This window comes from Larimichthys crocea, chromosome XX (genome assembly GCF_000972845.2).
Source record: "Larimichthys crocea isolate SSNF chromosome XX, L_crocea_2.0, whole genome shotgun sequence".
In the NCBI taxonomy this organism is placed as follows: Eukaryota; Metazoa; Chordata; class Actinopteri; family Sciaenidae; genus Larimichthys; species Larimichthys crocea.
In genome coordinates this window covers 10,890,761-11,034,939 of record NC_040030.1, presented here as the reverse complement: position 1 = coordinate 11,034,939, position 144,179 = coordinate 10,890,761, and the positions used below count along the sequence as shown (strand labels likewise).

General features: G+C 40.2%; 6 protein-coding genes across 10 annotated transcripts in view; 3 read left to right on the top strand and 3 right to left on the bottom strand.

Annotated features, from left to right (window-relative positions):
- Positions 1-5,287, bottom strand: part of lrrc17 (leucine rich repeat containing 17) — a 29,974-nt gene extending 24,687 nt beyond the window's left edge. The window contains exon 1 of the mRNA XM_010749641.3: positions 5,089-5,287. The gene's annotated coding sequence lies outside the window, so the exon portion shown is untranslated. The remainder of the gene's footprint in view (positions 1-5,088) is intronic.
- A 27,024-nt stretch (positions 5,288-32,311) lies between these two features.
- On the top strand, positions 32,312-78,017 carry ccdc146 (coiled-coil domain containing 146). 3 transcript variants are annotated; one of them, XM_027272466.1, is made up of 23 exons: positions 32,312-32,399; positions 33,484-33,652; positions 48,100-48,182; positions 48,989-49,204; positions 52,371-52,428; positions 54,575-54,657; positions 54,847-54,940; positions 55,052-55,125; positions 55,991-56,218; positions 56,339-56,428; positions 56,791-56,887; positions 58,130-58,222; positions 58,717-58,884; positions 59,673-59,758; positions 60,882-61,046; positions 61,235-61,310; positions 61,766-61,914; positions 62,001-62,229; positions 71,201-71,311; positions 71,489-71,626; positions 72,060-72,185; positions 73,952-74,074; positions 76,125-78,017. In XM_027272466.1, exons 1-23 carry the CDS (start codon positions 32,320-32,322, stop codon positions 76,296-76,298), a joined length of 2,910 nt encoding a protein of 969 aa, XP_027128267.1. In that variant the 5' UTR covers positions 32,312-32,319; the 3' UTR covers positions 76,299-78,017. The 3 variants fall into 3 exon arrangements, with proteins under 3 accessions (XP_027128267.1, XP_027128266.1, XP_019123017.2); XM_027272465.1 differs by having other exon boundaries at positions 59,670-59,758; XM_019267472.2 differs by lacking the exon at positions 32,312-32,399 and adding an exon at positions 32,757-32,915 and having other exon boundaries at positions 59,670-59,758.
- fgl2a (fibrinogen-like 2a) lies at positions 34,025-43,744 on the bottom strand. 2 transcript variants are annotated; one of them, XM_019267473.2, is made up of 6 exons: positions 42,875-43,744; positions 41,889-42,093; positions 37,130-37,349; positions 36,145-36,315; positions 35,738-36,061; positions 34,025-35,508 (listed from the first exon to the last, which is right to left on the bottom strand). In XM_019267473.2, the coding sequence occupies exons 1-5, from the start codon at positions 43,481-43,483 to the stop codon at positions 35,746-35,748; spliced, it is 1,521 nt and encodes a 506-aa protein (XP_019123018.1). In that variant the 5' UTR covers positions 43,484-43,744; the 3' UTR covers positions 34,025-35,508; positions 35,738-35,745. The 2 variants fall into 2 exon arrangements, with proteins under 2 accessions (XP_019123018.1, XP_010747931.1); XM_010749629.3 differs by having other exon boundaries at positions 34,025-36,061.
- A 329-nt stretch (positions 78,018-78,346) lies between the features above and the next one.
- Positions 78,347-114,601, bottom strand: gsap (gamma-secretase activating protein). The gene is made up of 32 exons (XM_027272467.1): positions 114,475-114,601; positions 113,305-113,375; positions 112,210-112,266; positions 112,026-112,095; positions 111,675-111,722; positions 111,458-111,546; positions 110,980-111,049; positions 110,760-110,809; positions 110,329-110,448; positions 110,167-110,223; positions 110,007-110,053; positions 109,742-109,827; positions 108,837-108,914; positions 108,609-108,698; positions 108,275-108,367; positions 107,936-108,104; positions 107,343-107,433; positions 105,501-105,570; positions 103,513-103,592; positions 103,259-103,339; positions 102,944-103,066; positions 102,624-102,679; positions 100,103-100,134; positions 97,819-97,880; positions 95,867-95,962; positions 92,138-92,208; positions 91,796-91,890; positions 90,974-91,093; positions 84,993-85,054; positions 82,755-82,859; positions 80,395-80,491; positions 78,347-80,222 (listed from the first exon to the last, which is right to left on the bottom strand). Exons 1-32 carry the CDS (start codon positions 114,560-114,562, stop codon positions 80,122-80,124), a joined length of 2,625 nt encoding a protein of 874 aa, XP_027128268.1. The 5' UTR covers positions 114,563-114,601; the 3' UTR covers positions 78,347-80,121.
- Positions 114,602-118,300: 3,699 nt separating this feature from the next.
- nampt1 (nicotinamide phosphoribosyltransferase 1) lies at positions 118,301-136,032 on the top strand (the record flags this gene model as incomplete). Its single annotated transcript, NM_001303355.1, is given in 11 exon segments — positions 118,301-118,398; positions 125,212-125,368; positions 127,170-127,273; positions 128,469-128,597; positions 131,991-132,149; positions 132,637-132,773; positions 134,710-134,935; positions 135,035-135,154; positions 135,272-135,412; positions 135,572-135,706; positions 135,890-136,032. Coding segments are annotated over 11 exon segments (1,476 nt in total). The 5' UTR covers positions 118,301-118,344.
- A 5,821-nt stretch (positions 136,033-141,853) lies between these two features.
- sypl1 (synaptophysin-like 1) overlaps positions 141,854-144,179 on the top strand; it is a 9,199-nt gene continuing 6,873 nt past the window's right edge. The window contains exons 1-2 of one of the 2 annotated variants that reach the window (XM_027272486.1): positions 141,854-142,128; positions 142,237-142,423. In XM_027272486.1, coding sequence (XP_027128287.1) covers positions 142,352-142,423 — 72 coding nt within the window. In that variant the 5' untranslated portion in view covers positions 141,854-142,128; positions 142,237-142,351. Of the gene's footprint in view, positions 142,129-142,211; positions 142,424-144,179 lie in introns of both variants that reach the window. The other variant, XM_027272487.1, reaches the window with a different exon arrangement.

The window sequence follows — 144,179 nt, the reverse complement described above, 5'->3', positions numbered from 1 at the left end:
TGGAAAAATCATCATTAGGTCATTTTCATTAAATCTTTCAAATGGCTTTTTAAACCCAAAAAATTTACTGAGTCAGTCTTTTAGACAAGTAATAACTCATCTCCAGCTGAATATCATGTGTCTCCCTGACGTGCCAGCTTTAATGTGCCTTTATTTGGAAGTTAAAATAACTCTTTCATTTCTTTGATGTTTGCACTCCTTACTCAAAGTTGTAATAAGAGCATCACTAAATGCTCAAGCTTTAAGCTATAAACGTTGCTGCCTGTACAGTAGCACACCACATATATTACATAGACATAATTCAGGGTAGTGCTGCAAGTGGAAAGTATAATTTAACCAGGCGGTCTGGCAGGACTTCAGTGGTGACATTAACCAGGGAGAAAGGAAGTTACATTGCTGGGCAAAAGAACCAAATGTCAAAGTGCAAATGTGTGCGAATGAAGTGGAGGAAACCTTCACATGGCAGACACATATGTAGACACATATAAAACAGTGTTTTATAAGAGTGTGTGCAGATATACACAAAGAGAGACACGCATATTGCAGGTGCCTATGGAGAGAGAGAACAGACACCAACGCACAAAAGAGAGTGTGTGTGTGTCTGTTTTGTGGACTGTCTGTGGGCTCAAATGGGTCATTTGGTTTCCAGCAGACTGGAAGAAACATAGACAGGTTGGCCTCTCAGACAATCACATCCCACCTACATCAGGAAGAGGGGGTAGAGACTAGAGACACGTTAAGAGAAATACAGATGGAGGCAGCACACATATCATCTTCACACTGAGAAGAATTCTGTGGGAGAAAGTAAAAGACAGAAGGAAATTCCCTAGAACAAGATTAATGTCAGAAGCCAAACTTACATAGGACAGAAAATGTCATGATGTCAGCTAAAGGGAAATTCCCTTTGGCAAAGTGCTTTATTTGGTTTCAGGTGACACTGCTGTGTTTCTGTTAAGCCAGGAACACACAAAATGATTTTTCAAATCCTAACTAACTGAGGAAAGAGCCAAGAGCACACATTAACAATACAGTAGACATTCCTAGATTAAATTTGTGGCTCGAAATACAGGATCCCATTTTTTCAAAGCGACTCACAAAAAGGGAAACAATCAAGGCACAGTGCAACAAGGTCACATTAGTGCAGCTATAAGTACTACTAGCACAGAATCAACTGGCATTTCTGGAGGGTAGATTTAGCATGTCCAGTTGTTGGTAAGCATGTCCAGTTGTTGGTAAGCATGTCCAGTTGTTGGTAAGTCCAATACAGTTCAGGGGAGGCATGTCCAGTTGTTCATGTGAAAGCAGTTACTTTTAGGGAACAAACCAACAGCATCAAAAACTGTGCAGTTCATCTTGGCTTTACAAGGCATTTTAGCTTCTTTCGGCTCATTGTTTTGGTTTTTACTGTTTTGGTTTTACTGTGTGGTTTTTGTGATTCACTCTCACGAACTTTGTTTTCAGCAGCAGAAAGCAGCTGATTGTTGTTGTTTTTTTTGTTTTTTTTACCCAAAGTGACTTACAAAAAAAGGAAACAATCAAGGTACAGTGCAACAAGAACATGTTAGTGCAGCAATACGTACTACTAGCATAGAATCAAGTGATATTTCTAGAGGGTAGATTTAGCATGTCCAGTTGTTAAGTAAGTCCGATTAATGGTAAGCATGTCCGGTTGTGGGTAACGATGTCCAGTTGTTGGTAAGCATGTCCAGTTGTTAAGGATGTCCGATTAATGGTAAGCATGTCCAGTTGTTGGTAAGCATGTCTGGTTGTGGGTAAAGATGTCCGGTTGTTGGTAAGCATGTCCAGTTGTTGGTAAGTCCAATACATTTCAGGGGAGGCATGTCCAGTTGTTCATGGGAAAGCAGAACAAACCAACAGAGCATCAACAAATTGTGCAGTTCATCTTGGCTTTACAAGGCATTTTAGCTTCTTTCGGTTCATTGTTTTGGTTTTTACTGTTTTGGTTTAATTGACTTGACCTGGTTTGCGAAACAGCAGACAGACGAAATTAACCACAACGAAAAGCCAAATATCTTTCCATGGAGTTGGAGGTGGAGACCAAACTGGAGCTAAAAAGGGCAGTAAGTATTGAACTTACATTTAACAAGACACTCAACTCCAAATGAATGCTAATGTGGGTGTGCTGTGTTAATCAGAAACATGTTAGCCCTAATGACTTAATGAGGTAATTTAATATCAACCGTGTCATTCATAAACTACAAAAATGTTTTTCATGTGGCACCTTTGGAAGAACAATGTCACAGCCTCTCACACATAAAGCTTTGAGGCTACACATTCTCTACCTGCACTAGCTGCCTGGAGAGGCAGTCCATGCCCCAGTAATATTGGACAGGCCACTGGGATGGAAAGAGTTCAGACCTCCAGAGGGAACTGTTCAGAAACACAAGGGGCACTGTGTTGCAGAGAAAAAAGCAAGAACAAGCAGGGGAGGCTGTAAAAACAAGAACAAGCCTTTTTCTCTTTGGCTACTGTAAGAAAAATGTAGAAAATTCAGCTTCCATCCCAGCTGCATGCATTTGTACATTATATGGACAGGGAGAAGGCAGAAAGTCGGTCCATCATTCAGGCAATTAATTACAGAGAAACTGACATAAAGTTGAAGGGCAAGAAAAAAGGAGTGAACTTAAAGGTGAGTCTTTTTGAGTTCCCTTTGCAAGCCAATCTCTGTGTAAGTTGACCTTACTTTGTTTCCTTTAAGCTAGATTTCCTTTACGTGTGGTGTGTATGTGTTCCCAAAAGTCTGCAGCCTGATGCCATGTTACAGACCCACCATCCAGCTGTAAGAAGAGACACAAGGGAATACAAGGAAAGAATGTAAAGAGAAGACGGGGGAAAAAAGTGTAACCACCAAGTACTGAATCCTAAACCAGAGGGACGAGTGTCACAGACAGACACAGACAGACATATGTGTGTATGTAGAGAGAGCGCAAGCAAGAAAGAGAACCCTCACACATCCCTGAGAGCCTAATTGAAACCAGACACGTTCATTTCTGCAGAAGTGGAGAGGCAAGTTTGGAGATGTTTTACAGAGAGAGGTCAGAGGTGGTGAACTCACAAAAACAAACAGCAGAAAGAGAAACTTTATGACGGAAACAGGACAAATGTGTGCATCTGCGGGTTCCTTACACCCATGTCTCTCTGATATACCCAACTAGCAACTACAACCCTCAAAAAGAGATCATCCATATGACTTGTCTGCGACCTTTGTGTTTGTGACAACTGGCCAGCTTTCAGCTGATGTTATGCAGGCATCAGTGTGATCTCTCCCCTTGTTTCTTGGCTGTGTCTAATCATGTTCTGAAACTGCAAACACAGAAACACTAAGCTCCATCATAAAACATTGAACCTAGGATTACTGTAAAGATGAAACGTGCCAAGTTTATAAATTCAGGAAGAGAAAAATGAAGATTTTATGTCATGTAATACATAACTACTAAAGTACTTTACTTTAAAGTAAAACTTTACTTTAGTTGTTTTGTTTCAGAAACCTCAGAGGTCTTGCAAACTGTTTCATTTGAATTAGGGAGTACTGTCTTGAGACGTTTAACAGAGCTCACACACATACAATGTCTTCCCCACCAACAAGCTTTGTTGATTGCTTTGTACTGATGCCAGATACATCTGCAACTCAAAACACACACACACACACATGCAACAGATACAACACACACACCAACACACTTCAAGCCCAGTCTCCCACTCACACACTCGCACTCGGTTTTACTACAAAGTGTTCCACTTAAACTTAACTGCAGCAAGCTGAAACAGCAGAAATTTAAGTTGATTCACTCGCACGCAGTAAACTTGCAAGTCAAGCTCTTTTCTCTTCCCCTTTTTCCCCGGTGCAGGAGCGAAACCACACGGCGCTCCGCTCTGCGTTACATGAGTCTGGAATTTTACAGAAACCTACACACGAGCATGTAACTCCATGTGCAGATGTTGTATAGCTGCGCTCACACGCATATAGATGCTTAAAAAATAAAAACGTATACAAGGTGTGCAGCAAGTGCTGGATTCCTCTTGAACATTTTGTAATTTTAGCCTCAGATTTGTTTTCTAGCTGTGATTCAAGAGATTTGTCAAAGTCCTGTTTAATTTATAACAAGAATTGGCTATGTATTCAATGAACATGAGTCATTTAGTGGGCATGACTATCCAGAGTTCCCTACAGTACAAAGAGGGTCCAATTAACCCCTCACACACAGAAGTGGTGTTTATCTCTGTTGAGCTACACACAGAGGACTGAACGCCTAATCATGGCAGCGTGGGTTGCTTTTAAATGATGGCGCATGGGACCACCAGCCAGTTACATAACAAAAGCAGTACGGAAGCATCTAAAATAAGCAACTGGATGTTTTCTTTGCTGCATGATTTCTAAGCCATTGAGAGGAAATCAAGATTAACACCAGCCAGGAGCCAGTGAAGTGATGCTCCATAAACTTGGCACGAGTTCAACAATTCCAAATAAGAGTTTGGTGGTTGAAAAATAAATCTTACTTCAACAACTCCTCCAAAATTTTCCCCCATTTTTAAACAAGCATAATCCAATGCAGCTGCAAAAGATAATGAATTAAAATGTTATGCAAACATGCTTACAACCTTGAGTCCTATCTTCACATGTTAGCAATTTCATCATCAGACCGGGTTGTATTCATTCTTTGTCTATGCAGGCACTATTAGTGCATGCCTATGATGTCTAAAGAACAAAGGAATAAGAAAAGTTTGATGTCACACTTACACTATTAAAATCGTCACAAACTATTAAAAAAGTACGATTAAAATAATCCTGTAGTGGATTTTATAACATATTCTGCAACCTCACCATTTCACAACAGGATCAAAATAACTAATAAAAAAGCTGTGGTCTTTTCTAAGCCTACAGGGAGTTTTTATCACCAAGAACTCATACAAAAAGATTTTTGGCAACTATTGTTGCCAGAAATCTTTTTGCATATTGGATATTGTGTGAGTAAGGGTTGGGGATTTGCTGTTGCTTTCAGCTGAATAAACTTTTTTACATAGAAAGATCTGATGCCCTTTGGTACAATATGTATGTTTCAGTCCTACCTGTGCAGGGAGAGAATCTGGCTCGAGCTCGTCCACTAGGACCTGCAGATCTCCGGTTGGTCCCGCGTCCCCGGCTCCTAATCCTGTCATGAGCGCTGCGTCTAAGCCAAGAAATTCTGCCTGGCTGCCTGTAAACTTAAAGTCTGGAGTGAGGGACGAACGACTGGCTGCTTCTCCAATCTCCTGCTCTCTCTCTCTCTCTCTCTCTCTCTGTCTGCTGAGTGATTGACTACTGCCTTAGCTGCCTCTTTCTCTCCCTCCCTCTTACTCCTGTGCTTTTCACCCACTCAGCTGGATCGAAAGAGAGAGACTGTGAGCAAAGTAAAGTTGATTCTCAAAGGAGCCACAAGGCTGTGTCTGGTTTAGCATTACACACACACATACATATAAACGTGTAGGAGGGCTGCAACCCTGCACTGGTCCCCTTAGTTAAACCAATGGACTTCTTTCAGGATATGCTCCTAATTGGCCCGTTGGACTGCAAATAACAGAGAGATTGGGCAAAATGTACCCATAATCGCCTAGTCTGTCTAGGTGTGTGCACAGTGTCATGCTCCCAGCAGAGAAAGGAGATGTCTTTAAGATTTATATCTTAGCAGGTTTGATCCAAAATAGCCTTGTTCCATTTCCAACATCTGCTTTTGATCGCCGCTTCAGTCAGGAGAATCTCTCCTTTTGTTATTAGACCTTGGACCATGCATGTTGCAGGCAAATATTGTGGTTTCACAAGGTCTTTTGCCATCGATCATCTGGACTTAAAGAGGTGTAACCGACTACTTATGCAGTGTTTTAATCTGTCCTGCTATGAGGAAGGCTTTAGGGATAGCAATGTGAGTCTACCAACTTGGCCCAGACCAAAAGATCCCAACAACTGGATGTCGGATGTATTGCCATGAGATTCTGCGCACAGTTATGGGTCCCAGAGATGTATCCTAGTGATGCACTGACATTTCCGCTTGGACCACAAGGATGATTTTCATTTTTTGGCTGTTGGATACATCTCAGCCTGGTCCATTACTACTACTGTTCTATTCCTACTTTCATGATATCACACACTATCACATGATATCACATGGTCAATAGCTTGTCTTCAATCAAAAGACCAAAGACTTCATGTTTCCAAAGTAAAATCTGCATTATTGTACTATCACCTTTAAATAAATATGCTATTTAGCAGATATAACCATCGCCCTAGCATCGTCCACATACAATACACCTTTTAAAAATGTACATAAATTGTTATATGAACTGATCAGATCAGACATTCATGGTCCTCAGATGTAGCCTAATAACTTATGATTCTCTGGCTAGCTCATGCCATGATGAGGTTAACATGTGGTATTGAGTGAAATATCTAAACAGCTGGTTGAAGGACTGTGACCAAATTTGGTACAGGCATTCATGTCCTACTCAGAAATAGAAAACCTCAGTCATTTGATCAACCTTTCCATTTAGCCATTACCATTATCACAGACATTTTTGTTTTTAGTTAATTTGTCCAATGCTAAGAATACTTGCAAGACTAATGCCATTCTTATCAGTGTCAGCTGTACTTTTAAGTGCTAATTAGCAAACATCAGCATGTTTAAGTAGGCTTAATATTGTGCATGCCAAACATGAGCATCTTAGCATTATCATTGTGTACATTTTAGTATGTGGTTAGGGTTTATTAGCATTTTGCTCAAAGTACTGCTGTGAGAAAGTAGACTCCTCACAGAGTTTCTGGCATGGCTGTAGACTACTGCAAAGCTTTAAATAGTAACTGATTTTAACATGTTTACTATCCTGGTTTCATCCTTTGAAAGTCATTATGTAGGCAGCCATTGGTGAGGCCAGGGTAGCAGAATTGATCTGTGTAGTGTCTGCTGCTGTTTGATTTCTTTGACATTTCTCTGATGAGTCATGGTTGAGCTCCTCTTCAAAGATACATTCTTTGTAATTGTTTTGCTCTGCAGTAGTCTGTATATTTACTTATGAAGCTGTGGAAATTCTCACAATAGCTGAAAACTCTCCTTCACTTGTTGCTAACATTAATCAGTTGGCCTTTCTGACACTAAACAGATCCCACAGGAATTGCTTCATCTGCTGGTAATAGGCATTCTGTGTAATTTTATAGTGCCAGAGGACAGTAAACCCTGCTAATCAACATACTGCTGTCTATACTGTCCTACTTCTCTTCTCTTCTCTTCTCTTCTCTTCTCTTCTCTTCTCTTCTCTTCTCTTCTCTTCTCTTCTCTTCAACACAGAGTGAAACAGCTCCATATTAGGATCACTATCCTCTGCTGACTTAAATGGATTGTTTACTGCCAAACACTTAAAATGGCTTGAGGGCACTTACACTAGAACAACTGTTTTGAGAAAGGTAGGAGGAGCTGGGATGGAGACTTGGGGGCTTTTTTGCAAAGGCTATGCAACAGGCTCCCTGTCTCATTAGCAATGGACATGGACATATTGTACAGTAGTCTCCTCCTCTAATCTGCAAGCAACTCCGGTATTTTGCGTACACGCATCTGCAAAAACATGCATGCATATTAGGACACTCACTGGAATAGAAATAAAGAAAGGTATTCAGGTAAACTGCAAAATGTGTTTTCTTTATCAAACCAAGCATGGATGCGCATAAGTGTGTATGAGTGTGTGTGTTCATGTCTGGAGATAAGGAGGCTTGTTTCTGTGCCAAGCCAGCTGTGGTGCCAGTAGGAAGATGAAGGATGTGCACCTTGTTAAAAAGCTTCAAACACATTCTTTAAAAGGGACAGGTCGACTTTTGGACCCAAAGCAGCATGATATAAATGTCTTAATGAATCTTTGATGAAAGGAAAATTAGTGATTGTGTCTAATTTTGTATGGCATGGTAGTTTCACTCCACATTTATCCTTTGTTATATCTTACATTTATCTAACATTTATTTTAGATAACCTAACAAAAACAAAACAGTCATATCTCAAGTTGCTACAATGGAAACCACTGGCTTCCTGGGAGGTAGGAAGTCCATCTAAATGCCATTATATTGTATTCTAATTATATGCTGGCGACTCTTTGGCATTTATGAAATGTAAACATGTAAAATGGTCCTCTAATTAAGCTGAAGCTGCATTTCTTCCATCACCAGACTTTGCCAAAGAGGAAAACATGTTGTGAATGGTGTCTGCAGTGCCATCCTGCCCCAAGAGAAAGAGAAAAAACTACAGGGAAGTGGAAATGCTGGATTTGTAAAATGGCACAATATGAACTTAAAAGGTGAAAATATGCAAATATTGTATTTACAACTAAACTAAGATACCTAGACGCGGCAAAAAAATAAATAAAACTGATTTAACACATTAAAGTGATAGGGAGTACTACTGCATTTTAAAGAAGACAAATAGCTTTTTGTGGCTCCAGAGGGAGCTGTGCAAAACCTCTAAATAGCTAAATAGCCCCAAATAATGTCACATGAGTCAGTGTCATTAGACTACAAGTCTGAAAACGAAAGAAAATCTGAGGGTGTGGAGTTTCCCAGGGCTCTGTATCTCGTTTCACATCTTTTCTTGAGGCTCAAGGCTACATTAGCCACTACTAGCATAATACACCCAAATCTGCATTGGAAGAAGAATGCAGAATAAACTAACTTAAGAAAAAAATGATATTTCTGGTTCTGCTGCATTGATTTTGACTATTTTAATTGCCTATGGTGAGTCCAATAAAGTCATAGAAGTGCAATGTTAAACCAATGGAGAACAAATCTCGTTTTCATTGACACCCTTTGTTTGCATACTGTACTTACGAAAGGGCACTTTTGTTCTTTGATCCATCTTTAATTAATGTTTCATCGAAATATAAAAACTACATAAAATACAATTCCAATTTTCAGACATGATTGTAGTCTTAAAGCTTCCTTAATCTTAACTTTAATCCAACAAGCCCCCGTAATTAAAGGTTAGGTTAAAATGTTTCTAGCCTGTGAAACAAAAGAAGATGACGATGACTAAGAAAGCCCATTGGTGTGAACACAGACACACTTTATTTTTGATAAGCTTATTAACAGTTTTCCATTGTTAACATGTTTCCAAGTTCTTCTACAAACATCTGTTTTGTGGCCTGTACAGTACGAGGTCTTGAGAGACTTTAACTGGAGAAATTGGGGGAAGGGGAAAAAGTTAGGATTACGGAAACTTAGCGGGAGGCTTCACCATAAAAGTGTACCATAACAGAGGCATAACATAGTTTGAACTGTCCTAAATTCAAAGGTTTTATTCGGAAAGATATACTTTGGTGTTTGCAACCTTATCCAAACATGATTTGCAAAGGTTTTGGAATCCAAACTTTTCTGGGTGGAGATGAGAGGTTTTAATTTATTGTATAACATATGGAACACAATTAGATCTGGACACACTCTACATGTTTTTCCTGTTATCTCTGCTTCTCTCTCTGTTTTATTTCCTTTACTCTCCCTGTTTGGGGATCATCTGTCTGCAACTCTGTCTCCTTCAGTCAGTGTCCCATGCTTCTCTACCTGGCCACAATCCACAACAGATTGGAAACTCATTGGAACGTGTACACACAAACACATCCGTACGGATGCAACTATTTAGACAAACCAGATGACCCCACATCTACATCTGCTGTGGCTATAAACTTTTATCCTTTTTAATCAAAGCACTGTACACTGAATCCCTCCAATCAAAGTCTATCAGTGTACCACTGGTCCAGTCTAATCTCTGCAGGTAAATCCTCACTTGAAAGACAACAAACATTGATTACTCTTTAGATGATGATATCTTCTTTCCCCTTCCTTTATGTTCTGTCTTCTATTATTTTCTCACTGTTTAGCTCATGCTGTGTTGCCGTGTATGTGTCATTTCACTCCTCCTTTCCCCTTCTTTGGTGATTTATTTGTTTTGCTTCATTTCTTTCTCTAATACTCACCTCCCTTCGTCAGACCTTTTTGTTTTCTTCTCTGCTTCCTTGTGCCAGACGAATGGCCTAAACACAATTTAGATACTGGAAGACTGGAATACAACTGTGTTCTCAGTGTTAAGCTTTCTAATCATCACAGTGCATTACTAATACAAATCATTTTGCAATAGTCTATGAGACTGTGCGATGTGTTGTTTGTCAGGAATGTGTCTGGATCGACAAATGAAGGATGCAAAACAAATTAACAACAAACACACACAATCAGTGAATCATGTCTTGATATCTGCTGGATCGATTATAGTGTATTGTAATACACTGGGTGTCTTTCAATCTATTTATCTGGGTGTCATGGTAGATTAAAAGATCATAACTACGAAACTGCAAGGGGAGATAAAGGCTGGATGTAGAAGGAATAAATAGGAGACATCCAAAAAGGTGTCAAAGAGAATAACACAGCCGCCTGTAGTCCAGTGTGCTGTAATGACTAATACATGACTTAACTGCATGTTTAGATTAATAAACATCATTAATCCAGGCTAAAAGGGCTCTGAGAACACTGTGTGGATACATTTTCTGCGTCTGATAAACAAATCTGATTATTATCTACTGTAAGTAATCTCTGTTGTCCAACATCTTTTTGTTTTATTTTGCCAGACAATTACAGGGAACTGTCAAGAACATGGAAAATGTGTCCTTTAAAATAACAGCCAAAAAAGGACAGATGAATTAATGATTGGTAAAAAAAAATAAAGGCATGATATCTCATGTGATGGAGGCAGTAGTAGATTATACAGACATTTGTTGCACACTGCATGGATGATACCTGTGGGATGCTTCAGTGAGCTTTTCAGTGGTTAGGTGGATGCTTTCATTGCTGCAAGGATTGCTACTGTCAGCAACTAAACTGTCTGCAGACGTAATTTACTTGCTGCTCTTATCATTTTGTCTTATATCAACACTGGATCAAATGAGTAAGTGTAATGTGAAAGGAGTTATTTGTGGAGAAAAAAGCCCCACTGAGAATAATAACACAACTCAGCGCTACACATGTTTTAGCCCCATTAAGCTCATTGTTTTGGTTTTACAGCAATTAAGTTGATGAAGCTTTGATTAAAGCAATTATGCACTACCCCAAACACAGAAAGCCATAGTTGGTAACATAATATAGCATTTAGCAGCTAAAGAGTTAGATCGATACAGTATATTATTTAACTCTAATGTTTGCCATATCAACTTATAGGATGAAAATGTATGTCAATATTGTGTCTACAGCCTCGTCCTCAAGTGAAAAGGTTTCGAACATTGATGCCAGAAGCATTTCATGCACATCAGAGTGACTTATAATTAAATTTAAGAATACATCTGTGCTCTAGCTACTGGATATTCAGCTCCATCCATCACTGTATAGCAAGTGTTCACAAGAAACCACCCTTTACTCTCCTGATGATACAAGTGATACAACATACATTAAGTTCAGAGTTTTCACCATGACTGCAAAGCTCCCTAATGTGATAAAATAACAAGATGGCGAGAGAATACATTTATCTGTCTCTGTACAGAAGGATTCTCCTCTCTGAGGAGTGATACAATTATGCTGAACAAGAACAAGCTAATATTAATGGCTTCAACTTTGGGGAGTATTTGGGTATAGAGGATTAAATGCTCACAAATCTCACCACTATTCAGATTTACTGTTGCTGAACATAGCCTACAACCTCACTACTGCAATTCTTTTTTCCAAATTAACCTCCAGACTTGGAGCAACAACCTCATGGTCAAAATCCTGACCGTGTAACCCTTAGCAGACCAGACACAAGCTTAAATTACCGAGATGCCACATAGCTGTTCTCCCTGAGGGGAGTGCAGAGTGAGGTCACCATGACAACTTATCCAGAACAGGAAATTTCTGCTGCCAAGCAAACATTAGTCCAAGGAAGCACCATGTTGTCAGGGGCAGGCAGAAAATAGATTTATTCACGTAAAACCCATTTGCATAGAAAGTTTTGGCCATGTCGAGGACGTTGTCTTGAGATGCCAAATCTGGGGGACCTTACTTTAAGAAAAACCTCCAACTATAATGAATTAATGAATTTGCAACATGATAAATGGGGTGTGGAGCTAATTTATTTCACTTAATGAGTGTCAGGGAGTTACTCAACAAAGCAAAATCAAGACCAAATACGGTGGTCTTACGGTAATTTCGTCACTGGGTGTAAGTTATGTTTGATACAGTATAATCATCTGTCTTACTACTGTATCTTCTTCCCATCACAGATGAAAACAGTTCAACTCAGTACTTGAGTACAGTATCAGTTAAAAGCATAATCCATAATCTGAAATCAGTCATCTGAAAATAAGCAATGTGCATTTATTGTCCCCTGTGAATTTAAAAAGTAGAATAAGGAGGAAATGCTTTTGTAAAGGCTGCATCTCACATAAAGAAGAAGTCAGACAAATTGTCTGACTGTCTTTGAGACATTAAGGCCAGCTGCTTAAAGATGAAAGATTTCATTATAGCTGTTTAATGTAACTACAACACATTAGGTAGTTGTGTGTGACAAAGTGTGTGACAAAGCCTTACTGTGTGTTGGATTATAATCATTCAATCATTTATTTTTCGGTTTTATTCTCATTTTGAAATGCAGCCACTTTTACACAGATCTCCGCCTCATGTAAAATAAGTAGTCCATATTTTACCTCTGCATGGAATAATTTCTTGATTTATATGTATGATCTGTCCAGTGGAACAAATAATATATTGTACAAATAGTAGCCCCAGAAGATGGAAATATTTCTAAACAAATATAAAGGATTAACATTTTCCATAGGGATTTCTTTAAGAGCAGAGAAAGTCTGCAAATCAAATCCAACAAAAACACAATTGTACATCCTGTTCTGTGTTGCTACTTTGTCCTTCTGTCCTTTCTCTCCCCTGACATATGTCTTGTCAAAACAGCAGTTTGTGTATTTAATTACATTACTTACACTTAATTTGGTTCCTTTTACTTTCAGAAAAAGGGGGTTGTAGCCACTGTTTCCTTATGGTATACATTGCAAATCAAAGCAGTGGCACGATTCACAAATGGTTTTTGGTTGCAAATTGTGAATACATTTGCAAATGTAACATGGAAGCAAATGAACAGGTGGCAAATGCAGTTATCATTCCGTTAGGTTTTCTGGGTAGAATTGGAAATGAATATATGAAATAAAAAGAAAGAAAGAAAGAAAGAAAGAAAGAAAGAAAGAAAGAAAGAAAGAAGAAAAAGAAAATACTTACTGTTTGTAAATGTACTGTTGTTCCTTTCTGCCCTTTAAAGTTGCTTGAGATCAGCTTTGAATAACAGATGCCCTGTAGTGTAAAATGGTTTCCAGTTCTGCTGATCCCACTGAGAATCAACACCTCACTCTGCAGCTTCATGATGTTTTCAGATCACTGTTTTAGATACCTTGTCGGGAATTGTTGCGTCCTGCTGGCTCTCACTGTCCAACCCATTCCCATTTGATATCACACAAATTTAATGTTCAGCGTCAGCCCCAAATGAAATGACAGGGAGCTGAAATAAAGAGGAAGTGAAGAAAGTGCAAGAGACGCAAAGGTGTGTGTACTTGTCAGATCCTAAAACAGCATCTGAAACCGTCTCCCCCACACCTGTTCAACATCAGAATTTCCGAAACCAACAGTATGACAATAACTCCCATTTCAGACAGTGGCCAGGAAAAAACATGCAAGATTTGGAGTTGGCTTTCTTATTTCACTCTTCTCGTAACTGCTTCTGTCACTTTTTGTGTGTACAGCTGAGTACAACACCATGGGATCCTTTGAGAAGAACAGAGACTGTCCAGACATTCGTGCTGCTATTCCCATTTGTAAAATCTATCATGTTTATCTAATGCAAGCTAGTTCATTCCGAGCTTGTCGATTCACTGATTTGCCCAACTGTCAAACACTCACCTGGCTTTTTCTGTTAACGATGTGGTTATTTCTTCAGCTCTGCATCAAAGAATGTGTGAATCCCATTATCCTATCACAATGTATTACTTTATTACACTCCTGCATAAAGGGTAAACCCAAACGACAGCAATCTGGAAAGAGTGACAGTAACATTTTGACAGTTTCTTCCAAGTATAATTGCTTTAACTAAGGAATCTTTGCTCCCACTGGTCCACTGCATTGGAAGATGATGTGTTCCTTAGGCACTCGAGTCTGTATGGAGAATTTCAAAGTGGAATCATTTAAATTAGATCTGAAAAAAACTTTCCAATACCTCAGGTTTTCATTCATCGACCCATAGTCAGTTTAGTATCTCCTAAATGTATCTTAAACAAATTTTATGTCTGTATATGTACAGTATTTGTCGCCCACTGGCTGTACTCATGTGTGACTAAGGTGTCCAGGGAACTAAGCAGGATTTGGCTATCTCCAAATGAGTTGCAGGCTGCAAGCTACAGTACCCAGTGCATACAGATGTGTTCTCTGGCTCTGAAGTGTCTTACGTTTTCACCTTAAGGATCCTAAACTTGCTTCAGCTAAAGACCCATAATAAATACTGCAGTGTGCTAAAAAATCTTCCAGTGTTTCCACCCTTTTACTGATGTAATGGCACTGTTCATAACAGGAATCAGCCATGAAATGGAAATCTTGGGAATCTAATTAAGCTAATGACAAAATATCAGTTGTGTTAAAGTGTTACTGTGTTCCAATTGAAGAAACCTTGTGACCCGTTAAAAGGCACGCAAACCTAAAACAGTTGTCTGAACCTGTGTGATGTGTTGCTCTGGCAGATGCATCTGGACACCTTCCCATTCAGACAGATTTCCACTTGTCCTGGATCATGTCAGGCCAATCACAGTTTTATATCATATGGCGTGGGTTTGATAGAATGACTGTACATAGGAGTGTGACCTCATTGTTAGTGAGGTATTATCGTAAGCAGCAAAGGCTGCCACTAATGTGGAACTGTATCTTTTAAACCTCAAGTCAGTATTGAACAAACTGGTCATTATATTTTCTATAAAATAAGAACAAACAACTGCATTTAAACTTTTTGTTGATGAGAAAGATGTTTGCCGTACTTCCAAAGAGATTTGGTAAGTTTAAATTAGTGACGTTCAAAGGTAAGTGCTTTCTCAGCTGATTTTCTTGGCTCAGCAACAAAGACAGGATGAGGAACTCCAGAGGGAGGACTGAGAGGGAACTCAAATTAGAGCTGCTGCTACTTCAGAACACCCAGGCTACTTTGAGTAGTCAACTGACAGAGAAAATGAATGAAAATAGGGTTGAGGATCAAACAGAGGTTCCCGGTGAGGAAGTATAAATATTTACTGTTGATATAGATACCAGAATCCTCATTTTGCTGTTTTGTAACCATGGCAAAATCATCTTCCCAGTGTAAAAGTATAATTTGTCTTCCTTGTCTTCAGCTAAGGTTCATTGACAGGACTGTAACCTCTTGTACTTCCACATGTTACCAAGAACACCACTGTCCAAAACTATCTTTTTGCCAGTAAATACCACAGCTGCTAATCTGCCCTTTCACAAGACTCCCTACACCCCTGTCATTGATTGACATTCAGATGAAGATCAGGCCTACACTCAAATTGGCCCTGAACACATCCTGTATAGATATAGATAGTGGACTGAAGCTACTGCTGCTACTCTGCTAATATGCTCCTCACAATTTGTGCCCTGTGCAAACACAGTGAGATGAAAGCTATCAGCAACATAAATTGTCAATATGGTGTCCATCAGGGTTCAATACTGGGTCCGTGATTCTTTTGTTTGTAGTCCCATATTGTTTTTTAGTACATTTTGAAACCCTTGTCTGGCTGATGTGTTTTCTAATATTAATTCTAAACTTGTGCATAATATTACTTACTCAAAAAAAATTGTTGTGCAATTATGCTAAAACCTTATATTTGAGCCTTATTTCTTATTATCATTAGAGAGAAGGGAGGCATTCTTAGTTCTCCCAGTTTTTCTTCTTGTTAATTTCTGTTTCCATTTAGAGCTCACTATGAGAGCTCAAAATTGGAGCCCATGCTGCTTAGCTGTGGTTGTTTGTGAGTTTTAAAATTCAATTTAAGATACATTGAGTTAGAACTAACATGAGCCACAACCATGTGCCATCTGGCTGTACCCAAATCTTGTGTCCCAACTTAAGGCCATTATTGTCCTTGTGCTTTAACTGTGGAAGAGATTTTGTTTCGAACATTACAGCATAAATGTGTTACATTTATATTTTTGGATAAAAAGATTTGCAAACCTTTTGAAGTGTTTTATTTAATTTACTAGCTGCCGTTCAGAGGTAATGTAATAGGAGCATGGATAGCTACTGTCACATTACTAGTACTTTTCAACTCCATACATGTACAAACCACTATCTGCTTTGGTTTTGCCCCATTTTCCAACATGAACCTCTTTTCCAAGCCATGCTGCTTGCTTAAGCTGTTGCCTCAACAAGTTGGTTATGATTCATCTGTGCTGACCTCTGCAGTAGTAAAATTAAAGAACACAAAGTCTGAATGACCAGGTGTATCACATATCACATACTACATACAACACATGCTCTGGCCTGCTAATAACAGACCAAGCACTGAGGTCTCTCTCTTTAACTGGCTAATATTTTAAGGTACTTCACTGCCCTGGGGAACCAAAAATATTTGTTGCAAGTTACCTCACATATCATACCAGATGTTTACCAGAATTTTCAGATCAGTGACCTGCACGAAACACACATAAATACAACCACACACACAAGCTTTTGGAAAGAAAGCAGCCATAATTAATCGAACCTCTCTGTACACATCACAAACATAACAAATGCTGTAGTAGTTTTTGGAATAAAAACCACATCTGATAATTTTCAAATGCTTAAAGCTGCCTTACTAAAAATACAGCATGACAGTGTTTCCTGGGAATCCGGTGCTGTATTGATGGAGGGTAATGAGAGAAAGCACACACAACACTTGCTTTTTAGCTTAATATACAGCCCTATTGGTTCTATATAGGTGACTTTGTTGTACGTTTACCCATTCTAAATGCAACATGAAGACAACAAAACAATTTAGCTTTGCAATTCTTCTAAATAGAGCTCCTCTTTCTCAAGAAATTGAGCCTGTTTACAGAGCTTTGTCAGATGTGAGGAATTCTGGACGAGCAGATGTAATCTTAAAATCTACCCAGCTGCAACTTCAAATCTTAATTAACTTAATCAAATCTAGGGACAGCTTGAAGATAAAGACGCTGTTCTACATGATTAAATCTATGTTAATACATTGGGGAGAGAGGACTGTCTGTGCTATAACACATTTGCGTATTCTCAAGGTAACAAATGAAAAACAATCTCGCATTGTGTCTGGACAAGAGGTGTAGCGTGAGCAGCACAGTAGCAGAGCAGCAGCTTCAGTCCTTTTTGAGTGGATGCCTTTGGGAACTGAAGTGAGCGTAGGTGACCCATATTGTGGCAACGCTTGGAGTTCAATACACAATTACTGTAGTTAGGCGTGTAATAGACTTGCGTTCACATAAAAATAGGATAGCATATCTGTTCCGTCAGCCACTTGTCAGGACGTCTGAAAAACATGCTTTCTTTGTAGACACTCCGTCAGTTTCTCCTAATTTCTTTTGCGACTTTGTTATAACCACTGAACACGCAAGAGTTTTATATCCATTTAACTGTATGTTTCTTTAATTGGATCTTTTATAGAGATTCTATATTTCTCTCAAAAGCAGCAGTCTGTGATTTAATTTGAATGACAGCACCATAAACCTCAACCACTAACAGGGGCTGTGGCGTATCACAGTGCTCTGATGCCTTGCCACTCTGTAGGCCATTTATTAATGTCACCAGCTGTTTAAAGCAGCTGTCACACAGTAGTGCATGAACACACACCAACACTGGTGCTGTCTTTGTTGTAAAGCAAAGCTCCCCTTTACATTGCTCTAGTTGCCAATACCTTGACCAAACTTTAGTTGACGTGCATGGACATTGTTGGAATCCTAAACTGAAAATCATTGGCAGTTATCATTGAGAATATTTTCCAGTGTATGTAATTTCTGTTTTGCAGGTGGGTACTTTTCAATGTACTGTGTCAGAAAGAAACATGTCAGAAAGTCTGCACAAGCCACATAAGCAGGCTGTTTGTCATCTCAACACTCATACAAATCATTCATCACTGTAATAAATACAAGCATAAAAACTTTATGTCTAACGCACAACTGCCTGCTACAATGTAATTCTGACAGAGGGAGTCAGCAGAATGGTCATATTTTCTGTGAGAGTGTCTGGATGAAGCCAAACTGGATGCTTCAGCTCATTCCATGGAAGGCAAAAAATATAAATGTAGATCCTCCTCTGTTCTGCAGTACTCTGGCTTTTGTTGTCCGAACCTCTACCAAAACCTTCTCATCCTTCACGTCCCTTCTGCTAACCCTTTAGCTAATCTACATTTTCCATTTGCACACCAATCCCTGTCCCATTTTTTAAAAAAATCCTTTATGTCAGTCTTATCCTTTTTGGGAGCTTCTGTCTTTTGCTTGTCCTCCTCTTTTTCCTCTGCTCTTTACCTCCCACTTCATGCTCACCTTCCAGAGGCCCTGCTGCCTTTGTATATCTCTCCTTTGGCAATGAGCTACATGTAGTTGGAGGGGCATCAAAGAGGAGGAAGATATTTTTTATATGTAATTTTTAGGCACCCTGTCTAATTTTACACTGAACAAAAATATAAATAAAAAAAACACTTTCGTTTTTGCTCTCATTTTTCATGAGATGAACTCAAAGATCTAAAACACTTTCTATATACACAAAATAACCATTTCTCTCAAATATTGTTCACAAATCTTTCTAAATCTGTGATAGTGAGCGCTTCTCTTTTCCCACCTCACAGGTGTGGCATATCAAGATGCTGATTAGACAGCATGATTATTGCACAGGTGTGCCTTAGGCAGGCCACAATAAAAGGCCACTCTGAAATGTTCAGTTTCATCACACAGCACAATGCCACAGATGTCACAAGTTTCGAGGGAGTGTGCAATTAACATGCTGACAGCAGGAATGTCCACCAGAGCTGTTGCCCGTGAATTGAATGTTCATTTCGCTACCATAAGCCATCTCCAAAGTCGTTTCAGAGAATCTGGCAGTACATGCAACCGGCCTCACAACCTCAGACCATGTGTAACCACACCAGCCCAGGACCTCCACATCCAGCATGTTTACCTCCAAGATCATCTGAGACCAGCCACTCGGACAACTGCTGCAACAATCGGCTTGCATAACCAAAGAATTTCTGCAAATACTGTCAGAAACCGTCTCAGGGAAGCTCATCTGCATGCTCATCGGGGTCTCAACCTGTATCTAGTTCGTCGTTGTAACCGACTTGAGCGGGCAAATGCTCACATTCAATGGCGTCTGGCACGTTGGAGAGGTGTTCTCTTTAAGGATGAATCCCGATTTTCACTGTTCAGGGCAGATGGCAGACAGCATATGTGGCGTCGTGTGGGTGACCGGTTTTCTGATGTCAATGTTGTGGATCCAGTGGCCCATGGTGGCGGTGGGGTTGTGGTATGGGCAGGCGTATGTTATGGACGACGAACACAGGCGGATTTTATTGATGGCATTGTTAATGCACAGAGATACCGTGATGAGATGTGGCTGTGGTGTATCATAAAGGTCTTTTATTGAAAAAGGTGTCCTGTAATCTTCATCTGCCAGTTCAAACAGGTTTGGATGATCAGCAGACATTTTCAGGAAAAGCTTAACTCAAAGATCACGGTAAAACTTGCAGTGGAATGTAAAATGCATTGTTTTCTCAACTTCGTCCAAATCACACAAGGCGTCATCTCCGGCTCTCTTATGGGACAGACAGCCAGAGGCAGAATGCCAGATCTTAGCTGAGCACAAACAGACCTCTGAGCAACAGCTCTGCTCAGGTTAAGGGTGATTGCTTGGGGAAAGTGCTTAATAACACAGTATGTTCACAGTTTTGTTTGGCGTAATATTTCTTCTGACCATCATTTTTAAACTGCAGAGACTCACTAACACTACGAGTCCACCTTATTTCAGAATCTATACTGGAAACTGAATTTGCTAAATTATTCTGGTACTGTAGTGCTACTGATCAGTTATTTGTGCAATCTAAATACATTTGTTATGGTATTTCTACAAAGGATTAAAAACCAGTTTGCACTGGGAATGACTTCCATTTAAACTCTCCCCGCACATCACTTTGAGTGACTGTGGGCAAGTGTAAATTGTATAAAACATGGATGGATGTGAGGGGCCACAATTACTCCATAACATTACGTTATTATTGTAACCATGGTGACAAAGCTCCTCTTACATTGACAAAATTCTTGTAACTTTCCAAAGATCTTGCCCTAAACTAAAATGAGCCAAACTAAATTACTGTCAGATCATATCGTCATCATCAAATCCTTCTCCTGAAGGAGAATGACTTCCAGTCAGAAAACGTTACGTGTCATTCATGATTTTGAAGTTACTGATTCTTCCAAGGTTTTCACAGTTCATTGACAGTTGGATGCTGCACTGGAAAGATGAGGAGTTTCACAAACCGGCCCCACGCTGAGGGACTCTGGAGTTTGCAGCTGCAGAGTTCAATCTGCTCCTCCTCCATCTTCTTTGATCCCCTTGTGAACACAGTGAATATCTTCCAAGCTGAAGGCCTTTTGGAAGTTTTCTGAAGCTTTCTTCTCCAGATGTCACCTCCTCCATGCCGCAGGTGACTTCACTCTGCTGCTGCAGCTCCTTCTGTTTCTCCTCCTCAAACCTCCACGAGATCTAGATTGGTGGGCCACCTCTTCTTGCTTCCTATCGTCCACAGTGAGCTCCAATTCGTCGATCCTCAAATGTAAATTCAATACCATCTGCTCTTAAAATTTTTTTTGGGAGGCTGAATAATAAATGTGAAGTGCTTTATACTCCTTTGTTGTTTCTCGTGCTAATAAATAATTCAACCATCTGTTTATTGCTTAAACCAGTCAGTTGTCACTACCGGTCAGTTGCATTTTCATTTCACATTTTCCTATTAGGATACAGTTTGCTTGGGATTTGGACTTTGTTTCGGACCATTTCCATAGAAATGTGGGAATTTTTTTTTTTTTTTTAAATCAGATTTGTCAGCTGTGTTATCGTGCATTTTTTTTTTAAATCAGATTTGTCAGCTGTGTTATCGTGCATTGTCAGATAACATTATTTCCATTGATATTAATCCTGACATTCATTATTTTTCAAGTGTGATTTCTCTCACAAGCTCAAACAAATGTAAATAATGGCTGCCCTCCTCTGCCCTTCATTCTGTCTTCTTTTTAACCCGGATTTTAACTTCTGTCTTTTTACCACCACACTCCCCAAATAAACTCTCAGCTTCTTCCTTATCCTCCTCATCTTCCCACTTTTTTTTTTTTTTTTTTTTTTTACTCCCGATTCATCGCCTCTCAAGGAACGTAGACAGAATTGTGTATGTGTCTGTCAATCCAAAAAAAAAAACTGATTTCAACTTTACCACCAGTAAAAATAACTTTGTTAATTTGCTGACCGCTTTTTATTTTCAACATTGGCTGACTCTTCTTTTACCTCTGATAGTAAATAGTAACAAGAGATTTACAACCATTAGTCACGTTTAATAGCATTCAGTGTTTATTGAAGTTCAATATCAGTTCAGCGTTAGAAATTAGCCTTGGCTCTGCATGTGTGTGTCTTTTCTTTTTTTCCTTCTTCATAAGAACTCCTTCAACTTCCTACAAAGTCCCTCAAACCTTTCCTTAAAATGGCTCTGAAAAAAGAGTCTGTCTGTCTGTCTGTCGGGTAGTTGTTGATCTTTAAATAATCACATAGCGAAGCAAACAAATCTCCCTGTTTCGTGTTGGTTAAAAAACATCCTCTTTGTGCTCTCTTAAGTTCTAAGGCCAAGTCTTTGTGATTTATGTTCAACTGTACAGTCTAAGTGTTGTGCATGTGTTGGTGTTTGTGTGCATGTTGGAATGAAATACGTTGATGGTGTGTCTAAAGATGATTTACTATGAAGGGTGAGTTCTCACTGGAACATCTGCTTTCCAGCACTGACAGGCTACAGTGTTATAATGACATGTATGTGTGTATATTTGTGTGTGCTGTCGACCCTGAAGAGGCGCCGGCTGGAGAAGGCTTGCCCGCTTGTTATGTCTTTAAAGGAACATTCTGTGTTTTGTTTACAGCCTTCCTGTACTGTTATACTCTGCTGGTGGAGCCACAGAAACTAAATGAGCAATAGTATGGTCCGTTGATGACTTGGTAAAGTCATTTATCAAGCAGAAATGTAAATAATTCTGTGTTTGGAAAGTGAGGACTTAATATTTTTTTCTCTATTTTATATATTCTTCAACTAAATATTCTTGGTTGGGTTTAGACAAAATAAGAAATTTGAATAAATGGCCTCCGGGCATAGAACAAACCATTAATCAGTTAAAAACACACAATGATTCACACTCGACGATTTTAGAGTCACCAATTAACCTATAAACATGTTGCCACAGTGTTGATTTTGAACCTTTCAGATAAACTATAAAGTATTAATGTTCCTTTATAGATTGACATAATCTCTTACTTCCTATATGAATCACATAAAGGTGTATTGGATCAGCTGGTTACGCCTTTTTAAACATCTACTTCATTCAAATATTTAAGTACTGTTTCTGAATATAGATGCAAAAATGCAAACTCCATATGTCTATTTATCATTATTTGTTGTAACAGTTACATTCGTGTGGCCATTAATTAGTCCTTGCATGAGGTAAAAGTGAATGTTTTGTTTATTAGTCTGTGGACTTCTACTGAAATTTGCACCATTGTTACCCAACAACAAATTCACTAGAAGTACTTCCCTCTGTGCTCAGCTCATGGTGGAAAGCCAAAGCAGCAGGAAGACGGGAAAGAGCTATTTGGGTCAAAGAAAAATTAACAAACTTTTTTTACAGTGATATATACAGGATTCCAAATGTGCGGTCCATAAAAGACACCACAGGACAGAAGATGATTGGTTAAAGGCTGCAGTGAGTCAACACATGAGTTTCCATGCCTAATGATGGAAAGCGGTGCAAAGAGCAACAGAGAGACAGACGTAGAGGACCGAAGTGAAGGAAACTAAAGTTTGTTTTTGTTTCATTATTGTCGTACTTAAAAAGTTAAACAAAAATATATGAATGAAACTCCAACAGGTGAAAGAGGGGAAACTTTATAGACACTACAAATGTATTCAGTTAAATAATGTTGCAATCCAAAAGGTCTGTGAACTAAACCATTTAAGTCCTTTATTTGGAAGTACAAGCCAAAAGATGAAAAGAAAAACCTCAATAAAAGTTCCTGTGAATGAAAAGTTGGACTCCACAAAGGGTTCATGTGTTTTTACAGAGAATCTGCACAATAAACTATCCCAAGAGTTTCTCAAGAGTTACCGATCGAGTTTAAAGTTCCAGACTCATATTTTATTGTATCTATCTCTGTATATATTGTGAACTCATAGAAATGCACACAGTAAAACTTTATAACCTGTGGGATTCGGGTTACAGACAATATGTAGTGGTATAATCTGCTACAGTAAAAAAGGGAAATATGTTAAAAACATATCTGTTGATGGATGCAAACTGTAATTTTCTAACTTTAAGGCTCATTTGTTTGGTCAGCAAGAAAGCTTGTAGTCGACCCTGGAGCTACATATCTTCTCCATGATCTCAGCATCTGCTCACCTTCACTCACCAGTTGAGCACATGCGTTAACTTGTTGACTCACTCGCAAAATATATGCATCAGTAGCAGCTTTGAAAAACAAATGTCTATTTTTCATTCTTTTTCGCTCTCACTTTAAATCATCTCATCCATTGGCAGGTTTGCGCCTCTACTTTTTTAAAATGCTTTTTATCACTTCATTTCACTGTTCACTTCATTTCCACTAAATAGTGGAGTCCGGGGGGTATCTGTGAATGATTTGGGGTATGTGTGTAACTGTGTAAGTCACTGTGGGGGGTCCTTTTCCAGGTCTGAACTATAACAGTTTTACTGAGACCCAGCACACAGAGAGTCAGAATGAGTCATGACATCTTCTGTTTAAGTGGTCTCTGGGCAGAAGTATGTAGGCACACACAAATATCTTTTCAGTTTGTTTATTGTTTATTCTTAAGTCCTCTTTTTCTCTTTCTTAAGTAGATGATGATTGTTTGGAAAATAGTTAGTGAGTTTTTATGAAATTGAAATGTTTCGAGGATCTTAATAAAGTCAGATGTTTGCATAATAGTAGCTGCACATTCCCCTCAGTCTGAGGTCTCTACTCTGTAATTTTGGTTTTCGGATGAAGGCTACACCCTGAGGACTACAAAATCCCTCTGCACTGCATAGAAACAATTTTAGCCTGTTTCTGACCACAGGGGGGAAAAAACACACAAAATACGTTGTGGCTATAACATATCATGCAATGAAAGTGAACTGTGCCTTCTTCAAGATGGCACCAACATCCGTGGAAAATTATAGTGTGTCTCTGTGGTTTGTACATTTAGTAAAATAGAAAATGAAACAAAGAAAAGCAGTAGTTTGGGGTTTTGGATGTAAAATTTTTGGAGTTGGAGCCTGGATGCCAGATCTGATGGTTGAAACTTCTGTGGGAAAGTTTGTGCAAAAATGTGCAAAGTGGTCACCTGAAAGATGTGGCTGCTGGTGACTTCAACTTGCTTGAGTTGCTTGAGTCAACTTGCTTGTTTAAGGTGTTTTGTTTAAAAAAGAGCACGGTGTAATTCGTGGCCACGTGCTCTAAAAAAAAAAATAGTGCACCTCCTCCACCAATGATGTGATGACACTGTTTAAGAATGTTTACAGCAGGAAACCTTGCAATGACCTCAATAATATATAGCAAACTTTCCAAACAAGATGGATTCCCCTATGATCACAATTTTACTATTTCATGGTTAAATTGTTAAACCAAGTGGTTACAATATGACCGTGGGATCATTTGTGTTTATTCATGCAAGTAGCAATGAACCGCTGAACCCACTAACTAAACTTACAGCCGTATGAACCAAAAATAAACAGCTGATATAATACTGATTTGACCGGATTAAACTAAACCGAACACACAAAGTCTAAATTCATACTTATATCTTACTTATATCAGGTTTGTTCCCAAGAAGACAAGCAAAACAACTTTTTGTTTGTTTTCTGAACAGAGTTTTGATTGATTCAGGCTATGATATATTAGTTTTAAGTAAAGCAAAGCTGGAAGCAAGTAACAGAGGCTTATTTTTAGACCTTAGTCCAGCAAACAGTTTCCCAGGCTCAATAAATTTTTGCTGCTAGCAGCTCTGTTCTTCCTCTCTGCCTGGTTGACACTAATGTGACTTTTAATGTTTTGGTTCACTCTCGCAGGTCTCATCAGCGTTGGCCACAGTAGACAACAGGACGCAATGGCAGACAGACAAACTTAGCATAGTTGGTGAACAAAGTGGAGCATTTAGTTGTTAAAGAACTAGATATTTTCCTCAGGTTGGACAAGAACAAAGCAGTGCTACAAAAAGAGTGAATGTTGAATTTATTATTTATTAGTTTGTCTGGTCACAACAAATGCTAATGTTGCTTACATCCCCGGTGTAAATCCCCAGTAAGTCAGTCCTTGTTGTTACTGGTCCAGTAAAAATATGAGGGCTATTTCATGCCTTTCTATTAAAAAAACCTCGTTATGTACTCTATGATTTCATTTAATAATAGGTATTATTATATCAATGTGCAGCCGCACATTTTTCCATAATACTGAACATTAGTTGTCCAGTTGGAAACATCAGACAACATGGGTTTTAATAGGAGCCCAATATAGCCCCCATGAAATGCTTGTTTTCCCCCCAGAGATTTTGCTATTATCATTTATTAGTGGTGACGAGTGACAAGTTACCAGATGTGGAGTGTGTGTGTGTGTGTGTGTGTGTGTGTGTGTGTCGGTGTGTGTGTGTCGGTGTGTATTGTGTAAGAGAAAGACACAGAGAGAGTGATTTATGAGGAAAAAGTGGTAAAGGGACATAAAGCAGTAAAAGAGAAATGGAAGATCAGAATATCAGAATATGTGGTAAAAACAGATCAGAATAAAAGAAGAGACAGAAACAGAGAAAGAGCGAGATGATTTGTATCGTGGATGTTCCATAGACTTAACCATCTTAACCAGTGAGGGTGGCGTTTGCAAGGATGTGGCTGTCTGTGGACTGGCTGGGATAAAAGGGAAGGAAGCCAAGCTGCCCTGGAGGATTCCTCCCTGGATCTGTGGGGAACACACACATTAACACACATACACACACACTCACAAAGCGAAGATGTATGTAAATGAGAGGCTGCCCTCTAGATCTGGTAAACAGATGAAGTTAATTGTTTCCATCCTTCTCTACAGGCGATGTGCAACTCAGAAGGAAATCAACTTACACTAAACAGACACACATCATAGAGCCTTTCTTTCTTTCTTTCTTTCTTTCTTTCTTTCTTTCTTAGACATTCCAGTGTTACCCATAAAAGAGGTTATTACCCTCAAGGATGGGTCAGCTACAGATGTTTGAGGTGATTAAATTTCCTCTGACGTGATGTAACATGCATGCAGGTCTCTGTTTTTTTGTTTTTTTTCCTGTTGTGTTTCCTTTTATTTTTTCTATTACTGTACATAAAAGAATGATGCATAGGTTCCCCTTTGCACATGCATCATGACAATTAGCTTTACCTTCACCAACAGAATAAGACTAACAGAGAACAGCCATTCTAGTTGCTCTACTTTCTGTACTGTACAGGAAAGGCCTTAGTTTTGTAGGTATTCAATAAACCAAAGTATGGCACTCAGTGAAATCCAGAGATCCAATTATTAGGATTCTGCAGGGGACATAACTTGACTTGTTGGTGGCACTAGATGAAAAGTCAGGGGCATTAGGTATATTGTATTGTATTTATATTAGCGTTTTGGGATTTGTACCAAACGTGTCAATCGTTGGTGGCCCAATCAACCAACCAACCAACCAACCAACCCACCCACCAAGTAATGTTTTCCTCCACATCTCCCAAATGTGGTACTTGCAAGAGATAAAATGGGACGTTGTTGTTACAAGGCACAGACACAGGACTCAACTGCAGGACTCGGGGGGCAGATACAGGAGGGAACCAGTTTTTAATTACAATCCATGGTTCGGTACACGGGAGATCAGTAAGTTAAGGCAGGCAAACAATCCAAAGGAGTAAGGCAAAGGCAGGGTCCAAAAACAGGTAAAGGTCAAAACCTGGAAAGTAAGACACATGGTACACTGACAATCTGGCACTGGGGAAAGGGTTTAAATACACAGGTGATTAGGGCGTGACAAACATAAAGCGGGAAACTGGGAGACTGGAGTAGGCAGAGCAGGGACTGGATGTGACAGTTGTACTATGTTCAAGACATTTCTACCTTTTTAATATTGTGTTTTGAAACTGATTGTTAAGTTAGAGGTTTTTCCAGCAACAGCCATCCTTATATATTGGACTAGTGGTAGTCTGGTAAGATGCTAGATTGAACTAAAGGAGAACTGTCATCTGAGACGTAAATCCTCTCTGTATAGATAAAGACTGAAAAGAAAAACAGTCTTGGCACTGTTGCAAAAATACCCATCACACCACCTGGATTAACTTTGAGCCTAAACCAAACAAAAAGATGTTTATGTAACTTGAGCGTGTTTCGAATTGACTCACTTGCATGACTTACTTTTACCTATGTTTATTGCATAGTCAACATTTCAACTCTCTTTAGTAATATAACCTGTGTGAACCTTCTGAGCTATTACAATTTAACCCCAAATTCTTGACCATGAAATCCATACAGATTGTTCAAATCAGTGAAATAGATTCAGGACTCACCAGCCTATCCTCAGTGGAAACAGGAAAGTAATTTTACACTAATCCCCCTGGACATTTGTAGAGTGTCCTTGGATAAATTCCACCTCAAAGGGCATGGAGGGTCATATACCTGGAATCAATTACAGTCCAAGCTTTTCCCACAGGTTTTCAGATAAAGAGGATACAAGCAGGGATTTATCTGACTATATGGTATTAGTGTTGGTGTTTGCTACAGTATTTTCCATGAGACATTGGAATGATTCAACTTTCTTTAACGTTCACAGCTCTTCTTTGTTTTACTGATTACAGTCCAAAACCAACAATGTGAACAAAGGCAGTGATTCATTGGTTCCAGTAAAGTATAATTAGTCTGGGCATTTAGAGAGAAAAGCATTAACTTAAGTTGATTCAGCCTTTCATTTAACATGGAGCTAGGCTTCCTAAATTATTTGTAATTAACTTTGAGGAATGTCTTTTTTTTCCATTGTTTTGAGTTGAACAGTCAGGATAAGCTTAATTTGCATGGCAGCAAAAGGATCTATTTTAGAGACACAATGGAGAACAAACCACAAATACTGATGTAAAAAAAAAATAACATAACAACTACTGTAAAGTGTGACAGTAAAGTGTCTCGAAGTGCATAATAAAACCTAATTGTGGTTGAAAAAGCTGAAGTAAGCATCCACTTCCTCTCAGGTTTTTCCTATGCAGCAGTTGGCTATTTGTTTCATTTTACTGGACATCAGCCTGGTGCACAGACCGGCCACAGATGATTAATCATAGCACCACATGTACTGTCCTTAGAAGTGTATGTGTCCTTGTGAGGAACAAGGTCTGGCTCTGTAAAATAACAATAAAGACCACATGAAAGGTACAAAGAGGAGACGAGGCCTTTTAAATGGTTTGTTCTCCTCATTGGGGTAAATATACTGAGAAGATCAGTCTGTAACCACTTACAGCAAAAAGCTGTGTCAGTACAACTCACAGTGTACTTCTTGTCCTTCACTAGCTTATTATTGTGCCTCTTCTTTTAGGACACCACTATAGACTGTAGGAAAATTATTCAAATACCCATAAAATGAATATATTTTAAATCATTACGCACTTGTGTGCAGATTTCCAGAATGAGGAAAGGTATGAAAACATTACCTCAACACAGAGGCCTGCACTAGTAAATCTCAACAAAGACTTCAAAAATATTAGCCAGAGGATTTGCCGCTATATAGACAGACAGTTGATCTAATAGTGCTGAAAGAAATACTGTCCTATAAAAAGATAACGAAGCAGTCTAGCTTGTTGTAAATCTAATTAACTAGCATGTGTCGGCACCTAAACAAATCCAGGTAAAGCTCCATGGTATACTGTGTAATCAGTGTATTATATATTGTAAATGACAGTTGTTTATCTGTTTTGATATGATGCAAAGCAGTATATTAATACTTCTGATATATTCTAGTTTATAGATCTGGCATGACAACCTAACTAGTTCTTGATTGACCTTTTTATGTTATGTTATGTAATATCTTTTAAATGTATTTTAGAAAACCGATTACTGGTTCTTTAAGTTGACCCTTTGCAGCAGCTGTTTTTTTGAAGTACCAAGAGTTAAAAGGTTCTTTGCAGAATCAACAAAGGTTCCCCTATAGCACCATGAAGAACCACTTTAGGCTCTAACTCAAACGTTCTCTGGAGAACCGTCTTGTCCTTAAGAACCCTTTTTTGCAGTTTAAGGTTCTTTGGATAACTGAATGCCAAAAAATAGTTATTCAAGTCACAGTTGCAGCACTTTTGGTGGTGTTTAATTTTTTGTTTTTGTTTTAAAAGATTCTTTGTTATACTAATTACTGATTCTTCAAGGTGACCCTTTGCAGCAATGGTGCTCAGTAAAATGTTCCTTGCAGAAGTGATAATGGTTCCCCTATGACATCCCCATGTAGAACCGTTTTAGGCTCTAACTCAAACCTTTATTTTTAAGGGTGTATGATGTAAAATGACTTATACAACACAGTGTACTCCACTTCTATTAGACCTTTTATTTCACATCATTCCTTTGAAACCCAGTGCCCAAAACATTTCACTTCCTTGTGTTCAAATAAATTAAATTTAATACAAAGAACCTTTGATCGTGTTATTAATGATTTAGATGCTCTTCAAAGATCATGATTTGATCCAAATGTGTCAAGATATTGTTTAGAACATGTGCACACTGTTGTTCGCTCACACATATGGCTTCAGTTGACTTAGGGACACAGATACTGAAAACACAGACATGGCTGTTCGATGATGGGGTTTTTTCTGTCTGGAAAAAACATATACAGAGGTGAGTCCAAGCTGGAGGGGGTCTACAGTCAACAGTGAAAGAGTTTTCTCCTGGGACTCTGGTTTGCCCACTGACACACTGTGGAACAATGCTGTGGATTCTCCACAGAGATCACTCTGAAGATTACATCAGGCTCAAACGCTGCCAAAAGTAGCTCTCAATTTCTCAGTGATTTACATTTTAGGTAGTCCATTAAACTCAGATTTTATGGTGCAAAATATTTATGCAGAATGTCAGCTCAACAGTATGGAATTTGATCCAACAATGAGGAGATAGATTATGTTTCATGTTTCCATCCCTCTGGCAAAATGACTTCTCTCCTGTTATATCCCATTCTTTCTCTGAATATGAGGTAAAGATTTCTCATGGACACAAATACTACAGTAAAAGTACACAAATGATTCGGTCCAAACTTCTACAAAATTCTGGTTGCAAGGTTTTAAGAGACTTTAAAACATCTGTTTAGAAACTGTCTGCAGACACAGTCTTTGACAGGAGAAATTGTAACAGCAGATTTTGTGTATGGAAAAAGAACACTGTGTGAGTGTGTGTGTGTTTTAATTAGAACATTTAAAGCAGTTTCCCAACACCCAACTACACATGAAAGAGGGGAGCCTGGAGATGGAGGGGGTTGTAAAATTATACCCCAATCCCCACGTTGCATTTGTTGTGACTACAATACAGCAGTAAAACACAAATCTGGACATTTCACCCTGGGAGAGTAACTTTTTCCAAACTTTTTCCTGGTTTGTGCATGGGCTAGTGCACAAGTAAACACATTTTATGTATTTATTACATATGACAACCATTGTTGCTGTGGTTCTTGATCTGCTCTTACATAAAGTTCACAAAATGAGAGTAGCAGCGATGGTTACCCTTAAATCTAGGACAAAGCTGAGTGTCTCTGAGAGGCTGTACAGAACTTCTACTGACTGACTCAGCAGCAAACAACTCTAAAAGTTGCTTTCTCCCAAAATAACTGTAAAACTGGGGCTTATGTTTTATTTAGCCAAAAATGGTAATAATAGGGGCAGATGACAGGGCATATTTCTATCTGAAAATAAAGTGGTCTCTGTTAGGATTCAGACTGCTGGAGAGAATTCAAGGTTAATTTAGGAATCTGGCTCCCACAGAAAACAAAAACAAAACAAAACAACATTAATCCCAAAGCGCCGGGTGATTTGTACAGATTTAACAAGGAGTGGTAAAATTAGGTCTACATAATTAAAGTGTTTAATTATAGCCTTTAAAAGTCTAATTTGGTTGGTAATTTCCCCCTTTTTTCATTCATTCTGGCTCATAAAAAATAAAAAACAGTATAGATGGTGTTTTTGTGTCCTGCATGAAATTTAGTTCTCAAGAGTTCACCATTATGTAACACTTCCTACCATGTGTCACTACTTCCAGAAAATAGAGACCAAACCATGGATAATGTGTTACCAAAACTGCAATCACTGAAAAAACCAAACCATGGATAATGTATTACCAAAACTGCAATCACTGAAAAAAATAGGCTTAGTTGAGGATTTTGTGCACAAAAATAGCTTATCTCCTCTGCCAAAAAAAACCCAAATTGCAAGGGAATATGCAACCAGATGGTCAGATATGACTTAATGAATTGAAGCAGCCTAATGGACACAGCCATTACTGTAATGGCACCAGTTAAACTCACAAAAGTCCAGTGTATATGTCCATTAATACACACTGTTGGGTTGTTCCCATATGTGTGTTGTCTTTGCCTGATGTGTGTGCTGCCAAAGCTTTGCTATATACATTTACATGTGTTTTCTTTTTTTTTTTTTTAATAGGTGCACGTCGAGTTGCACTCGCAGCATGGTAAATGCACATACGTGTAGGTGTACCATATGTTAAGCATATGGTTTTGCATATGTTTGTAGACATTTACTTTATAAGCTAAACACTAGACTTTGAAGTGGAGGGTTATTAGTGCAACAGCTAGTAAACCTAAGGTAAATCAGGAACATACTATGGGAAAAAAATGGGTGCATCTTGCTTGGGGAGTCCGCTCATTCATATATGTTGTATGCACACACACACATTGGCATGCACACACATCCATAGCTGAGATAACACGTTCCTGCAGCTGTTGTAAGGAGTGAGTGATTGGGTCGTGCCAACTCCCAGGATGCACTGTGGGAAAGATGGTGATATAACGAGGAAAGGAGCTGCATTGCATCATCACCGTGACTTTCACCTCGGATTCAGGTCGCTTGAATCCACTTTTAGATTTTTTTTAGTGCTTTCCATTAAACGCAACTCCACTCAACATGTTTCAGTCAGATCGGCCTTTGATGCTGCTCCGTGTGGCCCCGATGTAAGACACATGTTGATGATGTGCTGCAGGACTGACGTAAATTTACTATTTCCCGCCATCTGCTGGACGGTCCCCGCAAGTGTAAAAGTGCAAATGGAAGAATTTGGATTTTTTAAAAACTTTTACAACTTAGTATATTATCAGTTTGGTAACTTTAAGGAACAAAAAAGCATATAAGTGAGTAGATATGAGTAACACAAGAGGGTTTCGCTTAACTTTAATAGGGGGGAAGGGGACGTGTGGCGTCGTTGCTATGGTAACCACAACAAGCCACTCAGCCTGAGAGAAATCTGTGATTGTGCTGTGCTAACATTAGCTTCAGTTACAGAGTTTAAGCTGCGTGGTTTGAGTAGTTTTTTATAGTACAGAGTTTTGAGGACGTGTGCGAGGACTCGAGATATTCAAAAGTAAGGCTTTAAACATTCAAGTGTGTGTCTTTTTTTTTGTTTTGTTTAGCAGACAAACACCGGAACAAAGCTAAACTAACTTAACTTGTAGCTGACTCGTTAGCTCCTGAACAGGTGAGGCGTAATGTTTGTAGCGGAATAAGAGCAAATATCTGATGTATGTATCCACTTTGAGCACTTTTACAGAAGAACAGTGGTGTTTTTTGGGGGCAATAAATGAGCTCAAGGAGGTCTCTGTCAGAGTTTTTACACCTGCGGCTAATCGTAATATCGCTGTCAGTGACTAAACATCGTTAGTTTGTAAGAAAACCACGGTTTAATTTGAGCTTTTACAGTCAAATCTTATCCTTTTTATATGAGTTTGAACGGTTTATGGTCACAAAACCCACTTTTGATTTGGATTTTCGTCAGCAAAACACTTCCGACTCGAAACTTTCAGAATAAAAGCATGACCTTACACATTTAACTCTTTCTACCTCTGTGTACTCTGCCTGTACTTTATCATCATGTTATTATGTATTCTGTAGTGGTTATAAAAAATCCCTACAACTGTGCTCATCATCATCAGGCCTCCTAGCAGTGGAAAAATGGAGCTGGAAGATGAAAAGGAGGAGGCGAAGGGAACGGAGGAGGACATCCTGCTGGTGCCCCTTGCACCTGATGCTTCACTCCCAGAGGAGCAGCAGTCTGCCAGCACTGATGTCTCTGCTACTCCTGTTTTCCAGTGGCTAGATGAGGTAAGACTCATAAATGTCGTTAAATGCTCATATTTATTGTAAGTGGCATTTTGGGGATTTCATGGGAAAAACAAACCTTAAATTTGGCAGTTGTACTAACAGTATCTAATCGAATTGCTTAAGGAAAAGATGACTGTTTTCAAAAGTGTATGAGGGATCTACTGTGTCTGTTTAGAAACACTACAGGTTTGTGTATTTAAGGAAATTCCCATACCATTTTATTTTCCAGTTAAATTAACGTTAAGAATATAACGTGGTACTGTAGATGGATTTATGTGCCTTTTAACAACATTAAAACCTTCAAAGAGTTTTAATGTTTAAACAAAAGTGAATACTTGGAACTCAAAGTCACCATGTGGATGAGCGCCATACTTTTTTTTTTATTAACTTGATCGTCACATACAGTAAACAGACATTCAATTTATCATCTGTGAAGTTCATAAGAGCTCATTCTTCTATTGCGTTGCTTTATTGAGCCAACACTTCATTAACCCATTTGTTATGGGCATGCAGTACCTCATCTCTCCATTTTTACAGGCATCAAATCCTGACCGAATAGTAGATGGCAGACACTTCAGAGTTTGGGATTTCTACTTATGGATATTCATGCTTAACTTGTATACTTTTTGTATACATTCATTAAGAGGGAAATCTAATACAGAAGAAGAGACAGACTTTTAAAGATGAGCAGGCATCGATATGATGTAAAACTGCCAAACACTGCAATGTACACAGCCATGGAGTTAGAACTTTATTCATTTTTCTCTGATATAAAAAGTGCATATCTTTGGGCATGACAGTTGAATATGAATGATAGAAAAGATCAATATTGTACACACACAAAGCTCCAAATACACACATAATTACTATGAATGGTCACAATAATGCACCGTCTTTATCATTGCTCAAATATCAACAATCATTTAAACCTTGTACTTTATGACACGTGTATTATATAAAAGCTATCATACTTCACAAAATAAAATAAATACTGTACACGTCCTCAAAGTGAAACATTTCTTTCCCCATCCTTCCCATTCACAGTGTGTATAGAATGGATTAAATGATGCAATACAGTTTTCTATCATTAGGCAGCAGTATTGTACAAGTGGTGGGTCAGGGAGGCTTTCTTGTTTTTTTTTTTTTTTTACATATGAAAACTGATGGATGGCATCAAACTATGTGCAGTTGTTCTGTGCACCCAGAGATAAGGGTGAAAAACTTTTTTATTTTTTTCTCGCAGCATTGTCCTGCTCCATGGCTGCTGTCAAGAAGAGTTTACAAAAGCATCAATAATGGAGGATGTACTTGGGAATGATCCAATACAAATTTATTTTCAGGCTGCATATTTATACTGTGATGTTTTATATTGTATAGGATGATGACACATTAGCGAGGTGTCTCAGTGTAATTAAATGAATGACACCGCTATCCAAAGTGTGTTGTTTATTTTAAAGCAGTTTGTCTCTGACCCCAGCATGAAGTCTTCAACAATGAATTTCAGACCCACTCAGAGCTGTATCATTAGCTCTCATATACCTCACTTGAGTGGCTGCTGTTAATTATTAAACCATTTAGAGCAGAGAAAGTGATAGCTCATTAGTTTTTACTACTACTGTGTGCTATGCTGCGTCTCAACTGGGTTTATAGCAGGAGGCAGCAGGACAGAAAGTGGAGAAATGTCAGGGAAACAGTGAAAAATCTCTCATGGTAACTCTCCGTATAATATTATGGCCCCTGTAGGAGGCTGGCCTTTACATTGCATGTGTGTTTTTTTTTATTAGTCCATCAACGTTCATAGTCCATTGTCCTTTTATTATCATCATTTTAATCCAACATTTTGAAGGCCGCACTCACTACGGTGGAAAAAAGGTAATAGCACAGTTAATTTTTTTCACAATTACTTTCGTTATTACTGCATTTAAACTGTCTATAGGACTTATAGTCTTTTGTGTACACTTACGCATGTGTAAATGTGTGCAAATGCATGACAATGTGTATGAGTTTCTCAGTCTACTTGTTCTTGTGTTTTATGACGTGTTTGTCCGTCTATCTGTCCGTCTGACTATACTCATAATTATTTACCTGTCCTCTTAAGGGGCATAGTTCTTGGGCCGTATCATCATCTTGACGGTTTTGAAGGCCTGCCTGTAGTTGGTTGGGTAGAACTCTGTCGACATGTTGTGCCATGTTCCCCAGAAGATTCCATTCCTGACCCCTTTGTACCTCTTGTGGTAGTACTTCCCGTTGAGGTTGGCGGACATGCAGGCGTCAAACCACCAGCCAGAGCTGTAGTAGGCACCACAGTTTCCGGAAGGATACATGTCATTGTCGCGGTCGGGCGTAGAGAAAAACTTCTGGTCGTGGTTGAAGTGCTTGTTGAAACTGATGGCGTTTCCAGCTGTCCCACTGCAATGACACATCAATACATATAAGATATAACCCTTCTTTATAAATATTTGATCACACATGCACAGAATTTAATAACATACCTATATCCACTGATAGACAGCCGGTAGCGCAGGAATTCATTGGACACGTAGAACTGGTCGTATTTGGCATACTCCCGAACTCCTTCAAAGTCCTCCAGCTCGATACGCAGGATCATGTCTTTGGCTTTTGTCATCAAGTGGATATAGTCATTGCCCAGCCAGAACTCACCTCTATAGCAGAGAAAAAGGCAGAGGAAGGAGGGGATGAAACAGCACAAAATGAAAGATTATAAATGAGCTCATATGCTTGTACACTTGATTAGCGAATGGATACAATTACTCAAACTGAATTTACTCATCCCTACAGGGGAGGAAAGGAAAGAAGGAGATGGAAGGGGAGAGTAGTGTGACAGTAAAAGAAGCATAAGAGAAGACAATATTCTTTCTGTGGGAGGTTATGCTAGATCTGTAGGCATGTTATCAGGCGGTCATCTTGGTTATTTCCCCTATAAAATTCCTTCCTACAGGAGCTGAGACGTGAATAGAGAAAATTAGCTGAACTCTTAATCCAGTTGGAGGCTATAGGAGAGGCTCTGCATTAAAATAAAATAGTCGGTGCAAAGGCTGCTTTCCTCCATTTTCACTGTGACCTCTTTTCCAACTTTAACATTTATTTTTGGTCTTAAATCATTAATTTTAGTCAAGAAGGTTATTAACTGTTAAAAATGGGCCAGCTCAGCAGTGCAGATGTACATTTGTTTTGTTGTTTTACATATGATAATAATCAGCGGTAGTGGAAACAGGTGGTGAACCATCAGTGATGGTGAGAACAGGTGTGCATCATTAGGTCCTCTAAGCACTGAATGATTGGGCACTCTCGAGTTGTGGGAGTGGGGTAGAACTATTCCAGTGCACTAATGGGTGTGCGTGGGTGCCTATAGATAAGTTCCACATTATAGTTTTTTGAAAATAGCAGATATAACTAGTTGTCTAAGTTTTTTTCCCTAAGTGAGAGCGACGTGGGAATGATACCCTAGCCCATTACCTGAGGTTCCCAAAACCTTTCTTGTACTCGGCCCAGGTGCGGTTGAAGCTGACAGACCCATCGAGCCGTTGCTGTATCACAGTCCATCCACCTCCAAAGGACTCCATATCACAAAAGACCTCGAATGTCCCGTTGCGAGGATCAGGGGTTACACGGTACACACCATTCTTCCTCACCTCCAGCACATTGTAGTCTGAACAGTCCCGAGGTGCTATGATGACTGGTGAGAGAGAAAGAGGCGGGGAGAAGAGAAGGCAGTTTTTTAAGGGGATGTTACTGGATGATGTTCAATTTCATTTCATTCTTTTCTCCACCCAGACAGAAGACAGTAATAGAAAGACAGCCCCTGGGGCTGAGGAAAGGAAAAGAGAATGCGATAAGTTAGCAGGAAATCCATTTTTGAAAGTTCTCATTCCTGCATTAATTTCCTATTCAAACACAAAACAGTTCAGCTTGTTCTTTAGCAAACCTGTAACCAGACTTCTGGTCATCAAACATAAAACATAGTACTATCATTAACATTGAGGACACTTGACCCTTTCCTCTGATTCCCACCATGTCTCCTTTCTTTAGTACTGGGACGCCAATATGGAAGAAAGTAAGTAAAAGGACAAAGGCCACTGTCAAAGGATTGAAGTCCATCACCTTCCCCTGCACTGCATGATGCAGCTTCCCTAGTTTTTAAGATCCTTTCCTTTCTTTACCTGCCCACTTATTTGTCAAACTCTTGCTAGTGTCCGCTGTGTCACACTGCAGGCTGCTGACCCCACACAAAACCAAAGGTCCAAAGGCTCCTGTCAGTTAGCATTTGGGAACTGAAAGGAACAGACTTGTCAAAACGTGGGAAAGTGTAAAACTGGATTAGAGAGGCGTACCCCCTCCCTGCATGTTCGGCACCTGGGGACTAAATCATCCTGACACTGGGCAGGCAGCATGTAGACCCCTCCTGAGTTTGTTTGGCGCACTCCATCGCCGATACAGTTTTGTCACACTGTTAAATCCGTTTAGTGGTTCGGTAGATTATAATAGAACAAGGGACGGGGGAACCATACTGATTGTGGAAGGCCAGATGTTTTTTCATGTACAAGGAAGGATAGCGAGTAGCGTTTCGTGGAGTGGAAAAACCTCACTGTACTTCCTGTTATCATTAGTGGAAGGGTAAACCTTTTTTCCTCTGTCATGATTATATCAGATGGTATGCAAAAAATAAAAACACATTTTGGTTTATTTGGCTGTATTTTCCTGTGAAAATACACAAACATTTGTGTACAAAATGGCTGCAGATGGTAGTTGACTCCATGTGAACATTTTATCCTTGTCACGTCAACAGCTCTGTCGGCACTTGGCATTCAAAGTATTTTCTGTTTAAGTCTTTGTGTCTCCTTCACTTTAAGTGTCTCCATGTAGTTTCTTCACTTCACATCTTCCTCTCCTTATTTGTCCCCATCTGTCTGACTGGGCAGCCAGTATCCCCAGACAGACAACAGCCATCTCATCTAACTACCTCTGGCACTCTGCCTGACCTAAATAACTCTAATATCAGCCACTTACTGATGTCCAAATGACTGTTGGCTGATTGGCTGTCGGGCTGTTGAAGTGGCTGATGACTGGTTAATTGGGTGGCTGATTGCTTTGCCAGCTTTCTTGCTCACTCACTAACTTCCATAATGCCATAAGTTGTAGCCTGCCCTCTTAAAGGCTGATATCTGGAATTTTATAGACTTCTTGACCGGCTGTCTTTAATACCACTGACTGCACACAAATGATTGGCATAAAAGGAAGACAACTCTTATCAGAGAAGTATTCCCTGTGATAACTCCCTGTGTTTAACTCAGATTACCACCAGCAATAGAAGGAAATGTGTATCCGAACTGATAGTATAATCTTCACAAAACAGCTTTAGTTGAATACTACTGCGAGTATTCATGGAAAGAAGCTAACACGAAACAACAACACCCTTCCGTTTCCGATGTTGTGTATTGCCACACTGCAAACAAGCAGTTCCTGACAATGTGGCGGGCTGGACATCCATTTTCTTTGTTTATAATTGAGTTAATGTAGCTGAACAGTAACATGAATTGCTTTCCATTCACCTCAAGGCCGTAATACGTCTTGCAGGAGTGAAAGTGAAGATTAGTGCTTGCAGCAAGGTTTGGAATTGGCAAAGAGGGTGAATTAAATGCTTTCAGCACTCTGAGCTGTGAGTGATAAAAACATCTTGACAAACGAACTATTAGTCCTGCTTGATGGTGAAAATGCAATCCTACATTACCCTAAAATGACTGCCAGTGTTTTATTAGCTGTTGTATTTTTGAGCTTGGAACAAAATACTTTGGTTAAAGGGATGAAGAGTAAAAAAAAAAAAGAGTGTCCTTAGATGCCTTTTTGAAACCGAGTGTAAATGTTGTTTGGACGATGTGGTGTAGCCTAATGAGCTGTACCAGTGTGGCTGGTTTCTAAATCCCTGTGCATGTGTGAGTGGTTAACATTTGCTTGCCAGTGATCCACAGCTAAATAAAAACACATCTGTCTCAAATGACGTCTCCTAAAAATGTTATCTTGATATAATCTGTCGTTGATGTGGTCACTTTCGGTCTGCTTGCTCCTCTCGCTTTGGACGGAAACTGAATTTTAAATGAGTTTTATGCAAATCTCTTATTATAAGTATTATTTAATGATTTAGCTACAATTTGGCAGCTGGGTGATTTATTCAAGAGTCAGGGGAACCATTAAACCATGAACTGCTTCACTTAGCACTTTTTCACATGGTGATAAACAACTGAAAAACATTTTTCAGTATGTACTGTTGATGGCAAGTGGAGGGACATGTGCAGTTTAAAGATTAAGAGTTCATATTGGGAATAAAATTGGACAAGTGTGTCATCATGAGGAAATTAAATTAAATCCATCCTTAAACCCTCTGAAAGATCTAAAATATATCATTCATAGCACTTGTTAGTTATGTCTATTTGAAATAAAACAGCAATTACAGCATAGTTTATACTCGTGTTGCGAAACTGCAGTCTAATTATGTTTTGGTCCTTTTCCATGGTAACAGCAGCTGTCACTTGTCTACCACTTTTGGATTCACTTTAGACACCATCAAACACGATTTCCTAACTTGTGGAAGGATAATTTGCCGGTTCTTGAGTTTAACATGACAGATTGATGTACAAATACAAGTGTTACTGACCCTGTGTGCCATCCATGACTAATGTCGGGGAAGCCGCCCACATTATTTCTCGTGTTGTTGTCAAGAGATAATGAGAGCTAGTTGTTTTATGCAGGAATGAGCACTCAAGAGCATGACCTCCAGACAAGTAGAGAAAGGCAGGGGTAAGGAGCCGGGAAAAGGGATTAAAGAAAGAGGGAGACAGGGGGAAAGTAACAGCAAAAAAAAGAGTGGAGATATGAAGGGGAAATGGTGAGATGAAGAGCAGATAGGCCGAGGATAAATGTATACAGTAAGGAAAGAGAGGACGAGATTTGAAGGAGAGTTTGAAGGAGAAAGAGGCAAGTTTAGTGGTGAAGAAAACACAGCGGAAGAGGAAAGGCTAGCACTGCCTTCACACCACAGTCCCAGCTAATCCACTTAGAAATAAGCTCACATCTGTTTTCCACATAAAAGCCTCAATATAGTGTCACATTCGTATTCACTCATGCAACATCGGGATATTCATTTTCAGCCTGAAAAAGTGTCCTGCATTTCAACTGTGCCCTCATCCAAATAAGCTTTTACATCAATGTAAAGTGGAATGTTTGTTATGCTTGGCTGGTTTGCAATCCCTACTGAAACGTTTTTGCAGAGCAGCCCCCATCATGATGTTCTGCTCATTCCTCTTTACAGAATTGAACCTGACTCTAGAGCCCTTTTTTTTTTTAGCTTATATTCACACTATGTTGAAGTGTAGGCGCCAAATATGTGTCTCTCTTTTTCTCCCTCCCTCCTTTTTATTTTTGAGTCTCTCCATATGGCGCATAGTGGAATGTCAAAGCCCTTGAATTAGTTATATAAGAGGTAATTTGGATTCTCACTTTGACCCCAGTTGTCATATTGCTTCACTCATGTACAGAATGACCTCAACCCAAAGCTATTTTGCTTTGGGTACTTAGCCAACTGAGACTCTGCTATAGAAATGCAGTGACATTCCTCTTGTGATTGTACCAATCTTCACAAAATACGTAATGCTCATATTGATAATGGAGAAGGCATGTTGCAACAAACCACTGTGTGTAGGCGACAATGTCATTGTCAGCCTGCAAAATTTCATTTTCTATTTCCCAGAAAGGCCACTCTGGGTGAAGGTGACCACCCAGAGTTGGGCTGTTTGTTGTGATTACAAGTCGCCATGTCCACTTAGGCATGATTGGAAAGATCCCATGCCAGAACATTCACCTCACAACAACAGCTACAACTGGAGTTTCATTACCATAACAACATCTGTGGTGAATTTAAGTAAAATAATAAAAAAAAAGAGAAAGGGCTTCTTGATCATAAAGACTGCAAAGAATGAAATCCATGAGAGGTGAGAAGAGAAGAGGAATTTTTTAAAGTAGCTGGGATAGAACAGAATAGAATATAACAGATAACACAAAGAAAGGGGTTTCTGGTCAAAAGAGAATACATTTATGGTAAATGGCTGAGAAGATGGAGAGGGCTTGCAAAGGACAGTGTCAGATAGGATAGAAAAATACTGGAGGCTTCGAAATAACAAAATAGAGAATGCTACCAAACTAATCTCAGTAAAAGTGGGCTTACACTGGGGGCTGTTCTGTACCGGACACGAGGTGGTGCAGGTGGAGCTGAGCTTGTTGACCACGCCAGTAATATTCTCAACCTGCCTGTCCACCATCGCCTGCACATTGTCCATGTTGAGCAGGTTGAGCCCCTCCAGACGACCCTGCATAGCTGATATCTGGCTCCTGGCGTTGCGCAGGCTGGCTGACATCCTATTCAGCTTCACCTGGGATGGGCCAGAGCAGGAAGAGGGTGAGGGGAGGGGGTGAAATTATTTCTGTGCACAGAATACAAAGCAGGTGGATGACTGAAGTCACCAGCCTCCTTTTTTGTTTTTTTTTTAGAATAGAAACGATCCTGCGTGATGGTTGGACGTCTGCCACTGTGACAGTCAAGAGAGTCAGACTTAGCAGACGGGTCTAACACTGATTCCCCACCCTGTTTATAGTACCAGGAATCTTCCCTAGTGGTCTGGTGCCAGGTAGGACTTGACAGGTTTTATAACATCTGGCCAGTTTACATTCCAGTTGGGTATTAAACTGGACAAATTTAGGTGACTTCCTAAAGTGTTTATCAAACATTTTAGGATGTTTAACTTGGTATCACTAAAATGTTCACAAGGCTGATAGCAATACTGACTTACTGGGAATGGAATGTATAGAAATTGGTGCAGTGCCACTATTTGTACAGACCTCTAAATTCTGATTATAGGGAACAGAATGTGCATTGATCTGGATGTTAACACAGTTTGAGCAATTCATAAACTATTGCCAAACCTGTTAACACAGTTTGAGCAATTCATAAACTATTGCCAAACCTTAATTTAGATGACAAATACACTTAACTTTTATTGACATCAGTCAAGAGAAAATTCAAGAAGATTTTCTGATTGTCAAATATATTTCTGACGGTTTTATCTTAGCAATAAAACAAGTGTATTTGTAAAAGAAAAATAATTCATTTCTAAATCCCACATCTTTTTTGTAACACTGAACGGCTCCTCTTACCTGCATCTCCTGCATAGTGGTCGGGCTCGGTGTAATTTTCCCCAAAATAGAACCATGCCCGGGTCCACCAACATCCACAGTAGCTCCAGGAACCATCCCATCTCCCCTCGTCTCTTGGCTGGATCCACCTTGCCCCTCCTGTCCTGTTGGGTTCAGTCTCCCTTCTTCCCCGGCATCCCTCTGAATGGAGACCTGTCCCTGGTCAGCTAGCTGATTCCCAAAAGCTCCATTGCCCCGTGCCCCACGGCACTCCTGGCACCCGCTCTTCAGCTTGTTGACCACCTCCTTCAGGCTCTGCAGCTCCTTCATTGTCTTCTCCAGCAGCCTGAACTGCTTGGGCAGCTGGATAGTTAGAGGAGGCAAGGTGAGCTGGTAAGGGCAGTCTTCAGCATCCTCTGCCCCAGCTCCGGAGCTCCCGCACTGGCCCGAGGGTCTCAGTTTAACAGAGCAGGAGGTGGGGGTACCAGGATCCGATCCTGTAGGTCCGCTTCCTCTAGCATCCCATCTCTGATGCGAGTTGACGGAGAGGTCCGCTGCCCAGCTGGTGCGCGGCACCAAGGTGGCAGTAAACAGGAGATTGGCACAAAGGCAAAGCACAACTGTCCTCATTTTTCTGTGCTGAGATTTGTAAAACAGAAATAAGTGTGTGTAAAGTGAGTGTCGGCAACTGCCTTTGATATGAACTCAAAAAGTGCCTGAATGCGCACTGAAGTGTGTGTAAGTCTGTGTCCGCAGTTGCAGATTGTGAGTATTGGAGTATGTGACTGTGTTCCGTATCCTATTGGTTTAAGAGTGTGTGTGTGTGTGTGTGTGTGTGTGTATGAGTGCAGCCTGCAGGAGGGAGAGCGCGCAGGGGAACTGCCGCTGCCTCAGATAGCTGTGTCATTAATATCAAGACGAGTGAGGGAGGGAGGGAGAGAGAGAGAGGCAGAGAGAGAGAGGGATGCGAGAGAAAGGGAGGGTGTTGAGTTAGAAAGGATGGGAGGGGCAACACTATTGCGTAATGCAAAACTCAATATCAGCAGCACTGTGAAAAACCACAGAGATGCAGACAGAAATTATGGGGGGGTTGACAGACAGAAGAAGAGGGGGGGAGGTAAGGAGAGAGAGAGGGAGGCAGGGTGATGCGTAGAGAGAGAGAAGGTTGGTCCCGTGCCTGCAGTCAGTGCATGGTGCTGTCCTGCTCGTTCTGAAGCCGGCTCATTTCCCTGAAGAACAAAATGACTCAGTACACAGGAACTATCCACTCGACTGACGTTAGGGGGGATGGTTTTTTCTTTTTCTTCACACTTGCAGGTTTGTGAAGTACCGTACAGCACAGGATTTAAAGGTCTTGTCCCGTGACCCAGTTTGGACTCCAGAGCCATATTTAAAAAAAACACAGGGTCAACTCTGTCACTCACTCTCCATTCTTCAGATTAGGCTCATGTGGGGCAGAATTGATGTAATTCATGATTAGGCGGCAGAAACAATTAAAATGAGTTGTTTCAGTTGGTACAAACTTGTTTTTTGTAGCTTGCATATTAAGCACAAGAATCATGAGAGACTTCCGAATTGAATCTCCCCTCATTCCCGATATACATCTTTGAATACTGTGCACCTGCTGATATTGTCTCGATTCAATATTTGATTTTTTTCCCCGACATAATACAGCTTCAATTTGCACATTTAATTACAGATCTACATTAAAGCAACTGAAGCCATTTAGTTTAGTTATTCTCTGGTGGCTAAACAGCGCTTCAGAAAGAGAAATAGCCTGTATCATATTGCATCTCTAATGGTTTTGCTATATTTTAAGCAGGAAAGTTTGGACTGGATTTAGACAGCCTCTCTTTATCTCTAGCACGAACAAAATATGGAAATTTAAAAGCAATTGCAAACCAACAGCAGGGACACCTGGAACCTGTCACTGAAATTAATGCTTTTTTGTCACCTCACTGGCTGTCTGGCTGGATATCATTAATTGAAATTTCTGGCTGCTCTTTATTCATTTGTGCCACCTAACGATTGTCGATTCATGCAATCTTAAAAGTATTTTTAATAAAAGGAAAGGACATCTTGAAATCAGAAATATCTTATTTTGGGACCCATTTGAAAACAAGATGATATTTCTTAAGCGATCTGTCCTGATATAATTGATTTTACCAATTAACCCATTCAGTAATGTCTTGGTTGACTTTCTCTAAACTTTATTTCACATGAAAGTTCTTATTTCACTTGCCTCCTCCACAGAGAGATCAAAGGTCAGAAAACCAGAATATTGATCTGTTAATTTACAGTATCTTGCTCAGTTCATCTTGTATCTTGTATCAGTTCATCTTGCTCAAGGATACGTCCACACGGCAGCTGTAGGCGAGTTTGAACCTCATCCTCATTTTCTTCAACTCTATTCTGTGGCACTAGCTGTTAATAACATTACACAATATGGAAACTTAATTTAAAATGTATTAAAACTTTATTTGCTGCGATGTCACCATTGATGGCATGATGAATTGGTTTACGTCGTTTGTTTAGATATTAACAAAGCCAACTGATAAAGTTTTAATGAATTAACAATAGGCAGTGCACTTGCCTGTAATAAATGTGGATTTTGAAATTGCACCCGCAAACATTAATTATACATTAGGCGATGTCATGGCGCATCTTATTACTAATCTTATTAGGCAATACAGGCTATTAAAACTAATTGTTTATTCTGTAGAGTGAATTCTTAGCTTTAAATCCTCACCCAGTGACTTTTACAGCTATCTGTTACCCTATCTTGTTATTAACTTATAGTAAGTTAATTTACTTGGCACAGATTATTTGTTTGTGGGACATGGCTATTGCTTCAGTTTAATAAGTGATTCATAACCTCAGGTCCTTTTTTTTCCAGGGCGTTAGATGTCTCATGCACATGTCATATTTCTAGAGAAGTGACACAGTTTCAGATAATTGATTTCAGTCACAGAAAGTGGCTCACAGCGCTGATGGAGGAGCGAATGGAGAAAAAGGAAAATATTACTCTGTGAAACTTCAGCTAGATTCAATCTAGGTGTAGGCTCAACTCCAATTCAAAGAGTCAACATCGGGACATGAAGGTAGAGATGCACAGAGAGAGAGAGAGAGAGAGAGAGAGATGGTGGTTTTCTTCATCACCCAGCAGAATTCAGTGCTGTGTCTTTATGGTCATCATTTTCCTCTGAGGGTTCAGAGTATTAAAGCCCACGGCTTGTTTTTCTCACACATTTCACATACCTGCAGCATCACACACTCATATTACCGGAAGGTTTACTGCTGCTCTGCAGTAGAGATCATATGCCTCCTCCACCAAGTTGTGCGTGTGGGTCGTGGGTGGGTGGGTGGATGGTTGGAGGAGTAAATGGACAGTTATGTTGTGATTGTCTCTATCTCAGCTCAAAGATGGTCCGCCATATGTGAGCCTCATGCACCCAACCCCATAAAAGCTTCCAATACCATGAAGATAAGTCTTGGCAACAGAATTAGAGAGTCTGCCCAAAACTGCTTCAGGCTGCTTCTCTCAGTCTTCCACGTTACTGGAAACACATATTTGATGAGTTAGACTGGAAAAGTAGGACTCAATATTAGATTACATGACTGAGGTTGAAGTTAAAGAGATCAGTTCGGACCAGATGACCCACTTACCATTTCAAGATGTTGGAGTCAGAGATTTAACTATAATTTAGGTATTAAATGCAGGTCATGTAACACTAGTCAAGGTGTTTTTATTGCTGTGATGTGACCTTGGGTGACTGCATGTGCAAACGGACTGAAAAATATCAGAATAAGTCTTATTAACAAGAGCTCTAATCTGCTCTATTCACAGCACTCATATCGCTGTCCTCTCAGCCCTTGGGACGTGGTCGGGGACTTGTGAGCATATTTCACAATTGCCAGATAAACAATATAATGGAATGAATCTAAGAAACATAATCGGCTATGCCCTAATGTTTGAAGTTTAGGAGAGTTATCTGTCTGTGTGTGTGCGTGTGTGTATAATCAGTGTGTTTGTGTGTGATCGTTGCCGTTACACAGTCCGACCTGAGATATCCTCAGTTCTGCAGCTCTTTGATACAGACAAGGCTATCCCTCATTACTCCCCGCTATACCAACCTGGCTCTGAAGATAAGAGGGGAACAACACCTGTCTTCTGTTTCTATCACTGTTACACACACACACACAACTAAGTTGCCACGGAGACAAATTTATCAGCAACTCTTAGTGATAATTTTCCTTTTTTGTTGTTGACCTGATATCTTTTTCTTTGCTGTGTTTTTTGTTTTGATTTTTTACGTAAGTTTCACAGCCAACTTTTTTTTTTTAATCATTTGCAGCTGGTACTTGTAATCTCATGAATTTTTTTTATGTAACATTAATATATGGGCCATTTTCAATAGTTTTTCTTCTTTTGAGATTGCTGATAGTTGTTTCTTTTTTTTAATACTGGCTGTGATAAGGTGTTCTGATACTGTGATATCTGCTGTGCTGATAAAGGCGTATTCAGCCCAACCTGGGTTAAATCCTCTTTACAGACATCAGGGAGTTGGGCTTTGTTTTGGTCGATCACACTTTGTGTTTTTCAAGTCCAGACAGATATAAAAGAGCTTTTTCTTACAACAGTAACTGAGGCTTAAGCATATTACCGCAGAAACAAAGCAATTTTTGTCAAAAAAAAAGTTATGACTGTTATGACATTTGAAACTCTTTTGGAGTCTCTAGTGATTCAGTTTTCTTCTTCTTCTACTCCTGGAACTTAATTTTGTCACTAAACAATATTACAAAACTGCTTACTGGTCAGGATTGTATCTGGTTCCTAGCAATATTGCCCTATTGAATATTCTGTCTAGAGAAAAAGGCAACAAGAGATTTCCACAGAATGTGATATTCTATTCATACCTCGCTTTTATACATGCAGCTCTGGGTCAGATCAAAGACTTTGAAATTGCAATTGCAACCTGAGTTGGCAGACCTATCCATTTGTAGCCCACTTTGTTGAATAAAGTTTAGGACTGCTGTAATGTATGGTTGTAGCGTTACTGTTCAGATGTGGATGATTTACACAAGGGAAAAAGACACCAGTAATATGCCTATAGTGACTTTAAACATGCTGATTACAACATAGCATTAAAATAATTAGTTTACATTAGGTACTATCAGCAAATTCCTCTTGACAGTTTTTTTTTTCATGTCCATATAATTGGTAATATTTCCGTTTTCATCCTCAGTTGTTGTTGTCGGGCAAAATCAGCCAGACCAAAGTAGCCAAACTGAAGTCCACCTACAGGCTATTCCACAATACTCTGGAAAGGTAAGTTTCTTTAAAAACAAAAAAGTTAAATTAAACTCTTACATTTGTGTCATGTTATATTTTGGAGTGTCATTATGACTGCAAAGATGCAGAGAAAAAGTAGTAAAGAAGTTCAGCTGAAGTGTCCTTGAAAGAAGACTTTAACTCACTATCAGATCTTTGTGCTGCTCTTAAAAAGAATTGAAAAAATGATGGAAGTAGCATATTTGACATCAGCATCCCTAAATCCTGGAAACAGAAAGCCTAATTTTAGCAAAGTGGCAAAAGCCAGGATGGAGCTAAGGCAGTATTAATGTGGTACATACCTGTCAATCAACAACATATCAAAGACATTCTTCTTTTTAAGCTTTATTCAAGCACTGACTGTCAAACACCACCGAGGTACAAAGCAGAGACAGTTAAATTACCTTTTGACGTCCAAATTTTGTGTGGAAAGAACAAATCTTTGTAATCTCTTCTCAAAACAAAATCTGAACAAAAGTTTTATCACAGTGAGAAATTGGATTCAGACAAGTTAAGGCTGATTAGATTATTTGTAGTTAACTAAGGCTGATATGAATTCATCTCAATCATTGGCATTACATTTCATGCTCTAATACAATAAATCAAATAAAACTGAGCTGCTATTTAGACTTTTAATGTCCAAATAAAAGTAAAGCTTAAACAGTAATGTACACGCTATCCAACTAATACCTAAGACACAACATCGAACATTAAAAATACAGGTTTTGGACTGTAAATGTACCCCAATAATATTAGTACACTGCATACTGTACCATATATTTAAAGGCTGTTTCATCCAACAGTACCCGGGAATCTGAGATCCAGCTTTTGGGAGAGGCAAAGAGGTATCGAGCCGAGCTGGAAAGGCTGCAGGCCGAGGTTGAGAGAACAGAAGAGCAGAGCACCTCCAAGAAGCCTGAAAGTGAGGTCAATGAACTGAGGCAGCAGCTCCTCCAGGCATACAATGAGCTGAAAGCTGCTGAGGACAGAGAGTACAAGACACAATACAAACTGATATGGTGAGCTGTATATAAACACATTATTATTGCAGTCACTCATGCTACATCAAATGTCAAATGATTTAAATGAAAATGACATTTGATTCAAGGAAATACATACTGAACTTTACGCGGAAGGCAGGAACCCAAGGGACAAAGATGAGTAAGGGCAAAACACAGAAGTGAAATCGGAGCGGAGAAGAGACGTTTTGTTCACATGCATAGAGGCACACACAGTCACAGTTAAGTCTTTTTATTGACTTTAGAGGGAGGTGAAAGAGAAAGTATAAGATACAAATACACACAAATAGTATTGGTGCTGCCATTTCTTGGCTACACATTTTATTTTCTGTACCACTAAAACTGCTCACTGCAAAAAAGAAAATGTTCTGTTATTATTAGGGGTGAATTTGATGGTCATTGCCTAAAACGATTCTGGTTCAGTGGACACATTTTATCAAAGATTTACATTGTTGGTATCTGTGTCATGAAATGATTACAAGTTTTCCAAAGTTTAAGTGGACTTTTATGTTTCCCTTGAAGGTAACATGTTTACTGAGCTCTCTGCACTGGTTATTTTCTTTCTTTGTTTTTTTTCTACAGCAGCCCTGTAGTCGTCTAATTCTTTCCTTTCACTCCCATGGCTCTCTTTTCTCATCGCAACCAATTTTCCTCTTTTCTGCTGCTGCAGGTTTCTCTTTCCCTTCCCCAACTCACTTGACACCGCTATCAAATGTGTCCAAAAGGTCAAACACACCAACAGAAATGGAAAATCACGCACCTACTCGAGTATCTCCCCCCATTTCTGTACACAAACTCTACTTTTGAAGGGCCAAAGGGAGGTTACTGGAACATTGCCAAGCAACAACATTTAGCAGTGGTTACCAAACATTTTGGCTTATAACCCTTGAAAACAATGTCTACTATGTGACCCCTTGAACATTCTGTTTGTGGCCAGAGCTTTTTTGTTCTTGTATTGAATGCTCATTTAAAGGGCAGATGAATTGTCAGTTGGTACCGAATGCAAGAAATGATAGTAGGCAAACTGTAAACCATGAAACTGTCTCTGCTGCTTAAATTTCAACTGCTTTCAGTGGGTGCAGTGTAAATAGTAGGTGTCAGTCGGTGTGTAAGCAATGACAGCTCACACTCGGTGATATTTTTAACTGCTGACAGTGGAAGAGTTAAAATTTGTGAGTTTTTTCTGGTACTTGAGTCTATGGCAGCTGAAACCTGTCTTTGTTTCAGTGTGTTTTCCTCATTTCCCCTCTCCGCCTGCTGCCCGTAAAACAAAAAGCACAACGAAAAGGTCTTCAGATTCTCAAACAGCGTTATTAACTCGCACTGGGTTTTGCGTGAGTCTCCTCCATTCTCCCTCAATACACACTCCCATTCTCCAAAGATGCACACACACCAAGCAGACCATTCACAGATGTTGCTGCAAAACGTGAGAAGTGCACATGAGGTTATGGCGTAGGGTACAAGGTTAGGCCATACCGACTCTGTACCAACGGCGTTAATTCAAAGCAGAAGTATAATCAGGCTTTATTAATTCAACTGTCAGTTTTAAGTTAAGAGATGTAAGTGTGACAATGAAAGCTAGTTAAAAATTCCATTAAAGTGCCAAATATGGTTGAAGTGTGTGCACTGTAGATAGATAAAGTGTCAGTTGAACAGAAGGCATGTCAGCTAGAGTATCTGAACAGGCAAAAAGAGACGTAGGCGTCTCTTTGTCAGTTCAAATGCTCTACCCTCCAAATGTCAGTAAAAATCTGTTCAATTCTCAGATTCAAAGATGTAAATAAATGAAATTTGTAACACAAGAGACACAGCAAATGAAATGTTAGTACTGAAAAAAGCGTTTTAAGTTCAAGGGAGGAAGCCTACCAAAGCCACACCGTGTTGTAGCTACAAGTGCAAATTAAGGTGAAAATATGAAAGGGCTGAAGTAGAGGTCTGAAAAAACAGTAATTTGGGGTAAACCAAAGATGTAATTAATGTCTAATATTCCTCATACTCCTTATCTACTCAGCAGCATATTTTGAGCAGATCTCTTTTCTTATCGTCCCTGGATTGCATTTGACCCCTGGACCGCTTCAACAATATTAAACCACTCACAGCACGTAACCGTCACCGCTGTATTGCAAAGATATGATCTGTAGGATACAGTGATTTTTAGTGCAGAGCACACACACCGAGGCTGAGGGTTAGGAGACACAGCGGTAATTGAAATATTAAATGAAAACCACTTACAGAGCATTCTCAGAGGATGCGGTAATAGACAATATTAGACAGTGAGTGTGCATATTATTTGTGACAGCTTTTGGTTATGAGCTCTCTTGTCTTCTCATTACCTCTTTCTCCTTTCTTTCATCCCCTCTTCCTGTCTATCTTTTCTTTCCCCCCTCCTCCTCCTTCTCTTGTCCAAACGGCTAGCAGTCTGCATATGACAAGCAGATGCTCACCACGCAAATATGTCTTAAAACCTTTGCATCCTTTTATCTTTAGCCAAACATACACAAAGGAATTCAGCACTTTTTTCCAGTCACATATTTTAGCACGCATGCAGTTTTCTCTATATATCAGCTAATATCCAATATATCAACTTGTCAAAAAGATTAATATCATTTTCTTTGTGCAACGTGCGGCTATACACTTACGTGCCATTGTGAGGTTTTTTCGTAATGACAGAGCTGACTTGAAATTGTTTCGTACAAACTTTAATCAGCTGCTCAAAAAGCGTCTGCCGCCGGAAGATGAAAAATTCATAGAAATTATGGTTTTATATGCATACTCATCCCGTGTTGGGCACTTTATCTCTGATTCTTTGCGTTTATGTATGAGAGAGCTTGTATGTATATGATTCTTTTATACAGTGTGTGTCTACACTATTTTTTTTTCTCATTGATAGTTGGAAGGTTTCATCGTCAACTGAATTATGGTCTCTGCATCCCTGGTTTCTAGCTTCCAAGAAAGGAGAATTTATCACAAGTTAACTGGAAATTGCACACCAGTGTATTTTTAAAAACGTAAATGTCTGTTCCTCTCACTGCATTCCTCTTTCTGTTGAACTGGGAACTGAAACGTGTTGTTTACTCTTAACAACAATCTTAACAACAGATTCCTTTTGTTTTCTTTTTTCAAATGCTCTCCTCTCCTTTGCTCACCTCACCTCACCTCTTTGCAGTCTCCGGGAAGAGAAGCAGTACCTGGAGAAAGAGAATGAGATTCAGCCAAACCTTGCTGTAAGTTCATCATTGCAACATTCAGGTGTAGCTTTAGAGACTAGGATTACTACTGCAACAGTGGTCTTTAGAGGGGATAAATATGAGTTTTACTTTAAGCCTCCATCTAGGCTGAATCCTTCAATATGTACACTTGCCATTTTTTTAGAGCCATCTGAAGCAATGTGAACCTAAAACATTTTATATTTCCCATTCAGACAAAAGGTTTGTTTAGAGTTTTAACCCTTGTTTCCTTTAAGCAGGCACATTAAATGAGTAATGGCTTTTTGTAACACATAAAGGCAACCAACATAACAGAAACACAAAGCATAGGGAGTAAAAAAGACATGATGATGGCGATCTCTGCTTCCACTCCCAACTAAAAGAATCACACTATATTATCATGTAATATACACGATTCTCTGCATGATGTATGAAAAGTACATATAAGCACATTTATTCATATGTCAGACCAGAATCCCAGTATCAGTACCTCTATATCATGCTGGAGGGCATATTAATACTGTATTATTGTTATGATTTAATTAGTAGTCTACAACAATGAAGTGCAGTTTGAACATTTCCAACACTTGGATGTGCATGAAAATCGAAAGTAGGTGTTGAAACATCAGAAGGAAGAAGAATCTCAGACGTACAAGAATATGAACATGAGGATAGTCTCGCAGAGCAGCACGTTCACTATTCTCCAGCCATCAGACAAAATTATATCGCATCTGCCTCTAATGGCAAAAGTTTAGATTTTGGTGTCTGTAGAACTTTAATAAATTCAGACACTTTTGGGATTCCATTACGCTAAATTACCGTTTAATTACAGACTTCAATAAAACATTCCAGATGCACTGAAGTTCTGCTGCCATGCCTCTGGCTGGTATAATTTCCATAGCGTGTAAAAAAACAAAACAAAAAAAAAACTCTTACGATGAGTCAAGGTGGTTCAGATGACATTCAATCCACAAATCAGACAGGAAAATATTGGATTGGAAGAAATGAAGCTGGATTACAACCAAACAGATTCATCATGCGGATGCCAATACGCATTTGTGTTGTGTTGCATTAAAAGTGAACTTTGAGAAGTGAATTTACATGCCGGTCCACTTCTCTATAGGAAGCTGATATTGCAATAAAACAGTTGGAGCATTTCAAACGCTCAACATGAATCATTGAGTGGCATTATTGTATGGACAAAAGCCACACACAGTTCTTAAGTGTGTGGTTAAACAATATTCATACAAACAATGCCTTCTTCTGTTTGATATTTGAATAACTGCCAGAACAGTTCAGGCAATTTATTCTGTTATGTGTATATTTAAAAGGGCCCTTTATGAGTGCCTTTCACATCGGACCTACAGCATTAAGTTTGATATTAACTCTAATGAAATACTCAGGCGCCCGAGGGAGTTTGCATTCTTCTTTCTGTCCCACACAAACACACTTGTCACACATGATTAATAATCTGTGTTTCAATCGGGGTCCTCGCTTACATTTCTAATAGTTTTTTTCCATATGTGCAATAGATGGATGCTGGAGAGAAGTAGCATTAAAGTGCATGACATCGATCTAGTTGGATTAATAACAGCTGGTTTAGTCTCAGCTGTTTACGTTCATACTCGAGTGTGCACTACTAATTATTTTTGATTCAGAGAGAAAGACAAACCCAAACTCTGCAAATCCAAAGCCAAATATACGTTTCTTCGTTCATTTGACCTCGAGAAGTATACTTTTTCAGTTTCCTCTCACACCTTTCCAGGCACACGCCTTTTTTTTGATCCACAATAGACTCTGTGGAAAGGCATATTTTAGTTCCAGTGAGGTTTGTAGCAACAGTCAAATTCTTCTCAAGATTTTTAGGTTGTGTACATACTTGCAAAATTGGCTCAAAGTAATTACATTTTTGACATCAAACTAGAACTACTTAAAGCGCCAAAATTGTAACCACAACTGAAAAGACCCAAATTAGCTTTTGGTTTGACTGTTAAAAAACAGAAATCCTTGTGAAACAAAACAAAAGCTGTTGCAATCGACTTTGAGAGTGAGGATTAAATAGCAGTGATTTGCCTATGCAGCCTGAGCTCAATTAAATTCTCTTCATAGACCTGATGTTCTTCATATATGAGCGAATGTTCATAACTGCTGGTTGCTCCTCCAGGAGCTGGAGAGCAGAACAAAGGCCCTGCAGGACAAATATGAGGATCTAAGGAAAGAGGTTACCCAGAGACAACTGGAAGTCAGGTATTTTATCTAGCTGCTGTTCAGAGAGCACACATGCAGCTTTAGCCTCTTCACGACTTCTTTTCAGTTTCCCTCAGCGTGCTCTTACTGTCCGTCTTAATAAGAAGCAGCGTGGCTGAATATTTTATGTTCTGTTAATCAAAACTGTTCCGATAATAAGTGCGTGTCTTGCCCTCTCTCCCTGCACAGAAGCTTGTTGGAAGATGTGGAAACCAGTGAAGCACAGATATTGAAAGAGCAGAAAGAGCTGGAAGACAAGAAGGAGATCATAGAGCTCAAAGAGGTCTGTGTGTGAGAGTTGGTGTGTGTATATGTGTGAGTGAGCATAGCCTACAGCACACCATCAATAGAATAACAAATCTTCTGCCTACGTGTGTGTGTCTGTTGTAACAAGGCTGAGAAAGCCCGGCTCATCAGCATACCTGACCAGATTTTAAAGGAGATTCAAAGGAAACACTCTAAGAAGGAGTAAGTACGTTTAACCCCTTAATATTTTTTCCTGTGGAGGAGTAGGAAAGTCAATGTTTCAAACAGCAGGAATAAAAATCAGCCAGTTAAGTGGTTTCAGAGAGACAAAAAATGAACAAATCTTTCAGTCAGTTGGCTCAAATCCTTCTGTAATCTGTCTCCGTTCCCTTCATCTCGAGCTGTATTTAACTGGACTGAACTCTGCGCTGTCATAATATAATTCTCATAATGGAAATGAGCACGCACTAATTGTTTTTTGCTCTGTGTAAACTTTTGATCAAACCTGATTTGGAGAAAAACAAACACTGTGCAACTCTGAAGCCAAATGTGTTTCTTCGTGCATTTTCCTGTAAGACGTATACTTCAGTTTCCTCTCACATCTTTCCAGCCACACTCCTTTTTGATGCACGGTACACTTTGCAACAATGTGGAAAGGCATATTTTTGTCCTGGCGACAGTCGAATTGTTCTCTAGAAATTCAAAGTTGTCAAAGAAAAATGACAAACATCTGCATCAAACATTATTAATTTTAGTTTTATGTACAGTTGCAGTCAAAGGTTCCTTTATCACCAGAGAATGGTTCCACTAGCAGCTTCACTGCAGTCTCTTTTATGTTTATTTCAAATTTATATTTGGCATTTTGCAAGTGATGCAGTGGAGCTGTCTGTATGAGCTATGTGAGCTATGACTTGTAATTTTAAATTCACAAAGCTGAGGGATACTGGGGGGTTTATGTAAAATATGGATACACATGCTGTTATTTCATCAGATATGCACTCTTGCAGTGCAAGTAAGGAGTAATAAACTCTTCTGTTGGTCTTATTCATACTTTAAAAAATGTCCATCCTCGTCCAAAACACATTAGAATCGAAATGAAGAAGATGGAAGCACTGAACGCAGAGATTTCAGAAATGGAGCAACACGTGAAGGAGGTGGAGCAGCGTAACCACTCCCTTAGGTTGAAGTGCAAGGAGATGAATGAGGAGCAAGAGCGTCTTCGGGCCCTGATAGAGACCAGTCAGAGGGAGTGCAGACAGCTGCTAAAAGAGCAGGAGGTCTACAGGGAGGAGGAGGCTGAATTATTAGGGAACAGGTACAAGTAATACAGTCACAGTCAAAAATGGACTGTATGGTGAGAAAAAACATTTCATTTAATCAGATAAGTGTGTTTACTTTCGCCGTGTGTTTTCACGCATGTGTTTTTCATTGCCAGAGGTATCCTGGAAATGAAGTTGCAGGACATCATGTATGACAGAAAGCATCTGTATGACTGCCACTCTGTGCAGCTCAGGGAGAAAAATAGGTACAGAATGACATCAAACTGAGCTGCATCGTACATGTAAATGAAATCCCATGTATCAATACACAATACACACACTATAACACTGACTGAATGTCTCTGAAGAACACATTTACTCTAAGAGCTTGTGGTTTTTAGTTTTGTCAGCTTGTTGCTGCACTTTTAGAAACATTTGACAGAAGCAATAAAAACATCTTACACGGTGGAGTGGATGCACCAAGTTTGACAAAAGGTTCAGTGCATTTCTTGAGCTGCCTTCCACTGCTGCCAACCTGCATGTTTTAACAGTAATCCATATATAATGAGCATAATTTTTCACATTTTGTGAGGCACAGCGTTCTAATGATGCTTATGTTTCTCTTCAGGCAGATGCAAGCCCTCAAAAGGATAGAGCATACGTTGAGGACGGCCAATGAGCAGCTCGAACACACACAGGTTATCTACAATGAGCTACAGGCACAGGTGACCTTTCGAGTGTTACTTTCAATGAATATATATCAGCTCAAATTTGAAGCAATTTCGACTTTTCATGTCTGGCTTTTCTGGCACCTGAAGGCTTCTGTTATCTTTCCTAGAAATACAGTGAATCAGCTTGGAAACATTCAGATTTTACCAGTAAACCTTACTATGTTAAAACACACACAGCACAACACTGTGTTTTTACCAGTATTGACAAGTGGCTGGTACCATTTTCCAGGATTAAACACGTGTGGCAACATTTTGAATGTAAATGTCATGGGAACAACCCTGATAAGGATAAGCGGTTACTGAAAAGGGATGGATGGATGTCATGGGAACACTAAAAAAACATATGAAATCAATCAACTGTATTACACCAGAAGCTTTTTTTTTATTTTTTATTCTTGAGCTTCCTGTAATTTTACTGATGATCACAGTTTTTAAAGAGGAATGACAGAGAAGAACAAGAAGAGTGGGAGAGTCATGGGAAATGTGTCAGCACATCTCACAAGTACATGACAATATGAAAGGAAACGACTATGACACACCAGGGTATTCACACGCTGAGGATGTATTGAAAACAAACACCGTTGTACAATACGTTTCCGCTGATCTGCCAATCACTGACTCTCACATGACCAGTAACTCAGCGTGAATTTGACTGTGAAGGCTGTTGAGACGAGGATTTGTTTCACCACAAAAACGCTTCACATTTATCTCAGATAGGATGTGATTGATGGTTTTGATATTTACACACTTGTGTTCTAGACTTTACACAGCATGAGGCCTAACAAGGGCTTACAAGAGTGTTGAAATAAAATTGTGGTATTGCATTGCCTTTTTTAAAAAACTCTTTAAAACTACTGATTTATTCTTATTTTGCTTCTAGGGATGAACAATTTTTAAATATGTAGCTCATACTAGGACAATCCTACAGAGAGGGGCAATCCCAGCACCTAAAGGGATTCATATTTTATGAGACTCAGTGAACACTTTCAGTGTCACCAGATCCAACAGCTATCAGAGACCTCAGGGAAATTTTGATATATGGTAGTAATTATTTTGCAGTCACTGTTTCATGTAGGTTTGAATATGCACGGACTGAATTTGATCAGAAGTTCTAAAAAGTATGATGATGGATTTCAGCTTTCTACTACTGCGATTCAGGGCTGACTTACATGAGATGTAAGATCTGTTTACACAGAGACTTTTATTTTGACTTCACACTCTGACTTGAATTTCCAGTTAGATGCTCTTCCCAAAAGAGAAGCCGGTATTCAGCAGAGGATGGAGCTTCAGAAAGAAGTGGATGCTCTCAAAGTCGGCTTTAAAAAACAGGTGGGAACGATGTGCGTGGGTGGACACAATATCATTAGCAACTGTAAAATGTTATGTTCCATCTACTGCAGCAGCCCTCTAACAAATCTACCTTTGTACTGCATGTAGTTTCTTTATTTATTTATTAGATGAAACTGTGATAGCAAGGCGATTCAACTATCTTACGTTTAATGTCTCACAGCTTTTTTCACTTGTCAGGTGACGTTTTGTAAGTAAATGTCATTTTTATATTTAAGTTCTTTTGATATTTTTCTTTCTCTATTAACTTTATCTCCAGAGTTTCAATGAAAAATTGATAGACACAACTTTAATGACCCCTTTTGGGAAATGTCTGCACAGAAACATTTCAGTATGCATCCCCTCTCTATCTTCCTCATATTAAGGGACTTTTAGACCACTTATTCCCCCCATCTTCCTGTCACCCTACAATTGCAAGTCTGTAATTGTGAGATTTTTTTTTTCTGAAAACGGTATTAAATGTGTTCCCGACCAAGCTATCAGTAGCTGAGGAGGAGAGCCAAAAGAAGGAGCAGTATGGGATGATTCAGGAGCTGCTGAGGGAGTCAAACTGCCTCAGAGAAGAACTCCATAACCTCAGATGTCTGACACACATCAAAGCCGAGGAGAGGGGCAAGAAGCACCGTGAACTGCTCAGGGCTGAGGTCCAATACAAACATACACACACACACACACACACACACACACACACGCCAGACAAAAGTGCATTTAAAATAGGTTTTGATGTCATCATTAGTGGGTTTAATAACTTATGCAGACATAGACATGCATATTTCACACATAATTGTGTCAAAAACATCAAAGAGGAACTGAAGTTATATTTTAGACAGTCTTGATGTTAGTGTGACAGGAGAGCAACTAAAAATGACAAAAACACAATTTCAAATAGCGCAAATGCCGTCGCTTTACTGCCTTATCATTATCATGTGATCATATATATATATTTTTAATCATACTAAAATAGAGAATAGGCATTTTATTTGAGCTAAATTGAATCCAGAGTCTAAGGGGGGCATGTTTTGGCAGAGATTATTTGCATGCATGGTTAAGGTTTCAGGTTCCTTGAGATTCCACTGCGGAAATTAACAATTGCTGATTTCTTTTCATCCCCGAACACTTAAATACAATGATGTCACCTGCGACTACTAGTCTCCTGCCTGATTAGTAAGTGCTGACAAGCCAAATCAACAATGACCAGCTCTAAAATGCATCAATGATTTCAGACAAAGAACTGCAAGATCAGCTCGTTTATTTATTGTGTCCTTTTTATGCACTGAAGTGTCAGGAAAAAAACAGCTGCTACAATATTGAAAATGTACACCCACAAATCTGATTTGAAGGCTGATGTTTGTGAGCACGCACACACTCAAACGCACCCACACAGAAGTGATGATACTGTAGTTTCACCTGTGTAAAACTCCATCCACAGCAGCTGAACCAGCACATCCAGCAGGAGCTGCTAGAAAAGGACCTGATCATCATGGACCACAACAAGCTGAATACTACGCTACAGCGCAGGTGTCACTGCTGTTTTCTTTCTCCTATTTGCTTGTCAGACACCTTTCATTAAATGCAAAGGTGTGTGTCGTGATAAAGAGGATTTTAGCTACAGAGAAGCTGCTAAGCTGTTAGTAGGTAGTATTACAGGAAGGATAATCACCTCATTCTCTCTGTCTTCATGTTTCCCGTCTATCTCTGCCCTGCTTTTTCCTGTCTCTTTGAATTGTGCTATGAAATCTTCAGATTTCTCACCACGTTATACAAGGTCTTTTAGTAAGTGCCATGCAGATGTCTGCATCATATTCAGCAGCATAACTGGTCTTCCTGCATGCAGGGTCAGCTAGTAGCTGTGATCACAGCGATGAGAGTGGGCAGCAAACTGAATTTCTGTGTACAGTATATTGATGTGATAATTGTTTCCCTCAGTATTTGTTTGGCTCCTCTGATCTGTGTAACAGCTGGGATCACAATTAATTCAGACATCTGCACATGCTGTCGGGGGTAGAAAACCATAGCTTACTAATTGGTCACACTTCAGCATTTCAGACGCAGATTAATGCGTCTGGCACCACCCAGTACAACAGCAGACTCTCACAATACATTCACTTAGGTCACGACCAAACACTTCAGTCAGAGGTGGTTCCACTTGACGTGAAATCCGTCAGTGATCTGACTGTCAAGCGAAAACAAGGCAGGGAGACAATTAAATACCGTGTCTCTTTTTGCTGTAACTGTAATACGAAAACTGTTCTTATATTACACATTGTTTACAACTCGCATGTCTTACGTGAATGGAAAATTGGCATTTAATGAAATGTCAGACTTTATTTCTGTCATAATAATAACTGATAATTTGCTATGAACATGAAAAGACTTTTTACTATGTTTACCATAATCCAGTTCCTATTATATGAAGCTGATATGAAGATCAAACATGTCAAACATCAGTTAGTCACTAATAGCTCTATAGGTACAAATCCTGAATTATTCCACTCAATGTGTTCTGCAGCTACCGCAGTTGCAGATAACTGGTAAATGATGAAATGTCAAGAAAAAAAAAAACCTGCTTTTGATAGGAGCCTTATTTTGTAATCCAGATCAAGAACAGGCTCATTGCTAATCAGTTTTTCCCCCCACTTAGAGTATCACAGTATTCTAAGCTGTGCCACATGGTTATGGAAGAGAAGAACAAGTACGTCAACCTGAAGCAGTTCGCCTCGCAGACAATCACAGAGCTGACGGAGCAGATTAAGTTACAGGAAAATGAGACGGAGATCAAACGTGCCATTGTTGCCAACAAGGACAGGTGTGTACGTGTGTTTTGTAGAGGGAGGGTTGTGTAAGGTATGTTGGAAGTCCTATAATATAGACTAATGCAGAAAAAAAATGCTCTCTTTGTAAGATTACATTAATAACACTTCATCCTGTGTCTTTACCAGTGCATTTGTTAGTAATCATTATCATCAACATCACATTTGTGATTTTTCTTTCCAGATCACTCACAAAGGCTCGCATGAAGGTCGCTCATCATTCCCAGACGAGGGACAAACTGCAAAACGACATATGCAAGGTCCAGACACACTCTCTGGTCTAAACACACTGAGGACCACAAGCTAGTATCACACATTTTACAGTTCAAATAAACACATTAAAAATTTTATAAAGGCTAATGTGATTCAGGGGGCCTAGAGCTGAGCAGAGATAGGGAGTCAAAGCTGCTGCTGAGCTGTTTTGAGTGATCCAAAACCATGTTTGAGCCAGCTATAAAGTTAAAGAGGCAAACCAGCATCCAGTTCCCCTGTATTTATCTTTTTGTGTTTCACAAGACACTTTAGCAAGAGAAAACACCGTCCATAGTTTACAACATTAGCGCTGTCTGCTGTGGAAGTTGCATTTGTTTTAAATCCATTGCCTAGCATCATCAAGTGGAGGCATTCCATTGCACTTACATGCAAGAACATACGCCTAACAAACGTTTCTTGCGTGTTCGAAAGTATGTTTTGTTTTGTTTTTTACATCCTTTAGGTTGCCTGGAAGCACCGTCAGGTCAATCAGAAGTGTGAGGACAACAAACTGGAGCTGATGAAACTCACACAAATGATCAACCACCAGGAGGAGGCCCTCCTGGAAATAAACAAGAATCACGAAACGGCCATACAGCGCCGAAATTCACTGTACGTTCATAATTAGAGCATACGTCATGTTGCCTGAGGATCTAAACTGCCGCATGGCAAATAATGTTTGTTTGTGTCCCCTTCAGTGGCATTCAGCTCCTGGAGCATGAGGAGGTGTTATTCAACTACTATGAAAAGGTTAATATCCAGGAAGCAGCCATTACTAAGGGCAACATGGTGCTGGAGACCCTGGAAAAGGAGATGAAAGACTTACAGTTGGCCATTAATGAGGAGAAGAGACAGATAGGCATGAAGAAAAAGGAGGTGCCTCTCATGAAAAGGTTGGAGGGAGAGATCACCATGCTGCAAATAGAGGTGGGGATAGTATGCCGACATAAACCTACACACTCCTTACACAGACATTAGCAGACACACAGCCAGAGTTTGGTCTTTTATCATCGGAACTTTCTCATAATCTGCCAATTATTCACGAGAAAAAATAAATAAATAAACTTTAACAAAAGAAGCAAAGCCAGTAAAGTTTCAGAACTGCAGACTAATTACTTGAAAAAGTTGCGGGTGAAAAGATGTGTGTACTTAAAAACTGTTGGGGTTGGGTAATAGACATGTCTCATGGAAATCATTCATTAAAATCTTTTTCTGTTGTGTGAACAGTGTTCTGGTGACAGTCTCCCAACGCCCACTCTCTTTTTCATTCCTTGCCAACAAGAAAATGAAAACACTGCGAATAGAGCCTGCTGTATAGTTCCCAAAAGTTACAGCAAAGTGCAGGTGCACTGTGGCACTTAACAGTTTTGTGCTCCTTATTTTTTAGAGCTTGTGTTAGGACCTCCTTCCTGGTACATTTGTTATTGTTTTTCATAGCGCACCTATAGACCTAGCAGTTTCCCTCAAGCACCTTTGCTTATATAGGCACTAATTTGTGCAGATTCTGCCTGCTGTCCACATTTCCCCAGTGTCCAATCACAGCTTGACCCCCCAACTACATCAGGATGTGGCCTAGCTTATTGGATTGAAAATCCTATCTGGCAGCAGTTAGACCTGTCAATTAGTTCTTCTTGGTGTGATTAGATGATAAAAGATTGGGGTGTGTGTCTGCAGGATTTTCCTTTGGAATCTTCTGGTAACTTTCTGTTTGTGTTTGTTTGTCCAAAGAAAGAGAATAAGTCCTGCAGGCCATTGTTTAGCTCAGTGTGCGTCTGTTCTGGCACCCTACGTGATTTATGTCAGTGGAGAGTCCTAAAAGGATAGGATGACCTGTGTGTACATGTGAGTTATATGTGTCCAGGGTATCGCAGACTCTTGTTCAGCTGTGTGTGTATCTTTGTCAAGGTAGGGGAACTCCACAAAGAACAGTAAAGCACAAGAACCAGAAGGTAGTACTTGCAAATGTGCAGACACCGGGCGTCTCACTTAGAGCAACACTAATGAGCAGATCTCTGTTTTGAAATACTTTCAAAGCTTCACTGTATAATGAGACTTTTGAATTGCTGTAGTATAATACACTAGGCTTTCTTTTTATTGTTATTAACAGACTCGACGTTCATATTCTAGTTCGGTTACAGTAGATTTCAGTAAAAGTGTTTATGCTGACCGTATTGCAGATAGATTTTACGCTTGCATTTGAGAAAAGTCTCGCCATAGACTCGACACAAAACTACTGCAAGCATGCAGAGACCATCGATCACTTCTACATCACTTCTAAGACCAAGGCCTGTACACAACAGCATTGCAAAAAATATTTGAGAAAGTGCTGTTTTTGCTATTACAATATGACTCTAAGCTGTCTTTGATCACTCATCAAAAGTGGTCAATTTTCGCCTTATTTTCAGAGGCTTTGTTTTGTTTGAGGTGAACTGACGCTCTGAGGTTTGAACAGAAATGGAAACACTACTTGCGCTGACTAAACTCTACAGGCAGACATGCAGAAGGAAGATGATCTAAAACAAGACGGACAAACCCAAACGACGTCACACTGCACAAGATTGACAGGGACAGGCTGAGACGCACATGAATAAATAAGATAAAAAACACAAACACATTCAAGCAACTCTGCAAAACATGGAGACTGACAGACACATGGAAGGAGAGAGATTTGAGAGAGGCAAACGCAAACGCACACGCACACGCACGCCGAGGTTCCACGCCAGTGGCTGCGCCGTGGGATTGGGTGTGTTGCTGCTCTGGATCAGAGTGACTGGTTTTGACTTGCTTTTGAATTGCTGTTGGACCAAAACTCATCTGAATCTTGTGCTCTTTTGGATGAACACAGTGTTGGAACAGACTTCACCATGTGCTGCTTTTCTGAAAAACGCCCCTTTCCCTTTTCTCCATCTGTTTACTCCTTCTGCTGTTTATCATTTGCTACAAGAGGCGTTGTTGCTGCCAGATTTTTTTTTTCTTTCACGCTTATTTTCTGTTGTTTCTTTCATCATTAGTTTCTTTACTTTTTCCCCACCCTCACCTTTCGTTAGGCTATCCTTCCTTTCATTGCTCCCTCGAGGCATTCTTAAAGTTTGTTTCTTTAGGTGTGAGTATTTCTTACAAGAAAGTCCCTTCCAACCTCCTTTTGTTTCTTAAAAAATTCTCTTCACCATTTTTTTTCTTGCTGATGTTGCTTTTGGCTGTAGATACAGCACATTCCTACCTTTTGTCCTTTTTTAGCTGGCTAGTAGCATGACTATCTGCAAAATGGCTGATCGTCAGTCAGCTAATTTGGTCCAGATTGAAATATTTTAATTATCAGACAAATTTGAACCGATATTCACGGTCCCCGGAGGTGAAACCCATATTATTTTGATAATCTCAAGTCTACCTGTAGTGCAACTTGAGCTTGATATTTGTGCTTTTAAGTGAAATACTTCAACAACTATTGAACAGATTCCTGCAAAATTTGCTAAAGACATTCATGCTCCCCACAGGATGAATCATAATAACTATGGCAATCCCTCATGTTTTCATTTAGCACCACCTTCAGTCCAGTTTTCATTTGTCCAATACTTTGTTTCATGACTATAAACCTGGAAAACTAATGTCATCCCCATCAGCTCAGCTGTATGTTAGTTTTGTGCCATTTAGCAAATGTCAACATGCTAAAGTAAGATGATAAAACATCAGCCTGCTGACATTAGCATTTTCTCAAAGCACTTCTTTGTCACCACACAAAGCTGCTAGCATGGCTGCAGACTCTTAGTGTTGTTTGGATCCCCATGCAACTTGTGGAACTTTCACAACAATCAACAGTTATATCCCTTATTAGCGAATCAATCCCGTTCATCCATACACTCGTTCCATATTTGTCCCTCTCGTCTTGTGTGTAAATAGCAAATCATTTTCTAAATCGCTGTTTTCCCTCGTACAGCCGTCTCACAAAAAGTGAATCACAAGGGGTCTCTCCTATTGCGGGAGGCTTGCCAGCTCAATTCATTCTCCCCCTGAATTCATCTTCTATGCGAATTCAATTTCCATGCAGCTGCCTTGCTGTCGATTTATTATATATATTGTGTATTTGTATTCATCTGTGACCAGTTTATCTGTTCATTGCAGACAGACCCCCCCTCCCCCTCCCTTTGATGGGAAATTTTGACAAAGATAGATCGGGCCATCTGTGGCACTATTGAAGTTCAATATACTCTGAGGCTTCCATTTGCTCTGAAGGAATTTTAATTGCTGCAAAATAAACAGAGGCTCGCGTTGGATTTGGAATTTACAACCTGTTTATGAGTTGCTGGCACGTTGGCGTCTCAAACACACATATAAGGTGCACGTGCATCAGCGCGCACGCTGAGATCAGTGCAGTGTTTGTGAACATCTAAATATTGTTCAACAGACTAGCTCTACTTTTGTGTTATAAAATCACATGCACACATAATATGACTGGAATATATTTATAGAACACACACGCTCACACCAACACATGGAGTAGGATTCATGACAGGGTGGGGCTGACACACTACACTGTCCCTACAGTGGTGAGTCATACTGTTTGTCTGTCCCCCTCTTAAATCTCTGTCCAACCTGTCTTGAACTTATTACCACGGCGCAAACCCACCGTGACTCGTGTCTTACGCAATCAAACATGTTATTGTATGTGCTAGACTTTAGTGAGACACATGGAGAGTGAGCAAACGACACTGTGGCGGTGTGTGTGAAACGTATCCTGTAACTCACCTCTAAAATCAGACTTCTCATCTCAACTGCTGCCTAAATACTTCAAGACGACTCCACCTTTTAGTTTTCAGACAAGTTGGGATGTATCCCAAATGTAGTCACACAACAGTGTTACACTAGTCCAGCAATGACGTCTTTTTGCAGGACCACCAGTGAGTTAGCTCTGCTCAAGATTCCCACAAAAGATTTCCAACAGGATTTTTATGCATAAAGATCTTTTTATCTCATTGTACGTCTTAGCAGCTAATATTCTCTGTTGGGGTTATAACTCCAAATCATATGCACTGACTGACTTTTAAGGTCATGCATGACTTGGCCCCTAATTATCTTTCTTCTAAAGTCTTATGAGCCTTGATGTAGCCTGAGGTTCTCTTCAGGCAGGAATCTTCCTTTACCTTTATAACTATTTCTGCATCCAGATACTGAAAGTGAGGGCTTTTGTTGTCAGGGGCTTCAAGGCGGTGGAATGATTTGCCTGAAGAATTCAGGACGAACTGAAGTCAGATTCACACTTCAGTTTTTCCTTCAGAGCAACTTCAGTTTGACATCGCTAGTGCCAATCAGTTCATTTTCATGTAGAAGCCATGGTAAAGTGCATATTTTCATATCTAATTATAATGTATTCCCAATTTGGGTCTTTAAAAGCCTCAGTTCGGCTTCTCTGCTCGCATGTTCTGCTAATTAACCTTACATAACCTTATTATGATTAGGATTTTACTGGTGCTTTGCTTTACTGACCTTTCTGCTTTACTGATCTGTCCCTTTTGTCTTGTATCCCTTTTAATTGTGAGGCACTTTGTAACCTAATTTTAGGAAGTGTTATGTAAATAAGGTCATTATTTATCTTTATTATTAGAAGTGCTAAGCATGCAGAGTGCCATCCATTATGTGGGTTTTTAAGCCACCGTGCTAACTACTAACTGAGCAAAAGTTATGTAAATGATATGCAGATTGTATTGTGCGTAGATATTACATGTACAATGCTTTTTTACAGCACTCGTGAGCCAAAAAAGCAGCTATTCTTTGTGACTGTCAGATGAGGAAAACAGAGACGCAGACAGGCTGAACAGAGACGTTGACACCCAGACGGATGAATACAAAGAGAAAGACAAACATCAGCGCGAAGGGAGGAGGACGGGTATAAAAACGTTAAGAGAGAGGGCACAGCAGAGAGAAAAAAAGATTGATTGAAGAGCAGAGAGAGGAGAAGGAGAGTGACAGCGACGCGCTGTATCCCATCCATCATGTAGTGTTTAAATGGCTCAGGGTGGTTGCGTATGAGGTTGGAACACAGATCAATCAGACTCAGAAAGTGAGGAGTGGGCACACACACTTGTCTCAGCTGGGTATTTGCAGATTCTTGACGTCGTCTGAAAAGTTGATTTTCATTTAAAATTAGAATAAATAAAAACATCTCTGATGCAGTAAAGTTTCTTTAGGCTGAATATGAATTTATCAGTCGTTGCGTAGCAGCTGACCGATCAGCCAAACCAAAGTCTAAAGACTTTTTAGTGGTGGTTATGCTCCAGACTGTTTTTTAGCCTGAAGCAAAACTCTTTCTGCTAAGCTTACCAATGGCTGGCGGACCCTTGTTTATCATACAGATATGAAATTAGTACAGAATTAATCCAAACTGCAAGAAATCAAAACAGTATTTCTCACAGTGTTGGACTATCCCTGTGTTACTCTGTAACTCAATATGTTACTGTGTGAAATGATTTCAGTTCGTGAAGTAAATATGGCATGCTGAGGTTAGAGGACTACACTTTGCTTTGAGAATGACAGCTCATGCTAGCAAGCCCTGTTCCTCTTACATAATGTGGGACAAACATAACAGTGTGTGTGTGTAGGAGCTTCAGACGCTTGAACAGTAACATTGAATGAATGTGATTCAGGTGATGTTCAGAGCGTGGTTAGGTTTAGGTACTGCTGCTACTTGGATAGCTTTAGGAAAATATAACAGTCACACCACAGTGTATAAAATACACGCTGGTCCACCTTCCCTACCCAGGTGAGGCAAAGCGCGATACCGAATGACCAGAATGGGCCTACGGGACAATGGCTGCTTGTTTTTGGGGATAACAAGCTGTCAAACAAAAATGGGCCTTCAGTCCAATGGGACATGTTTCGGGCTGTTGGGGTTTGGAAATAATGAGCATCAGCACCCCAGTTTACGCTTTCTGAGTAGAGGCTAGTTAACCTAGCTTTGCCGAGTGGAAATTTAACAACACAACCGGTCCTCTCCGGTGTTGAGTGTTGTAATAAGACTCATGGCTAAAGTCACCAATGGGATATAACCAGCAGGAATGTGGGCTTGTTTTCTTGCAGATAACCCTGTTCCCTGATGGTCAGCCCCAATTCCTGTTTCTCCACATCTCCTCTGTCTCTAATTCTGTCTTTCTTGTCTGCTTTCACATCCTATCTCATTTTCTTACTCCAGCCCTTCATGCCATCGTTCCTTTGCTCCTCTTCACTTTATCTTCCTCTCTCTGTCAGCCTTTTATCAGTCTCTCTGTGTACATCTGCTCCACTCTCATCTCTCTCTCTGTATTTCAGCTTATCAGCTGCTTACTGTCGGTTTTTGTCTGCTCCTCAACTTTTTCTTTGCTCCTTGAGCATCTGTAACTTTAGCCTCACAAACAGCCCGTTCAATCACATGACAGTCATACTATTAAGTTAAAACTTGAGTCATATGACATCGAGGGAAAGCATCTTTTTTAAAGGGGGTGAAGTCTGTTTCAATCAGACTCGCTGTCTGTTTCCGTACGACAGGCGTCATTAATCTCTTCCGTGAAGGGAGGGAAAATTGGAATCATCACTTTGTTCCACGCTGTCTTTCACGTCTGACACGTAAACTCTCTCATTAGATGCCGGCGCGTAAACATACAGAGGTGCGCGTACACACTCACGCACAAACCGTATGGTTGAGTGGAGAGAAGCTGTTATTTCATAAGCCAGGTCATGCCCAGTCAGACCGCCTGTGAACAACATTTTTCCGAACCCTGTTTTTCCTCTACATTCTTCTCTTTACTCCCTGCTGTCTCGCCAATCATTTCTTCAGCATCTTATCTTTGTCTCGTTCTCCAATCCCCTGAGGAATCAGTTCATATTTTCTCATGGGGTTTTTTCTGTCGTCTGATGTTTTTTTTGGGTTTTTTTCACTTCTATTTTCTGCTTACATCCCTTTTATGGTCCCTGTCATGGTTCCTTGATCATCTCAGCTTCATATATTCTTATATATAGACTACGTTTATTTTGCTGTAATGGGGCCATTGGGTATTTGCATTAACTCAGCTGAGATACTGTAGCTACTTTAATTGCTCATTTCCATCCACCCAGGTTAAGAGGCCACTTGAGGCCACATTAAATAGCGGATATTAGAGAGAAACAGCTTTTTACATGAAACGGACTAAGCAGGTGAATTCAGGCGCAGCAATGAGCCATCTAGGGCTGCCAATAACAATTATCCTCTTTGGATTAATGTGTTCAATAGGTTGATTAATCATTCAGTCTATTAAAAAATTACCAGAGCTGTTCAGAGTCTTTAAACTGCCAAAACTCAAAAAAATAATTTATTCAGTTAGCCCCTTTAACATTAAGTTTCCTTTTAATGTATCCTCCAAGTACATTATGGGTATCACATAGGCTGTACACAACATTCACTGCTGTATATTCAATACTCTATGTTTTTTGGACCTCTTCATCCATTTTTTCCCCCCAAATTCAGTCTAATATATTTGGTATCTTTTGAAACTTTCGAAAGTTCTTTATTTTTGAACAAAGTAAAAGAGACAAACAGCATTATTGTGTCCTGACAGTTCTCCCAGGTTGATGGTGATATCCACTGAGCAAAAATATAAACACTTTTGTTTTTGCTCCCGTTTTTCATGAGAGGAACTCGAAGATCTAAAACATTTTCTATATACACGAAATAACCAATTCTCTCAAATATTGTTCACAAATCTGTGACAGTGAGCACTTCTCCTTTGCCGAGATAATCCATCCACCTCGCAGGTGTGGCATATCAAGATGCTGATTAGACAGCATGATTAGTGCACAGGTGTGCCTTAGGCAGGCCACAATAAAAGGTCACACTGAAACGTTGCCACAGATGTCCCAAGCTTTGAAGGAACCAGGACTGGTTTTCTTTTTTTTGTTCAGTGTAGAAAAAACAGAAAATCCTTACAAGGTCCAGTTAAGACTGTAGAGTGTTTGTATGTTTCTCTGAGGTCTAGCGCATGTGCTGAAAGCATTCCTTTCCTCATAAAACATTTGCAAATCACGCTTTCTGAACCAGCGTTGTGTACGTCCACTTGTCACTAGCACGCACTCGTCTTCTTCTTCCCTGCATTTCTTGGTGCATTCGTGCCACCTCTACATTAGTGGAATAATTCGAAACCGTTGGCAGGAATGTTTATCGCATTTGTTTGTGTGTGTCCTTGTGCACCAGGCCAGACAAACAAAATGGGGACCCACCCTTTAAATGACTAATCAATAGTGCTATTAGAGGTACTCTAGAGGCTACCTTTTAATTAATACGTTTAGATGTTAATTTTAATCTAAAATATCCCCTCACTTCATTTTAATGTCTTCTGTTCCCGCCCTCCTGTCTGCCTTTTTGTCTCTCTCCGCTTCTTCCAGCTCATCTAATTTATGCCTCTTATGTATCCTTACCACTCCTTTTGTTTCTGTTGTCTTCAGGGATGTCAGCCTATTAAAAGAAAACAGTCCCTCCGAGGGATCCTGTGGCACTTTAAATGTTAGTTTCTTTCATCACACTTTGCCAGTGACTTGTCATCGAGTGGGATGTAGCTGCCATATAGGCACTGCATTGAGCTGAGTGTTTTGTAAAATCCCCAGTGCAATAAGTATCTTAAACGCCCGGAGGAGAAGCCACTTGAAACACAGACGGTGGCAGACTAATTCCAGATGCCTGCCTTTTTATTCATGTTGTTTACTTATCATTTGTGTGAAGCGTATAGTCCTGTGGGAAATTATTGTATTATTTTCATCACTAGCCCCCAACGACAGTGACTCAAGGGCTACAGTTAGGCCTGTATGTACAGATATTGTATATGTCAATACACTCTGTGTGTGTATTGACTTACTTACTTGTAGTCTTGTCTTGTTTCGTCTCTAATTCTCTGTTTCTCAGTTGTCAGAAGCGCAAGATAAGACAATCGAAGCTCTGAACAGAAGAGTCGATTACAAAGAGCTAAAAGGCAAAGACCCCTCGACTGTAGAGCTGGTCAAGAAGATTGAGCAGGTACACAACAATATAACAAGATGTATCTGTGCGCAAACATTACATATTAGATTTTATTTGTTATTCAGCCCAGTATATGTTATCAATTTAATGAAAGGAGGAGCAAAAAATAGAAACAATTCATGGTGGAAATCGGTGAAAAACCATAATCGTTGTGTTTCTATGCATGTACTGTAGCTGGAGGTGAATCTAGCAGACAGCGAGAGGCAGGTGCTGGAAAAAGAACTCCTTGTGGACCAGGTGACCCGGCTCACAAAGCCACTCAGCGAGCAGGCTGAGAATTGCCAACAGGACAGGCTCTCACTGGCAAAGAAGGTAGACAACAAGATCCACTTCAACACACAGAGACAGAGAAGAAGCTCAGCTTATATATACACACACACACACACAGTCAAACAATACAGACAAAAGATTAACACACACATGCAAAGACTCTTGTTATTACACTCGCAAACACTGGCACGTTGTTTGAAGAGCATGTGAGGAGCACGCAGAGCGGGCATTAAGGAGTTCACCGAGCATTACAATTTCCTAGAGTTGCCACTTGCCCTGTCTCCTCAGCTGTCTGTGTTTCTTCCTCGCACACTAATTTTACATCATCTCAACGCATTAGAACGTACCATCATCATCATAGTGCATCAAATCGGATCACACTGCTTCACAACTTGTTCCTCATGTGTGTCAAAACAAGTTGAATCAGCGTGAAATTCACCTAACCTCACCTCTGTGTGTTTGTGTCTGCCTCCAGTTAAACGAGCTCCGAGCTCACATAATCGACACCAACCACCGCCTGATGGCCGTTTCTGCCGAGCTTTCCATGAAGCAAGCGGTCGCTTTGTCTCTCCAGCAAGAGATCAAAGAAAAGGAGCACCAGGTCAGATTTTGGTCGCGCATACACTCCCCTCGGTCTGCCATCGTTCCTGTCACTCTCCACTGACCACGATCGAAGAGGGCAAATAAAGTGTCTGAATAATAATTTCTAACAGTTTTCCACATTTCACCTCGAAGCCATTTATTTTGCTTATTTACACAGTGAAAAACAAATCAAGTGGTAAACGCAGGGGGACAAAATAATATTCAACAATCATTTTCATAAATAAGATTAGGAAAAACTCCAAGGGGTTCATAAAAATACAACAAGTAAGCGAAGTGAAAAGACACAGTGCGTAACAAACAAATGACTCGGTGTTAACGCAGTAGATAAAAGCATGAGCGAGTCTGGATTGAAATTTACTGTGGCGAGCGACAAAAACAGTCACACCATAAGCTCCAGCAGAAGGTGTTTACGGGTTGTCATGGAGATATAGATTAGCACTTCTCGTCCACGCTGGCACGAAACGCTCCAAAGAGCTACCGACTGGACCTTGCAGTGAGACTGTGATCCAAAACCAAGAGTTTCAACTTTCATTACGTTGCTGTCGTCGTTTGTTTTGTTCACTGGAACTGACATTCGCAACTTCTGTATCCATAGCAACCGAGAAAAACATCAACATTTAAGTCTCTTACGTGTGTTCAAAAACTTAAGACTGCATCAACAGCAAGTTAACTTTGAATACTGGCTCTGAACTTGCTTATCAAATGAGAATATTACATGTAGACAAGTTGATACTGTATTTTTTTATTTTGTACTACTGCTTTTTTATAATGTGTTTACATTTAAATAGACAAACCTGTTTTCATTTCCTGCCTTCTACCTGTAATCAAACTAGTCAAGCTTTAAAGCAGCATCCACCCAATGAATGCGTCCAATATTCACTCTCCTTTTAGCTCCGTTGGGGTCTCCACCAGTTCTTTTAGCCTTTACGGACTCCGCTATGTTCGCCAGCTAGTCGCTAACTTTGTTTGTCTGGTACGCAGAAAGCATGCAGCGAGTTTATCCGAGCTTTTTTCACTGAAGACATCTGCCGTCTGCTCTTAGAAACAAGGCCGATTAGAGATATAAGAGTAAACCTCAACATTAAAGTTGTGACCCGTACAACCAAAACAATGAGCTAAAAGATGCTAAAACGCTTCAGAGTGAGTTTGTCATTATTAATCTAAAATATTTATTAGTGCTGTTTTAAGGTCACGTCTTGGTTGACTTCTTTCAGATTTTACCTACAAATCATTATTTTTTACAGCTAATTTCATTTAATTGAAGATACATTTCCATTCAGAGGTGATCAGGCAAAGCTTAACCAATCATTTAACTCATTTAAAACATTTTCCCTGACGAGTTGGAGTATCAACCACCAGGGATTTTGTGTGTAAGAAGCAAACAACCATCAACTAAATCGTCATTTAAGCAGGACAGTTTGAACTTCTGCCAACGATATGAGTAGAAAGTCTTACTGCTTTCTGTCTAAATAAGAAATTAAACTACTAAAAAGTAAAGGATTTCCCACAGGCCTTGTAAATGTTTCAAGAGATGTGTGTTAATAACTCGAAGAACCCCTGCAGCTGATGTATGCCCGCAGCACGCCGCAGACCCAACTACAAGTAGAAAATGCAGAGGTATATCTTTGCCCAAATTCTGACACTAATACGACCATCTGTTTTCGGGGCGCAGTCGGAATCGAATTGAGCCAGGAGAGTGCAGAGTGGATGCAGTGATAGGAATACAAAGTGAACGGCTCTCGCGCCTGCCCCTCTTGTTTCCAGATGGACAGGTGCCAGCAGCAGCTGGAGCAGGGCCTGCCACCGTGCCCCGAGATAGAGGAGGAGTGGAGGAGGATGCTCCGAGACAAGAAGAGGAGACAGAGGGACAAAGTGGAGAGAGAGAGGGTAAAGGAAACACACGGGCAACACACAAAGATCACTGGTCAGGAATTGATTAGAGCACCGAGGGGCAAGGAAAGAAGATAGAGTGACAAAGGAGAACGAAGTGGAGCGGGGACAAGACGCGGGTGCAGGAATCGATTGAGATTCTGGGGGGACAAAAGGGCTTCTATATACCTGAACATGCACAGACAGAGAAGTGGGCAGAGAAAACTTTCCACACACACACACGCAGATAAGACAGGAACAAGAATAGTTTTCACCACATGCACAAACACAGGACAAGAAGGGCAGACCGGCTGACAAACAGAAGTAGGGGCTGTCTGCCGCACAAGAAAAGCACACACAGAGGGATCGGCTGAAACCAGTCCAGCTGTCTGCAGCCTGCCTGTTGTTATACCGATCTGTATTTTCTCACACAGTTTATTCCCTTGCTTGTAGCCGCCAGCACCCCCTCCTCAAAAAAAAGACACAATACTGTGCATGCACAAAAAAATCTGAAGAAATCTGCTGAAACTGAAACTCAGCGTATATGAAGAACTCCTTCTGAAGTCGTTCTTAATCGTGCGATTTTAAGCTTCCCCTTCTCCAATTGGAAATGTGTTTTTGTGACCTGATAAGACAAATATGTTTTTCCTGTTTATGTATTGGCAGCTCCTTTTTTTTTTTGCATTCAAAGCCATTATTCCCTGTTTTGTGCGCGCTCCTTAGATCACATGCCAGCGGATAAACTGTTCGTATGCATGAGAAAATCGCCGTCTCTTTGAAGTCTCAGCGAGATTTAGGCACAGTTCATTTGCATGCTGTTGCGGGGTGAAAGTCAAAAGGGAGGACTGTTGTGTCATGAGGACGTGTGTGCACACTGGATGATTCTTTTCTTCAGCAGGCGTCAGATGTGACAAAGGGCTCTGATCAACTTTGTCAGTCACTGTCAGTATTCTACGAGCAATATTTTAGTTTTATTAGAGGAGGAAACAGTTTTCTGTCGTTCTGTTTTCTCCTGTGTGTTAGTACTGTGCGACAAGGACAGGTTAGAGCCGCAGTAAGTACTACAGCATAGTATCAAGTGACAGTTCTTGAAGAGGGATCGATTTAGCATGTCCAGCTGCAGGTAGTGCTAGGAGAGGAGGTACTCTGTGAAGACCTGGGTCTTCAGGAGGTTTTTAAAGGTAGAGAGGGATGCCGCTGATCTGGTGGGAACCGTCAGGGAACAACAGACGAGCAAGGTTTGGATTGACCTGAGCATACGGGAGACAAAGCCAAGAGGTAACACACGCCTGTATAAGGAGGCTACTTCGTAGATCTGAAAGTTACAGCCTTAGTCCTTTTGACAAAATTTAAAATGATGATATATATACTCACCGGCCACTGGTTGGACCCCCTTTTGCCTGAACTGCCTTCATTCTTCATGGCATAGATTCAACAAGGCGCTGCTACCACCTGCTTCAAGGTTCAACGTGTTGTGCCTTCAAAGATGGCATCTTCTGCATGCATAGTCATTTGTTGATTGCCTTTCTATCATCTCAAACCGAGAGAACCAGAGAAACCAGAGAACTGCCGCTCACTGGATATTTTCTCTTTTTTCTGGACCATTCTCTGTAAACCCTGGAGATGGTTCCAGTAGATCAGCAGTTACTTAGACCAGCACCTCTAGACCACTGAGCAGCATCAAGAACCATGCATGTTTGATGCTCTGTTTGTTGGTCTACATACCTGAGTTGCTGCCTTGTGATTGGCTCCTGTATAACAAACCCAGAGCACTTCCAGTGCGCCGTCATTAACCTCTCTAATGTGCATATTCAATTACTGAAGTGAATATGCAAAAGAAAACCTTTAATCAGCCTTGTGATTCTGAGTTCACGTACTCAGCTGTTCACCGGTGCCCTTGCATTTGTCTTGAGAAGATAAAAAAATAAATAAATAGCTAAATTAATTATTCCATTTTCATGATTAAAATTCAGGAAAATTAAATTTTCACTTTTTGGCTCCAAGGTCATGCGGCTCTACATTAAATATTAAAACTGCCTCTGGTGTGTGTGTGTGTGTGTGTGTGTAGCTTGCTCGAGAAGACGAATGGAACCAGTTGAGCCGTCCCAACGCGTACATCCCGCAGAACGACTCGCTCCCTGTGCCCAAACCCTACGGAGCCCAGGCGCCCTTCAAACCCTCCCAGCCAGGAGCCAACATGAGACACATCCGCAAACCAACGCTCGAACCTGTCGAGATGTAGAACAACACCAATATATTCATAGGTTTCTGTTCATGTGTCCTTCAGAAATGTTTACTGTCCACTCGAGGAGTCGAATAAAGGTTTGAAAGCAGCAAAGCGTTTCGTGTTTTGCTGCTCTCTGTGCTCCTCCCTTCATACTGTAGGTTCTCCCCACCTGTTCCCCTCCTACCTCGTCTGGAAGATCCACGTCACCTGTGGCCTCATCTATAAAGGCATGGCCTTTCTAAGATGGCGCGCTCTCCCTCCTGGATGGTTGGTGCCTCCGGGCACCCTGCGTAATTTTTGTTTTGCCCGGTTTGGTTGTGATCTGTTAGCTCTTATGTTTCCTCATGATTACACTTCAAATTCTGTTCTCTAATTAATTCATGGTTAATTGAACTGGTCGTCATGGTTCTCCCTTCTTGGTTGTGCTCTCAAACGAGCCGGGCATAACAATTTTCCTGTGTGTGCTCGCTTCTATCACACTTGTTCATCCATCTGCTCTCACCTCTCTCCCTCCTCTCTGATTCTTTTGTATGTTTGAGTCTTTACTGTCCAGCATACCACTGCTGTTTTTGTACTTGTGGACTTGCATCTGGTTGTAATTTTGTTTCTTTCTTTTTTTTATTTACTGGCAAGAGCTTGTTTACACTCTTGCTTGCAGTAACACTAAATACTGTAGGAGAGTGGAAGGCAAGACCGAGGACATGAGGGAGATAAAATGTTTGTTTGTTTGTTACATCATGTCCACCAGTACAGTTTTGTATGCATTTCTTTACTTTAGGAATACATCATTATCGTCTTACTAGGGGGATAAGAGGAATTCATTTCTGCGGGACACTGGAATATTTTGACATATTCTCGCTGTTGTTGCCATTTCATCCGCCGCACTTTGTAATCTTGGAAGCTGATGAATAAATTGCGACGGGTTTAACCTCTAAGCTGGGCTAAGAGTGTCTGCTTAATGCCTGAAATGAAAGTGTAAATATAGAGAGGAAGAAGATCAGGCAATGAAAGAGCAAAGAGAACGACAGGTGAGAGAAGAATTTTAAATGAAGAGGAAAGAGAGATGGCAGCTGGAAAAAGGTGGCAGGGGGCAGTCAAAGGGGAAAAAAACACGATTAAAGTGGAGCTCTAAATGGGGTGGAGAGTTCAGCTGATAAGTAGTGACGAAAAAAACAAAGTCCCCAGTCTTTGAAGCTTCTGAAAATTTACTGGAAGTCATCTGTTGATCTCAGCTTGAGGTGGAAGTAGTTTTTGGTCTTTGTGAGCATGTCTTGCAGCTTGTAAGCACGTCTACTGTGCGTATGTGGACTGAGTTCATGTCAGGACACTTACTATGTGCACCAGTGATTCCAGATTATTTAGTTACTGATGCAACTGCCGAAAGAGAAATATAAAACACAATTCGAACAAAAAGTATGAGCACGTATTTGTGTTTGAGTTATTCTCAGTGTGAGCCAACTTCCTAAAAGGCTTAAGAAGCCGTCAGGTTGAGTTTAATCTGATTTCGAGGAAGCCACGTCCACCCGGTGATGTGTGTGTGATCGTCCACCCCGGGCTAATGGTGAGAGCTGTCAGATAAACTTAGCCCTCCAACTGTTTGTGCTTATTAGCCGGCTACATAACACCGACTGCATAACAGAGTGTGGAGGAGGCAATCGAGCATTTAAAAGAGGAATTCCCCACAAGAGAAATGTTTTGAGACGACTGTTACCAAGGTGGTAAACCTCGAGGTCATAAAAAAAAAAAAAGATTGTATAATTTGGCGTTCATGTTATAAAACAAGCACGATGGGTGTGTTTTTCACTAAATGTGACTCAGCGTGCACTGATGCTGGATTTATTTTCACTTCCTTCTCGCCAAAGGTTTTAAAGCTACAAAACATTTGACTCCAAGTTGAGAGCATTTCCTAATTCACCTCGAGCCTCCAGTGTAAATGGTTACCAATATTTTGCAAGATTCAAAGGAAATTCGTTGGAAACGTGAGTCAGAGTCTTTCTGCTGCCACGATGCTTCTTTGCATGCCATGTTTGTCAAAGTGAAAGAGAAAGAGAGAAGACTCAAACTTGAAAAGAAATGATTTATTTGTCTTTTTTTTGTAAACATAAGAAACATGAGTGATTTACAAGATCCCTTTTTTTCTTTTCTCAAATCAAAAGCATGACACGAGATGTAAACAATCTGTGGTATTGAGTGCCAACATTCAGTAAAAAGGAATACACACACACACACACACACACACACACACACACACACACACACACACACACACACACACTACCAAAGAATCTCTCCACTTACAGTAAGAGCTCAAGTCATGATTGAGGGCACGTGTACATTATTCAAACCAGACGTTTGAGTGTGTGTGTGTGTGTGTGTGTGTGTGTGTGTGTGTGTGTCAAAGTGTGGGTAGGAAGGCTGAGTAACATCAGAGCATTCTCTTTCTTCTTATTTCAGTGATTGCCTTTATTATTAACCCCGTACTGTCCTGTTTGATCCCATGGTTTGTCAGGCATTTTGTAGACTCATGTTGTAATGTGCTGTAGAACTAAAGTCACTAAAGTTCATGAACCCTGAGTGTTCTTAGAAATTCAACTTTTTATTTGTTTACTGGTGTGTCTTTTAAATGGTCTCGCTGTAAATCAAAGCTAGCTTTAGACTTTTCTACGGTGTAATTATCAAACTTCTTGTACGGTAGCTTGTGTTTCGACAATGTTTAACATTTGAGAACTTTGTCTGAAGATTGTGTAAAAATATAAATGTATATTTCTCCAGAATAAGAAGAATGTGTGTAATAGTATCACATCAAAATGAAGCAAGTTTGAGTTTGTCAAAGTATGTTCGTACGTCATCAGATCATTTCGTGCTGCACAGAAACATACCAGCACTAGTATCTGAGCCTTGCAAAATTATAAATTATTTTACATACAAATACAGCCAGAAACGAACTATAGAACAACAAAATGTTGCCTCGAAGCTTGAAAATCCTTCCCGCCCATCGACTTTTCTTTATGAACATGATCAATTCGGTGTTTGCTACAATCGGTGCACTAAATCCGGATGTGGTTGTAATTTTAAATCTTTGCAAGTGTCCGTCAGTCTCGCTGAGTTATTCGGGCTGCAAAGATTCTGTATAACTCGGTGTTAAAATCAGATTTAATGCACAGCTGCCACTGACCGACCATATCAAGCTACTCTATCTTCGAAGCTTTTGTCAGCATGTAATCAAGTTGATGGGGTGCAGCGGCATTACAGGAAGCTCGGGAGGAGGATAAACAAGTTAGTTTGATTTATCAATACGGTTTGCAGTATTTGACATCGACGTTCATAAATTGTGTGGGAGAAAGTGGAGGGAATTGTTGCCGCCATAGAAATATGAGTTGGTATAAATAGCTGCCTGCAGTTATTGATTTTCAATCAGAATTTGTTTCCCCAAATTGAATTAAACCTCTAGCCGAAGATCTAACTGCGTCCCCTGCTGAGTTTAGAAGTTGTCGTACTGTTCATACGTGGCTGTATTGTGTGAAGTGAGATGCTGCTGTCCCTCTTTCACACCGCGCAACACAGCTCTTCCATCTTCCCGTTCTGGGCGTCTCCATCCATCTGTCCCTCTGTCCCACCCTAATTTGTCATCAAACAGTTGTTTATGAGCGCTCTGCCTTTCAATCTCTCCATTCATCTACCGCCTCCCCCCTCCCTCCCCTCCATCATCCATCCATCCATCCGTTACTTGTCCTCAAGGCCCAGTCAATGATGTCTGTTCTCTCCAACATATTTTCCCCCTCATCTATTCCCTCCCCCTGTAATCCATCCATCGTCTGTCCCTCTCCTCTCCTCTCCTTCATTTCTCCTCAAAGCCCAGCAGTACGAGTGTCTGCTTCAGAGCCGTCTCCTCCACGAACCTGGCGTCCACGTTCTCCTGCTCCTCGAAAGGGTCCAGAGCTGGGAGACAGGAAGAAGCAGAGAGAGATGCAACTTCTTAAAGAGAATCTAACGCACACCTCCTCCTTCATGATGGAGATCTGACCAAGCACGCACATAAACACACACACATTCACTCTTAATCCTCCGAAGGCAGGATACACACACACACAAACAAACAAACACACAATACCTTGTTCCTCTATATCAGAGAGTATTTTTGCCAGGTAGGTAAGAGGCAGAAACTCAGGTCTGAAGCCTGGCTTGTCTCTGCCGGTGAATGCAAATCCCTGAGGAGGAAGGAAAAGCAAAAACATAACTGTGGATTCTGCAGCTTTTTTTTCCCGGGGTACACACAGTCGAGACAAATCTGCAGCAAATCCAGATACTGCTCGCTTTGACTCGCTTGTTTTAAAGTTGGCTGCAGTTTAAACTTTTTAGGGCAGCCATACATTATTATCTGTCATTGCATGGACTGGCATTGCTCTCCGTGCCAGCGTGCCAGCCAATTAAGCTGACTGGAACTGGCCAATGGCAGCGTGGACTGGAGAGATGCTGCGTTGGCTGTATAGCTGAGGGGTCAGTGTTTAAACACATTTAATAAATAAGGCCATGGAGGACTGTATCTGCAGAAAAAAAGATTTATTGACTTTCTTTGTCTACAATTCCCTGACAGAAAATTGGGACAATAAGCCCAAGGGGATGCATCTTAAAAAAACTCTTGAAATTCACATTTAAATTCTTGAAATTCAAAGCTGCTGATTGAGTGGCTCCCTATCTAGAGTTGGTTTGTTTATTCTGGGCTACTGTAGGAACATGGCGGTTCAACGTGGAAGAGAAAGAGGACTCATGGTGTCTGTGGGTATAAATAAAGACTCATCATAAGGTAATAATTCTCCCATAGAGGAAGCAGAGGAGAGAGGATGTTAGCAAAGCTGACATCCATCACGAACAACTCCTGTCGCCTCCTGCATGAGACTGTGGAGGCCTTAACCAGCTCCTTCAGCCACAGACTGCTGCTCCCACCATGTAAAGAAGGAGCGCTTCCAAAGGTCCTTCAGCTGTCACACTCTTTGACACCAGCATACACTTTTCCTCTATATTTATTTATGAGTAATTTCTTATCAGCCTTGTGTATACGAGCTGCTGTGACAAGTGAGTTTCCACACCATCCGATAAGTCCATCCTATCTGACAAACATAGTGCTTCTTTTCTGGTCATTATTAGACATATTACACAAACATTGTTCCTCGCATTAGCGCCAAACTTGACCAGATAACTTATGAATCAATTAGTTTTTCCGACAAACATCGCACACTTCGCACGGGTCAGTGAGCTGACAGAGGGCTCGATTTGTCTCCCGCCTACAGCGGTCGGAAGATCCGAATAAACGCAACTAATTGTTCTACATGTGTTATTTATCGTTGAATAGCAGCCAAAACAAGTAACCCTTCATTAAATACATAAACCTCTGTCTCTTGTTTATCTCTCTCACACAAGTACATGCATACTTATGAGTGAATTTTGAATATAATAGCCTGTTCTAGTAGAGGAAAAGAGAGTGACCGAGAGAGGGGATGAAAAGGTGGAAGGTGGACTACTGTACTGTGTGTTTGTACAGTAAGTTGTTAATAACTTCCTCAAATGCTGCTTTGACACACAGGAACCTGTAATAGTTTGTATTTTTACACTTTATCTAAATTTGCTCTCCCCGTGTCAGAGTCAGTGGTTGTGTATATTATTTTCCATTTCTGTCATATTCTGTAAAAAGTTTCCTAAATCTTTGCTGGTTTGTGAACAAATACCTGCAAAACTTCTGATATTCATCATCACATTAGCATTGTATGGCTCGCTACAGAATGAGTCAATCTCCATGAGCCCCCATGTTGAAATGTCCAACATGTTTTTTTTTTTTTTTTGTTTTTTTTAAGATTATTTTTTTGGCCTTTTATGCCTTTAATGATAGGACAGCTGAAGATAGACAGGAAGCAGAGAGAGGGGGAGTGACACGCAGTAAATTAGCCGTCCGATGCGGGATTCGAACCGGGGCCAGCTGCAGCGAGGACTATAGCCACCACACACGGGGCGGCCGCTTAACCCACTACGCTACTGACCGCCCCCAACATGTTTAATAAGCCTGGTACAAAAACTGTTTTGCTCTCTAAAGCTAATTTCCCCATTCATGAGTCTGAATCTTTTTTAAACTCACCCATTTAAATTATATTAAGGCTTAAAGTTATGCATAATTAATAACGTGGCTGCTTGATTGACAGGTGGGTGCTTGTATGAGCTATCACACTCTTCTGAAACCGTGTCACGGATACGACGTCCCTTCTTTACGTCGTCTAAAGTGAACACGATAGCATGCCGACATTAGCACAGATCATAGATCCACCTTGTTGTTCATCAAATGACGAAGATGTCTCTCAAATAATCGTTTCAGCACTAAACATTTCATGTCACACACTGTCAGTTTGTTTTTGCCAATCCGCAGTGCTCTCAGAGAGAGAAAGTTGTGTTCTCTCTGCAGCGTGTGACACTAGATTGCGTTACCTTGTTTTTGTTGTGTTTCTCCAGCAGAGTTCTGACATAATCTCTGGAGATTGAAGCTGAACTGACAGGATGGTCCCACATATGGTAGATCGTCTTCTCCATGGGCTACACACACACACACACACACACACACACACACAGTTCACATTTTAGGCATGTAGCTGATGTCGTCATGAATAAAAATCATCCCCAAAGCATGTGAACATCTGTCCCTTTCTATTTTGCCAACTGGAACTCCAAACCATTATCGCAGAGTTGACTGCTAATGAAGAATTAGATTTCTCTCTAATTTTTCAGTGTTGTGAAAAACACGGCACTGTAATAAATAAAATAATAAACACTTAAGCAAAGAGAGAGTCCAAGTGTGACTGACAATAAGAGAGGACGTAGCTTTTCCTCGGGGCTGCTTTCTGTCCAGCGTCAAACACGCTGCCAAGTTGATACAATCCTTGAAGTGATTCAGCAGCTTTGTGTTCTTGTCAGAGGTGAGAGGAAACAAGATGAGACAAGCTAAGAGAGCAGCTAAGATCCCCATTTGATTAATTCTTACACTCCATCGGCGCTAAAACTATTTTCCTCCACTGTTTCCTTTTGGTGTCATTGACGCGTTTTAATGAGCTCAGGAAAAAAAAAAAAGGACCTTGTGATGAAGAATTACAAGCTAAAATAATTTGCAATGTGAATATGATGAGCATACAAGTGATTCAGTGTTTGTTTTACCGTGCTGGAACACTCCTTAAAAGCCTTGGAAAGACACTGAAGATTTATCCTGATGTTACAGTAACTAAATGCACTGACATGGTTCAGAAAGAGCACATAAAATAACCATGAACTTAAAGAGCTGAGTCTTTAAATCTTTACATCTCTCCCTCCACTCTGCAGCTGCTCATGAAATCCTTCCTAAGTTCTTAGTAACTAAAGTACTAGTGTGTTTTAAACTTCTGATTTACCAATTCAAGCTGCGTCAGTGAAACTTAAATGTCTCAGCTAGTAAAGACGTCAGAATAATTGTAATACAGAGATTGTACCATAACGTCCAAAAATGAGAATTTTAGGGGAGCAAATCATCAATTAAACATCACTACCGATCTTTTGTACGCGTAATATAACTTATTTATCGACAGCACATAGGCACAGATGGTGAAATACGTGTGTAATAGTATGAATGTAGTCTAGCATGAGCGGGAAGGGATGAATTTCCTACAGTGAGCCAACATCTCCTGTTTTCCACCTCTTTGGGAGTGTGTGTGTGTGTGTGTGTGTGTGTGTGTGTGTGTGTGTGTGTGTGTGTGTGTGTGTGTTGTACCTGCTGAATCTCTCCTGCCTGCCAAACTCACCCACCAAATGTCTGACGGGCAGGAAACTGAGCAGAAACACTAAACACTCGACATTCCTCTGATCACAATGCAGATGGAGCGCGCGCGCACACACACACACACACACACACACACACACACACACACAGATATATTGTATCCACACTGGGACACGTGGAAGTTACACAAGAGGTAGGGACACACATAAACACACACAGACTCACACACTACGCTACCCCCTCCCCAGCACACAGACACACACTCACACACACACTTACACAGCAGCCAGTTACACAAGTGCTTTGTGATTGGCTTGAGGGGGGCTTGAGGGAGATGAGACCTAAAATAACTTCAAACTCCTAATTGGACCAGAATGGGAAGTTTGGGCAGAGAACCATTCGAGAAAGATCAAAACATCCCCCTCACTAATAGATGGGATTATAATAAACCTTATGCATTGTTTTTACTGTGTATAACACAAGCGGCAACCTCCGGTGCTGGGGAATGAAGCCAGCGGCCACTTAAGGACAGGCTGCCATAATATGGCAAAAAGTCCAACTTCACAGCAGAATTAAACATGTTTACAGCTCGGTTCAGATAACAGTTTTGATCTCTATAGCTAATTTTCCTGTTTATGGCGACTGTGAGGAGAGTGTCTTTATACAGACATTGGTATAACATCCAGGCTGAGAAATTCACCCTGACCATGGTCTGATACGTTTTAGCTCCCTGCTCCTAGTTTGTACACTCAAATGTCAGCATTCAGAACGGCTGACGTTACGTTTATTTTTGGAATGATTACAGCAGATAGAAAAGGTTGAATAAGCTCCTTTAATCTTTCCTTGTCAGACAAACTAATCTGAACTAGTCCTGGCTCTGCATAAAAACCTCATGTTGGGCCACACACACACACACACTGTACCTCAGGGAGTCTCTTCAGTATGCTGAACTTCAGTCTCTCGTTGGCGTCACTGTTGTCCAAGTCTGAAAAACAAAGACAAAGAAAAAGAGAGTCAGACATGATGCTAATTACTCTTCTGAAGATAAATCTCACATGGGAGGACAAATGATGCCACATCACACCTCCTCTGTCTTTGCTTGTACGTCTGAGTTAATTGCTCAAAATCCACTGAAAGGAATCATGGGATTAAAGGGTTATTATTTTCTCTTTTCTGGAGACGCGGCAGGTAAAATAAATGCAAATAAAATCAACAAAATCCCACTACTATAACTATTCTTGCCATATGCTGATTTCCCTGGATAGAAAACATTAGAGGGATATCTCATTTTTATAGAAAACAATGTTTTGACAAAGAAGACTTCACGAGAGGATTCTTATTTTGGCTCTTAGACATTTCGAGAAGGTGTATTGTTTTTGTTTGTGTGTTGCAGTCAGATCCGTCCATTCAAAAACAAAGCAGACAGCCTCTGACATCCTTTAACCCGGCAACCTGCTTCAAGCTGCTCCTAGATGACTCCCAGGTGCTGGAAAGCAATTCTGGGAGATGTAGCTCATCTAGAATATCCATGGCAACCAACTTGTCTCAGGGTGTATTGTTATTAGGAACCAAAAAAAAAAAAACCCCTACATAGGCTTCTCAAAATGTGGGCGAGCACAAGATGAATGAGGTTCTGTCCAGATTATGAAACACCTTATCAAACTTTCTTCACTAGTACAATACAAAACCATTACTGCAGATACACCTGATTATCTATTTTACCTGAGAAGTCCCTGAACTCCTCCACCCGAAGAAGTTATTAGTCATCCGAGCAGTTTGGCTCTGGGGATACCAATGCTAGTCAGGTGGTCAGTACGCCATTTTGCTCCCAACTAAAATATCTCAACAAATATGAGATGGATTCTCATGGAGTTTTGTACGGACATGCATGTTCCCAAGAGGATGAATCATATTGACTATTGGGATTCCCTCATTTTTTAAATGTTTTTATTTTTTTTTCAGTGTAACGTCTTGACAGCTATTGGATGGATTGTTGTATACATGTTCATGTCCTCCAGAGGATGAATCAAATCACTTTGGTGATCGTCTGACTTTTCATTAATTTGTCCAACGCTAATGACATTCAATACACATTAGCATTGTGATGATAATAATAAACTCAAAATAACTGCATTCATTTGGCCAAAGTATTTTTTTAGTTGTGCAGTGTAACAGGAAACAACATGGCTAACATGACTATAGTCTTGTTCTGTCCTCACCTGAAAAAAGGCAGCAAGATCCTAATTGTTGGATATTAAACCTGAAGAATTAGCATTTTAAAGATTAGAGAAAATATACAAGAGCTCTGGTGAGTTTGTGCAGTAGACATAAGACTCATATTAGGACTGGATTGTCATTTTGTTTCATTCAATGCTTTTCACAAACCAGGCTAAGGTTGGTTACATGGGGAAATTATAGATGAGAATATGAATGTTTGTGCGTGTTTTTAATGAGGCACACCTCAACAGTCAATTAACCGGAATAAAATAGGAAAACTTTAAATAGATATCTATATACTGTGATTAATCCCTGCGGAGAGGTGACGCATGAACCCTCACTTCAAAGTCCTGTAGCATCCTTTCCTTTCACTTTGAAGTTGGAAACCATTTGGACTCTGTCCTTTAAATAATCTTTTTATCTTTGTGGATCTTTGTTCTTTTCATGAGAGAAAAAAAAATCCATCTAAACTACAACAAGATCAGGAGTGATGAGGAGGGCCAGATATTTTGGTTCTGTTGATCTCAGTGCCAAGTCATGTTTGGCCTTTGAACAATGTACTTTCCATGGCATGTAATCCACACCAAGACATACAAAATAACAATACCAGTGTGTTTGAGCAAGGCACTGAATCCCTATGGTAGCTAACCTTAACCTCTGACCTTTAAACCTCTCAAAAGTATATAAAGATAACTGCAGCATCCTGCCAACATGCTCCACCAGTGGTCACAGCTGTGTGCTGTGACCTGTTTTTACAGGTTCAGTGGTCATGAGTTAATTTCTCTACATAAGCTACTATTCACACTGCTGGTGGCTGAGGGTACATGTGATTGATTTGCTGAAAGTTGAAGGGCAGATACTCATGACTCCACTGTCATCAAAATTGACATTAGTTGAGAGCAGGCGTACATCACTTTCTAGTCTTCAGGACGACCGTGCACAATTTTTGGTGAAAACAAGCACTGTAAAAAAAAAAAAAAAAAAAAAAAAAAAGCCTTGTGGCACCGTGCCTAAAAGCTCCTGCGTCACATTTTTACGGTTTTCTTTGCTTGTCCAAACAATGAAGGACAGTACAAGAAGAGATCTGTGGCTTCAGGCCACCCACAGAGAGGATGAAAATAGTAAACTGTGAGACCTTGACTGCTGATTATTCCTGCAGATCTTGTTTGGGATAATTTATATGCTTTGGGTCACAACTGTTCATCACATTACTGTACTGTAGATTTTGGTCGGTTTCTGCAGAAATTAGTTCATAACAGTTGTGGTACACTATCAACCACCTGGGTGACTGTGGTAATGCTAAAATTAAAAGGCGAAAAACAAGATATTAGGTAGCACTAAAGCAAAATATAAAATGACCAAAGTCAGTACTTACTACAGAACAGGACTGTCTGTACAAATTTTCATGGCAATCTATTTGATAGTTGTGAGATATTTCAGCCTGAACCAAAGCAGTGAGCCCTAGAGTCATGCCCCGGGTAATAAAAATATTTAATTTACTTTGTGTTTTGAACTTTTTTCTGTAGAGAAAAACCCGTGGCAGCACCTCAAACAAGACACTGAAAGATTAAGGTCCAATATCCCATCAGGGCTTTTACTACTTAACTAAGACAGAAGTGACAATGTTCCTCTGGAGAAAATAAAGTTTTGTTTGGTCAATTTGTAGTTATTCCAGTGTAAGTAAACAAGTCCGACACTGGCAAAATCTCCTTTGTCTAAATATTTCTTTCCTTTCATTGGCCAATATTTTAATGCACCATTGCACAAATCTCCCACTACAGCCATCTCTAGTTCTGCTTTAAACTTTGATTCATCTGCAAACAAGACTGTCTCCAGTCTCCAACAGTATTAGATCGTTTTAGATGGTGTGGTCACTAATTTTTGCCTCAGCTTAAGTCAGTATTCCAGTATTCAAACACAAAAGAACCTGAGTTGACTCAAAGATAGAGTAAATAATAGTTTTGATAGAACTGAAGCCAACTTTTACATTAAACCTTTGACTTGTACACATAGAGACCACTGCGTGGGTAAATGTAACTAGGAAGTGGTTTTCACAACAGCAATTAGGTCATGCTGCCTGAGATCAACACAAAACATAAAATTAATCTTTCAGATTTGCTTTGGTGTTTGTTGGGTCTGATCACTTCTTCATCGATCACCTCCATTTCTTCTACATGATGAGTGCTGACGGTAGCTCCAACACCTCCATCAACAATTGCTCCTCCTCAGGAATGCCTCTAATCTCTGACCTTAGTTCTTGGTACATCCTTACTGGTCTGCTCATTGCAGTCATTTGCCTGTTTGGTATCCCTGCTAACATCACCGTGATTGTAAAAATGATTCGGCATCTGCACATCTCCACCATCTCGAAATGGCTCTTCTTTAACCTGGCAGTGTCGGACCTCCTCTGCCTGCTCTGCTTGCCTGTTGGGATTGAGATTTTCTTCAAAGGACCAAATTTGACGCATGGAGTCTGTCAACTTTTCTTTTACTTCTTCTTGTTCTGCATCACCTCCAGCTTAAATATTCTGGTGCTGATAGGTCTTCAGAGGTTCCTCCAGGTATGTGACCAACATTCCCAGAAAGATTTTCTAATTTGTAAGGAAAATAAGATACAAGTTGCACCAAGGATTTAATGGATAAATATGTCAAGTTGCTGATTGGACTGCATCCTGATCCAGATATGCATTATCCATTTTCTGGATATCCACAGGCTATACTGGAAGACCAGAAACATTGGCCATTGGCCCCAGAGGCGAAATTCAGACTTGGCCATTGGGTTCCAAGATTGAGCTCAAGACAATGTATTTACATGCACGGTTAAGCCCAAGGTGTCTTATGTGTTAATGTATTTTAACTCTTATCATTTCAGCATGTATGGCTTCAATTTAATTTATGCAGTGTTATCATGGATTGTTGTCAACTCTTATGTTTTTTTGCTTTCAAAGCAAACATTAGCTATTCTGTGAAGAGGTACAAAAGTGGTGACAGTATAAAACTAAAAATATCTATTTTTATTTGCCAGGTTCTTCACCCCCGAAAGTGGGCAAACCTGGGCAAGAGATGGCAGCGGTTTCTACTGTTTACTGCGTGGATGCTTGGAGCACTGTTGGCTCTTCCAGTTGTGTTTTCACTAATAAAGGTGAAAACTGAGGACAAGTGCACTGACGGATATTCTTGCAATAATCGAATGATCACACCGGCGCTCCAAATAGTCTACGTCTTATTTATAGTTTTCAGCCAAATAGTGTTGTTGTCTTTCTACTTGCTACTTGTTAGGAGGGTCAGCCAAACACAAATGCCTGACAGGAAACCGCTTAGATCTACTAAAATTATCATTACAATAATCGTTGTCTCCCTGGTTGTTTGCTTTATTCCTCTCATTCTTCGAGTGGTGCACGTGTCTGTGTTTTTCACAGCAGACAAAGTGCATCATGTTAGTAAGATACTGACATTTGCGGAGTGTTTTTACTTTTTCAAACACTGTCTGAATCCCTTCCTATATTTCTTTGCCTCAAGGCTTCACAACTATAAAAGCAACACTACGAGCAAGAGTGCCTCCCATCCCTTAATGACAACGTCTAAAATGGTCCCAGCATTATAAATGGTTTCATATTTTAAAATTATTCACACTAATGTAGTTGAGTTGATAGAGATTAAAACAATGTGCTAAAGTATTCTTCAGCGATCGTCTGAATACAGTGTGTCTCTTTTGTATTTACAATTTGGACTGAATTTATCATCTTAAATACCAAAAATAGCTTTTTCCTGTTTTTTTTGTTGTTGCTGTCTCTATTATACCTTTTTTAACTATATATTTTCAATATATTTTGCTGTCTTTTTTAAATTAAATTAATTTCTTCATACTTTTTGGTCTTTGGCTCTCTGTACACACTTCACATGATGAACACTAAGAAATACTACCCTGTCCACTGGTATAAACATTTAAACTGATGATTGCTTGATTTTTCTTAAAAAATATTATTATTTGTTTAATTCGGAAATCAACATTTTATAAAACTGAAACTTTGTGATTTACAGCAGCTCTAACTGAGTGAATGAAAAAATAACAAGACAACGTCTATAGTGCTATAGAGCTAAATACTAACTACAGCATGCTGACAATATTAAAGCTAACAGCCTAACATTTATATAACATGTATAATGTTTACCATATTTAATATATTCATTTATTATGTTATCATGCTAACATTTGGCAATTAGCACTAGATAGAAAGTATAGCTGAGGTTGATGGGAATGACAATAGTTTTATGTCAGGTGTTTGGTCATAAAATATACATTTTGACCAGATGATAACACGTGATACAATGTTATTACAATTCCCTGTGGGGAACATGAATGTCTGCATCAAATTTAATGGCAATCCATTCAATAGTTGCTGAACTACATCACTAAAAGTTGCAAATGTCAGAAAGAAAAGGTCAGAGGATCATTAGGATTCATCCTCCTGAGGACCAATGGTGTATCTTCCGAGGATCATGAACATCTGTACAAAACTCCATGGCAATCGATCTAATAGTTGTTGAGATGTTTCAAAACGGAGGTCCAACAACCAACCAACACTACACCACGAACGACAAAGTTCTTATCACCATACATAACTGTATTTCCTTGCAAAGCCTCTCACACACGCAAAGATTTAGCATTTTATGTTCGTTTGTGTACCTGTCATGAGCCGCGACACAAAGGTTTCAGTGAGCTGCAGGATGCCTTGGTCAATGTACTGTAGGAAGGTGTGATGAGGGAGGCAACGCACAGCAAACACTGCTAACAGGGTGTGATAGCCTGGAGAATAGACAGAAAGACAAAGGGCAGATGAATAAAAAAGAAGATAAAGCAACAAAGAAAAAAAAGTTAAACAAGACAGAGAATAGTTAGTAATGTTAGTAACATTTTCTAATAAGCACTAAACGCTAGGTTCAGTTTTGTGAATGCTGTTACTTTTACAGGTATTTGGTCATAAATTAAAACATTTCTGCCAATGTGGCTAAAAACACAGAACAATAAAGGGATCTATTAACACAAACGGCAATCTGTAATTGTTCTTTTCAACTTTTATTTACCGGAGAGAAACAGACTTAGTGTGCCTGCTGTTTTACAGCCTCACACTCACATTTACCCCTGCAGTCTCAGTGTTAGAGGTGTGGAGCCTTGCCTCGGGGCATTTCTCACTTCCTTTCTCGTCCCCAGACAGTTTAAGATTCTAACCCACAAACTTTTACACATAAGTGAGTAAAAATCATGGGATTGTGTAACGGGGGGGTTTATGGTTTCAAAAATTGAAAAATGGATTCAAATTATAGAAAATATATTCACAGTTTGTTTTCGCCATGTCTGCACTATGCTAATGTTTAACATATTTTTGGATACATTAGTGCGGAACAGAGCGGGTCTGTTGTCCCTCAGTGCAAACACACATTTATTGTTATTCTGGGTTAGAAAAAGATAGACTGGATTATGACAACGAAAAGTGTGTGTGTGGAGTACCAGGTGGGAGGGGCAGGCAGAGACCCTTTGTGGCTTCTAAGATCCGAAACATGAAGTGAAACACGGACCACTCAGCTGGACTGCCCCGCTGTTTTCTGGAACACACAGAAAATCTTTGGACGGGAATGTTATGTAACATGAGCGCACACATACAGTAAAGAGGGGTTATCTACAATTTGCACATGTGAACACACAGACAGCAGGAAGTGATGGAGGAGGTCTGGGGCTACACATGCGTAAAGATGAAAACACACATTCTGTCAGCGCTTTATGCTTTACATTACATGAGTTAGAAACACAACTTTAAAAGGAGACACACACTGATGACGGAGAGCTACTCACAGGGACAAAACATGAGGGCCGAGTTTATACTTTAGCCAGACTGACTCCAGCATGTGTCTGATGAGCTCCAGCTAAACACACAAACACACACACACAGACACACACATGTTAGCGCTCAGGGAAGGAGATGCTCGATTAGATTCAAATGAAACATTTTCTTTAACGTGCAGCCGGAGTCACAGGCCTGGAAATTTTGCACAACACAAGCATCTCGTCACACCTGAAAAACATGCAATTTAGACAGTTTTTTTTCCAGCTATGATGATGGTTTCTTCATGAAAATGTACACTTGTTCTATGATCAGTTTCCTCACTTCCCTCTTTTTTCTTTCCTACTTCCCATTTTCATTTCCAGCAACACAGTGGACGAGGGTGTGAACACGCATTTTAGCACGCACACACACGCCCCCGTCATTTCACAACACATGTCAGTGTCAGCATCTGGTAACATTCCAGTGCACCTGACTCGTCTGAAACGTTCCTGCCGCATACGCTGGAACATACAAACACACACTCCTACTTTCCACACACCACCACTCTGTCATCTCCTGTAGAATAACAGGAAGACGATCTGTCTCATTCACATCCTGCACAACAGTGGGAAACCTTCCACTAACACCAGAGGCAACGTCCTCCAATGACCTCAGGGTGGGAATTTCAATTAGCTTTGCTTACGCAATGGACAAAAATAAAATCAACTGACAGATGTACTAATATGCTTCGCTGTTCTGTTTTGGGCTTTTCAAGCTTTATCGAACCCTGGGCCCCCGCAGCAAGGATCAAGCCCCCCACACACAGGGCGAGCACAGTACCAACCGAGCTACACGCCGCCCCTGCACATCCTTTATTAAAGGTCCAGTGTGTAAGATTTAGATGGTTCTACTTTCAGATGATTTACTCATAACTATCTTTTCATTAGTGTATATTAGCCTGAAAATAACAATTATTATGTTTTTATTACTTTACATCTGCAGCTGGTGTGCGTTTTTCATGTAACATCGTTCCATAGTGGTGTGGGCTGCAATCCACAACTATACCGCTAGGTGGCATTAAATCCTACACACTGGTCCTTTAAGGTTTATCACATTGGCACATTCCCAAATAAATCAAGGCATGCTGCTTCTCTTAACACTGTAGTCATTAAAGTCATTTCTAACTCTGTCTTGTTAATCTCTTTCCACTAGAATTTTTTTCCTTTTTAATTATTTATTTCCATTTTCACTTTTTGTTTAAATTATTTTAACTTAATTATGTATTATTATATTTATCTTTTTATCAGATTTTTATTTTTCATTTTGTATCATTTTATTTCAATTTATTCTTTTTTTTCTGGTTTTTGCCTTTTATTTTATTTATTTTTATTTCTATGTACTTTTATTATCATTATTTCCATTTTTTCTCCTTTATGGGATTTCTTTTACTTTTACTATGTTCGTCCATGTGTGTATACTTTTTATAACTTATCAGTGATAAAGTGTATTCATTGATTTCAGGTGTAATGAGGAAAGCCGGATATAACTGTGAAAATTCTCACTGTGTGATTGAAGCTTTACTGTTTCCACTTGCTGGTGTGTTTGTTTGACCCTGAGGGAAAGTGCTCTGTGGTCGATACATGCTGGTTTGAGTTTATGTTTTAAATCACATAGCCACAATAACAAAGAAGTGCAGGCTGATATTTTGGGAATCTATTTCTCTCTCCTGTGGACAGTGGTTACCTTCTATCCAGTGTTTTATTTATTATTTGTTACATTGAATTTGTCACAGGGATTTACAGAGATTTATTTTGCCAGCACTGTCAACACAGAGGGTAATACTCCAAGTCAAAAACTGCTGTTAATCAGCAAACAATTCATCCACCGGTCTCTTAGCGTTATGAACTAAATGTAATGTATTTAAAACAGTTGTTTTCCAAAATCAGATATTCACTGTTACAGCCAAAAAGAGAAGGTGGCAACTTTTCACGTTAAATAAATTATTCAAGTTTAATTACTTTCTTTTCTGACTAACATCTCTTGTGCTTGTCGCTGATGCAATCCAGACCCCTGAAGATGAGTAAAAAAAGGATAAAAATATGTAGCCGGGATGTTTTTGTGCTGAGAAGAAAGTGATTTAAAGCCACAGACTCATACACAGTATTCCCTGTGTAACGTTCTATTAGAATAAAATCTGCAATCAGCGATTTGTCTTAATGAGCCTCAGCCTGACAAAGCGACCGGATTTACACAGTGTAGCTCCCCAGCTGAAACAAAGTTCAATAACCTTGAGTACAGAATGAGTTTTCTGCATAATTAAAATGATTTCAGCCTATTTTAATTCATTGCATTACTTTAATACGTATTCCTGCTTTTAGTAATTCATATTTAGCTATTAGCGTGTTGTTCTTTGCTATGACATTGGATTAAAAAAAAAGGAATGTATCTCAGTTGTCGATGGCAACAGGGACAAGAAATAAATAACTTTGACAATAATGTGCTGTGGAGCCGTAATGTATCATAGCAGAAGTTCCCTGGCTCTTAAAAGCTGTAATCTATTTCACCCCCAACTTCTCCCCTGTGTCAACGCAGCCATTAGTCTCAATAAGCACCGACAAGAGGCGGAGATGTTCTTTATTCGTGGAAGGGAAGTCAGCCCTCTTTGAAACAGTACCACCCAAAGTTTCTAAAGCATGAGTCAGCCAGATATGTTAGCACATCGCCCCAACTGGTGAGTTAGTCGACTGTTTTCTAAGTAAACGTCCCTGAAGGCAGTTTCTTATCAGTCTTCGTGAAAGTATGTTTAAATAAGTCCGGCTCCCTGGATGAGAAATTGTTTCACTTTCACTCAGCGGAACAGATTCAATAATCTCGTTTGTCGGTCGCACAGGCAATGCCAGAATGATTACAGACACGCCTATTTCCATTACTTTCATTTTGAGTCTGGAGGCGCAGGTTCTCGAGCCCGTGGTACCGCGCAGAGCCATCGACCGATCCAGCAGTGAGCAGGGGGGATTTCTTTGGTCTCTTTTATTTTGTCATTTGCAATTCCATAAAGTCCCAAAACGTGGTGCATCCTGCTTTCTATTCAATTCCAGCCTTACCCTTGGCCTGATTTAATACTGTTGTGTTGATATATGCTGTATGTCTGCTTTCAGCGGTTCCTAGCTGTGAAGGGATTTACCACCCAGGAATACTAAAGACTGACTTTAGAGAAACCTTTAAGGGGAACTGAGACCAAGCATGGTTACGTCTTTCTGCATGTTACGCAGATCCCACCTGCTATTCTTGGGTGGATACAAAGGGCGTAGGTTAATGGATTTATAAATTTAAATCAATCTAGAAATGATAAAGAAACAGTGGGGAACTGAGAGTCAATGAGTTGAGCGGTTGAGGTTACGTCTTAACCAGAGAGGTGATGTTTGTTTTAGAGGACTGAAGTGACGACACGATGGCTTCTAGCAACCTCTTTTAACTGAAGAGCACATATCCATTTGTGAGCTCTGTCAACCATTTAACTAAAGTGGAAAACTCCCTGGCTTTTCCACTCAGCGATCCTCTCTGTGAGTGTCACTTAACCTTCCCGAAAAAGAGCAAGGACAAACATTAAATAAATATAACTTGAAGAACGATGAGCCTTTTAAAAAAAACACAGGAATATACAGAGCTTCTTGACCTCTCTTTATCTCCAGTAGACCCACACACACACACACACACACACACACACACACACACACACTCGTGAGCAGTATACCTACCAACTTAGCTACATAGCTGACAACCAGTGAGTCAATCTTCTTCTTCCCCAGTCGAGGCAGGTGTCTGCTGAGATGCTCTCGAAGCTTGTCAACCGTCTGAGAAGCAAAAAAACACACATGAATATTCTCTGCACATGTACAATATGCAAGTGTGTGTGTGTGTGTTTGGCTGAGAGTCAAACTTTTTTTCTGTGCTCTCAGTGGGGTCAAATTGAGTTCACCACGACTTTTCCTTTCGACTACAGCGTCCCAAAACTGATTTAACCAGCGAGTGCAGTGGAGATGAGAGAAGAGAAGAAGAGGAGCAGGGAAGAGATCTGTAGATGTGAGAGGTGGAAAAGCCCGGAAAATGAGTTATGGTCTAAAAACAGTGTAAAATAGGAAGGACAGAATAACCAGATATCCTACTGGGAGGAAAGGAGAAAGAGAAGTCAGTGAGAGGAAAGAAGAAGAGGGGCATAAAGAATGATGGGAGAAGTGATGGAGGAAATAAAGACAAGAGGGATCTTACTAAGAATAGCTGAGAGACTGCTAGCATCTAGCCTGAGCTCCATTAAATTGAAGCTATCTGCTTTTTTAAAACTGTGCTGAGCACGATGAAAAATGGAGGATATGAAATTGTCCATCAAACAACGTACAGTAAAAGGGGGGAAAAAAAGCAGGACAGGGACCTTAAGATGCCCTTTTTTTAAAAACTGTCGACTCATCTGAAGCATAACAAGACTTTCAATTTAAAAGATGACTATAGAGGGAAATGATCAGCTGTCAGCATTTCAGTATAGATCTTTAGTGGTCTACATGTTAAAGGAAGAATCCACCTCCAGGCGATGTTAAACTGTTGTATGCCAACAGCCTGGGAGACTTGATACATCTAAGGAGAAATTCTACAATGTTTTACCATGAGGGTTCATGGCCTTTTTCACTTTGCTTCATCTACTTCTACTACAGGATGTCAAAGAAGCTGCTTGATCTCAGAAGGAACAATCTGGGCTGCAGCTGATGTGTTTCTGTTCTGCCTCCGCTCTTTGATTTTGAGTGGCAGGATGTTAACTTCTGTCTTTTTCGGAAAGTCAAAGGACTTTCTGCTTTTGAAATAGCTGCATGTTTCTTCACGACTGACTGAATGATTTGTTCTTTACCTGAATGATTCATTCGGCTGAGGTTTTCAAGAACATTCAAGTTCAAAATACTTCTTTAAACCAGAGGATTGTGATGCTACTTTGAGGCAACAAGAGGTGTTTCCAGCTAAGCTAAGAAGAATCTGACTAACCAGAACTTGGCTGCAGGCTTCAACGGCACCTGATCTGGTCTCGTCTAGCTGTAGGAGCATTAGTGAGGTCAGGCACCGATGTAGGGTGATAATTCTGTCACCATAATTTCCCAGTTTTAATTAGCGTTCACGGTAGCCCATGCAATTACAATCCAGAGGGTCTATGATGGTGACAGCCTTCATTTCTCAGCTGAATGCAAAGCTGTTCCACGTTCAAGGATAATACAGAAAGCTAAAAACTTAAATATGGATCCCCAATATCAGCCAAAGTCCATCGTTAGAGGTTTTCTTAAGGCCAGCTCTGTAGTTATATGTTGAATTATTGTTACATGAATGCTTGGGAATCTTTCCCATCGCTACCATGCACCCGATATGTCAATGCAACAAAAGCCCTGGCTCAAAGTTGGTGTTCATACATCCTAAAGTTGTCGGATGGGATTGAGGTTGCATGCCAGTCAACTTCTTAAACCAAACTGAATAATCAATTTCTTTTTGGGTCTGGCTTCTGCATATGGTTAGAAAAAGGGAAGGTTAATTTTAAAACACACTATTTGTAGCATTATGATTGTTCTTTTATAGGAACTAAGGCTCTATCCGTACAAAAATACTTTCAGCATTTGTGTTTGTGTTTGTGTGCGTGCATGTGCTGCAGCCTTGACCGGTTTTAGCTTCCCTCTCTCACCAGGCCTATGAGTGCCCTCTGTTGATGGTCCTCCTCCTGGAAAAGTGGCACCAACTTCTTATCTAGAAGAGACCAGGTTGTGAGAACACGCACATGAAAGAAACGTTTGAAGAAGTCTTTGATGCTGCATCTAGCCTAGAATGAATGGGGTAGCCTCAGGTGTGTCAGTGCAGTAACATCATTAAAAAGGGCAGTTGTAGGAATGGAAGGAACCAAAACTCTGACTTGTTTATGACTTTAATAAAAAAAAAAGGAGTGAAACTAAGACATTAATGGATTCTTTTGGGTTGGGTTGCTTTAAAAATACATCCTAAAGCTTGGGGGTTATGAGGCAGCAATCCTTCTGTGTGTGTATGTGTGTGTGTGTGTGCGTGTTTGAGAGTGTGTCTGCATGCTACAGTTTTTATTTTGCTTTTTTTGTGTCAGTCATGCAAAAATGGACCACGCTTCAGCTCGGTTACTGTAGGTGAATTATTGCACATTTGCATGCACAGACACACAGCATCTTTTGATCACTTGTACACATTTGCAAGAAGCTGGCTTTTTTTTATGTTACAGAGTAATATGAGACATATAGCACAGCTACCGGACAGGCTGCACTGCCAGATTCACTGGATGACTGTTAACAGTTCAAAGTTATACATTCTTGTTCTGAGTGAGCAGATATGAGTTTGGTATTCTGTTCGTCTTTACTTTAATACAAATGGACACATTGATTGTGTTACAAGGTGTTCTCATTAACCAAACCTGAAGCAATGTTGACTAATGAATTACTTGACTGGCAGAAAAAAAACACTATTTTGGTATTTTATCAAGGTTAAAAGCCAAATATTTGCTAGACCCAGATCCTTGGATTATGAGGATTTGCTTTTCACCCTTGGTCGAACAGACGCCATTTGAAATATGTCACCTTCAGACTTTGGAAATAGTGAAGGGCATGTCTAGCTGTGCTGGTGGCACGGCTCTGTGGATGACAATATCTGTTTATCGGTCCATCACTTTGTCACTGAAATATTTCAACAACTATTGGATGGATTGCTATTAAGTTCAGTGCTTTATATCCATGGTGTTCAGAGGATGAATCCTAATGACTTTAATGATCCCCCGAACTTTCGTCTAGTGCCGCCAGGAAGCAAAAACTTTTACAAATCAGTGAAAATATTATAGCCTACTGACTCTGATGATCCCCTGACTTTTTCTTTAGTGGCAACATTAGGTTGACGTTTGATGGTAAACATTATGCCTGCTTTACATCAGCATGTTAGCAACTCTGCCTTCGTACAGCCTCTCAGAGCCCCTAGCATGGATGAATTCACGACATTTCAATCCTCAGACTTTCATCAGGTAATATGCTCCTATTTGGGCACATGGTCAATCACTTGCTCTCGCTTTATTAGACTAAAAAACAAAGGAAGTACCAGCGTCTGCCTATTAGATCTTCTGGTATGAAAGAACTTTGTAGTAATAGTAACAGAGCGAGAAAAGAGATCAAACATCTCAGCATGAGTTTGGAACAGTGAAGTTAGAAGTTCAGTATCCTTCATTTGGCATCTTTATTACAAACACTGTGGGTTAACCTTTCCTCTAACATAGCTGTATAACTCCATGTGTAGCACATGTTATATAACAACATATATTACAACAACCACATACTGTAGCTATTAGGAAATCAGTAAGGCAGCTTTTTACATGAGTGCTGTCATCTGTGTATAAGTGACCAAAAAGCAGTGAACGTATGAGTGAGAGTGCGCAGTTTAAAAGTCAGTCTGAGAGCGGTTCGGGGTGCATGAGATCATCCATGTGAATGACGTGAGGTAAGGGAAGGTCCCATGTTGACACAAAGCAGCTGCACTGAGAGAGAGAGACAGACAAAAAGAGAAAGGAGAGAGGGGAAGGAAGTACCTAACTCCCCACTGTTATATAACTGTAGCCTTCTTCAACTCCCCTCTTTAAAAAAAATTTCATTGTATTCCCAACCCTTTCTCCCTTTCTTCCTTCCACCCCTGTCTTCTCAACCTCTTCCTCCAAGATAAATTAAAGTGGTGGTTCTGTTTAGCTGAATTCTCCAGTGGGCATGAAGAATGCGACCTCAGAAGAGCACACAAACAACACAGTTTTGAAGCCCCATATAATAAGCCATGGTTTTGTTATTTATGACATTCACACTCACTGCATTGTGTGTGTGTGTGTGTGTGTGTGTGTGTGTGTGTGTGCGCGTGTGTCTGCTTCATCTATAGATTTTTGTTTGTGTGGGTGGGTTTGTGTGTGCTCGTGCTTGTCTTACCAAGACACCAGGTGTCCACCATTGATAGAACTCTACAAAATAAGAAGAAAAGCTTTGTGTGAAAACAATCCCTCAAGCCAGCATTATAATAAGAGTCTTACTTTTCATGCTGTAAACCAAGGCAATATAATGCTACAATGCTACAATGATGCAGTCGACAGGAAAAAAAAGAAAATATATATATATATTTATATATAAATATAACTTTAAAAGCAAAAACTTTGTACGCAGGTACTGAAGTTTGGCCCGAGGGAAGCTAATTATGAACCACAAGGCTGTTGGTTTGATCCCTGGAACAAACAGGAAAGACTTTATTTATTTATATTTAATTCAGAGCAGGTTTTCATCGGTGCTGTTTAAAGGTGCGTGCCCATCGTCAAGTCACTCTATCATAAACTGCTGACGGGCTCTAGTTTTAATCTCATTTCTGCGGTATTTTAATTGAAAGTGGATATTTCATATTCAAAGAGTAACCTGGTAACAGAAGGGGACATGTAGATAATTCATGCGTATAATCAAAGCGAGTATTAGATTTTATGTACTTTAGGTTTTGGGAGTTTGTGTGGGTAGTTCAAACCAAAAGTGAAAGTGGTTCGACAGTCCATTTCAAACAGAGGAAAGCATCCACACAAGAAGTAAGAGCTCAAGTAAGTACATTCTGCAGCAGACAGAGAACAGACGTTTTTGTTCGGACACTGACTTTGGTAATGAAAACTGAACGTCTGCCATCCGCAGTCCTGTCTCACATTTATATTCATAGCGCCTTGCCATAGGAGTGTGCCATATGCCATATTTATCATGGCTCCCAATGGGTCATGAAAATTAAAGAATGAATTTTATTTAGATTACAGACAGAACACATTAAATCATCTGATCTTTTTTAAATGGAAACTGAGTTTTACTAATGTGTCTTTTAAAAAGTATAGCCCCAGGAGCACTTTTAAACTTGACTTCGCATCTTTATTGTATTAGATTATGTTTTATTCTTCACCTGATGGATTATACTTCACACTTGATCTACGCTGAAAAACAACGCAATCGTTTAAACACATTTTGGGTGTCAATGCACTCCAGCATAATTGAAGGAAAAGGCTGCTGCCAAAAACCAAGAACAGATCCGACTAACCAGTATTATCTGTGTAGCCAAAGCTTCCTTCTCCGTTGTTGTCAAAAAACTATTAAAAACACATCAATGAGCTACACTTGTTCCTTTATTATGATGAACATGGTAACATCGCTAGGCTAGCACAGTGACTAGTTTATTAAGTCATTCCCACATACACCATTTGTCATGGCTTTGAGTTTATGGTCTAGTGTTTCCTGTTTTATTTTGTAATTCTCCTCTCTGCTTGTGTCTTGTGTTACTTTACTTTCTGCCTTTGTTTTTCCCGCCTAGTTTCATTGGCTGTTCCACCCTGATTGGTTTCACCTGTCCCTCATTAGTTTCACCTGTGTCTTGCCATCATGCCTGATCTTGGGTGTGGTCGAAGAGTCAGTTTTGCTTAGGAAGGTTCCTAACTGAGTGAAATGACCCGGCAGTATTAACGTAGCCGTCATGATAAGAGCTGTTCTAACTGTTAAGGAAAGGAGCTTCAATGCTTCCTTTATTATCTCCTTTAGCATAGGATACACCGGACCATCCTTTACAAAAGGCGTTGATGTGATATCAAAACGATCATGAAGTCTATCACATCATGACATAGTCCAGTGTAAGGGCAGTCAGATTTCCCCCTGTATGAGTAAAGTTTAGGCTTTGATGAATGAAATATTCTTGAAAAAATTTAAATCTAAGGACTATTGAGTATCTGGCAATTCAGTTAATCAGCTCCAGAACAGCTACGGAACAGCCCTTCTGCTGAAATGGTTTTGTCAGCGATTGTTTTCAAATTCAAGAATGAACTGTCAACCTGACAGTGGCAGTAACTCTGTCTGTAGGGACTTGGCTTGTGAACTGGAGGGTGACTGCGTCGAATTACAGTATGGAGTGTGGACTGGTAGTTGGAGAGGTGCCAGTTTCACCTCCTGGGCACTACTGAGGTGCCCTTGAGTCTAGCACCGAACCCTTAACTGCTCCTGGGGCACCTTTAAGTGGCTGCTCATCACCTAACCAGGCATTGGCATGTCTATAAACCTGCTGCGTGTGGTTGTATTTCAGGCCTATATGTGTAAAACTTGTGTGATAAAAGATCTGCATTGAGGTATTAATAGACTAAATCATCATCTATCTGTGATTTGAAAAAAAGAAAAGAAATGTGAACATTTCAAATGTAATTTCATGCCTTTGTTATACAATCAAAACCTTAAAAACAACAGTGACTAACAGTGTTAAAACACTTCAAAGATTCATCAAAAAAGGGACAAGTGATGAAATTTGCACCTTACAGTGCCTCACTGGAGCAAACTGTGTACTTTTTCAAACACAGTGCAGAGGTGCAGTCAGTTCCCTTGCTGATTGTTTTAGGACTGTGTGTCTGAACTAATGTACTTTTCTTAACAAACCTCCAGTGGGAGGCAGACCTACTTCTTTGTGTTCTCCTCCATGTGATTCATGTGGCTCGATGGTCTCCTCTCGGACCTCTGAAACAAGCAACACCATCATGGGACGACTAAAAATGTGCTACCATTGTTTGACAAAAAAGCCAACAGGTATGCTGACAGAGACACACACACACACAGAAAGATACACACACACACACACACACACACACACACACACACACACACACACACACACACACACACTCCCCTATCTGTCACAACAACTAACAATCAGGTTAAGTTGCAGTTTAGTTCCTGTTAATTAATATACATATGTTGAAGCACACACTAACACACACTCACCAGTCTATCCCAGTCGGTTTGTATGTGTGAGGTTCTGTATCTGGGGTTGGGAACAGCATCCAGATATTTTGTCCTCTCTGTGTTCCACTGCAGCTCTGACCAGAAACCCTGGAGACTTCTGGACTACACACACACACACACGCACACATACAACAACACCACCACAGTGACAGAGCAAGGACATTGCTGCAAAACAATTGAGGATAATTGCATCTACATTGCACACAAGCAGACACAGTATTTATCTAAAATTACACTGTTTTACATATAAATGCCATTTTTGACAGGTTCAAAAATTGAAAAACACGCTGTTACCTTTCCTTTGAACACAGGTTTAATATGCAGCTCAGTGGTACACAAGACACCAGGCACCTCCAACAGACACTTTGGCATCTCCTAGAACACACAGAGGCAGAACAAAGTGTGTGTGTGTGCTACTTAAGGCACAAAGAAAGAAGTGCGTCCTCTGTGCATTCATATCCACCTATATGGGTGCAGGTTTGTTTCTTGCTTATATGCATATGGATTGTGTGTGTGTGTGTGTGTGTGTGTGTGTCTGTATGTGGTACCTTCTTGTCGAATACAGAGGAGTAAGGCAGGACCTTATCCAAGCTGAAAGACTTCTCATAGCTTATTCTGTACAAAGAGGCTGTTTGTGTGTGTGTGTGTGTGTGTGTGTGTGTGTGTGTGAGAGAGAGAGAGAGAGACAGAAAGAGAGGGATAAAAGTACGGTTAGACTTTTATTTTATACATCAGTTATTCATTCTTAAAATAACTACACTGCAAAGGCGGCATTTCCTGTCCAATAGTTGGCTTTGATATCAGATTTAATATCATGCAGCGGGCTAGACATCTGCAACTTTCTAGAGTGGTGCTCCTGCGGTGTTGTCTGTCTGGTTTGAAGGGGCCCTCTGACCTTCGTTTTCAAAAATACTCTATTTTCTAATGCATTCATCTAAATTCATAAATGAGTAGGTTATATAAGATGCAGAATGCTGTAGAGGTAGAGCGGTGTCCAATGATGAATTAGCGCCAGCCAGCAGGATATTTTTTTAGGGACACTGTGCTACAGTCTACGAGGGTTAAACTACTGCGAAATGGAAAAGGATCAAGCGCACAAACGCATCTTAAGTTTAATTTTCTATTTACTTTAAGTCATTGGCAGACAGAGACAGATGGGCATCTCTTGTTTGGTGTTAACAGAGAAATTCATTATCTTGCTGTGAACTAAACATCTTTGAGCAAGGTCAGTAAAAATTGGTTGATTTGTGGCTGCAAAACTATTCTGATAATCTCAACACAAGGCATAAGCCAGCAATACGTCTGATGTTATTCATACTGCAGTCAGCTTTTTGACAGTGACAGGGTGATATTTTTTTTGTTGCTGACTTTACAGAGTAAAATCTTGCTTATTGATGAGTTCAGATCCGTGCCGTGTGCTCTCCTTGGTAGTGAAGTAATGTTGATGTTGTTGCCGTTTGGCATATTATCGTGTAGATTATTATCTTGCATTGTTCTCTTGTTTCTAGGTGATACACCAGCAGTAAAAGGCCAATAACACCAGCCAGGGTGCTGTGATATTGATGTAGGGTGTTCCACTCTGTTCAGCTTTGGCTGCCACGGTAGCACCTGTGACTGGCAGACAAATCTCTATCCTGTCGATTCAAATCTCTGAGGGAGAGAGTGGAGCGTCTCCGGGGAGACTCTGGTCAAAATGAACAGACTGACAAGTCACTATCACAACAGTATTATCTGTACCACAAATGTTCTCAGTCCTGACAGAAGGCTAAAATCATAAACTGTTGAGCAATTTTATGATTTACTATGCATACTTTTGGCAATTTCTAGACTGTGTTTATGAATAATATTACTGATTATATTATTCAGTGACTGTGAAAGAGCGTCCACAAACATGCTTTTATCAGTAGGCCTGTCCCACCACTGGTCCCGCCATAATCACTATGATATATTAGTGAGCACAGGTTACTAATGTTTTATTTATAAGGTCAATATAATTGTCTTCATATACTGTACAGTAACACCTGTATTAGTAATGACTCTGTATCTTTGAGAAAGTTAAAATAGTATAGCAGCAGCAACAATATGCAAATATATGCGGCAAGGTGCTCCTGCATCTAATGTGATCATCTACTCTCTAGGTGTCGACTGTATTCCTAAATATGAAATTAATATCACAAACAGTTCTTGAATTATTTTCTTCAGACAGACATTGTGGGACATGCAAATGTGTCTACTAGGACTCAACCATATTTTTTCAAACTGTTCTTTGCAAAACACAAAGTCTCCAAGGTCTTAAAATAACTAAATTCATCCTCTAATCCAGACTCTGGCGGATTTGTGTTGGCACACGTCTGCGAGAAGAAATTCAAGAGCCAAATAGACTTGACAAACTAATTCAGCTTTGTGTAGACAAGATGTAAGCAGTCTAGTAACCACAGACAGAAAGAGACATAAAAAGGCAAGAAAGCAGCTAGATTATAAAAGGAGGAAGTGATACCCAGGAGACTTGTGTCCCCATGCATCAGCTGCCACTGACCTAGAATAAACTCCTGGATCTGATCAAAGGATTCGAAGGCTTTCACGTTGTCACACAGCCATTCAATAATCTAGATGCAGAAAGACAAAAGAGAAGATGTCAAACAACAGGACAGCTGTACATGTTTATGTTTCAGCATCCCTAAATTGTGGAACACTCACAAAATTACTGACTTTAGTTTATGACATTTTGGTAAACTTTTACTTTCTTCTTGAGAGTTAGATGAGATGATATCACTCTACTATACATCTCTGCGCTAAATATGAAGCTACAGCTTAGCATACAGTCTGGAAAACAGGGGACAAAAGCTAGTCTCTCTCTAGCTTTTCAAAGCAGATGTAGCGAAGCTCACTTATTTATTTGCATTTTATCTCATTTGGTTTTACAGAGACTGAAGCGGAAAAAAAAAACAAGAAGTTGTGGTTTTACACAGGTGTTGTGTATACTTTTTTTGGCCTAACACATAGTGACTTCCTGGAGTCTCTGCTGGTTGACTGGTAACCTCATGGTAACAATAAAATTGTACAGAAAACAAGAAGATGTAATACTAACTTGTATTTTCCATGGTGTAGAAATATGACTTTTGTTCAGTGTTTATAAGACTTAAATTGTGGGAGCATGTTAATAGCTGGCATGCTGTAGACTCGTCAAGCTGTGGCTATCTCATGAACACTTCTATTTGCTGATAAGAATTTTGAGGACTGTGTGTCTTCGATAGGTGGTCTGATGGTTAAATTACAGAAACATGCGAAATGAATGATGTCTTGGGAGATAGTCCCTGCAAATCTCACAGCCACAGTGCAGCAGAGTGAAAACTCATTTTCTTTTGCCCATTTCTCTGCTGTTTGAAGAAATATGTCTTTGCCAAAGTCAGTTTGAGTTCTATGTCCAGAAGCAGAGATATACTCTAACAACTGTGTGAAGAGAGAGAGGGAGAGAGAAGAAGAAGCCGAAGGAGAAGAACTTAATTTGCAGAGTATTCTCTTGAAATTACAAACTGCTGTCAACAAAGCAAAACACGTTAACAAGCAATCACCTTTATTAAAGCTATTACTTTTTGAGCTGATGACCCCATTAACTGTCTACAAAGAATGCACAAGTTATATGTGGTGTCCAATTTCCCAGTGATAGCTGCACTAATGAAGCTGGTGACTCATTTGACCTCTAAAGAAAGAATTTATTACAATCTATCAGCGCACCTGGATGATCTTAATTTAGGTGTATTACTAATACAGTCTGAGTCATCACTGGTCCCTTTCTTTCTGTCTTTGTTTGACTGTGTTTGATCTCTGTCCACTTGTCTTCCCTCCTCTCCTTTTTTATTGCAGCATGCTGTCTTGTCTTACTCTCTTTGTCTTCTTCTTTCTGTCTGCTCACTTCCAACTCAAGGTTGACACCTGCCAAATTTACACTGAAGTGCAGAAAAGCACTACCTCTACTGCTTTTTTACTTAGGTGTTCATTTTCTTTAAGGAAGAGCACCTTACAGTGACATTAACATGTATATTTTATTAAAGGTGACTGCATTTTCTGTTAGATTTCTCACTTCTCTGCTTCTTAATCCTTCCTGCATGTCTACACTCACTACACACACCCTTCATCAAGGAGACATTATTGATCGTGTGACTTTGTTTAAACATTTATTGCAACTCAAGTTTTCAATAACGTTTTGTTCTCCAAAAAAACAATAACACTGTGCTGTATCAAAATGAAATCCTTGATAGAAGTGTGAATTCTGTGGGTGCAGATGATGCGTTACATCTTTCTAACTTTGATGCGAAAACTCTGCATTTGTTTTAAATGTCAATATTTCCTCAAACTCGCCTCCTGCCTTCATTTGTACCTTCAGCTCGAGGGTTGGGTCGTTTCCCATGTAAACCAGCAGGCAGTGGAGGGCAGCCAGACACTGGGGGTCAGTCTTACTGCTGCAACACCTTGGATGGGGGTAATATACAAACAAATTTACTTTTATACATACATTACATTGTTGTATGTATACATACATACATACAACATAAGCATACAAACAGAGAGGCACAAAGGCACATATCCAGCAGTCAGGGATGCTGTGATGTATGTACCGTTTAGAATTCAAGATAAAACATGAATAAATAAAACCAAGAACAGTCCAAGTAAAGAATAAAGCAAGGGGCCACTGATGCATCTTTATTGAGCAGGATGATTGAATCCAAGGTGTCTGCTGGCTAGGAGTCAAGTTAAAGCTGCTGTTTATTCCAGAAAGACTGCAGGTGTATGCGCACAAAAATAACTTTTAAAAAAAACAGCATTCCCTTTCCTCCCGTCCGCTTCCTGCCTACCTATATATTCTCTCTCTGCTCTCCAGTGCCTCCGCAATGCATATAAATACCATCTAAATCGTAACCCCAATATACATAAAGCCTTCATTTGCAGCAAAAAGTTATGAATCATGCTCACCTAGAAGGAGTGTCTGACTGCAGCATCTGCAGCAGGTAGGCAGGGCTTAGCTCAGGAGTGTAGATCCTCCCACTGGCCAGGTCCAACAGACTAGCGCTAGACTCTTCCTCTGCATGCAACACTGTCATGTTAGCTGACTGACACTGCGGGTCCAAGTGCAGGTCAGGACCTTAGGGTTGTTGAGGCAGACAGACAGAGAATAGATCAATATAATGTAGATTAATATAAGGTGAAGTGAGAAGGTGGCTCTACATGTGTACAGTTCCTATGTTTCAAAAAAATTGGCCTCAAAGCCATCAATCATCTTGAACATGAATTTGCACAAAAGCCTTGTTTTACCTGAGAAAAAGAGGGAGTGACAGAGCATCTCCTGCTGCCTTGTGTTGATACAATGCAGGAAATATCCCTGCAGATACACCAGGATGTAGTAACCTATATACAGAAATAACACAGCATCACTGTCAGAGTATATGTTAGCATGCTGAATGCACCCTAGACATTCATTATTCTGCATGACCATACACACTCGCTTTTGTGTTTGTGTGTCTGTGTGTTGAATGCAAAAGTAGGAGATGCATGTTTGACAGTCAAACTCCCACACTGGGTTGAATTTATGGATGCTGGAAGGATGCTGTTGTGTGTATGACTGTATTATACGTTTGTGTGCAATGACCTATGGGGATAAAGAGTGGATGAAGCTGTGTGGCTTTCTGCTGTGGCGACTGCTCGCTGCCAAGAGATGCTCTGAATGTCTTGCTGCAGTCTGCGGAAAGAAAGAAAATCCAAATCACCATGTGCTCAAGATAAAAATGGAAGCATAGCGAAAGAGACAGAAATGGAGAGAGAATGAAATTCTGTGCTATACATTATTCGAATACACAAAAGTACATAGCATACACACCTTTGTGAACTGAAACCACAGTGTAGATGAGGTTCTGGTTGTCTCTAAGGGGTTGGCTGTAGCATACAAACATGCTTCCTAAAAACAGACAACATGACAGAGCAATAACCTATGACATAATTCATGATAATCAATAAGAAAATTAAATGAGTTGTGATATGTTAATATCTAACATTAATAAGCATTTTAAATGTAATCAGTGAGGGGACAGGAATAGTTGTGAATGTTTGAGATTTGATTCATAAATCAGATTTGTTAATAAGATTTTGTGAATGAATTAAAGGTCCAATGTGTAAAATTTAGTCACATCTAGTGGTAAGGTTTAAGACCGCGATTAACTGAATACCGCTCATCTCATCCTGTTCTTCCAAGACTGGAGAAAAAACAATGGTGACCGCGTAAAGCCAGTGTTTTGTTTCGCTGTTCTGGGTGACTGTAGAAATGATGGTAGGTGATATAGGTCATTTTAATGAATTAAAACATACAGTACTTTGGCGATGATTTTGGCGGATAGATTCACCTAAATCTTACCCACTGGACCTTTTAAGTAGTAATTCTAAAAAAGATTCAGCCCTTGTACACACGAATTATAATTTTGACTAATCTAAGATTTACAAAATGCTTTCAGTCCTGATTTTCTAAATTTCTGGTGCTTAAAAAAACACTTTATTTTCATTTTTGTGTTTTATTGTGTTACTGATGAATCAATCAATGAATATTTTGTTGCATCATTATGTACTAATGATTATTACATAACTTCTGAGCTGTGACTGGGACTTACTTTCTTGTTTTCACAAAGAGAAATGCAAAACACAAATATATAGATATTAGTCATGTAACTGGAAAGTCAAGTGTGAGAGAATACATGTGTGTGAACACAAGACTCATGTGCGTGGATGTGTTACCTGTTCTATTTGTGAGCACTTCCATCTTAACAAGCTCCTGCTCTGGTCTCTCCATGTGATAATGGTCAAAACCCAGATTTACAAACCTGTTGTGCACACACACATACACAAAAAGTCCCAGTTAGTTATGAAGGTGCACAGCAAACTAATAAGTTGTGTCTTTCATTACAGGTACATGTCATTAATTCAAAAGAATGCAGAATATTGCTACCTGCTGAGAAAACGTATTTCTATATTTATTCTGTACTAGTAGTTGTTGCCTTACTTGACGGTGCGGAAAGGATTAGCAGGCAACTCTAATGGGAGTTCCAACTGTGGGAGAAGAATATTAAGCAAGACAATTACACGTTATTATCAGGTCACATTGCGGTTATGACAGCATGTGGAATAGACTACTAATTGATTAAATTATAATTAGAACTCACCACAGTTTCACAGTTATGGTTGAGGTAAAACTGCACACATCGCATCAGGAACTTGTCCTGTGAAAGGATATTTTTTGTCATTCAGCGTAGCCACTCTAAAGAGTCTGCTTTATGGATGAATGTAAATCAATGCAACGTCCTCACAAGAATAGTTGTACATGCCTGTGTTACATTATGAGTGAGACAGTAGAGTCTTTGTGTGTGTCCGTCCCACTGGACCCAGCAGAAGTCCTCTACTATTCTCTCTACTGTTCTGGACAAACGCTCGGGATTCGCCATCACCTGGTTCACACAAACATTCATATTCACATTGTAAACACTCTGAATTCTTAATGCAAAGCTCCTCAGGGGGACATGAGAGAGAGTATATTTCATGGCTTGAGAATGAGGTTGAAACAATATTTCTTTGCAGCGGGTTATGTAAATACATTCCAAACTTTTTGCTTATTAATTACTAGATGTGTGCAAACTGCACAGAACTCACCAGCCAGAAAAAATTGTAGTCTGAGGCCACTGCCCACAGACAGATCCTTTTAAAAATAAAAAAGAGGTGGCTAAAGTGAGCAATGTGGTGACTGCAGAGTCCAACTTACCACTCTATAACCCTCCTGTCTTGTCAGCAGAACATGGTAGAGATCCACATCTGAAACGCAAAAGGAAAAACAATGCATAACAACTACATCCAGTGTAATGTTTCTCCAGAAGATGCTGTTGGGAGAAAGCCAGATTATTTCTCTCTAAATTTGCTGATCTGTTTTCTAACAAATTAAAGAAATATATAGCCCGTACAGACGGACGAGCTCAGAGACTCACATCCATCCTCAGTCAGCAGCAGCAGGTGGCTCTCCAGCACTGATCTCCTGTCAGTGTCTGAATTTAGGAACTAGGGACAGCCGCAGAAAAACAAGAGTCAGCGTGCAAATGAGAGGTTTATAACAGTTGCCAGATGGAGAAATTCTATTTGCTGATTTTCATATTTTAATGCAAGCCTCAAGCATTCTCATATGCATATGTTTAAATTTGTGGTTTGGCAATATGGTGAGCAACAAACAGTAAACAGTGTAAAGGTTAGAGCCACGGTGGCATTAGTAATATTCCTCTGTTGGTAAAAAGACATAACGGCAAAAAGGCTACAGCAACTACAGACCAGTGCACTTTCAGCAAGCTTGTAAAATAAATAGTCTATGGGACTTGTACGCTGTGAGCTCCAGTGCTCTATAACTGCAACATCAGCTCGTGGCTGCAGTAAAACCTGCATAAAAGTGGCCAAGACAACACACATAAACTGTACCTGCACTTTGACCCTGCAGTCTACTGCCTTGAGGACTTTGGTGTTGCTGATGGGATGGATCTCAATCAGGAGTGTCAGACACTTGGATACTAAAAAAAGACAGAATGTGAACTGAAGGGTGTGAGAAGATTAAGAATGCAATATGTTGAATATTTCAGGAAGCTAAAATGGTTGATTTCTGTAAATGAAACAGAGAGAGAGAGGTGTTGGGTGTTACTTGGTTTTAGGCACTCCTCTCCTCTGGTGTTTTGTGCCAAGCTGACAGCTGAGAGAGGGGGGAAAAAAGCACAGACGGTGTGTCATGTGACTTAATTTACATACAATTTCAAGATACTCCACTAAATCAGTGATTTTTAAACTAAAATTTGGCACCACCGCAGTCAATAATCTTCACCAGAACTGTTTCTGTAGCCTTGTTCTTATAAGTCCTGACGTTGCAAAACACAATTCGGGTGCTCCGATAAAGCTCAACTTCTCACTTAATTGCCTGATTTAGGGGTCAGTAACACAGTGTTGCTAACGATGACTGCTCCTGGCAATTCATTATCTATACATTACAGAGGCTCACCTAACAGCGTCTCCTCCTTGTTCAGGGAACAGCTGCTGACACACACCTGCTTGTCAAATGTGTACAGGAGCTGTTGGAGAGAATACACAGCCACATGGGAACAGGGACGCACAAACACACACTTACACAATAGCAAAATCTGCAGCACTGAGGGAGGGAGATATGGGACACACAGACAGAATACCTTATTCTGCTTGGTGTTGGGGTCATATTTCCCAATTCTGGTGGTCCCTGTTGCTCCCTATCAGAATAGAGCAGAATCCTCTGATTAGGTCATGTATCGTTACATCAATCAAACTACAAAGATGGATAATCCTAATCCGTCCCGACGAGCAGACCTACTTTCCCACTGGCGCCTTCTGCCCGGTCGTTATGTATGGAACGTCACCTTTGACCTCTTCATTACCTTCGCTGACCTCGCCGATTATCCGGACTGAATCTGCTTGACTTCAAACCGGCGCACTCACAACTTACTTTTTTGGTTCAGAAGATTTCAAATAAGAAAAGGAAGTGTACTCTTAAACCCAAGGCACAGCCAGGCATGCGTAAAACTGTGAACCTTGCACTAAAAAGGAGATTATTTCGTCTTTGCAGGCTGCACACTGTCTTTAACCTCCCAAACCCACAAACTCTGTGGCGGGTCTATCATTAAAAATTTATGTTGTGCAGAGAGGCACGCTTCAACACACAGAACTTCAGTTTAAATTCTAGTATGGATCCCAAGGTTTCCAAAAATACCAAATACGTCAAGCAGAATTATAGAGAAATCTGTATAAAAGAATATTGAATTTCTCATTTGATGGCGGCCATTTGGTGATGAATGGTGGAGATATAAAAAAATGTCATCTGGGATTTGAATATTTCACTCACTATAACTTCAGTGAAGGGCTGCGTGCATATGTTATGTCTAACCTGCAGTGCAAGCTACTTTGCAAAATGTAAAGATAAAAGTGGGTGCAGTGCGTTTATTAGAGAATCTCAAGTTCAACCAGATGTTACACTAAATGTCTAAAGATTAAAAGGAAATTATGAAATGACAAATATGGTGATTATGCATTGTGTGCAAGTGTTATTTCCATATAAATATAAAGTTAATATACAGCATATTTGTACAAAAATCCAAGGCTTAAGTGTAACAAGACATGAAAATGAAGTGAGACCAGTGCAGGTTGCAACACAACTAAACTGAATTAATAAGGATTAGAATAATTACACTGGCTTAACGCATGCACTCAACATAAGAAACACTTAATATGCAGTGCCATCACTGTGGGCTTACCTTCCAGGAGAAAAGGATGCCCCCATCCCTCTCAATGTTCAGGATACGAGTGTCCACTGCTCCAGAGTACTCTGCAGACACAGCATTGTTACAGTGAAAGCATACCTCTCAAGTGTTATGCTAAATGAGAATATATTGTGTTTCCAGTGTGGTTATTACACGTGTAAAGTGCCCAGAGGTGTCGGTGAATTATTTGGCAGAAATCTATTAATATGCCGCTCTAATGATGTGAGACTGACGCATTACTTGCATAACCAGCATTGTTATGCATCACTTTCAACACATATTTTTTATTATGTCCGTGTACTCAAGAATACATTTAGAATAAAAGTTATTATTTGAAGGTCTTGCTGTGTTATTTGGATCCCATACAAGGGTGCTAAATCTTTCTTTTCAGTGTTTATACTGGTCCTGAGATTGTATACACAAGTTCATATTACATTTTCTATGGTTAAATAAAGACTGCTATTATGCAACTGCAGATATTTCATCTGTACTCGTTCAATGAATTGCATTTTCTATATTATTTTTCTGTATTCTACCTTCTAGTTTGAACAGTCGCTCCATCTTTAAGACGTTTTAAATGAAATATTTACCTAATAGGCCTTTTAATAGTAGGGGTCAGCACAGGTGTTCCCAATGATACTAATGAAGGTTCAGTTCCATTTAGTGCAGCAGAGCCTTTCCAGTGAGCCAACATGCACCAGCCTGACTCTGTTTCACCTGAACGGAACGCGGCCTTAATTAGTATCATTGATAACACCTGGGTTTACCTTGTTATTTAATGTCCAAATAGCTGCTGTGGAAAAAATGTAATTTGCTCTCTATATACGGGATTCAGGTGGAGACTGTGAAGGGTAAAGAGCGCCATCTACTGCACAATATGTATTATCCTTTACCAACCTTTAGATTTTTCTCTATTTTTAAGCGAGAAACACTGCGAGCTAAATTCTTCTCACAAACTGACTCTGTAAGGAATACCAACCCATTACATACTTATTAAACAAATGCACAATAGAGTTAAAGTCACTCTAGATAACAGTAAAAACTCTGACACCTGACATTTTTAAAGCTAGTCGCTGTTAGCTGACTGTTTCAGTCACACCCTGTGTACGTTCACAGTAAGAAACACTGAGAAATCCGTTGACCGCTGACACCTGAACGCCTCACCTTGCACCCTGCAGACCGACGCCTCCTTCCTGAGGAGGTCACACGCCACATCTCTGTGCAGGTCAAACTTTAGGTTTAAATGCAGCATGTGGGCGCTTTAATCTTCAGTCTTCTTTTGCTTTTGGATTGCTTTTAAGATACTCCAGAGTGATTTGTTTTCTCGAGGAGAGGCAGAAACCTGGCAGCTGGTGTGTGTCCACGCATCATGTGACCGAAAGTCTACAGTCAAACTTTGGTCAACCTAGATATCGCATGAACTATCTGCTTCCACTTCTTCTTGTTGACTTTCGGAGATGTATTTTTATTGACATGCGGAAATGTCAGGTTCTCTCACTGTTTAGCTCCACCCACCTCATGGAGCAGACCGGCAGGAGAATGGATGTCATAGGCCGAGCAAGGCATCAGTCCAGCGGGTTGGAATCTCTCACCGCCCCGCTGAATGACTGAGCCTGTGGGCGCAAGCCAAGCACTTCACACCGGTGTACCAAGTGTGACATGACATCCACCCTTTTCTTTTCTCATACAGTGGTTTGTATCAGGTGGATTGGTCTCAGCTGTTGTTAAATTTATTTATCTGCAAGCCTGACATTAAAAGTTTGAACTTTACATCTCATAAATATGGAAAGTTTTAACTTCTAAACTGAATTATTACCAAAGTATTTATTTATTTTGCATTGATATATAGTCAGAAGGAAAAAAAGCCTCAGTGTATTTCTACCTCGATGATTAAAGCACATAAATATGAGGCTCAAATCAATAAGCAGCAGCAGCAGCAGCAGCAGCAGAGGAGGAGATACCTCAAGGGGCTCAGAAAAAATACTGAATTTCAAAATACCAAAATGTGCTTCAGCTCAGACTGAACTAAAATTATTAATATGCATCAATTTTAATAATCGATTCATCATTTTGGTATTTTTCCCAGTGTGTTTTTAATGCTGTTTTGGGCTGGTGCTTGCGGGGAAAGGCATGAAAGTTGTCACCTTGGACTGAAAAAAATGATTAATACATTCATTGGTAGATTTAATCAATAATAAAAAAATATTCATAGCTGCTCTATTGCATAGTTATGTATTTGTTGTGAAGTTCCTCATTCACGCTGCATGATGGCAAACCAAAAAAAAAAGGAAATAAAAACGCTTTATCGGTGAAATTACTCTCATCACTTTATTTACTTCCTCAAATAGGAAGGTCAGTGTCTAAACTGAGAAACATGCTCATGTTGGTAGATCAAATTGTTGTTAAAGTTGCAAAAATAAATAAATAAATAAATACATAAAAATACTGGAACAATGCCCCAGAAACCTGATTCAATGCCAAAATATTATAAAAAATCTATTGGCCAAAGCTTAGGCCACCCATATCAGTTGATACTTGGCTGTCCTCCTAGACTTTTTACCAAGCCAGTAAAGATCTATCTTGAATTTTTCAATCAAGGTAATGTTGGTTGTTTTTGATATGAGATTCCTTTATCAAGTGTGTTTCCCATTGTGTAGTAACCGGTTTTAATGTGCTATAAAACACACTCTGTGCTCTGCTTGTCAAGATAACCCACATGGATGTACACCGAAGCCCCAGCATGTTTTTGTGGCCACTAAATTTGATGCTGTTGAATGTTATTACATCAGTTTCCCTCAGGACATTGCTCATTAAAGACTTGTGCATGCCATGACACTTGTATTACCTCCAAGATAGAAATGGTAATGAAGGCGTCTTCTTCTCTGCTCATTTTTACTGCAGGGATACTACATGCCTCTGTTACCATTAGTGTTTTAATCCAGACACAATTGTGCCTCCTTAAATAACCTTAAATAACACAAATATAGGTGGAAGGTACAACTCTAAATATTTCTTTAGAATAATACTAGAACACAGGTTGATATGGTAAAACATTAAGACATAGTAAGACATTGGAGACCTCAGTACTTTCCAGAGGACTAATGAGCCATTATTAATGTAAATATGTGTACTGTTGTGCAGGGTCTTTAATTAGGTATGACATACATTTAGTATAAATGGTCTTGATAAGCAGTTTAGTATAAAAACAATATAAAAGCACCCTGTAAATATGTGTATGAACACATGCAGGTACGCCCTCTATGAGCCCTCTTCATTTCTTATATTTTAAAAGCATTTCATAACCAACACTGCTCCCCTCTGCTGAGTTTGAGAACTACACAGAAGAGACTTCTGAGAGGACATTGAAATGAGGAACACCCACTCCTCTACTTTATCACCCTCCTGTAAACAGGCTGAAGATCCCGCCCATGATTGGAAATGTCATATTGGATGTGGAAAGTAGGTGGGCCACAGCACCCCTTAAAATCAACTTATAATGACTTTCTCTTATATACTAAAATAGAATATGAAAAAATATGTGTTCAAAGATATCAGGACACATGGTCAGACCCAGAGAGTCCAGCTACAGCTGCGTACATGAGATAACTGCCATCACTGTCATGTACAGTGACATACTGTATATAGGCCATTAATACAACAGGATGTGTGCTTTGGTTATAGATCTAAATAATGAAATATATATAGTAACTAGAGCTTGCTCTATTTTTTTTTTTTAGAGGTTTAAAAGTGCTGCACTCTTACGGAACAGCAAACAGTGACAGGTGTCTCATTTGAACGTACAGTACGTGTATAGTATATATGCAAAAACAAAAAGCACCCCCAATTCTGAATGACTTCCTACATCCCTGTATTCAAAGGAGCCATAGCATTTTTAAACATCTTATAATCTTCTTAGTTTTCCCATAATATCCTGAGCTAAAAGTGGCACACAGTATGCAATTTGTTTGAACAAGTAATGATTTTGTACAGTTGGATTTATAATTTGTTTGAACAAGTAATGATTTTGTACAGTTGGATTTATATATGTTGCAGCTACACTATAAGTCTTATGTACAGTATATGATGTGTCATTATTGTGTTAGTTACAGTGACATAGATATAAAGGACCACTGTGTAGGATTTAGCAGCATTTAGCTGTGTATTTAGTGATTGCAACCCCCTGTGTTCGCTCTCTATTTCTGAGTGTGAAGGACAACAAACTATGGGGGCTGTGAAACGTGAAAAAAAGCAAGAAGGTCTATCTAGAGCCAGGGTTTGTTTGTCTGTTCTTTTTTTTTTTTTTTACTACTATAAAAAAAAATATGGTGGTTCAACATGGCATACTCTGCAGCTTCTGTAGATACAAAAACATACTGACTCTTATTTTCAGGTGATTCGATGATAATGAAAACATAGTTAAAAATTGTCAAATGTATTTGAATATTCAAAAATGTTCTGAAATCTTACACACTGGACCTTTTAAGTTAAATAAAATAAACAAAATTATACATTTTTTAAATAAAAAATACAAAGTGGTGTAGAGTTAATAATTGTGATGATGGGAAGAAATTAATAAATATTGATCTTTAAGTGTCTTGACATCTTTGTTGTATGGTTCAAAAAAATTTCTCAAAACTTACATACTGGACCTTTAAGTTAAATAAAATTCACAAAATTATACAAAGTGGTGTAGAGTCAACAATTTTGATGATGGTGAATGATGGGAATAAATGAATAAATATTGATCTTTAAGTGTCTTGACATCCTTGTTGTATGGTTCATCCTCGTAAGCATAGACAGTCTTCGGTTAAACCGGGTTGGCTGCCCGAGTAGAGCCGAACATAGCCGAGGGGATTTTGATGACGACAATCCGCCCGCCTCTTCCTCCACCCCCACGGTTCTCTCCGCTCGTCCTTCCCCAACCCCAGCTACACCACCAGGCTGGAGTCCCCGGCAGCACGGCGCGCAACACAACACACTGACAGCTGCGACTGACTCACAACCAAAAGGAAAAAAACAAAAACGGGGGAAAAGATGGAGCACAGAGACGCCGACTTCAACATAATGCTAGCGACCGATTCATACAAGGTACCGAGTGCGATTGCAGGTGGAGGGCAGACTGGGTTGGAGGGGGAGCGGCTGGCTGGATGGATGGATGGATGGGAATTGATAAAGTCAAGGTGGTTTTTTTTTCTTCATCAGTCCCAAGGCCATCACACTGCTCTCTGTGGCCGGTGTCCGTCGGTTCACAGCAGGCCGAGAGGGCAGGAGAGGAGGAGGAGGAGGAGGAGATCCAGAAAGCGAGCATCTGTCTGTGAGCTAGCCGGCTCTGCTAGCCACAGTGATTCCCAGCTAGCTGACGTAGCTAGCCTATGCTAGCTCACAGTGAGCGCTAAAGGGGGATGATATATTAAAAAAAAAAAAAGCTAATATTAGCCAGGAGCTAGTGTGGAGAGCCCGGCGAGCTGCACATGAGTCTCATTCAGAGAGGAGGCTAGCACGGAGCTAGCTGCGCGAGTAGCAATGCGTCACTTTGGTGAAATCAAAACTGAAAGTTAAAAAAAAAAAAGAGCGTCGTGTTTACCCTCTGTGACATAACCAGGTTATCTCAGTGCTTAACCCACACAGGGCCTTTATTTATTTATTTATTTTAAAAAAACGACACTGAGCAGGTGACTGCAGGCGTTTAAACAGATGCAACACGGCTTTAAACCAACAATGAAAAACCCCAAAGGACAAAGTGCACTTGCAGGAATGTTTGCCACATGTGCATCAGTCACAAGTGACAGCATTTAGTGATGGTGATTATGATGATGGTGATGGGACAGAGGTGGCAAATGTTTGAAAACTGTAAAAGGCTGACATCACATGACTAATGACTTTTAAAAGTAGGCTCATGTAACAAGGTGATGCATGTATGGAAAATATAAATAGGTGTGCCCTTAGGCTGCAGTGATGGCATTCAGTGTATGACTGTAAAGCTCCGTTTAAAAGCATTACCACAGGCTTAATTCTCACAGTAATATGGGGAAAAAGCACCACATCATGTATTTGCACGCATACAATCATGCTTATGATCAAAGGACCTTGCACAACCTTGTTCTGTTGTGTCGCTAAACCAGTTTTCGTGTGTTTATAATTTCTATTACTTGGTATAAACATTCAAAATTAAAGTAGGTTGAACGCCCAGTGTACACCACAATGTGTTTTATTACATTGAAAGCCCAGACTGGGTTGCAGAGGGTGTAGATTAATGCTTTATTTCTGTCATATCTCTCTCACAGAGTCTATATAAAATGGATTTTAATGAACCTGTGTCTACTAATGCACTCTTTTTTGATTCTCAGCCAGGCTCTGAGAGCGTGTGAGCTTTTTCTTCACATAAGGTATATCAGCGTGTAAGACAGGTGTTATGTCATGTAATGTAAGTGACTCAGGTTAATAAAAAAACATGCTGTCTTACAGGATTACACTTTGTAAAAGGGAATTCCAAGTTACAGTTTTGTTTTTAATTTCTTGGAAATGACTGCTATGGTTTGGTTCGGTTTCAGTTTCATGTTGACTCAGATTTACAAGTTATTTCCATTGCAGAATAGCTTTTTTTAAAGTATGATTAAAGAAAATAAATATGTTTCAGGCACTGCACACAGTATTGATCCTAAACAGTCAATACTGTGCGCATATCATTATGTGTAATACTGCTGCTGATTAGTCTTGAACAGATGCAAAGGGAAGTGGTTAAGAAAAAGGGACTTAACGTCGAACTCCTCCCGGAGGAGTAGTTGTGGTTTTAATAGTAATGATTAAAAATAAAAAAATAAAACTCTGGGTTTAGAATGAGCCTGATTTATAAGAGACATCGCTGCTGGCACTTACTGATAAGTCCTGATCTTGATTGTAATTATGGCGTTCTGAATCATTATGTACTGCCATTGCAGATTAAGGAGGTGATCACTAAACCTACAACAAAAATGCAAAATGTAGCTGTGAATTAACCTTTAACCTGCAAGCATGTCCACTGACTGGCACTGAACATTTCCAGTGTCTACTTTTGAATAAAGACAATGCTTTTATTGTGAAAAACGACGACATACACTTGTAACTACAACTTAAAAATTAGATCTGAGCAGCACAACAGAACCGGTGTGACATACGTTCTTACATACTAAATTGCTTGTATTATTGAAGCAGACGTTTATTATTATTACCGTGTAATGGAAAATATTTCATTATGTGTCATTATGATTGTGGTATACGCCAAACAGATTGTGCAAAAGATGTCCAACAATTTGCAATTTTTATTGCTCTACTTGTGGACAGGTCCTACTTTATAAGTCACTGTCTAATCTACACATAGTTGATAACTGGTATGAATTTCCCTTTATAGAATTTTGGAAGGTTCAGTATCTCTTTCTTTACCCTTCAACAATGACTTTCATAGTATCTCTCAAGAGAGGCACTCCTGCCAAAATGCTCTTCAGTGAGCCGCTCAGTGGCTGCATTTGCTCTTGGTAACTACCATGAGTGAGCGTGTCTAGTATAACACAGAACATTGCTGAGAAAATGTGTTATCTTGTCATGTCAAGGCAGTTACAGAGTCATGAGAAGCAGCAAAGGTCACCTAAATGAGGGTAAAGATAAAACACAGGCTGACACCGGATCCGATTTCATGTTGCGTCTTTGCCGGGGGAGGTGTGTCTGCGTTACCATACCGTCCTAAAGTTACCGTTATTGTCTCTTTAAACAGCCATTTGAGTTGCACAAAGGACGAGCAGTAAGGCAACCAGTCTGTTGTGTAGGATCAGTTGTCTGAGTATATGACCTCTTTCATAGTCTGCATAGTCTACAAATGTCAGAACATCTGTGTTTACCGTGCGTTTGTGTGGGTAAAGTGGCTTATGTGATGGGATGACTGTGTAATAACTTCACAGGACACAAAAACAAGCGGCACCTTAATGCCTTTGTTTTTTTTTCTGTCTGAATTGGCAAGAAAAGAGACGGTCAGCCCCGAAGCCAAACATGCCTATTGTCTGGAAACACACACACATGCATGTGTCTATTGTTGATGTGAAGAGTCTGTCACATTTTAACATACTACAGGGCGGAGGCGTACAGTATGTCATTGTTCCGGCACATTTTTTTAAAGCAGTAGCACAACACAAGTTTGTTGGCTTGTCACCACATTTCCATGATTTAAGAGTCTTGAGATTTTGTGGGCAAAATGTTTTCACGGAGCAGAATGGCTACAGTGACAGTTTGAAGCTGTGACATTTAGGAAATTGGATGGTCTCGTTAAGCGTTATGCCACAGTAACAGCTGCTGCATGCTTCAGGTGGTGTGTTGTTTTGGAAAGAGACACAGCACCTGAGAAACGTCCTGCTCGGTGGCCAGATAACAGGTTTTTGTTTCTAAACATTTCATGCAAGTGCTTCCGCCAACGTAAAAAAAAAGGGGGGCAACAGAGAAATAATTAGCATGTTTTAAAATGATAATCTGTGCGCCAGAAAATGACCAACTCGACCGACTTTCTGCACGTCTTTATTTCAGTGTGTTCAATATATCTTTGAATGATGTTGCTTTCTTACTGATCTCACCGCCACCATGGGTTTAGATTGCTGACAAAAGGAGGAAGTTTGTTTTAATATTTCAGTGAAAATCTGATCAGATTAAATTAAAACATTAATCTGAGGACAGGGCAAATGTTATGTCTGGAATGTCTGACCAACAGTCCAAAACTTTAAAGATATTCAGCTTACGATCGCGTATAACAAAGAAAAGTATCAAATCCTCACATCAAAGAAGCTGCACGGGCTGCGAGGAGAGGGGTATTTTGGGGCCGTGGAATAAGCTATAAGCACCATGCTGACATGTTATCACCTCATAAAGTTGTATGGCAAATTTAGAAGCAGAAAGTCCTATGTTGACTCTTCTTTTAGCTCTGTTTTGGTCTCCACCACCTTGTGTGACTGTGCCAGGCAGGTCGCCTACAGAGGATCTTTTATAACATTTTTTATTTATTTTTTTACTGGAAATGACTGAATTAACCAAAACCGTGACATATGGGGATTTGGAAAACCAAAACAATGAGTTAAAAGACACTAAAATGCACCAGAGTTGATAATTCTCTGTTCGGTTTGTCACTACAACACCTATCAAATTATATATAGTTGTTTTACCCATTGTTAATATAGAAATATTGATATGTGCAGCTTTAAATTTATATATATTTTATTTATAAATATGTATTAGACACTGGGAGGATTATACGCATCAACCAAATGCTGATCTACCAGATCTCCTTTTAATAAAACTACATCCTACATTCTGTCTGATTTATAATTAAATATAAGTTACTCTAGATACTCTTATATCCTTGAATGGTAAATGGATGAGTTCGGCTGTGGTACCTTGCGACCTTTGTGTGATTTTTAAAACACTGCTTGTGTGTATACGTTGGCATTTGTGAGACTGAATGTGTACACACACACGTGGTCAGGCCCAGTGTCATGTTGTGTGTCTTGACTCTATTTTGAGTCCTCAAAAGCTCAGAGGAAAGGACAGAGGCAAGGGGTCAAAGAAACTGAGTAGTGCATTGACCTTTATCTCTCTTCTCTATCTATCTTTACAAGGACATTTAGTCTGGAGTTGCAACACATTGATTGACACAAATCAGTTACACCTGTAGTTCCAGTATATCCATTATGTACATTATGTATTTACAGTGGTGTTTTCTCAAGGTTGTGGTCAAATGAAGTACGGGTGGGTCTGTGACCTTTGAATGGGAAATACCTTGTTCACGCCTCGAGCAGTGAACCACACCTTTTTTCCTTGTACAGTAGCATAAGAAAGGCTTAACTACTGATATTTAGCGAGTGCAGCTTATTACACGGACTTGGACAACGTCCAAATACGAAATGACAGAGTGAGCTGTGGTTGTTACCGTCAACTTTTCAACTTCATTTGCAGAACATTGCCCCTCAAATGCCCCACTGTACTCTGCACTGTGGAAAGTCCTGGACTTATTTGGGATTTAATTGATGGCCAGATGGCTACAGCTGACACTGTTTTCCTTTTTAGTGGTGTGTTTATCTGTAAGATATAGCTTCTCTCAAACCCGGAGGCATGCCTGGACATGTCTCTGTTGACTGCACAATCTTGTCAATGTTCAAGAAGATCACTAGAATCACACAAGACCGAAAGTAGTACTTTCTCAATAAAAATAATGATAGAGTAGGGGAATAATATGGGGAAAAGACATTTTAGTCTTGTGTTATTTGATTTAACACAATAGATTGATTGATGGGAGTGTTTGCTATATGTGTTGTTTAAACTTTGGACCCTGAATAGCTCTCTGAACTGGTTCCATTGTAGTGATGGGAAGTCCAACTCTTTTCAAAGATTCGTCTCTTTCGGCTCGACTCCCTTAAATGAGCCAAACGGCTCCTCATTTAGTATCACTCAGAGCCTTCTGTTTCAGCCTATTTTAGCAATTACAAATGGCTTGTGTGTTTGGTAAGCAATTTTTCACTCGTCATTTTCATACAAAACATTTGAAATAAAATAAAGTCCGCCCCTGCCTGCATGGATACTCAGCAGAAGACGGGAATCGGCTCTTCTCGTTCGGCTACAACGAATCATGTCTGAATTCGCTCGCCAATCCCGTCGTCTCGCCTAAGAATTTGATTTGCTGCTCCATTTTTATATCTTATGCGTTGCGTGCTTGCAGGTAACGTGTTATCTAGTTGTTTTAAAAAAGTGTAATCTTAAATGTGTTTCAACATTTCTACAAGAGGTTTCGTCAGTTCCGCTGAAAAGTGTGCACCGTGTGAAACTCAAAGATTGCACATCCAGTGCTTCTGTTTAACAACGCCAAGATGCACAGTAGATATGAGACGTCAGCATGGTTTGGCAGTCTCATTGCACAATTGAAGTCTTAGCTTGTTTTTCTGGTACAGACTGACAGGAAGGATCTGGGAATGGAATGAACACTAGTGGCTACAATCAATACGGGAGCAGTCTGATCTCAGAGAATATTGTCTGACCCGTCTCATATTCTCCATGCCGAGTGCGAGCTCTTACCCTCTGGCAGACGATATAAACTCAGACATTTTTAAAATCTCATTTGTGCCTCGCTCAGTTTCAAATTTTTAAAAAATAGCTTGAAGCTGCAGGCCTTGGAGGTGTTCTTATCACTGATGGTGTAATATTTGCATTTTGTAGTGATTTGCCACAGTATGTGCTGCTTTGTTTATGTTGTTTGCTTTATTGCGTCTATGGAGGTCGCTATTTGCGTACATCATCACACCAAGACAAATTTCCCTACGGGGACGATAAAGCGTATCATATCATATTACGAGATATGAAAGACTTAAAACCTACATATACAGTCCAGCTGTTGAACCATCATTTTGCACATGCGCATGTCTGCTTGCAGGGTAGTGTTGTGGTCAAGACCAGCTTAACTGAGACCAAGTCAAGACGGAGACAAGACCAAGATTTTATGGGGTCGAAACTAAGTCAAGACCAAGGCCAAACGGCAAGACAGGAGTGATTCCAGTTACGGTGTCTTGTGTTTGCATTGTTGTACCTCCTGAATGAAACATTAATTCCGAAGTCCTCCGAGGCTCAAGTAAAGACCAAGACCAACCAACGATTATTAATTTTCTTGTTCGTCGCGGTGCTCAAAGTTGTGTTGTTAGAATTTAGGGGCATAAAAGCATCGGCCTCCTGCCAGCAGTTTTACACTTGGTCTTAGGACTTGGACATTTAAAAGCAGTTTGCTGTATGATATATCTTCACTCATGCCATCATTTTATGTGTAATGTGTTTTATTAGCATTACTCCCAACTCAGTTTATACATTATAAACGGCTGTGCTAATTTGTCTTCTCCGTCTCTGCAGGTAACACATTACAAACAGTACCCCCCCAACACGAGTAAAGTGTACTCCTACTTCGAGTGCCGCGAGAAGAGGACGGATCCCACCAAGAGCAGAAAAGTCAAATATGACAAAACCGTCTTCTACGGCCTACAGTACATCCTTTACAAATACCTAAAAGGTAAGTCCCGAGTCACATTTGAATTATTCTGTAATAACTCGAATAAAAGTCCCCATGAGCACAACACTGAAATGCTCACCTCTAACCCAGTAGGGGCTTTATAGCAGCTGCCAGGCTGAATGACTTTGCAGCTTGCACCATGCCCTATGAAGCCACCACGTCTGTCAATGATTCCCGGGGATGTTTGTGTCAATACAAATGTGTTTCCAGTCAACTTAACAAATGAAATGAGGGTAAATTTCCAGTACTTGGATTACATGCACATGCAGGTAATGTTTGCACCATTCCACCGTCGTTTAGCCTGCGATCACGACATGCTGGTGATGCGTCATTGGCCCCCTCCGTGGGAGCACTTTATCTTTTCGTGGGAGCGTTTTATACACCCACCTCCCACCCACCGCCGCTCTCCACGACAAGGTCAGAGCAGTGCAGGGTCAGCTGCAGAGCAGAACAGCACAGCACGCCTGGCGCTACTCAAGATTCATTGCATTGCTCAAGGACACTTCAGCAGGGCAGGTGCAACAGTCCTTTTTCATGCACTTAAGAGAACAACAAGATTGCAATGTGCCTTCATGTTGATTAGACTGTACGGGGCCGTAACAAAAAGCCAGCAGGTTAAAGAAGAATGATTAATTACCTCGAGTTTGTAAAGGTGGGTGTTTTAAGTTAGTTAGATCCTGAGGGGCATGAGAGAGAGCAGGAAAGACAGAAAGAAAGAGGGAGGAGAAAGAGAGAAAGAATGCATCTCCCTCCTGTGTCGTAAGAGGATTTCATGGTTGCGGCAGCAGAGGTGCGGGGGTGACGGAGAACGGCGGAGAACAGAGAGAGGGAAGACAAAAGCACAGCTGCTCTTTCACCGTCTGCGGGGAGAAAGGCCAGCTGTCTGCGCAGAGCGTCCCTCGGAGCTCAATGATTAGGCCGACTATTAGAGCCGCATCCTTGATCCTCCAGCTCAGGAAACCAAACGTGCGCATCATTCCTCCAGAGCGAGTCACAGAGTGAATTTTAATCTCCTCTAATTGTACTTTTTTTTTCTTTTTGCGAAGGGAGTGGCTGTGCAGGAACGGTAATAGTCAAAGTGACCTCCGTTTATAAAAGGAACCTCCCCATGAGGAGTTTTAACTCAATAAGTTTAAAGATTCTTTTCATCAGTTATCCCCAAATGTATTCCAGTGAAAACAGAAAGGCTTTTAGGGAGCAATGTTAATGATATTTTGGAAACTGGACGCTAAAACCTTCTCACCAAACCGTTTTAAAAACAGCAAATCGACATCTTGACATAATTGCGTACCCCGCTCAGGTCTGTATGGTAAATATGAAGCTGGAGCCAGAAGCCGGTTAGTTTAGCTTTTTTTTTTTTTTAGTAGGAAAAGTGAAGTGACTTCCTGGAGTCTTTACGTAACTCTGAAGTCTCCAGGCAACCAACTACAGGAAGTCACTGCACCACTCAAGAAATGGCTCCGCACACACCCCACCTCATAACTTCCCACCCTTAGTGCTGAGCTATTTCCAAACTATTCATTTTAAGTTTTGAAATATCAAAGTACCCTCTTGCGTTCATACATGCGTCCAACAGTTTCTGTGGTGTGGGAACTTGACATGAGACGAGGAAGTTGGTTGGCATGTGTTTGCACAAAGACGCCTTGTCAGCACGCACGGGACACTTCTAATTCAATTACAACAGCGGACAGTAGTGTAGCATTCCAGTGCGTCCTCTTTATCGTTTTTCTTCTGTTTTCTCCTCACTTCACTATCCTCTCTCCTCCCCCTCTTCCTTCTTCTTCTTCTTGTTCCTCTCCAGGAAAGGTAGTGACTCCAGAGAAGATCCAGGAGGCGAAGGAGGTATACAGAGAACACTTCCAGGATGATGTTTTCAATGAGAAGGGGTGGACTTATATTTTGGAGGTAAGAAAATTGGACAGGTGCCCAGGAAAAAAAAAAAACAGCTTCTTTTTAATGCAGTTGGGCTCAACTTTTTTGTGTGTTTTATTCCGTGAGGGATACCGAAACCTTCAAGGAAAGTTTCAAGGAAAAGGTTAGACATTTGAAGTAGGTGTGCAGGTGTACATATACAGAGATGTCAGAGAGGCTCGTGGTCTGTCTCGAGAGCACGTGCACACATTTAGAAACATGCAGAATGTGCACAGAGCAACTGCAGTCTGATTGAATTTAGTTCTAGATTAATTTTGGGGGGTTTCGTGGCAACATTTGATCATTTAAAAAACTCATGGACGTATGGGTCACGTTCTGTAGCAGCAAAACTAAACAAAGTCAGAGGTGGCTTGGTGGTTAAAGTATTTTTTTGGATGTATGATGACAGCCTTCGTGCTAAAAATAACAGAAAAACGCATGTATTGTTTTTATCATTTGGTTTTTGTTTTATTTTTGTGTCGTGTGACGCCATGTCCACTTTTTGGGTATGAAACCTTTACTTTCCCTGTGGTTTCGCATAGTCCAATTCAGCAACCGGAAGTAAATCATCTTCAGTTAATAAGACGACCATAAACCTTAAACATTTTCCTGGCTATACTGTATAATCCAAGAAAATGTTCACGCAGTCTCTCTGGTTATTGGAAGGTCCTGTTTCAGCACCTTGGAGAGAGCATTATTTTCTCAAGTGAAAGGTGTTGATAGACCTTTATTTACACTGTTTTTGCACCGTCACCTCTTACCACATTGCTTAATCAGCTCTCAATCAGGCCGCTTTGTTTTTTAGCAAATCGGTGTACTTCTGCATTTCACGCTGATCATGCTGATATAAGCCGGCGCACACAGGCCGAGATCAAGCATGTAAACGTTGCTCACTTTTTTCGAGTAGTATGTATTCTGGTATAAGACTATGATTTGCTACTAGATTCAGTTTCTTTCATGAAATCCGGCACAAAACATAGAGAATCTGCACCAGGCTGGGTTTGAAATGCAGGAATTCGGCATATGTCTTGCATGACCTCACTACCGTTTTTCATCACCAAATCTGCATTGCCCTTCAGATGTGTGTCACTTCTGTCTCCTGTTTCATCACAATAAAGATGAACATCTCTGTACAAGACACAGTTAAAAATTCGGAGCTGATCTTTGTATGTGTTTTTTTTTTTTACAGAAATACAATGGACACCTGCCTATTGAAATCAAGGCAGTGCCAGAGGGGAGTGTCATTCCTCGGGGCAATGTTTTGTTCACAGTAGAGAGCACGGACCCTGAATGCTACTGGCTCACCAACTGGGTGGAGGTAGGTTTGTTTTCTGTGCCCGAAGCGGATAGCAGGGTCAATTTCTGTACGTCCTGATGTGACACAAATGTGTTAATCAATTAGAGTATGTGGGAGGTTTAAAAAAAAAAAAATGCTGCAAGCATTGTGGTTAATGCAGGAATCAGGGTTTTTCTTTTACCTGGAATCACACTAGGGACTAAAAGTCAGCATGTCTGTCATCTGTCCTGTCCAACTTGTGGAAAGTGTGAAAGTAAATCACTGGTATACTCCTTGAATGGCATCAGTCTTAAAATCTGTCCCTCATCTAACAGTTTAAACACTAATGAGCTTGTATTACTACATCACGAGGCATATCAGTGAGATTTAATGGTTAGCTTTATTTGATTATTGATTTAAACACAAAATATAGCAGCAACATTTATGCCTTTTTTTTTTTTTTAAGTACAGCAGAGAATTAACAGTTTTATGAAAGCCATAAAGTGGTTATCTCGGCAGCAAGCCAGACGACACTTCTTATCTCTCCTTAATTCTGCGGAATTACAGTCGTACCACGGCTTTATTGCTTAATCGCTGCTGAGGGATGTGACGCAACTGCAGCAAAGCTATTCGCAGGTTTGAGAGAGTCAGCTCCTCTGGAAATCCCATGTTTGGTGACAAATAATCGAATCAACCGCCTGCCCTGAACAATGTTCTCTTCCCTGATGCGTCACATCTTTGAAATGATTCCGAACAACGTTTGTCAGCTGTGTTTACTTTGCTTTTGTTCGTCCTCAGCGCTCCTCTCTTGAAGACTTTGTCAGAGAGTAAAAAGCCAAGTTCACCTATAAAGGCTTCAAAGCCGTCTTTTATTTTCTCTATATACAGCTGCTGCTTTGTTGCAGCTAATAACAGGATTGGCATTGCTCTCATGTTGTGACACCAAAATAAGAACTGTTGCTGCAATCTGGATTGTTCCTCAAAAAAGAAATACTTATTCATAAGTGTTAGATTATAAGATAGAAACCTTTTTGTGTGGAGCTTAGTTCAGCTTAGCCTAAAGACTGGATACAGGGGAAAACTGCTTGCGTAAAACTGGTGGTTTGGACCAGTAGTAGCGAGTTTTCCCACTTTTAATATTTCATATGTTCAGACACAAAAGCGGTATCAATGTTCTCATCCTACCGTCAGCAAATGAGCGTATTTCCTTCCTTCATTTTATAGGTTTGGTATTGTGGTCAGATAATATGAGCGAATATAAGCACACAATCGTAACCGCGTGTGGTTTGTTTGTGACTCAAAAAGTTCAGCAGGAGTAAAACACTTCCATTTCTGTGCCTTGAAGCATACAGTTTGCCGTTTAATGCGTCCCCACACGCTGCTGCATTCATTCCGCCGAAGCGAACGCACGCTGCGATTCCTTTCCCGGAGACGAGGATGATTTCATGAACTTAATGCTGCATGAACAGACCGTCGGCAGTGACTCTGCAGAACTAAATCCATTTACCACGAGCGATATCTTCACTCTTAATCTGTCTCTTTTCTAAAGCGCTCTCTTTGGGCTCCTCTATTCCTCCATTCATAAATGTCGTTGCTTGAGTCCTTCCGCAGATGAATCACACGACCGGATTCGATTAAAGAGAGACGACACGCTTTCATAGTTTCTGTCTATTGTTGCAGAAACGACACTTTGCTGCACAAAGAAACATTTGCACAAGTCTTGCGGACGCGTTAGGTAATTACAAATGCGCCTTTGATTGGGTACAACTCTCATTTACAAAAGTTACCTCTTTTCATGCACATGCACTCGACTCTAATGACGAGTACACCATTAAAAGGAAGGAGTGCTCGGACGTAGGTCACCTACAGCCAAGAGCACGGTCACAACACACACACGTTGTCCTGATAAATTTGGATCCACCACGCCCGCATACACACGCGACACTCTACGGCACGATATAAATACATGCATAACCACACACACACGCGCACACACACACACAGAGCCATTCTTCATGGCTGATGTAAAATTAGCCGTAGCGTTCACCCTGGTGTCCTTCAGCTTGCTCTCCGTCTCCCCTTCACTCTTCCTGTCGCTTCCTCTTGTCACCGTCTGTCATTTTCTTCTTGGTCGTTCTCTCTTTCACATCATGTTTTGTGTTGTTTGGGGTTTTTTAAAATATTTTTTATATACGTCTTGCTCTTTTGCTTCTCTGTTTTCCCGACCTTTCTCATTCTCTCGTTCCTTATCTCCCTCCATTTTGTTCTGGGACATTGACCAAGAAGTTATGCTGGCATGTGTGTGTGTGTGTGTGTGTGTGCAAACATTCCTCCTGAGTATTGTTTTTAACATACTGCTGCTCCCATTAGAGATATTATCCCTGACAAACTGTCACACCACCAACTTCAATAAATGGTCACCATCATCATTTTTAAATACACATGAAATCTATAGTGTGCAATCATCATTTATCATGAAATATAGTGTTATATTTCATGATAAATGATGATTCTCTTATGGAAAAGCCAACATGCAGATAAGATACGAGGCACATGACCTCTGTGTGTGTGTGTGTGTGTGTGTGTGTGTGTGTGTGTGTGTTGACATTAGCCTTGCTCTGGCTGTCACATGAGACCATATTATGGTTTAGATTATGATTAGTCTGAGGAGGCATGTGACTGCGCTGAGCGTTATAGGGCGAGAACACATGCTGCATAGTATTAGTGGGCTAAATCGGCGGATGAATCAGAGATGAGATTTGTTTCTTTACGATCTCTCTCTCTCTCAAAAAAAAAAAATATCTTGAGGGCGTTGGGAAAATAGCCGTACTTCCTGGTGTTTCGAATTGTTGTCACGCCCCGCTCTCTTTATCTGCGGCTAACGAGGTTTGACTCACACGTACTTAGCTGTCATTCCTATTATTCACACACAGCTTCATATAAGTCGTGGAATGTCACAAACGCAGCGTGTAATTACATGATAATATCCACCTCTTGTGGTAGTATGAACAAGTGCTCGCCATAGTAGAGGAGTGTATTTTACATGTTTCTGACTCTACTTTGACATGATGTTTTTTTCCACGTGGTGGTCAGTACAGATAAGCCGCTTGTTTTCATATTGAAATGTGTGACTCTGGTCCAGAGTTCACATGAGGCATCGAGGAATGTTCTTTTCCCCCAGAGTTTGTCTTGTGTGAACAAGCAGCCCCTCTTTGATCCCCCTTGAGCCTGTTAGTTTGGGGTGTTAGTACCAGTTGAATACTGGGAAAACAGGGTGTTTGGACCAGCCATTCACTGGTCTGTTCCGTGCTGAATAAAAACAACTTGTCTAAGACACAAGAAATATTTTCAGTGATAGTTACAAATGGGGAAATTAATAGAAGAGAATCTTTCCAGTGAAATTAAACTGAACTGTCCTTCCTCCTGCTCCACCAGACCATCCTGGTCCAGATCTGGTACCCCATCACTGTGGCGACCAACTCCAGGGAGCAGAAGAAGATCCTCGCCAAGTACCTCCTGGAAACTTCGGGTAACTTGGAGAAACTGGAGTACAAACTGCATGACTTTGGCTACAGGGGCGTCTCCTCACAAGAGGTACTGTATACTTCACTACTACAGTATGCTATATGCAATACAGAACAGTGAAAGTCTAAGAGTTTTTAGCCATACGACCATGGAATACGTGGAAATAAATTGACATTGGGCATTTGACAGAATTAGGTCCACTTACTAGCTGTTTCCTGAGCTTTCAACAGTATCAGACAGTCTTCATCAGTGGATAGAGTTTGCTCAGAGATGGATCTGTTGTCCTAAGAGATCAGTAAGATTTTCAGAATTCATCCATAGCGAGTTTCAGAGTTCGGAAATGATAGTAATCCCAACTCGAGGTCCATTGAGCAGCTTTCCCTTCAAGATTTTGACCGTATCAGCCGGTGTGTTACGAATGGGTGCTCTGGAAAAAAGCTAGCAAGCGGACCGTTAGTTGACAGGCGTAAATATCTGGTAACAAAACACAATTCATACAAAGATTTACTTTATGACGGGATGCCCTTTTATAAACCATCAACGCTCCTATTCGCAGACTGCGGGCATCGGGGCCTCCGCCCATCTGGTCAACTTCAAGGGCACAGACACGGTCGCTGGCATCGGAGTCATTAAGAAGTACTACGGCACCAAGGATCCTGTGCCAGGCTTCTCGGTGCCTGCTGCAGAGCACAGGTAGACACACACACACACACACATACTATTATCACCGTTTTATTGCTTTAATGTTGCTGATTGAAGCTTTGCACCTGCTTGAAGACGGGATGTCTCACTGTGTGGCCTACATTTATTAACTGTAGAGTATTTCCTGGCTTTTTCCAGAGGGCTTAGTGGCACCGTTTTCCATTGTGATGTAGGGCATTTAGTTCAGCACCCACTTTAATTATTACATCAGTAATACAAGACCTCCAAGTTGTGATGGGTGTCTGCCAACGTGTACAACACTCCTTTTTAAGGGATTTGCAAAGGTTCGCAGAAACTTTGAAGCGTCAACATTTAGCTCCTGGAAGTTGTGAAATTCCTGTGCACATATGAATTAATTATCAGCAAAAGCCACGTTTTCACATATTCATACAAAGTACGGGGGGCACAGTCGGCACGTCGCTATTTATCTCCGGTGCTGCCTCTGGAGAGATAGTCCACGTTCTGGCTAAGAGCCAGGTCTGGAAGCAAACTTTGATCATATTTCTTTCTTTTAAATTGATTTTTAAAACAAAAAAAGTGTTTTAAATAAGAGTTGGTTACCTGCCAACACTTTTCATGGAGCCAGGGTTAAAGTTGTCCTCATCATTTGGCTGAGGTTGGTGTTAATTTGCCTCCCTGATTGGTGCTTGGTCACCCTCACACTAATTATCTGGTTCATCTATGTGAATTTGTGAATGGGGCTGTGATTGGCTTGGAGTTGAAGGTTCTGATTGGCTGCTGTCCTGACGCACATCTCACATGTCTCTGGTGTGGCACTGATACACACACACACACACGCACACACACGCACACACACTTTCTCCCTTTCTGTTTCGCTCTCGTGCACATCCTTCCTAACCACCAGGGCAGTTACTGCTGCTCCAGCGCACCCTTCCCTTCCCCGCACCAGTGCATTGTGGGGATGGTGGCTGTGGTTGTCACGGTAACCGTTATGTAATTGCTCACCCCCCCTCCTGTTTGGTTTCTACCTCGAAGGGAGGAGTCACGGTGAAATTCCACTTGGCTTTTGACGTAAAAGGGAAGCGATGGTTGGGCGTTTGAGAGCAGAGGTGTGTCACCTTCAGGGCTCTTGCTCGGAAAAGTTTTCCTGCCCTCTTCTAAGTCTAAGTCCTAAGTACACTTTTAAGAAAAATAACATGTTTTTTGGAATAGTTAAGAAGTAAAGAAGTCAAATATTGTACATATACTATCTCTCATTGTTACTATAGAAGTATCTCCGGGTTATTCTGTTTACATTGAACAGGTTTCACAGATCTTTTAAAGGTGGCAGCTCAAAAACAACTACTAGTTATTACCAGTCAGTCATTTCAGAATCTTCGTGATCAGATTTGTTTGTGGAAAGCGGAAAAATTATGTCTTTTTTTTTTTTTTTGGACGCCAAGAAGTTTTAAGGCTCTTGTCGGCATATGGTGCGCCTGCATGTGGGACGCGAGCTGCCTTAAGGTGGCTACAACAGTCTACACTGTAATCTGAAGAATATAGTTTGGTCAAAGCCTGGAGTGCACTGCCCTCTTCTGGATGATCTGTGGCACTGCCATTTGATGAATGTCTTGTGACTGTGCCTCTCTTTATTCTGTGAGAATATATTTTATTTACCTTTAACGTGCTTCTCCTTCTGTTCTGTTTCTCTTTTGCTGCCGTAGTCTTCCACACAGATAACTCATCTAAATGTTCTTGCTACTTGCCGTGTTTTTGCTTTCTTTGCTGTTTTCTTGTACTTCTATAGACCTGTACAGTTTCCTGCTGCTGAACCTCTCATTTCCTTCTCTACATTTTTTATTTGTTCACGTGAAAGGCAGAACACTCCGATCACAGACGTTTCCATCAACCAGAAGTGCAGAGAAACTGTTGCAGGACAGTGAAGTAATCATTTCCTCTGCCGCTCTCTCTCTCTCTCTCTCTGCAGTACCATCACGGCGTGGGGAAAGGACCATGAAAAAGATGCCTTCGAGCACATCATCAAGCAGTTCCCCAGCGTGCCCGTATCCATAGTCAGCGACAGCTACGACATCTACAACGCCTGTGAGAAGATCTGGGGAGAGGACCTACGGGGGCTGATAGAGAAGCGCAGTGCGGATGCCCCGCTGGTTGTCCGACCAGACTCGGGAAACCCTCTGGATACGGTTTTGAAGGTGTGTGTGTGTGAGCTTTTTCCTTTTCAGACAGGATGTTAAAAAGAGCCAGGACACACCCTCTGACACCTTCTTCCTCTCTTCTTTAACTTTTGTCAGGTTTTGGAGATCCTGGGTAAGAAGTTTATTCCGGTGGAGAACTCTAAAGGTTTTAGGGTTCTTCCTCCTTACATCAGAGTTATACAAGGAGACGGAGTTGATATCAACACACTGCAGGAGGTACTGACACACAAAAAAAACTACTAGAACAAAAGATCTCTCCACAGAGGGTAGAAGCAGCTCAGAGTAAGAATTTATCTCTTCTGACTGTGTGTGTGTGTGTGTGTTTTTCCACAGATAGTGGAGGGCATGAAAGAACACAAGTGGTCCATCGAGAACATTGCCTTCGGGTCCGGAGGGGCTCTTCTGCAGAAACTGACCAGAGATCTGCTCAACTGCTCCTTCAAATGCAGCTACGTGGTCACTAATGGACTGGGGGTGAGGTTGCAGCACATTTGAATGTAGTTGTAGAAGTCCTGAAGAAGAAGTTCAGATCATAGCTTCTACTTTTTGTCCGTTTCCGTGCACATGAAATGTAATAGACCGTGATTTCCTTTCTGCTTAAGCGTGACATTGTTTTTTTCTATTTCGGAAAAGGTGAATGTGTTCAAGGACCCGGTGGCGGACCCCAACAAGAGGTCAAAGAAAGGTCGCCTGTCTCTGCACCGGACACAGAGCGGAGACTTTGTCACCCTGGAGGAGGGCAAGGGCGACCTGGAGGAGTACGGCGTGGTGAGTTCAAGCGATTAGCGCGCAACATGACACTTCCGTAGACATGAACGCAAAGGAATTGATTTCACCGACGCTGACCTTCCTCTCCTCTCCCCATCACACGTTTCCCTCTTTTCTCTTCCTCTTTTGCTCTGCCCCTCCCTTTTTCCTCTTCATCTCACCCTCCCCTCTCTTCATCTCCAGGACCTGCTGCACACAGTCTTTCAGAACGGGAATATCGTGAAGACGTACACATTCGACGAAGTCAGAGACAATGCTAAGCTCAAAGAGAGCGAGCTTGAAGAGCTGCCGCACTGAACGCAGCACTACTGAACCCCCCCACCACCCTTCCCTCCTCACCCACCCTCCACTCTTAACTGCCCCCAAAAAACAACCCCTCCTCTCCCCCCTTTAAGCCTTCACCTTTTGGCCTCTGACGTCTCCACGGAAAATGGAGGTAGCGTGCACTGCTAATAGATCCCTCTCCCAAAGCCTGAAAACCCCCCTTGAAATGTTCCTTTAAAAAAAAAAAAAAAAAAAAAAAAAAAACCCAGAGAGCTCCCTTAAAATTCACAGAAATCCACCCTCAGATCCAAAAAACACTTTTCTCCAAAAAAGGATTGGAGAATTTATAAAAAGCGTACCCACACTTTTGATGAACGGCGAACACCTAATAAGTGCGAGGGGAAAAAAATATCAAAAATGAGTGAGAGGCAGAGTCAAGAATGACAGAGAGGGAGAGAAAGTTGCGATCATGCCGACAAACCGTGCGATCATTTCTGTGCGCCGCGGCCTCCGAAATTGAACCTGGGCTCATTGCACTGATAGGCTAGACACGTTGTGAGGGTAAGAATGTGATTGGCCGCCGACAAGGCTGCGTTTTTTTTTTAAACTTTGCGTGTGGCTTTGCGTGCGGAGCGAACGCCACGGCAAGTCGACGATGATGAGAACGATGACGACAGAAGAATCATGAAGCCACACCAATGACCGTGCCCCGTGTATTGTGTACAGAACCGTTTAGAAAAAAAAAATACATGTCTGAATCTACTTAGCTTTGTCTTTTACGTGAAGGAAGAAAAACAACGATTATGGTATATATAACGGTGCACCGATAACATTCACTGATAACAGCTAATACGTTGCTTCTATTTGAAGAACATGGACACTTAATTGTAATTAAAGTTGTAATTATGAGTAACGAAGGAATTCATTTTCCCCGTTTTTTTCTTTTTTGCTTTTAATCTGTAGTTATGGCCCAAATTATAAAAAGGCCAACATATATCAAGTACTACCTGAATATCTTGTACTCTGCCAAATAAAAATGTTATTGGTGCATCTCTGAAGGTATATAAATGATCATCTACCTACCATTATGTTGCCCACAGAGCATTCACATCGTGAAGGTCCAATCCACGAAATCGCTAACTCTCCTCATGGCCTCCAAGTGGTGTTTGTTTTTTTTTCAATTTCAGATTATATAAATAATAATTAAGTGGTAATATTCTGAATGATATAAGTGTTGTCAGAGTCCCGGAGAGGCCACAAATCTCCACGGGACCAAAGTTTACGATCTAAGATTGGATTTGAGTCAAAGGTTTCGGATTGGATCTTCATGATGGCGAGCGCTCTCGAAGCCAGTCTTTGCTGTATAAGACCAAGAGTTGATGTAAACAACAACAAAAAAGAAAAAAAATACATCACAGAAATTGTCTTCACTGGAATGAAGATGATCTAATTATGTGTTTATGAAAGATTACATATGTGGCTCCTGGACAGAAATGTATGTTAAATGTCGGTGTGTGTGTGTGTGTGTGCTTGGATATCTGTGTGTATGAGTGAGTGTGTGTGTGTGTGTGTACTGAGGTTTTCTTCCTCTAAAGGATTGTGTAGTATTCCTTTATGCAAAACTATCTGTTGATCGGGGAAAATAGAGAACTTTCTTCCATTTACTTTGCCGGCCTTTTATTCTGAAAGGAGACGCAGCATTGTGACGATCAGAGTACGAAGTAGTCAGCGCGTTTTTTTAACCTAAGGGCAATGTAAAAGCAACCAAGAGGCAGATCAGGATCATGTTTGTTTTTTAAAAAAAAGCTAGTTGGTGCACATCAGTAAAACGTCGCCCTTGGTATCACTGCCTTAACTCGTGGAAAATAAAGCAGGGAAACTTGAACAGCTGTGTTTCCAGGGGAAAAAGTGTAAACATGCCCAGTGATGGCACGTTGTTTGGATTCATGGGATCTTGCTGATAAATGCCTTTTGGAGTTAATTATCCTCCCATCTTCAGAGCATCTCAGTGGAGTTTGCAGGTGTGTTCAGTCACATTGCTGAGTTGGCCCATTCAGAGTGAAGGTTTTCTGTTTTTCTGCTTCTGTCACAGAGCTTGGAGGGATTTTAAAGAGGAGCTGGGAGCACAGGAAACATGCTTTTTTTTTTTTTTCTTTAGGCTAAATATTTTGCTGGAAATTTTCCTCTGCTGCAGGCGCCGTGTTTTGGCAAAATAATTGGCTCCAGGGATGGCAGTGTTGTACTGAAACTGCCTAAACCGCCGTGAGATTTTTCTATAGACGTTCATGTTCCACTGAGGTTGAACCCTACTGACTTTATTCATGGTAAATTTTTTTTCATCTAGTGCCATCTTCAGGTGTAAATCATGACACTTTCATTTCTGACCAAACGCCTGCAAAACTAACGACATTCCCAATTAGCCTCAGCTGCTACTTTGAAAACTCCACTTCATTCTCCGCTCGCACACTTCATTTTCAGACATTCATAGCTTCGCACACACTCTCCCGGGAGCTGCCCGCTGCTACCACAGTCTGCTAAGTGTTTGGGCCCCCGTGCAGCTTCACTGGAGCTCTTAGAGCTTTGCTGACCTTATTTGCTTTTCCCCAGCGGACACTGACCCTGCTAGTTCTCTGTGATTTCTTTTATCCGCTCAAACACAGACAAAGCTGGTAAACCAAGTCACATGCTGAAATAATGCCACACTGTTTTTCTTTATTTTATTTTACCTAATGTTTATTTTTGTTGCACCTGTCACTACTGTTACCTGTCGACTCATTTGTTACGTAATTGTTCTGGAGTAACACTTTTTTTTCCTTTTTTTTTCCAATGACGGGGTGCATTTTAGTAAAACTTTGATTTTACTATTTTGATACTGTCTCAGTTCTTACCTCAGAGAAATATTATTTTGTATGACAAAGGAGGGGGGGAGGAAAAAAATGCCAGAAATATTGCAGTAAATGTCATTATTTACGAACGATGCGGCCATACTGCCTTCTCACTTGTACATACTACAGCTAGCATGACTAAAAGCAGTGAGGACGAGTTAAAGGAGACAAAAACAATAGATGATATTATTATTATTTTTGTCAGAACGACCGTTTTTTGTACCAACAGAAAAATATCCAAAACAGCTTGACTGAATTTGCAGTGACTGTTTTGTGTGCGTGTGTCCTTGTGTGAATGCCTCGTGTTAGCGGCTGAAAACGTGTTATACGTGTGAATACTTTTTTTTTTCTCTTTGTTATTGTTGTTGTTTTACTCGTATGTATATGTTGGTTGTCCCAAATTCTCACCCGACACAACTGATATTTTAACTAACTTGCTATACTGTCAACAATACATTGATTAAAGATGCCACCCTGTCAGTTTGAAATGGTTGAGTTATTTTTGCAGACTTTAGGATTGATTTCAAATATTGTTTCAGTTTAGTTTTGACCCATTTTTGTACATACACATGTATAAAATGGTAAAGTAAAACCCAAATGACATTTAGTTAACACTACTGTATGGATCTATAGTATCCCAAAAGGTTTCCAGGAAGGAGGTCTCAGATTTGGTAACGAAATCTAGGAAAAATACAAATATCCCTGAAAGAGCTGCTTCACTGACACCTAAGTTTATTATTATTGAATTATTGGAAACTTTATTTTGCATATTTGGTTGCTTGCCTGCAGACATATTTCACATTTGCGTCTTCAGCTGACCTGTTTCAAAGTTTTGGGGCTCTATTTGATATAGAATATGGCAGAAATGCAATATAAAGTGCATAACTAGGTTTTCATTAGTGTATTAATCACATAAAAATTTGAACTTTTATGTTTTTGTTACATTAGAATAAACATTTTTTTAATCTACAGACACTGCAGGTCTGGAAATGGACCTTTTCTTGTCAGACACATCCTGAACTTTCCCCATCTACTCAGACATTTCCTTTCCTTTGTTGTTTTTGGCGGAGTAAATGTCATCTCTGTCTCACTATAACACTTTAGGACTAACATGTAAGGGAGGAGGCTGCAAGCTTCCTTTTTTAATACTTTTACTTATTGATTTCGATTCGACAAAAGAAAAGATAGTAAAAGAAAAAATATTTTCAAACAGTACCAACTGCTATATCTCCACAGAACCACTGACTGTGATCCACTGTCCTGTTCTCACGTCCTGTCGTCGACATGCAAACATTGTCCATTTCTCCTGAGTCTTTATCTTATGAATTAACAGCTTTTACAGCTCTTACATATATCCATCACAATTTTCAGCCATTTGTCTTGTGTTTTAACATTAAACCACCTCCTTGTAATAAATAGCCTTTTTGCATGCTGCCAACAGAATTTTAAACAGATATCCATCTTCTTGTACAGTATCTTGTGTGAAATAACCAAAGTACAAGGCAAGGCAAGGCAAGGCAAGTTTATTTGTATAGCACAATTCGTACACAAGGCAATTCATGTGCTTTACAGAGCAAGGAAAAACATTTGACATTAAGACAAGCAATAGCAATAGAAATAAAAAGAGAAGAAAATGTAATTAAAAACATCAGAATGTCATTTAAAATCATTAAAATAGCAAATTTGAAAACAATTTAAAACAATAAACGAATCACTGGAACACTACAATTGGTTTAGGAATATCATAAAACCAAACCAAAATATATGTAGTGGACTACATTTACTAAAGATCTTGATTAACTTTTCCAACAGTGTTACTACAAGCTTTCTGCTAACATTTTGAAGTCTCCAGCCCCAGGTCTGTTGGGTCTGGAGAAGTTTATCAACGTCTGAAAAACTAATCACCATTATACAACTGCTTTTACAGGCTGAGCAGTTCTCCTCATTAGAGCTAGACCAAAGTAGTGCAACGTATCCTGACTTGGACATCCCACCACCTCACCAGAGGGGTGCCCCAGGGTACTATGCTAGGACCCCCTTCGCACCCTCTGATTATCACTTCTACACAGATGATACATAGCTCTATTTGTAACTTTGATCTGAAGTCCACTCAGTCTCTGCACGGATCTCTGAATGCCTCTCAGACATCTCTACAGGAATAAAGGCACCTCCAGCTGAACCCCTTAAAAACTGAACTGCTGTCTGTCTTCGCAGCCAGCGAGAAACTTAGGAGTCAGGATTGATTACTAATCTTCCCTGATTATTTTGCCTCAGTTGTCCCTCTCTATCTTCAAAAAGACTCCTGAAGACCCCGCTGTTCAGAGATTAACTCCTCTCCTAACACCGCCAACAACTTCACATGCAAAATCTACCCCCTCCTACATCTGTCACTTGATTCTGTCGCTTTGGATAAAAGCTAAATGACTAAACGTAGGCCGATATCTACCAATCTGATATATCTGTATCACTGCATATTTAAATCAGTGAGTAACAAACTGTGTCAGAACAGAAATACAAGCCATTACAGCTTGTCCACCAGAGAGCACCAACTCTTCAGATGATCTCATGTTAGTCTTATGCCTTGCGGTGAAACGACCCTTTACTAATTTTAACCCAATAGCATCTGCAGATCTTTTTTTTTTTCTTCTTCTTTTCTGAAAGAATTTTGCAAATCTGTGGTTTGCTCTCAGAGTCATATGACCCCAGTCGGCACCAACGAGGCGTCACAGAACTGCAAGCTCAGCAAGGAGGAGGCAGCCTGCGTACTCGAGCGGATGGATCCAATAAAAACTGAGTAGGAGGCTTCTGATGCCTTTTTGGTACTCGGGCTGTAACTTGTGATGTGGAAGTCTCCTGGTGTCACTGTGCATGGATTTTCTGGTGGTTATTCGCCGCTTATATTGTAGCTGCATGTAACTTAAGTCGTCTTTGTGATTCTTTTTATTATATGAAAGTTTGGTAGTGGGTTTTTTCCAGTAGTCCAGTAGAAGAAAACTTTTTTTTTTTTTTTTTTGCAAGAGTAGAACCCACCAGATACGCTTTTTCATTTGGAACCACGCATGACACTTTCTCACCAAAGGCAACGCGTAATTTGGCACCCTTTGCGCACTTCATCCGCTTTTACCGTCTGCGTATTTTGCGCATCACCAAGAGAAGCCCTAGGAACTCGTTTTTTTTTTCAAGCTGCACTGCAAAAAATATCCACCTCAACTAAAGTTTCTTCATTGCATTTCGTTGTTAAAAGCTCCTGACATGCGTAAAAGTGTGTTTTCAGTAAGTATATAGATCTCTTTTCCATGGTTGGTGTTATATCCAGCTGCTTTAGAGCAGAATTGGCATGAAAAACTTTAAATAAGTTGGGCTTGTTGTTGTTTTTTGCAGCGTTGGCAGTAAAACCACGTCATTCTGTCAAACAACTCCCCTTTTTTCCTCCCCGTTGGACCACTATCCACAGTTAGAAACAACTGGATAAAGATTTAGGATCAGAAGCACAATTATGATGACCGGATTTCGGCTGAACTTGTCGCCGCTCAAGGAGCCTCTGGGCTTCGTCAAACTGGTGGAGTGGGTAAGTTATATGCATGTGTGTGTGTGTGTGTGTGTATTGTGGGTCTTTGAGTTTAAGTGTGTCATACCCAGAGGACAGGGAGGATCAGTCCCTTCTCCTGCTGCTTGGATTTTCCCTTTTTCCCGGCGATTTTCACTCTAGAGAAAACATCCCTAAAGTTTTATGATATAAAAAAAAAAAAGATGAATACTCTTTGCAGCTGGCAATAATATTTATAAACCACACAAATATGACCATAACTTTTTTTCACACATTCATAAAAACATGTGTCAACTTTGTTCATCTTTCTTCCAACTAAAGCTCTGAAGATTTACAGCCTTTTAGGAATGAATACAAATGTCTCCAATGTAATCTTTGGTGTTTATCACCTAGAATAAGAAGGTTCATCCATTAATCCATGTGCTTATTATTACAAAAACTTATGTTAACTTTACTTTGTTTGACTTTCTTATTACACATTCATATCTTTAACATTATAACACAGATTGAGCTGTTAAACAAAGAAAACTTTCAGCTCAGTTCTGCCCTTTTTTGCATTTGGATCATTCTTCTGGTTGCATGGGCCTGTCCTTCAAACGACACAGTTATAGATTAATGCATCTCTCACCAATAATTTACCTTCTTATAACTGAAGGTTGAAAACACCCACGGGCTTAAGAAACACTGTGTTTCTGTGTCACACAGAGAACATTTCCTTACGGAAAGTCCAGTAATCAGTTCAGCCCTGCTTAAAGTGGGTCAGAGAAATCCAGCGTGCAACTCAGCAACAGTTTCTATTCAGCTGTTCTGGTTTCTCATAATGCACACACAAAAACACACTTACAGAGCAGCAGCCAGTCATCTGACTCAGGACAAGGCTCTGTGTGTGTGTGTGTGTGTGTTTCACTGTTTTGGCCTTATGTAACCCTTATTCAAGCCAACATATTTTGTTATTCACAAGGGGTCTGGATGATAAATTGTGTTTCTCATAATTACTCATGCAATGCTTGGAATGTCCTATGTGATAACGCTGCATGTGTAGCGCAGACACATAGGTACAATGTGATCAAGCAGGTCCACAGAGTACAAACTACAAACATTACTTTATAGCAATATATCAGTGTCTACAAATAAACTATTCTTGGAAAATTAATTATTTGATACTCGAACATTAAGTTTTATTATAAGCACCATTATTTTGGCCGACTATTTTCTAGTCTATGGGATAACTTAACGGTGCTCTGTCATATCTGAGATGTAACTGCACTAATACAGATATGAAAAAGTAAAAAAATAAATCATTTTCAGCATTTGTTCACAACCCAGTTTTATGTTTTAGCTAATCATTTAGTTAAGTAACCAAAAAAGAGTCACAGTGTACCCTGCATCTTGCCATAAGTCAGCTGGGATAGCCCCCTGCGACCCTGATGAGGATAAGTGATCATACAAAAAATGGATGAATGGATGGAATCCACATCTATTCTGATAATATTCATTGGTGTCATTTTGCAATCGAGAATACTAAATATACCTTTGTTTCCTGTTTTGAAGTGCTGAGAATTCCCCTTGTCTTATGTGATAATAAAGTGAATATCTTTGGGTTTTAGACAAAAAAGGTATTTGAAGACATCACATTTTACATTAGGAAGTCATAGCAATTTATCTATCTACCCACCACTCTGCCTTTTTCCCCTTCTCTGTCTTAAACTCAACCGGTTACCCACCAACGAGCTCAGTTCTTCTTCAATTTTCTGTCTGTTAAAAAGAAGTTTTTCCT

Coding starts and splice junctions, on each gene's coding strand:
- ccdc146 (XM_027272465.1), top strand. CDS start 32,320: ATGCACTGTGGGAAAGATGGTGATATAACGAGGAAAGGAGCTGCATTG. Junction 32,400..33,483: donor GACTTTCACCTCGGATTCAG/GTCGCTTGAATC, acceptor CATCATCATCAG/GCCTCCTAGCAGTGGAAAAA. Junction 54,941..55,051: donor AGATCATAGAGCTCAAAGAG/GTCTGTGTGTGA, acceptor TGTTGTAACAAG/GCTGAGAAAGCCCGGCTCAT.
- fgl2a (XM_010749629.3), bottom strand. CDS start 43,483: ATGAGGACAGTTGTGCTTTGCCTTTGTGCCAATCTCCTGTTTACTGCC. Junction 42,094..42,874: donor CCACTATGCAGGAGATGCAG/GTAAGAGGAGCC, acceptor GGCCCATCCCAG/GTGAAGCTGAATAGGATGTC. Junction 37,350..41,888: donor GGTACAGAACAGCCCCCAGT/GTAAGCCCACTT, acceptor CTCTCTCACCAG/TCATCATAGCACCTCGGGAC.
- gsap (XM_027272467.1), bottom strand. CDS start 114,562: ATGCTGCATTTAAACCTAAAGTTTGACCTGCACAGAGATGTGGCGTGT. Junction 108,105..108,274: donor TCACTCCCTCTTTTTCTCAG/GTAAAACAAGGC, acceptor AACAACCCTAAG/GTCCTGACCTGCACTTGGAC. Junction 91,891..92,137: donor GGCCCTCATGTTTTGTCCCT/GTGAGTAGCTCT, acceptor TGTGTGTTCCAG/AAAACAGCGGGGCAGTCCAG.